This window comes from Capricornis sumatraensis, chromosome 10 (genome assembly GCF_032405125.1).
Source record: "Capricornis sumatraensis isolate serow.1 chromosome 10, serow.2, whole genome shotgun sequence".
NCBI classification, from domain to species: Eukaryota; Metazoa; Chordata; class Mammalia; order Artiodactyla; family Bovidae; genus Capricornis; species Capricornis sumatraensis.
In genome coordinates, this window is record NC_091078.1 from 83,153,826 (window position 1) to 83,293,857 (window position 140,032).

Consider the following 140,032-nt stretch of genomic DNA (forward strand, 5'->3'; position numbering starts at 1 on the left):
TGCCTATTTCTCCTAGGTGAAGTCATCCACTCCCAGTGAAACGCAACCCTATGATTCTATTTTATGCTCAAATCTGTCTCTTAAGCTCCAGGCTGTACATATATATGGCCACTGGGTATTACACAGGCAACTCAAATTCACTGCAGTGTTTTTGTTTTCTATCACCACAGCAGGTATTTCATTTAAGGCTCAACCAACCTGGCCAAGCCAGAAATCTCTAAATTACTTTAGCCTCCCTCTTCCCCATATGAGACCTCAAAATCTGTTAGTTTTACCTTTAAAAGATCCTTGAGTAAGTTTTCACTTTATCCACATGGTCACTGTCTTAGTTTAGAAACGTAATAGCTGTTACCTGGATCACTACAACAGCTTTATCAATTATTTTTGTCCCAAGGTTCTCATCTGTCCATTCTGTCCTCACCTGCCCATTCTGACCTGGGAAGGTCCTATGTGGTAGAGATTAAAATATACATATTAGACTCATTTAATACATCCCACTTGCAATAGGAACAAGTGTTTCTTATGAGAAAGAGAGGATCATGAGAGCAGACATTGGAGTCAGAAGGCACAGAACCTGAGGTCTGATTCAGGGCAGAGTTTTATGAGGAGGACTTGACGGGGTGGAGAGTAAAGGCTAAAGATAGAGATCAGGCGAGAGTGAAAATGTGAGAAAAAGGGAAAGAGATTTAAGTGCTTCTTTGATTTTCCACAGTCGCCAGTACAGATGTGAATGGCTTTTACCTTTGGCAGCTACAATGTGCTAGGATTGGTGTGAAATCTCTGGGCTCTGACAGTGACATCTGGTTAAATCGCATGCTCCTAAGGATGCGGGCCCCCTGACATGTAAGGTCCTGAACAATCTGGGGCCATCTTCTCCAACCCTGTGGGCCCCCTCCCTTTCAGCCAGAACCATCCTTCAGTCTGTGTGCCTTCACACCTATGCTGGCCCACTTTGCTCCCTCTGCCTAGAACGACCTCACCTGCCTTTCTGCCGGTTGATTCCTTCAGGTCAAGATCCAAAACTGCCAATCCCCTGGTCGGTGAACTGGGATAATCTTCTGCTGTCCCAGTCAGGTTACCTGCAAGAGAACAGAAGTGAGAAAAGCATGAGAAGATGAGTGATTGAACCTTCTCCTGGGACGCTTAAGGGGGACATCCAAAGTGAAAGGAGTTATCTATAGGGAATTTATTAAGAATGAGTTTGAACAGTCAGCTGATCTAAGGATGGAATGTAAGTCCATGGAGCAGGGCAGTGGGGACTGAAGCTAGCCTGACCCCTTTCTGTAATTACTCACCTTTATTCCAGTCCACAAATCCATTGCTTCCCTTAGTCTTTTAAGCAACAAAAATAATTTGGAATTTTAAGAATGGTTTGCAAATGATAAAAATGGCCAAATTTCTTGAGATGAAAGATTATGCTGTGCCTAATACTAATACACTTATATTGCCAGAGAACAAGGTATGTAAGCAAGAAAGAAAGAAACCAGACCCACTTGGGATAAAAACTTACCTCTCTCCTCAATATTCTGTAATAACCTAAATGGGAAAAGAATTTGAAAAACGATACCTGTATACATATAAGTGAATCACTTTGCTGTACACCTGAAACAGACACAACATTGTTAATCAACTGTACTCCAATATAAAATAATAATTAAATACACACACACACACACACACACACGCAGACTTACCTGTAATCAAAACTGACCACATGCCATCAAATAATACAAATAGAATGCATTTCTCAACCTATCGATTTCCTTCTGCTGATAAACCTACAGGGCGAGAATACAGTTGTGTTCACTGTTTACCCAGTTATTAATTTACCCAAGATGAAGTTTTGTGCCCAAGAAGGGAAACATCTTAAGCCCTTAAAGTTTGTAGCTTGCATGGGAGGGAAGCTGAAGGAAGGGGCTTTACAAGGGTGTCTGATGTTAAAAATGAGGAGTCAGACTAGATTGGAAGAGGTTCAGGATCACAACGAGGCAGAAACATGTGAAATATTTCATGCAGGCAACCTTATTTATTGAGAAATCCTAGTTTTATTGCCCATTAACATGTTTGTTCCACAAACTAATTTCTCATAAAGCAAAGCACAACTTTTCTTATAAATAGTATAAATTATTTTATTTACAGAACTTGTTACAAAACAAATAGACTATATATTTCTTCTCTTTTAAATATCCAAAGTAATCTTCTATCCCTTGACATTTGTTCATGTTCTATACAGCAGCCAACAAAAAGTCCAGCTGAGATGCTCTTGATTATGTGTACAAATGATCAAACTATTCACACATTTTAAACAGGAGATTGCTTTTATAACCAAGCTCAAAGGGGAAAAAAAAAAAAAAGAAAGAAACCGGCAAAATGCTTTCAAGGCCCTACACTCACACTGACAGTATGTAGTGCTCATTTAAATGATCTGAAAATGTAAAAGGTTTTACACAAAATGTAAAAATTATTATTTTTCTGCTAAACATAATGAAATTTTAACAATCATTTTTCCAAAGCCCAACTGCCCCCCCATCCCCCCCCCACAGGACAGAATGACAGACATTAAGAAATTCCTTGGCAACAGAACTCTTGCAGGAAGACAGCTGCCTTTATAAGTTACATTTTTTCAAATTATACATTTTTTTCAATGTTCTCAGAGGTACTCTGTATTATATTTTTTGGAATACAAAATATTTTAAATATTCTATTTTAAACTCTGCATTTCACGAGTGAATAACAAAACGGACATGCTATGTAAGTTGCTGGCTGACAGAAGATTTGTAACCCTTGGTGCCACTTGGCAATTCATCGCCAGTTGAATTCCTGTGAACCAAAAGGTCTTGATTTTAAAATACCTTATAAAATTACCAGCATTTGGTGGTTTTCAACTCCTCCCCTAAAATTTAAGTAACAATATTTAGGTGGAAAAAGCAAACTCCAAAAAAGTTCAACTGAACATTCAAGTCTTTAAAGAATCTGTCTAAGCTTAAAACTAGGTTCAGGCACTTTCAGTTTTGTGTTTTTCCCATTAGTTTTAATCACGTCACATACTAACACCCGTGTGCTCGGGGCACACACATACACATGTACGCGTGCGTGCACACACACACTCACTCTCACACATAACAAAAGAAAAGCAGTGTGTCACTTGTTACATGTAGTCTATAGGGAAATCAAGCAACTAGGGAGAAGCAATGCCCACTTCATCTGCATGAATCCACTCCCGAGACACTGAAAGGGACAAAAGACTTTCACAGAACAGAGGCGTCCCTTACATGGTAAAGGAGGCAGGTCCTAGAACTATTGGCTTGGCAGTGAACCACTTCAAATTATAAAAAGGTATTTACTTTTATTAATTAATAAATAAATACTAGATGATCTCAATTGTACCAAAACAGGATATCAGAAAAAAAGACCTGTGCAAAAATACATATTTAAATATGTACAATTCATTTTTAACAAAATATGTCTTCTCAAATAGGGATACTTCCATATTTATAATAGAACAAGAAATTCCAAAATAAAGATACAAAAGTAGGTTTTTGTATAATTCTTTGTTCATCATTGCAGCACTTTTTCTTTTTTTGTAAGTTAAGAAAACTGCAGGAGTTGTCACGAAATTCTATTGGAAAGAATATAAAAATTATCTTGGTTTTAAATTGATACCAAAATCTGTCTAGAAACAACCCAACCACTGCAAATTTGGTTTCTGCAAGTTAATTTAGTTCAAAAAAATACTTGTACTCCCGTGTTTTAAATGGTCTTGTTCATTTATAGTAAAAAGTAGTTGTAGGAGAAAATAAAAATATTTGAACAGTCTAAAATTTAATAGCACTGTTTAGAATAGGTCTGTTTGTGGCAGGCAGAGTCCAAAATGGCTAATTTCCTAATCCCGATGCTCTGTGTACTACCGGGAGACAATAATGAAATTAAAACCTCAATCTAAGAAATCAAAGGATCAAGATTCGCTTATCTAAATATCTACATTATTCTGAGTCAACTTTCTATCATGGGTCCTATTCACATCTTCTGGAACAACATGATCTGTCTACAATTCCATCACTAAAAGCAACTTTATTTATAACCATCAAGTCCCCTTGGCTCTGAAAATAAATTCTACCCATCCCCCATTGCACTTGTCACTGAGGAATCAGCTAGGTACGTTCTGATTTCCTCTTACCTCCTCTCCCTCTCCTGGGATGAAAAACCAGACCGACCTCTCCTAACTATACCAAATGGGCCCATCTGTGCTCTCTTCTTACAAGCTCTCTTACAGTATCATTTTAAAAACATTTACTAATTGATTGCATAATAACTGAACAAGATACTGTTCTCCCCTTCCTTTAAAAAAAGAATCAGTATTTTACATCAATTTATAGCTAAAGTATCTCCATAAACTTTGTTATCTTACATAATAATTCTGTAGCGATTCACATTATTAGGCTGGTAACCAAGTATTTATTCATTCTACCTGTGGTTGACTGAAAATTCCCTGAATCTGAAGTTTGTAACCCAAGAATTGTAAGGAAAATAGATGCACTGACTGGCTCTGTCCTGGCTCTACCTGGGGCCATGATCGGAGCCTTGGGAAATTTACCCTGTGGTTTGGCAACTTCCTGTGTTCCTCTAAGCGAAATGCCTGGTTCTCCTTTCAGGAGCTGCTGGTGGAATCAACTATTGAAAAACTCCAGCTCATCCCCTCAAATTCAATGGCACCTTCTCAGGCAGAGATGCCTTAACCTATCAAACTCTTTCTCTGGGGGTTAAGTACTAGGAAAACCATTCTGGGTGGGTGGGGGGTGGGAGGGTGGGTGGTCTCAGAAACCCTCAGGAAGATCACAGGCATTAATCCCAAGAAGGGAGGTGTGTCCAGGGGCACCCCGCCACCTCCACATGGGCACTGTCACCTGCACCCCGCCCGGGGTGCCTGCCGCCCACCTCAGTGGCAGCCACAGAAGCGTGTGCAGTGGTTGGACGTGGGGTGTAGATACACACAACACGGGGTGTGCTCCAAGCAGAAATTTACACTTAGTCTCAGGACGGTATCCAAAGAGGGTGAGGGTAACGCAGAGCGCCCTGGAAACATTTAAGCATTCCAGTGACTCGGTGAATGACAGATTCTGCTGCATCCCAGTTATTTCACGATACAAAGGCAATTTTTTAAAAACAGGAGCCTGGGCAGGACATCTGGCCTAATCATATTGTTTAACACGACAACAAAGGTTTAAAAAAAAAATCAATCTCTTTGGAAATCGTGGAAAATTTTCCCCCATGGTGATTTTTATCTGCCCCCTCCCACCAAAATTTGGCTTTCCATTCTCAAAATTGTCTGCAGTTTTAAAAAAAAATTCAACACAGAATTGCTTTTGTACCATGAAAAGTAAGCCTCTACACTGGTGTATCCTTGCTCTCTGGCCATCAATGGCTTTTAAACCAGTTCACACATGAAAAACTTCTGACGGCTTCTGATCTAGAATTACTGGCAAAAGGCTGGGCGGAAACACAGGCTCTTTTATCACGGCGCCTCACACTAACGTGCACAACTCCATTCCAGACCCCTGAGGTTAACACCTAGCCCCAGACTCCCTTCTCCAGAGGGCTGTTCGGGGTGCAGCTCTGCTTGCCCCCAGAGGTCTCTCCAGTTACGGTATCTGACTGCTGGGGAGGGACCTGGGACCTACAGATGCCAGGGTGAGGGAAGACCTAGGCAGGGAGAGTGAGGGAGGCAGGGAGGGAGAAAAGACTACAGTCACACTCTTGCCAAGACACTTGCGCCAGCCAACCTCCTCCAAGAGCGGCTTGGTGATATGCTGCAGGTTCAACAACAAGACAGGAACTTCTCACAGATGGCAGCAAGCCATCCAGACCACTCTAACGCTGATAAAAGCAACTTGGTGGCTGGACTTGATCCAGTGTCCTTTAACGAGTACAGACAAAGCTTCAGGGGCATCCTTGTTAAAACAACGGCCCGGCAAATTTCTACCCTCGAGACCCAAAGGAGGCTGGGAAAACAGACTCAAAGGTGTTGTGGAATTCAGAGTGCTGAGTGGAGGTGTTACTTGTCAAAAGTGTCCACATTATTCCTCCCCATGCTATTTCCAGCTGTCAGGGACGGGCCTTTGGCTTTCAAAACAGAGGGGGTTGCGGAGACATCGAAAGGTAAGTAAGCAGCTGTCCCCAGCCCTGCCCTGATTCTAAACAAGGTACTCCCAAGGCCATGCGCCGCTCATGTCTCCTCTGCCCAGGCTGTGCCAGGATCAGGCAGCTAGAGAACTTGGTTTTAGCTTTCAGCAGTCTCCAACGACCTTGGGCACAATCCTTCTAAGAGACTGGCTCTCAGAAAACAGTCCAGAAGAGATGCAGCCTGGGTTTCTAGCTTAGAGAAAAGGCTCACATGTTTGCCTTTTGGTTCTATTTACGGATGCTGCTTCCTTGAGGCGCTTCCAGGTTGTCAACTGAGATGTGAACAAGGTCAAATGGGCCAGCACACAGGTGTGAAAGCTCACACCCAAGGCGGAGGGGAGGCAGGGAGAGGGGACTCTGGCCTTCGCTGGCCTGCAGTGAGCTATTTTTAGGTCCTTGGTGGCAGAGCCCACAAGTTGACTCAGGGGCTGGGCGGGCACTCAGCAATATCTCCCAGGCTCCCCAGCAGGTCCCCGATTCTGTTGTTGAAGGGACTCAAACCAGCCCAGTTATCTCGGCTCTAAAATCTGCTCCATGGAGAAGAGCGAGCTCAGGCCCCTAGTGGTCTAAGAGCAGACTTCTGTACAGCATTTTGGAGGCATGGGTCCCTTTGATAGTCTGAAGAAAGCTACTGATTCCCTCTCGCAGCTAAATGATCAGGGATGTAAAAATATGCAATACTTTTTTGGGCAGTTTGTCCATCCTGTGGTCTGTAGCCATGCCCCACACCCCCCGCCCACCGAGTCTGTGTAGCGTAACAGAACGTATTCCACTGCAGAGAAAAAACCTTTCTCAAATACAAACATGACGAGAAACTGCTTTTAAGGAAAAGAACCCAAACATAGGCTGTTTGTCCAAGGGGGACGTAGTCCTCCTCAGATGGTGGAAATGAGAGGTGGCAAACTGGTAGCTCCTGAGCCAAACTTAGCTGACAGATGTGTGGGCTTCACCAGATCAAGACAAAATGAAAAAAAAAAAAAAAAAACTACAGAGCTTTGGAAAATGGTGAATTTCTCATGAAGGTTCAGATGCACAGTTTCTCTCTGAAATTAGAGCAAGTTTCTGGGAGTCGCTGCTCTGTGCAGATGAGGCGCCCACTCCCCAGTTCTTCACCTTGCCCCGACACCGGGGGCGGTCGGGTCTGCAGCGGCTTCTGTGTGAAGACGGCCCGCTCCGTGACAGGGGTACGTGCGGTCGGACTTCTTCCCTCCCAGGATTCACATGAATCGGGAAACTATGCTCACAAGGGTATTACTAAGGGATCGATTCTTACAGTGTTTGCAGTGCATTTTTATGCTTATCATTAAACTACACATCAAGAAGTTTTCACTTGTCCAGGAATCCTGTTCAAAGGCCCAAATGACACACAAATAGCCCATATGTATTTGTGGCTCAAAGAGAAGAATTGAAGCAGCTGCTACTGAAATTCATGCGTCATTATTTTCCCCACACCTTTGGCGCCGAGTTTTCATTCACACATATACTGAGGGAAACTTCTGCCTCATGAAGAAACTTCTTGGTATTTTCTGGACAAGTTCTAGTCTGACATTTATGTTCAGTTTTGAAGATGAGGAAGGGAAAACAAAACAAAACAAAAAGAGCCTCACATTTTAAAGCAGAGCTCTGAGGGTGACATTGCTGAAATTCCTGCTTGTAAGCAAGGACAGAAAGTACTCTGCTGGATGAAACAACAAGGTGAGAGAGGAGCTGGACAGAAGAAAGAGGAAGGTGGAGGAACTGGCTACGGGAGCAAACAGCAGCCGGAGGAGGAGTGGGGAAGAGACAAGACACAGCCAGAGAAACCACGGTCAGTAATGAATCCGATGCCCGACAAGCCCTTTTCTAGAGACAGGTCACATGCAGGTTTCTTTTCAACCTGTTAACGTCAATAAGATATCAGTCTTCTGCTCTGCCATAGTGAAATTCTGCTTCCCTGCCTCCTTGGAAAACAGGGAGGAGAACACAGAGGGGGGGAATTGACAAGAAAACCTGAAACTCTTTGATGGGAAAAATATAACAGCCTTTTTCAAATTTAAATCATCCCTTTCTACACCAGCTTGATTTTCGCCCAGCTTTCTTCAGAAAAACGTACGAGAGGACTGCGCTCCAGGACAGGGAGGGCCCCACCGTCACGCAGGACGGTGTCCACCACCCCAGCTGCTGAAATGCACTTGGTGTGGCCTCCTTAGCCAGGAGCATCTTCCGAGTCATCACAGAGTCTGGCAGAGAGGCGCCCGTGTGACCTTCATCTGGCCTTCAACTCGGCCTTTTCTTAAAAGACACCGTGAAGCCGGACACTTGCTTTTAGGCAAACCCACCAAACCGACCGCACAGATCTCCAAGTTGATCAACCATGTCAAGGGAGAGGCCATGGGCCTCCCCATGGTGGCCCCAGGCCCTGTCCTACCTGATGGAGGAGGGAGCTGTTCGTCAGCCCCGGGGCCGCCGGGCTGGGGCCCGCGTGTTTCATGTGGACGTTGTTCACGGCCGGCAGTCTGGCCACCTTGGTGGGCTTGCTGCTGCCGCCGCTGCTGTTGACACTGCTCGAGCCAGGTGAGCACTTTCTTTTCTTTCCTAGGAGTTTGTCCAGAGGAGTGTGCGAGTGCGGGTAGGCGCCATGGGAGTTGACGGGCAGCTCGCTGCCGGCCTGGTGCACAAAGGGGCCGAGGGAGAGTGTGGAATCGCCGCTGTTGACCATGACGCTCATCCTCTTGATGGACTCGCAGGGGTTCCCGCCGGAGGTGCCCCGGCACCCCGGCTGCTCATGCCGGCCACCCAGTGAGTTCGCTCGGCTGACCACACAGTTGAGGCTGATGCCTGGGGCAGAGGCTACTGCTGCGGGGTGGGGAGGTCCCGAGTGAGCCACGCAGTTTTTCCTAAAAGACTCCATGGAATGAGAAGAAGAGGACGAGGATGCCGAGGAGGAGGACGAGGGAACTAGCAGTGGGGAGCTGTTTTTGCGTTTCTTTCCTGAGCCGCCGCTGGCACTGCTACTGGCATTGTGACAGTTCGTGCTGTTACCAGAAGAATCCTTGGGCCGCAAAGACTTGCTGGATTTCAGCTTCTGAGGTTTCCGGGCCATGGGGGAAGAGGGCACGGAGGACAGGCCGGAGGGCGTGGAAGGGGAGGAGGAGGAGGAAGACACTTGTCTGGACTGCATACTGCTCACAGGGTCCACAGCCCCGGAGGCGGCGGGCTGGGCGTTCAGTGTGGTTCCGTGAGCTGGGACCGACTTACTGCTGGGGGAGACGCAGGTGGACGAGAGCGGGACGGGGGAAGGCGACGTGGTGGCTGCTGCCAGGTAGCTAACCCCACAGTGTGACGTCGGCACAGAGTTTGTCCGGTGAGGAACACGTGTGGACACGGGCGACGTGGTACTGGGAACGGGCGGGATCTTCCTGCAAAACAGAAGAGGGCATGAGCAGCGTCCACCATGGCCCTTCGCGGAAGCTTTCAGAAGGAGACCTCCTTCACCTCTGGCACTGAATACACCCCTTGGTCAGAGGGAGTGCGCCAAGATGCTGAGCCACAAGGAGTGCCACTCCAAATTCTTCTCACTTTGCTGTGCTCTGAGAACACTGGCCTCAAGTCCATGCGCTGGGGCCACAGGTTCACACCACACCCTTCCATCCGGCACCCCGAGCGCCCCGGTTCTGGCTACTGGTCTTCCTTCTTCCTAAACCAGGTCGTGACGCTAGACCTCACGCATCTTCTGCCTGAGACACTGCCACCCCAACTGCTGCTCATCCTTCCGCTTTGGCCCATCATCACTTTCTTAGGAAATATGACCTTCCTAACGTGCTTACTTCCCACTCTGCCCCATTTCTGGACTTGGGAAGGCTCTGGTCATTTTAAAAAGCGTGACCAAGGATCACTGTCCAGTGTCTCTGCAGATGGAGCAATTCACAGCCGATTTGCTACTGTCCATCCAGCACAGTGCCTAGAACGCAAAGGCACTCAAACACTAAGAGAACTCACGAACAAATGGGGAAAAAGGAAGGACAGACTAGTTAGTAACAACTGCCAGGTCCCAGATGCTGCCTGAAGAGCTGGGAAGCTCCAAATCTCAGGGGATTTCTGGTCAGTGTTCTGACAATGGATTCTGATAATACTATCTGGGTATCTATTCGAACAGTCAAATGAGGGACCCTCCCCACTTCTATTCTAGCTATGACTTTTAAAACCTAACAAGCACCAAAATATCAAAAAGCCCTATAGCATAATTAACACTCAGGTAGCAAAACAGCGAGTGGCCTGACTGGAAGTCAGCTGCCAAGACTGCCCTGCCCCAAACTTCACGGCGCAGCGCTGGCTGATCCAACTACCAGCAGCGGTCCTCAACCTTCAAGTCAGAGAGCTGGCCTAGATTGCTGCCAAATCTCCCTTGCTGATTTTTGAGAAGAACTACAGCTATTCATGAAAGGAATTAAATGACTGCAAGTGTTCACACCAGCCTTAAAACCCTCCCCCAGCAAGAGTGTGGCTCCTACTCTGAGTCTGTGCTTCCAAACGTGGCTGCACGTCATAAACACCCATGGCGTTCAGGCCACACCAGGATCACGGGGGTGGGGTCCGGCACTAGTCACTTCTAGATCTCTCCAGATGCTGAGGTTGATTGAGAAGCTGGGCTTCTATCCCCATGTCACTCATGAAGGATAAGCACTGACATTACAGGAGAGGCTTTTTGGAAATGCTGAGTCCCTGGGCCCCACCCTAGACCTCCTTTATATCTCAGCAAGACCCCGAGGGCACTGGCACCTGTGCGAAGCCCTGACTGAAACCCTGCTCCCTGGGTGCAGTGGCGTCTCATGGCCACCAGGCGGCTTAGGAGGACGGAGCCTCAAGGCCAGGCTGCTGGAACCAAACCTGGGGAAAATGAAAGGCTTCCACAGGGGCAGGGATGTGGACTCTGGATAACATTACTAGTTTCTCATTAAAAAGCTCTTTCAAATCATTTCCTACCTTTTGCATAAAGAAGAGACCAAAAAAAAAAAAGAATAGGCAGTCATACTGATCTATGTTTGCATGAATAAACCCAAAGACATACAAGCAACTAATAAAACTGTCTGTGAGGAGTGGGTGGAAAACAGGAGCACAGCAATCAGGGGAAGTAAAACTTTTTACTCTGTGCCTCTTTGTATCCACTTTTCCTTTTTTAGCCGGTCTTAAAAATTAAAAACGAAGAAAACTCAGGTCAAAACCTGATAACCATCCCAGCCCGTCCTTGGTGCCACTGTGGCCCCGGTAGTGGCACACAGACAGCAGATGGAGCACGCAGGTCGGAGTCAGCGAGAGCAGCCTGCCCTCGCCGCTGTTCAGAGCCTCCACACGCTGCGGACGACAGCCGCTGCCATCACAGCCCTCCCCGCGTCCCCAGGTTACCACAGCAACCGAAGCACGAGGGCCCAGGACAGTGCTGGGGCTCCTCACAGGAGAGAGGACGCGCAGCTGTGCCAGGGCATGGGGCCCGGACCGCGTCAGGAGGCTCCTTGAGTGCCTCAAAGACGCCACCTCAAGAGGAGTTCTCCTCTGCTGAGAAGTGCTGAGCCGCTCCTGGCAAATCCTGGCTGCCTGCACCAGCCCCCCTCACTCCCATGTTGAGAACACTCGTTTCCTCAAGCATCTGGCCTGGCCCCTCTCTCCAAGCTCCTACCCACCCCAGGCCTGTAAGCCAGCTCATCACTGAGCAGCCTGTCTGTCTCTGCTGAACTGATTTTTTAAAAATCAAAGGTCATGGTAATGGAAAGAAAGTTTCTTCCTCACTGGGAGCAAGTGACTGATAAGGCAGGCAGATTGTGACACAGCAGAGAGACGGAACAGCAATCAGCCAGAGGACCTGCTACTTCAGACATCACAGTGCCAAGATGTCTCTCCACAGGAGCCACCAAGAACCAACTGCAAGTCTCTCACCCAAACCCTGGCCGTAAACCACTCATCAATGTAACAGGGATAGGAATCCCCAGGATTCTTCTATCTTCTAAACCCTGACGAGTACGTTAAACCCACAGATCTGTAACCCTGACGAGTACGTTAAACCCACAGATCTGTAACTTCAGTAAGCTCTCCAGGTCCCACCAGGAAAGAAACTGAGATTTCACACATCTTAAAGTTGTCTGATCCGAGGCAACCACCCCCCCGCCCACCACCACCACCACCACCAAAAAAATATCCCAACAACCACTGCCCAAGTCTGTCTCTGGGTCAGAGTACTGTTACTTCATTAGAGCTCTTATCGAGTAAGAACTAGGAACAAACATGAAATAAAGCAGAGTAACACTGTCATGGGGCTGGTCTGCACTATGAACAATGCAAGCCCTACTAATGACCATAGAGACAGTCCTCTGGATCATGGACTATCCAAGGTCTCTGACAACTTCCTCTGACTATAATAGGAAACACAAGCAGAGAGGCAAACAGATGTACTCGTAGAGTCTACTCAGGGAGGCACTAGGGGTAAATGATGCCCAAAGGGAGGATGTGGGATGACTATGTACTACTGGACAGCCCCCCTAACAAAGCTCAGCGCTTCCCAAAGTCAGTTCAATCTGACACTAGTCTCCCAGACGCTCCCCTAAAACAGGCTCCCAGGTCACAAGAGTGACAGGCAGTCCACATTATATATGATATCATCCTATGTTTTGAGAGTTACAATGGGCAGCACTCATTAAAGGCTCTGAGAAGTCCTGCAATAACAAAAACTTTCCTTTCAGAAAGACTGGGTTAATAAACTTTTGGGGCCATGGAACTCCTCTTCAACTTAAAATCACATTGGGGAAACAGGAGCATGTGTAAGGCCATACAACACGATCGCCTTACTTTCAATTGAAAGCCAGAGCAAACAGCTCCTTTGCCTGAAACCCTTCTCCCCAGGGCTCTAAATTGCTGTCATCCGACCTCTCGGATCTCCTCTTATTCCAAGAGACTCCTCGCTCATTCTCAAATAAGCCACATTCTTTTCTGACTTAAGAGCTTCATATGCACTGCTCTCCTTGCACGGAACCCACTCCTCCTCGCCTGTCCCATGACTACTCTTTGTCAATCACTCATTTCGGCTCAAGGGCCCCTTCACATAGGTTCTCCATGAAGCCCTCTGGCCTGGAGCTGTGAAAACTGTATTTGCTACGGTGTCCGGCCTACAGTAATCTCAATAAGAGATACAGATTATGAGCATTTCTGTTATTCTCCCTTATGACAAGCTATGATGTCTGTTTTCTGTTGACTGGCTTTCACGTTTCTTCCTGTCCGAGAACCTGAGCTCCATCCATCTGGGAGCCCCTCGGCCTAAAACCCCAGCACCGAGAATGAGACTCATCTGCTGCAGGAGTGAATGGATGAATGATGAAGGCCCTTCCTCCAGGGCTGGTCAAGCCCTTACATTCATCAGAGAGATGACGACCTTCCTTCAATCAGCCCCGTAAGAGATGAAGAGGAGGCAGCCCCGAGCCCCCACCCGCCCCAGAGGTGGTGGACAGGCACTCACTTCCACAGCTGCGCATTCAGATGCTTCTCCACCATGAGGTTGAGGGCGCAGCGAAGCCGGTTCCACCTGGAGTCAAACACGTAATAGCCTCTTCCAATTTGCCGGCTCCCGAATGTGCAAAACTGCAAAGAAAGAAAGCACACACTTGGGCTCGCGGACTCTGAGGGTGCACGGCCCGGGAAGGATAGGCCGGGACAGACAGCACTGACTGAGGACCACGGGCTGTGAAGCATGAACGTGACAATGCCTAGCCCTGAGCATCATGGAAGAGACTGGGAGCAGCAGCAGACGCGCCCGCCAGAGAGCATGCCGCCTCGGGGCAACCCACACGGATGAGGGCATGCTACGGTCCCCGGCACGCCCCCCGGCGCTGCCCTGTCCCTGCTGTGTGGGGAGGGTCGGCACGGGGGCCGGTATGGAACTTACAGATGCTGGCTGAGGATGATGACCTGAATAATGACAGTCCAGTTTTTCAACAGACTCTTCTTTGTCATCGCCTTCTCCCTCCTCACTGGATAACCGAGAAGCTGGCTCAGTGGCAGGCAGGGGAGGGTGTGGAGACTCATGGACTGGAGGAGGGTCAATGGGGGCACTCCCACCTTGCTGAGCAGGGCAGCCTGGAGGCCTTGGTGAGCAGAAAGTGCAGCACTGATCAGATCACACCACATGTCTGGGAATCAGCCGCCTCGACTCAGATACAACCATGTATCCAAAACCACCAGAGGAGCTCTGGGCGCCACCACTAGCCCTTGGGGACACAGACGCAGATCCGGGGTGCCTGGAGTGAAGAGTCTCTCTCCTGAACCACACAACGTCAAATGGAGCTTTCTGCCAGGTCTAATCAAAGTCACTTACAACCATTCTCCTTCCCACCTGGTCTTCCTATTCTCCCCCAAAAAGGCGAGATGCATGTGGAACTTAAGCAAATTCTTTGATTCCTCTTCACATTTCACTTGGAACTGGGTTACTAAGGTGATCAATGAAATTACAGGTAACGTGCTCTAAAATAACTTAACAGGGACAGGAGGTGGTAAAAGGTGGGTTGATGTGGGTATCTGGAATGTGTGACTCATGGACAGTAGTGTGCTTTGCCAACACAGAAAGGCCTGATACTTCTAGAGTTAAGCCCACTTTGTTTTAGATGGTGACACTTTAATGAAAAGGTGGCCAAAGAAAGGACTTGCTAAGGATCAGTGGCCTGGCCCTGGGCACATTCTGGGGCACCTGCTCAGAACACTCCTCCACTGTGCTATTTAGAACCAAGGGGCTCATGTGGGGACAAGCTCAGGCACACACTCAGGTTTCCATAGGGAGGCACTTCCACCCCTCATGCGACCATTTCAAGAATCGGACATGTGAGGCGAAACGGTTGCAGCCAAGGGTCGGCACTTTCCTAAGCAGAAGGCCTCACTACTGATGGTCAAGACACAAGACCCTCCGTATCTGTGCCTTCTCCCTTCTCTCAGGATACGAAGTCCTTTACTTGAACTTGGTTAAATGGCATATACTCAGCCCATCATCACTGTGTCTGAGGGATGTGGCTAAGTTCTGACCTGCTGCTCACTGCACAGCTCCAAAGCCTAGTGTGCATTCCGGCCAGAGTCCCAGATGAATGAATGAAGATACATGTAAACAGATGTTATAAAAACTCAGGCTCAATGCCTAGCCCTAGCAAGAATCCCTTCTGCTGTATTTTGCAAGAAGCAAGACACACGAATGGGAAATTGGTGCCAGAACCAGGTGAGGTGTCCGCCTCGCTATTACAGGCAGGACCGGGCTTCAGCCTTGCTCTGTGTGGTCAGGAGACATGCACTTGGAGCAGGAAGCTCCAGCTTTACTCTGCTGCTTGTGTTTGGCACGAAGAGCCCTGGTTGAAACTCACTGATGAACAATTATTTTTTTTCCTCTTAAAATAAAACCCAATTAGAAAACACGCCCTCTTCTCACAACTAGCCTGGTGCCTGTCCTTGACAGCATGACACACCAGGACTCTACAGGCTGCATATCTGTTCTCTGAAGGAGGGAGAGAGCTGCAGGATGCGGCTTACCTTGGAAGACTGGGGGTGTGAGGTTTAGGTTTACTAGCTATGAAAGGCTTTGATTCGGAGGGAATCACTCCGTGAGAGTTTTGGTGTGGCTCCTGTGACGTTCTAGGAGGGATGGGATGTGGGTCCCTGAGAGGCTGCGCTGGTTGCTGAGAGTCCGGATGGCGAATCGATTCCTTTTCCCTGGTTTTGTTTTTGTGCTCGGCTAACAACACGTCGAATCGTTTTCTTCTACCCTGGACAGCCCTCCGCTGGGTTAAGGAATGTGTCTACACACCAGAAACAACGACAAAACAGAGAGAAATGGAGGAATGTCATTAATAATTTTTTAACATTATATATCAAAGAACACCAATGCCAATAAAAAAGCAATCTAGACCGTTAGCACTATCAAAGGCTGCCTGGCATTTGATAAGGGAAAAACCTTAAGAGTATGAATTTTATTTTTTTAAAGCTAGAAGCAGATATTCCAGGCTCCAAATGCATAAGAATCTGGTGATGTCACTTCCACCAGAAGAAAGGAAAAAAAGTCAACCATGCCACCCGGTGTGTAACTGAGGGGCAGACAGTCGATACAAACAGGTGACAGGTCCTTAAGTTCTGTGTCACTGGAGCAATTCATTGATCAGGACTGTCACCAACTCTACCAGAAAGTCTCTTCTTGGGCCACTTAGAGTTGTCAGTATTAAAAAGGAAGAAACACTTCCCTTTTATGGGATAATACATCCCATAAAACATGTATCAGAAAGTCATCCAGTAACTGCCAGAGAGTAAAAATTAAATACAACTGCTTCTTTATTCCAGTGACAATGTCATAAGGACAGAGGAAGCGGCTCAAGGCACCCGAGAAACAGGGGCTGATGCGGCAGAGGGAGATCTGGGCATTAAAGAGTGTGAATCCAAGAGAAGACAGACTGTGAACAGGAAAAGATGCACAGCAGCTTGAAACCCCATGAACATGCACTCACTATGGAAATCAAGAAAATGGGACAGACAGCATTTTTGGAACTGGAGACAATCTGTAATCTCAGAATCAAAAATGGTCACATCTTTAGAAATTTGGAATTACTCTTGAGAAGAAGAAAGGTGAAGTAAACCTGACCACTGCTTAATGTCAGGACCCCTGTTGGTTTGAAAAAAAAAAAAAAAATGCAAGGCGCCACTAACCACAGAGGCCCAAATAATACCTCCCAAATATGAGTGAGTCAAGTCCTTCCCTCATCCATGTCACCCCAGTACTACAAATGATCGTTTTTGTGTGCTCACTGTCCACACTACAGTGTGAAGGATTTAAGGACAGTTAGACTTCTCATTCCCTTTTGCAATTCAGTAACATAACCTAGTCCTTATCAGTTACACTGCAACTATGTCTGCTCAAATGTAACCTGGCACAGATAGTTAGAAACATGAGTAGGGCTTAAAAAAATTTTTTTTACTTGTTTTTCTTTAATATGTAACATATCCGAAAGTAACCCAAATGAAGCCAAGAACCTGTCTTGTTCACCACTGCGCAAACACCTAGGACAGCACCTGGCACACCATCAATGCCTCAAACAAAAAGCAGATACAAATAACGGCCCTCCAATACGCGCTGAATGAACAGATGAATGTACGATGTCACTGGTCCACCTGCCTGTCTCTCCAGACAGATGATGGAGAAGCCACTCCTCATCTCTGAGCGTCCCCTGGTGCCCAGCATGGCAAGACTGAGTGAAAAAAGTAGGCAGAGATGATGGATATTTCCCAAGCTTGGTTTGAAGAGTAAATAGCATTTCCACTGGGCTCTGAAGAACCGTCTGACTACAACTGTGATTACAACTGTCTGATTACAACAGTTCTGACGCTGCCCATCAGAATTCTGTGGGAACTGTCTGAAGCCCACAGATAAAGACCCACTGTGAGGCGGCCCGGGGCCCGGCTTGCCCTAACACCCGTGCTCCCTGCTCGCCACGCCTCTGGCACCAGGTGCTGCTTCCTGCGTCTCCTGCCCACCCCCAGGCTGCCCTGGGGACCCTAAGCTGTTTGCTCTGCCCTCCTCCCATAGCCTTCACACTGACTGTCTCTGCTGTTTCTTCCACCCCTTTTCTGCCCAGACAAACCCCAAGAAGTTCAGCCTAGTGGTCCTAAGGTGAAGGAGCCTCCCCGACTCAGTTCCCCTAGTGAAGATTGCAACTACCCTGGCCTCTCCGTATTACTCATCAGAGGTAACTTTTACCATTAAGGGTAGGAGCCAGGCCTTGTTCAAGCCTGCATCCTGAGGCCCAGAGGGAGGTCTGTGACCACATGCATGTGCAGTAACTGTTTCTACAGGGAGAGGAGCCCAGGTCTACCTATATGAAAGTGCAAGGGCAGAACACTGGACAGATGAGGAAGTGAGGAGGGGATGGAGAGGGCGGCAGGCAGACGGCAGAATGCCAGGAGTGGGCAGCGGCAGATGCCCTGACAGCGGCCTCGGCCTAACAGAGACCTAGACGGCAGCTGGGGCACACTGAGCGGGGCGCTCCAGCGTGTTCAGCCCTGCGGCTTGAGAGAGGAGGGAAAGGCAGACGCACTGGCCCACAGACCACGAGAGCAGAGCATGGGCGTCTATGCCAGACAGGCCAGTCGCCCTGCTGTATCCTCCGCCAGTTCTATGCTGCACTCATGCCCCGCCCGGGTGAGGATACATGCGAATGCAAAAAGAGGCTAAGCACCCTGCTAGACCGTCAAGACCCCTTAACAGAACACATGAAGGACAAGCACAACTTGAAAAGATGGGAGAAAAAGGCAGGAGCCACATAAAGCCACTGAAGGTTCAGGAAGAAGACTGGGCAAACCCCTTGCAGAACTGGAGTTGATAGAGCTTTTGGTTCATCAGCATGCCTCATAGATAATTAAAGAAGAGCATCCTGGGTGAAGTAAGCATCCTTCACTAACCACAGTTATCACAACACTGAGAAATCTATGTGGCTGAGAGTCAGGTAGAGAGAGTGGAGAGAGGCTGGCAAGCGTGATGCAGTGTGGAGCAGGGCTGGGGGCTCGCTCACGTTGAATCTATGTGTGAGAGTCAGGTAGGCAGGGAGAGAGTGGACCGAGGTTGGCAAGCGTGATGCAGTGTGGAGCAGGGCTGAGGGACCGCTCACGTTGAATGGGACAGAAGTGTAACAGAGCTCAAATGGCTACCATCAACAACACGCCATTCGAAGGGTTCAATTAATACGACAGAAAGCAAAGCAACTTGTCCTGAGGAATTCTTAACTGGGAGAGTCAAAGGTGAATTTGAAGTGGAATGACCTCTGTGATAAAATGCAAAATTCAGAACATGCACGTGTATGTATGTTTTCCTCAGAGAAAAGGATCCATAATTCTTTAAAAATTAGATATTTAAAGGTGCTCTTGACCAATCAATTTCCTCAAAATATCCAGTACCTTGGTGCAAGATAAAACCTACACTAAAATTAAATATTAATAAGAACTATCTAGAAATAACATTTCTCATTTCTGAAGATCTTAATATTCTTCCACTGTTTAGTGGATGAAGTAGAACCTGAATGTCTTTATTCAAACATAATCCTTGATAAAATTTACTATAATACATCAAAAACTTTATTAATTTGTAGTGAACACCACTAACTTCTCTAATTTTTAACCTTCTCCAAACAATGGCTTTAAAATTACTTCAAGGCAATGATTCTGAATCCTTTTTGAACCCATCTGCAAGGTAGCTGGGGACATAAGGATATATGCTCACTTACATAGAGGGTCTACTGAAGCCACCCCTACATCCACACTAATTTTATAGTAAACACACCACCTTCTCATGAGCACACTGGCTGAGTTTTCTAAGGAAAACTCAGGGAAGAAAGGGAGAATCTACATTTTCGTAGTGTGTGTGATTGATGCTTTTGAACGGTAGCATTGCAGAAGACTCTTGACAGTCCCTTGGACTGCAAGGAGATCCAACCAGTCCATCCTAAAGGAGATCAGTCCTGGGTGTTCATTGGAAGGACTGATGCTGAAGCTGAAACCCCAATACTTTGGCCACCTGATGCGAAGAACTGACTCATTGGAAAAGACCCTGATGCTGGGAAAGACTGAAGGCGGGAGGAGAAGGGGAAGACAGAGGATGAGATGATTGGATGTCATCACTGACTCAACGGACATGAGTTTGAGCAGGCTCCAAGAGGGATGTGGTGATGGACAGGGAAGCCTGGTGTGCTGCAGTCCACGGGGTCACGAAGAGTTGGACACAACTGAGCAAACTGATATATATGTATACACACACAGATATACGTACGTGTGTGTGTGTGTGTGCACACACAGATACAGGATTACATGTGACCTAGGTTTTTTAAAACTAAAAAAAATAACACTATCTCAAAGTCACAGATTTTTTACATAGCTGTAAAATTAAGAACCAGAGATTACACAAACATTTTAAGAATCACACAAACATTTTAAGAAACTACCCATACATGCAAAGGAAATTTCTGGATGTATCCTATGTCAATACACTTCAAAATACAATAACGGGGAGCCTCTCAAATTAAAGGCATTGAAGATAACAGATTAATTAGGGGAAAACACCATCCTCTTGGAAACAACAATGCTCACTGGGGGCAGTTCAGAACAGCAGTTTATAACAACAGGCCCCATGTTTTCTGAATTGGAGGTGTTCTCCATCAAAACATAGCCAACACCGCCCTTAAAAATCCAGGAAAGTCACCAGAACAGAGGCCCTGTGGGTGAGAGAGACCTGGGGGGCAGTGCTGCACAGCCCCGCCCCCTAGCTTCCCAGAGCACTGGGCTCTCCCCAGGGCCCCTCCCTACCTTGCATGTCAAAGACCGGGTGCAGGGCTTCTTGGTGTCGACGTCGATGACCCCACAGTGGATGTCAGGATCAAACTCTCTTTCTGTCAAAAGCACACAGACATTACAATGGGTTCAACACTCCTTTGTTTATTCTGAAAATAGAAATCTGTGATTCTCTTATTTCAGGAAAATTATAACTTGAAGCAAATCTACCACATTTTCAATAAATGGAAGAAATGTTTGAGCACTGAAAAAAAAAGTCGCGACATCACTGAGAGGATGGGCACTCTAGTCACCAGACGAAGGAGAGGGACTATGTGAGCCAGCATTCCTCACTACTCCATTCAAGAACACGCCACTAGAAAGCTACTTTTACGTCACCTACACACACGTGCACTTTAAAACCAAGGAGGAGGAGGTCAAGGACACAACTTATGGAACTTCATCTGAAAGCTGGAGTTGGCTAGTTTTAAAAGGAGGACTTCTAATAATAGTTAATTTGCTCCCCCAGGAGTGCCCAGTTAATACAAAAAGAAATACTGAGAAAAAAATTATGAAGTTACCTGATAATCTCTTATTTAAAAACTTCCTGTTATTGGAGTAATCTTCTGACTTCTTTTCCAGAACAGGTGGTGCAGGAAGCCCTTTGCCATTTAGAATGTGTCCAGGTGAAGGCAAGGTTGGCTTTGGTATTGAGGGGCAGTTAAGGCCAGGCTTGACTGAGGAGCTCGCAGGAGCAGGACAGGCGGGCCCTGCTGCGGGTTTCAGTAGTGTGCCATCCATTTTCGGATGAATCTTCTCCACTTTGACAGAAGGCGTCATGCTGTCATAGGGGAAGTGAGAACACCAGCACCTGAGTGCCCTGCAGCCCCAGGCGACTGGGAAGCCAGAGGGGTGAGGCAGAACCTGGGTCTACCTGTGTGCCATGCAGCGCTAGGTTCCCTAAGGCACCCTGGGACAATTTGCTAGGACTACGCAGAAAACTCAGCGAACCTTTATCCATAAGCCTTTCTGGGGAGGCAGAGAACTCCAGAGGAACCATCACATTTACGTGGCCTTTCATCATTCCAGAACAGTCTTACACATGAGCCTGTTACCCAATGCAACTCCTGCAAGCAGCAAAATATGGAAAGGTCTCAAAGGACCAGAGACTACTGCAGGACCCTGTGAGGACATCTTTTGAGAACTGTCATTTTTAAGAACTGATCCATCAAAATGAAGTAAAACGAGTGAGTAGAGAAGAGAGCAACTGAAATTAGAGAACATTTCCACAAGAAGAGCCTCTCTGCCCCTGTCAACGAGGAAGATCCAGATTTAATTAGGACACGACATGTCACTGAAGCGGTAATTCTCCAGACCCTGAAGCAGGCTTCCCGACAGGAGCCTGGAATCTCAGCGCCTGGCACCCAGCTCGTGGGCACTGAACACCTGGATCACTAACCAAGAACTGACTTTTCTTGGCGTCTTCCTGATACTGTCACTTGGGTGGCAAACACTGCTTCAAAGCTAACAGGTGGCCTGGTCCCCATCTAAAGCCCAGCTACAGATACAGAAAATCTGGACCAGTGAGGTTTTGTACATTTTGTCCAGCGCAGTCAGTGCTCTAACAGCTGTGAAGCTGGCGAGTGACTTACACGCTGCACTGGCATATTCTTTGGCGCTCTGACAGCTCCAGGAACGAAAGCCAAGCCCGCTGTACTTGCGCTTCTGACAGATGAGTGGAGGCTGGGGGCTTAGCAACCGGGACAAACAGCACCAAACAGCTGTACCTGGAGCAGCCCAACAGTGGCAGAGACACCATAAGATGCCATGGCCTCTCCAAGCTGGCAAGGTCTGTGCACAAGAGCAGGTGCTGGCCGCTGCCCAAAGATTAACCAGGTTATCAGACCTTGGGACTGATACGTATGGCATACCCTCCACAGGGAGGCGGGCCAGGGAAGAGCCACCCGCCACCAAGGCTGAGGGACGCCGTGAGCCAGCAGGATGTGTTTCCATGAGCGGCTGCTCTTCACATGACCACACAGAGCCTGGCAGCCTACGGGTCCACCGGCCTGTCCTCATAGTGGGAACCTCTTTCAGCCTCCCCTCATCAGTGAGCCCAAATCAGGGGGTGGGAGGAAGCACTGCTCCCCTATTTGCTGTGTGAGGCCCAGAAACCCTAGAACAGCTTCCGGGGCTCGCTCTGGCTTTATTCTCACTGTTAGCAGAGGCGGCGGCAGCACCAGCACCCCTTCCTGCACAGTCTCCTGCGGGGCTGACACTAGCCAGCCGTGACTCCAACACATGAATCCTACCGCCCCAGCGACCCTGCACAGGGGCCATGGTCTTTAAACGCTGAGAAAAACAGGGCCTTGGCTAAGTCCCCTCAGGTGGGAAGTGACGGGGCGGGATTTGAACCTCAGGCCTGTTCGACTAGAGAGTCCCCTGGCTAAATCTTTTCACGCTTCCCTCTCATTGTGCACATAAAGGAGATAACCACAATATCTATTACACAGGATTGTTGTGATAAGTAAATGACAATACACGCAACTCAACTCAATAGCTGGCACACAAGAAAGGATCAATAGATAGGTATTATTAACCTGATTATTATTGCTATCATGACTCTGCAAAGTTTCCTAAGCTGTAATAGGGAAACAAAAAGAAACAACTACGTATATCTGGATTTCCCCCAAAGTGGGCTTTCTTTTACATTATCCACAGACACTCTCAGAGGCTTCTTGTGTACACAGTTCCACCTACGGCCGGTGAGCTTTAAGAACCCTCTGAGCCATACTCACATTCTACCATGGGGGACTCTATTTTGCTGAATGGGATGCATTGGCCTGTTCCCCCTGAGCTGCAGTTTCTCTTTGGGCGATTTCAACAACTTGGAACTTAACGAGGATGCGCTCAGGGCTCCTCCGCTGGAAGAACGGCTGCTTCCACTTCCACTGCCTCCTTTGCTTTTGGACAGAGAAGGGAAGAAGGAAAACACTGAAGTGGGAGGAACGGCCAAAGAAGGCTTGCTGGATGAGCTATGTCTTCTTTCTGAAAAGGAAAACAAAGTGGGTGGTGGGGTGGAGAAAAAACACTGTTTCAGGCAAGTCTTCAATGGAACCCTGGAGGAGTCCCCTGAAATCAACACATTTAGGTTCAAAAAATGTGTCACTACGTGAAAATATATTAAACTCATCAGCTTTCAGAAATGGCTTATCTAGGCCCTACAGACTTATTCTGGATTCTAGGAACTGGTCCTTCTGCTTAAGAAGACATTTCACTGTAAAGAGGTTTATCATACATAGATAACCACTAGGAAATTAAATAGCCACTTTAAACCTGAGAACACTGGGTTTTGCATTTTAGAAATAAACCTCACTGACTCCAATTTGTAGTCAGAGAGGGGAGAATTATTCATTCATCTCCAGAACTCTGTTCATTGACACCAAACAGAATTATTTCTTCCTTTCTAGTGCAAGATATCTCCAATTTTCAAAACATCAAAGTGTTAAGAAACAAGTTGTATTTTCATTTTATTTTTTTGTCACTACCCACCAGCATATGACACCAAATAAGAATGTTTCTAGGGTTATCTTATCATTCGTTATGAATCTGTGTGGAAATTTTCCAGTGAATCACTTCACTCCCCACCCCCAACCCCTCCCCCACTTTTAAAATAATCTTACTTGACTACAGATGGCACAGCTCTGGTTCACACCACTAAGATGCCAAAGGCGCAAGACAAAAATACCACAAATAGCTTTGCCTGTTTTATAAACCAGGAAGTAATTCATGGTTAAGCAAGAACTACACAGGTTTAACTGAAAATAAGTCTATCCACTAGAGAATCAGGTTTTCTCAGAGTAAGGCAAAGCATACTAAATAAATCGAGAGCTAAAGAATGTTACCATCAGAAACAAGTAAATTACTTAGTAACTTTATCTACTTAAGTACCTTATGCTGGTAGCTTAGTAATTACCTTCAGTTAAACTTGTACTTTAAAATGGCATGTTTGCTTAACTCTTAGTTTTAAAAATCTATGTGACTCAACATCTATTTCTCACAACATGGAAGCTATATGAATATTTTAAAAATTCAGCATATTAGAATCAATTTGACTACGGTTCAATTCAGTCACTCAGTAGTGTCCAACTCTTTGTGACCCCATGGACTACAGCACACCAGGCTTCCCTGTCCATCACCAACTCCCAGAGCTAGCTCAAACTTATGTCCATTGAGTCAGTGATGCTACCAACTGCCTCATCCTCTGTGGTCCCCTTCTCCTCCTGCCTTCAATCTTTCCCAGCATCAGGTTCTTTTCTAATGAGTCTGTTCTTCGCATCAGGTGGCCAAAGTATTGGAGCTTCAGCATCAGTGCCTCTAATGAATATTCAGGACTGATTTCCTTTAGAATTGACTGATTTGATCTCCTTGCAGTCCAAGAGACTCTCAAGAGTCTTCTCCAACACCACAGTTCAAAAGCATCAATACTTTGGCGCTCAGCCTCCTTTATGGTCCAACTCTCACATCCATTCATGACTACTGGAAAAACCACAGCCTTGACTAGATGGACCTTTATTGGCCAAGTTATGTCTCTGCTTTCTAATATGCTGTCTAGGTTAGTCATAGCTTTTCTTCTAAGGTACTAGTATCTGTTAATTTCATGGCTGCAGTCACCATCTGCAGTGATTTTGGAGCCCAAGAAAATAGTCTGTCACTGTTTCCATTGTTTCCCCATCACGTAAATGGTTTATTTCCAAATGTCTTTTTTAACCAGTGAAGCTGTGCTGAGTTATTCCCAGAAGGACATCAGGTCACTGATGCTTTATGAGGTACTAAGAGCCTGCTCTACACCAGGACAAAATTATGTTATCTATAAACAGAATTCAAATTCTCCAACTATAACACACAGAGGCTACAACCAATTTAGGAAGGCCTAAACTGTAGTCATTTCTAAGTGCCTGCTACTTTCTTCCCCAGATATGACAGCTGTATGTAAGGAAGGGAAAGCCAAAATAAGTTAATTTGGCATCTGAGGCTTTCTTTAACAACAACAAAAAAAGTTTCCTTCTCTTCTGTGATCCTGAGATACTCTGAATGTACTTTCAAGCATCAGCACTTGTCAGCCAGGACTGTGAAAATCTGTTTCCATTTCCCGACTCCCTTGGATGAAGGAGCTTGTTGTTTCAGTCAGCCACCCCTGACAACTGGCACAGAGTAGGCCTTCAATTAACACTGGCCTGATTGGCACAGCTCTTCTTGTGAAGACAGTGATTCTCACATGGTCCCAGACCAGTACTTCTCAACCTTGGCTACTCACTGGCATAACCTAATGAGCTAAAAAATATACTGATGCTTCACTTCCACTCTCAAAGATTCTGATTCTGATTTTTCTGTGGCCTGGGCATTCAGATGCTTGCAAGTTCTGTGTGATCCCACTGCGCAGCCAATGGTGAGAGACTGCCTAAGACCAGGCTAATGTCTCCGGGACCATGAACCACAGCTGAGGAAGTCCATATCTGCCACATAAAATAGGAAGTCCATATCTGCCACATAAAATACTATTTTCCACTCAACGTTTCTATGTAAATGATCAACTTCACTGTTCCTCCCTAATCCAGTAGTCACCAGTCTCTCGTGGGGATATCACTGGTATTTTGGACACAACAATTCTCGTACAGGACCTCAGGGTGGTTAAAATTCCTGCTCCCCGAGACTCTCATCACCAGTAAATGGTACCACTCCACCAAGGGCAACCTGAATCTACCCCCCAATCAAAACTGCCCCTCCCAATCTATTTTCAAACGGCCTCGCATGAAATAGAGTATCACTCAGTTGAGAGATATTTTCCCAAAACAATAGCATGTATAAAATAATAGGTTTAAAAGTCTGTAATATACATTATACTTCTGATATACATTATATATTAAAATATTCATCCATATTCAGCCACAAAAATCATCTTGTGTATCCCCAGTGGAAGAGTACTAAAGGAATACCACGGTATCTGTAATACAAAGAGGGGGAAAAACTTCCAACCAGAACTCTGACTTCGAGGAAATACATTCCTTTTACAATTTGACACGTTATCAGACTTCTTAAGTGTCTCTGAGTGAGAGTGATGTATTTTCTCATATCAAATGATGCAAATTAAATTATCAACCTAATTAATCTTCTATAATGATCATCTTGAAGACAGAAAGGAGTTCTGAAGCCACTGATCTACTAGGGAACGATTTCAGCATAAAGCATTTTTGCATTTGCTTTTGTGAGATTTCCTCTGTAAGAAGCACTAGGTGAACACAGAAAACGACACCTGGTTGAACTAAGCCAGTGAAAATAAAAGCACAGTCTGCTCACCCCCACCAAACATCCCCCATCCACCCCAGGTCACCACAGACGCGAGGAGCCGTGCCATCCACAGCTGATGCGGCATCTCCCTCCATTTCGGATATGCTTCCTCCACCGCTTCACAGCAGCTCACAACCTGAAACCCTGCTGGCCCCGACCTGCAGAAGCACATGCCAGGCTATCTTCAAGGAAAACTCACATTAGAGTGTTTACGTATTTTTCAAAGCATTTAATACACACACAACTGTGCTACCATTCTTGTTAGGGTCCTACCTTTCTCAGTGTCACTCACTGATTAAGTTTTGAGTGTTTGTGCCCGGTTATCCCATTTTTCTAATGAGTCTCTTGTGGATTTTATTGCACAACTTTGCATAGTGCAGTAATTTTTTAGGAATGCATGTTTTGTTATAGCAGAACTGACTGCAATTGCAGTTTGTTCTTTCAATTTTCTTTTTTTCTTTTTTGGCCACACTGCATGGCATGTGAGGTCTTAGTTCCCCAGCCAGGATTGAATCTGTGCGCCTGGCAGAGGGACCCAGGGTTCTAACCACTGGACCCCAAGGAAGTTCCTGCCCTTTCAGTTTTCTATTCTCATTATAGTCCACTCTCCCCTTTTCTTCAGTTAATGCTTTTGCTTTTTGTCTATTAACTCTTGGTATGGGATTCTGCATTAGAAAAATCCAGATTCAAAGCTTTCTAACACTAAAAGTCAGCTGATGTACCAATACCTTATCAAAAAAGTTATATTTCCTACTGCAACAATAAAAGCTGTTTAAAAATTTAGAATGGCAATCTATCATGTGAATCTCTTTCATTCACTAAAACTTGAAACAGACTGTGTGTGTGTGTGCGTGTGTGCGTGCGTGTGTGTGTGTGTGTGTGTGTGTGTGTGTGTAAATGTGATTCTGGCTGAAAAGTGCCAGCTCAAACCCTCGTCATGCTGCTGAATTAAGCTGTTCCTTCACATCATGGTCTGCTAACTTATTCACTGGAAAGGGCGGCATCTGGCTTTCCCTTCACAAGAAAATACAGATGAAAAAAACAAATTAAATTATAGTTATGTTGGACTCTCCCCAACCTTTCAAGCTAGGCCCTTAATTTTCTTAAGATTTTAAAAAGTGTTTTGTTTCTAGATCAAAAGGGAAATGGGCAACTTATGGGTAGGGTTAGGGACGTTATACTAAGTGGACAAACTGGTAGCCAGATGCTAAGCATAACTGCAGTGTGGTTTGGTGAAGAGTCCAAGTTGAATTTTCAAAGCACTCCTCTCTCCAGGGCTTAGCACTGGCCCAGAAAAAGCACACTCTGTCCCTAAGTTAGGAGGGCCCTGTGAAGGGCTCCAGCAAGCATGAAAGACAGGCAGATAGACAGACACAGACACAGTGAAGAGACAGAGCACAGACAGAAAGACAGACACAAGTGGGTGAGGGCGCAGTGTCTGTGTAGCAGTGGTGGGTCGGGAGAGACCACACAGGCAGAGATGTGCAGTCAGAGACAGAGGGAGCAAGAGACAGACAGCAAGAGATGGGTGCATCGGCCTTTCTTTCTCTTGTGACTTGAACATGTGACACCATTGCAGGCCAGGGTAGGATACTGGGATGGGTAGGGGTTAGGACAACTTTAAGTCTTCCAAAACAGAAAGTAACCAAGAATACTGAGCTTATAATTAATTGTGGATTTATGCTGAGGTTCCAAAAAAAAAAAAGTGCATATATAAGTGTTGACACCTAGGTACAAAGCAAAAAGGAGTTCAAAGCAAATAATTAAATCTTTAAAAGCCATATATATTGCTTTGAGAAAAAAAAAAAAAAAAAACCTAAAAATAACTTATGGTGTACAACTGTCAAAGTTAGGATACAAACCTAAAATGCAGTCAAAAAACACTAACTTTAAATCATTCATGCTTGAAAAAAAAATCTACAAAAATATCTGTCATTTGTTAAGTGGTCATCCCTTGGCCTACAGGTCTATTTTTAAAAAACATTTGCATATTGTTTTTCTACAACAAATATGGTTTACTTGTTTATCAAACACACACTTTTAAAAAAGAGAGATCAGTTGGTCTTCTGGCCTCAGTTCCAAACATGCTAAAATAAAGCAAGGCCTATTATCACTCCCAAGCATGGTATCAATTTGTCTCACTCTTCACGAGCATCATGAAAGAGCAGGCACAGCGGTGAACAGCTCAGAAAACCCCACAAAATTATTTTTACTCAAGGCCCTTTTCTGGTATCTTATTAAACCTTTTGCTCATCTTCTATGGTCTGAACAACTGATTAATGTTAAGTCTCACCTTCAACAATAGCAGCAATAAGAGTTGCTATGATTTATCGGGCAGAGACCACATACAACAGGCAACACGCTACAAAATTTTACAGGGACTATGTCATTTAGCCCTAACCATCTTCCTACAGAGCAGACACTTCCATGATCCCCTCTTTCCAGATAAGAAAGCCAAGGCTTTAAAGGACTCAAGTTGGTTGCCCAACATCACCCAGCTAACCCAGAGGCAGGATCAGCATGCAAGCCCAGGAAGGCTGACTCTAGTGCCCAGGCTGGAGCCAGGACAGTCCACCTGCCCTTAAGTGGTGTTATGAGCAGACCACGACACACAGTCCAAAGGCAGGCTGAAGGGAAGGGTGATGGCAGGTCATATATCCTCTTTCCAAATGCTCAGCAAGTGCAGGCTATTACTTGGGCTGCACAGTCAGAACATACAACAAGTTTAAGACAAAGCTTTGGTAAATTCGGGGTGGGGAGCCACAATCTGTTCAAGGGAAAACCAGGATGTTGTGGATTTAATCTCTATTTTGGAAGTTGCTAACCTAAAGGTTAGCTGTGGTCTCAGTCAGTGTTGCATTCATCAACCACCGCCCCCCCCCCCAAAACCACCCCCTCAGGGAAACATTTAAGATGGTTTTAACAATAATTTTTTTCCAGAAAGTGCCTGTCAGGCTGCCTTTTTGGCTTGGCTAAAAAGAATCACTTACAAAGTTCCCAGATGCATATGTGCTACAAAGAACCCATGAGGAGGAGCAGCAAATGCCTGTTTCACACGGTGAGACTGGCCCCCTGCTGACCAGCACCATTAGGCATGCTTGCAGTCACGTTCTGCTCCCAGTCATCTTTCTAACAGAGTTTGTTGGATAAACTCTCGATTAATTAACCAGTTTGAATAGAATCCAAAGTAAAACCAAAAAAAAAAAAAAAAGTCAACTTTTTTTTTTAGTAGATCACTTGAAAGAGCAAGAACTTTGGAGTCAGAGACACATGGGTTCAAATCCTTGCTCTGCCACTAACTAGCTGGGTGACATCCTGGGCAAAGACCTAACTCTACCTACTTTAGCAGACTCTTCATCTGTCAAGCCTACCTTGCAGGGCTGCAGGGATTAAGTAACAGAGTTGTAAAGCCCACTGTGGACCAGGGACTGGGAATTCCATAGCAAGGAAGACAGAGAGGCTCCCTGTTAAGTTCAGGTGGTGACAGTTATAGACACCAAGTGGGAAAGGCCTGCTCATTATTCAAGCAGGCAGAAATCACTAAAGAAAAAAGCAAACCCACTGCAACTTCTCCAGTGTGGTAAAAACTTAAGTTTATAGATTTAGTTTACATGTCAGTCCAGGAAGATATTAAGTTCATCTCAGTGGAGAGTTCGAAACTTTTACGATTCATTAAAAATGAATACATTCATACATCAACCGAAAAAGACATTCATTCAAGCTAAAATTACTTTGTAATTAAAAAGTTGGCCCATTTTTCTAAGAGAACTGAGTCACTTAGGAAGAACTGCAGGTGAAAAGAAAGAAAATGGTGATCAAGTTTATGGATCCAAAGGTGGCAATTTTATGTAGATTATCTTTGCAATGATTCCCCAAACTTCCAAATTCTTCTCTAAGTGAAACTCACAATTTTGGGTGGGTTAGGTCAGGTGAGGTTAAAAAGAGTGAATACTCTGTTACAGAAAGACCTTTTTCCCCTTCTTTTCTTGGCCAAGCCATACAGCTTGCAGGATCTTAAGTTTCCCAATTAGGGACTGAACCCACGCCCCATGCAGTGGAGGTGTGGAGTCTTAATGTTTGGACCATTAGGGACGTCCTAGAAAGGCCTTATGAGAACTACCAACCCACAGGTCAAGGAATATATGAGTTCATGGTGTCTCTTACAGTCCCATTCCACTAATACTCTATAACTACTCCCATTGAAGGCAAGGATTTTTAATAATCAAGCTTACATATGGCTATAAAATGTAAAACACAGATCTCCTTTGGCCAGACATAGTAAGTAATAACTGAATACACCAAAAGCTCAGTTTAGAAATGCTGGGTCATTCATTAAGCAGCCCTTTCAAAAAATTAAATTGTTTATTTGACATTCAGGTTGGAAATAACTGCTATGTGCTATTCATAGGTCCTAATTAACCCAAAGTAACCCATCATATTTCAGTTTTGGGGCCACCAAACACAGCTTACAAGGGGTCAAACTGGCATCATCTGTGTTTCATAAGGAGTACGACCCCTATGAAACATCAAAGATCAGGACTCGAGGCAGACTATATCTAAGCCTGCATAATATATATTATATATATATATTACAGCAACTGACTAGGCATACCCGATTTAGCAACATCCTAAGCAGTATCTGTGAAACCATGACTTTGGGTTTGACATAACTATTTTTTTCCCTAGTAACTATTAAAAAAAAAAAAAATTAGCACACTTTTAAAGTCACATCACGGACTATATGTGAACATAACACATTTAACAACATCTCCTCACTGCTCTCACCTTCAACTTCTCCCTGTAAACGTTCTTGTTCTTTTCTAAAAGCAGTCTCACATGTCTGACTAACAAACACAATCCAATTCTACTCCTGTCCTTACATAATATTTTTTAATCTTAAACCGGCTTTTTCTTTGATCCAATTTCTGGAGGGTCCCAAGGACTAGACTGGAATACTCCAGAGCAACCAGTGCATAGTCTGATGCTAAAAAGGAAGCAAATCGGTGGGACTGTGCCTGGAATGTTCAAATCTCAAACTGGGGGATCCAGGGCTGACCTCTGACATGCAGCACCTCAAAGGGCAGTGAGCCAAAAGCTAAGACTGGAGCCAGGAGGCCCCCTCAGAGCATGCTTAGGTGGGTCACCAACGGCACTGGGTAACAGCGAGGAAGGAAAAGTCTTTACCACAAAGCCCGCGGCATCATTTCCACCAGAGAGACTTAACTGAAAAGGATGATTTCAACACTGGCTGCCCTAACAAATTAGTCTCCAACTGCAACTTCTGCCAAATGCATTTTTCCTCCCCCTAATGCAGAGGTGTTTTAAAATTCAAACATACGGGGAAAGTGCAGAAATGAGAGTCATTTATGACACTTGGGCCACCTGAAACAACTTTTAGCCAAGGTCTATAATCAAATTATCAAGCTCTTGAAGTCAGCGCTTTATGACGGAAATAAAAGGCCCACTAAAGTATTCCAGGTCCCTTGGCATTTCCACGTCTCTGGGCAGGGCAGCCCTGCAGCATCCCCATTCACACTGGCTGATGAAAGAGAACAGATCACAAAGGGCAGATTACAAGGGAGAACGACTCCCAACTCCCCAACTCCGGAGGGGGAATGGACAGGCGTGAATGGATTGTAAATAATGTTGCTAAGAAAGGACCACAAATATGGCAACCTAAGATAATCCTCTTGCTAGGAATTCTTCCCAGGGGGGCTGTTTTTTCTGAACTTTGCTTTCAAGTATGTGAGAAATATGAAGAACTTATTGAATATCTGGAGGTAGCCCTCCCCTGCCATCTTAACTTGTAGCTCTGTGCAAACATTAGGGGGAAAAATGGCCTTCCAAAATTCCAAATACTTTATTAAAGAAGATGGAATGATAAAGAAAAAGAGGGGAGACCGAATGGTATAACTACTGATCGTCTCAGCTGGGAGAATAGTATCAGTTCTTCATCATTGTTTTCTTAAGACATCTTGCTTACGGAAAACTGAATGGTCTGAAAAACCAGTTCATTTCCTTCAGGGGGCCCTTCCTATGCTCCTGCTTAAGGCGCAGACTTTGAACTGAGAGTTATCATCATGATCTCAGACAAACACACACAGATGTTTCTCAGCATATGTAACTCTGGGGAAAAGGCTGTCACTGCTTTGAGCAGAATGCAGCCACCAAACGACGCCACCTCTGTGATGTTGCCGTCACCGTTTCAGACTACGGCAGGGATATCATGTAGTAAGCGACATGCTGGCTGACACTTCTACTTTGCTAACAGTCATAAGCACCTCTCTCTGCTGTCCTCAGGATTCACAGTGTCAAGCAAACGATCCTGACAGAGTACAGCAAGCACTCACCCCACCTGAAACAAACCCGATTTCGGGGTCTGAATGATGCACAGCATTCCCTGAATGCACCCCTTGGTCTCCCTCCCATCCACTGAATTGACAGGTCTGCATGCTTCAGGTATCAATGTATGACAAGGAACAAAAAACCAAGACAAGAAATCCACCAGTCTTCAGTTACTTTTGGTTTAATCCTGTATCTGTTGGGGGAAAAGCATCCTATACGTTCAGTGAACAATCATTGTAAGTTTAGCCTTCTAACGTGCTAACACCACGTGCAGATCAAACAGCAACACCCTCAGTCCTTATACAAACACCTCTGTAGTCACATCTGGTCTATAGTCGGGTCTGGGTTTCAGTTTGTCTCTAATGAGAGATTCAAGGCTATCATCAAAATGCACAAAGAATTAAGAAAAACGAGCTATGTCTTTACTCCTGCTGCTGCTGCTAAGTCGCTTCAGTCGTGTCCGACTCTGTGCGACTCCATAGACGGCAGCCCAATAGGCTCCTCCATCCCTGGGATTCTCCAGGCAAGAATACTGGAGTGGGTTGCCATTTCCTTCTCCAATGCATACATGCACGCTAAGTCGCTTCAGTCGTGTCTGACTCTATGCGACCCCATGAACAGCAGCCCACCAGGCTCCTCTGTCCACAGAACTCTCCGGGCAAGAACACTGGACTGGGTTGCCATTTCCTGCTCCGATGTCTTTACTACTCCAATCCAATTTTTATACACACACAAAGGGCAGGGAAGAGTGAAAAAATTAAAGGAAACTGGCAGAACTTCAAGTAGAGGAGTCCTTCTTGGTTTGTTTTTTTTTTTTTAAACAAAACTTCCGTGCAGGAATCCCCTTAGGGAACACTGTCCTCTGAGGCCAGAAAGGAGCAGCAAGTCCAAGGTGCAACAGAATGACGGCACCATCTGCTGCAGAGTGCAGCACTAAGTTGGGAAGCCACATCTTTACTGCTGCTTCCCACTAGTTTTGTGGCCTTTACATTCCACTTTATTGGGGAGGAAGGCGAGGAAGGGGTGAGAAGACCATGAACCTGGGAATAACAACAACCTCAAAATCACAACACAGCCCTTAAAGCCTCCTCATTAAATGCGCTCTGTTAATAAGGAATGGGTGATTCACGACTGAACAATGCCAATGTTTTGATGACTTTGCAGCACGTGTTTCCCCCCCCCCCCCGCCCCCCCAAGACAGAAAACAGCATCTGCCCCACCTACAGGCCAGGGCTGTCCTCTAATCAACACCAAAGCGATATTCAAAAACGAAACCAGAAAACAGCAACTGTAAAACTGCCTGACGAGAAGTAAAAGTTTTGTGTTTTGTTTTCTTTTAATGAACGGCAGTTTGAATAAAGGTTTACAATCCTGTTTGTATTTCAAGTCCTGAAAACAGGCAGCTAAAGTTCATCCTCAATTAAAACCATCCGGTCAAGCACATTATTGCAGGAGGCATGAAATGTGAATCCAGTGAAAACTAAAGATCTCAACTGTCACCTCGCTTCCTGCTTGCAGAGAAGGCATGAGAGAGTTAAGGTAACTTTGAGAACAGCCGCCCAACCCACCCGAGCAGAATCAGCTTGGCTGTACTGGCTACCTTAATAACACAACTGAAGGAAAAAAAAATAGTCTTTTCTGGCAGGCAGTCAGTAATTAAATTTTTATACACTCAATTTAAGTTACTGAATGACTTCCCAGGGTTACTGTTTGTATTTTGAAGTTGTTCTTCCTCTTGACACAATGTTCTGCTTGCAACTTTGCTGTGGAATTGAAGAATCCGACAAAACGGCTTTCAAACACATTCTACAGGAAACACTGTGAACTGCCTGTCATGAAACCTCACTCACCGCAAGTGAGATAAAAAACAAACAGTCAAAGCGTGTTACAGCGTTCCTCCATTTTTAGAGAGCGACGTAACCACTGCTCTCCCTGTTTGGAGATATGGGAACCGTTGGGTGCAAACCTCAGCATTTTGTGGGAGTTAATAGCAAACTCAACTCCAGCCTGTGCCTGACCTTTGGCCAGATCACTCGAATGACATTTCAGCATGGCTCCTGTGGCTGGCCTGCCGGCAGGGCGGCAGCTAATCCCTCCTGTTGCGATCACCCCCCTGCTCAGCGGGACTGCAAGGCGCACTCACCACCGCTCAGCCCAAAGTGCTCCGGGCCTGCCGGCGGGGCGGGACAGCCACCAGAGGACGGGGGCCTGTGCCAGCTCGCCCCACTCTGCTCTGCTCTGCGTGGGGCTCCGTCCTGCTCCCAAATACCTAGCCCACCTTCCACATGCTCATCCAGGACTGGGCCCCCAGCCAAGCCCAGCCTCTGAGAACTGCCTCGGAAAACTTACCCGGTAGAGCTTTCAGCCCCCGTGCGGAGGAAGGGCTGCTCTGAGGAGGCTTCTTGTCACCTTCCATTCACGTAATTTGGTTGTGCTTCATTGCACACTTGCTACTGCAGGCTTGCATCATGATTTGGGTCTGCCCACCAACTCCAAATATGCTCCATGTTTGGTCTTATGTAACATTTGCTACTACTGTAAAAAGCACTTGAATTACAAAGGTCCTGGCAGATCAACAGAAAACAAGGGGTGGAGTCTAATTTCATCTAATATGGTCATAGAAGGCGTCCTGGCTGGTGTAAATTAATCCTTCTCTTGGAAAGGCTGCTGGCCAAAACTGGAGGAAGATGGAATTTATGAATTTAACCGACTAGAATGTGAATTACTCACACCTGATTTTCCTGCATAACTTTAAACTGACAACTACTATCAGGTAAATTAGGAAATTTAAATGATTCATTATATATCTATAATTTCAGGCTAGACAGACCTAAAAGTTTTTAATATTATACATTTTTACAAATATCAGCAGTCTTTTTCCACATGCTGTTTCTCCAGTATCTATTCTTTAAACAAACAAAAGTTTATTATATCTAAGAATAGCTTTCCTTAAATCTAGTAAGAAAAATCTTCACCCATTTTCTGTGCCTATTTGTAAAATACATCTAATTTCAGAAAAATATACATGTCATTGTCCATAGTTGAATAGCTGGATAACTGATGAAAGCTGGGGACCTTTTAGGCTTTTAATGCAAAAACTTCTCTAAGTGGATCCTTGAAAACCAAGTCTTCCTGATTAAACGGGTTGCCTGTCTCCGCCGTATTACACTTTCCGCATCACTACTCCTCGTCCTGTTAATCGCCAAATCTTACTATCAAACAGGCATGGAAAAAAGCAGCCAACTGATAGGAGTTTTATGATAATAAAGGCTGCACACATAAACAGACTCAGATGCCTGATAGTTCAGAATGAACACTTTTAAATGTCAAAAGGAGGGGGGAAATTCCTCTACAAAATACCATCACCCAACACAGACTATTTGGCAAAAAGTCATGAATTACATGTGTGGAAAAGATTTGGCCTGGAAGGGGTGGGAAAGAGTTGTGAGGCATAGGAAATGGCTTCTGTTAGAACAGACACAAATTCTAAATTTACTGTAAAACAAAAGAGGAGTAGCCACATTGCTTTGTTTTTACAGCAAGCGTTCATATCCTAACCATGGCAGCAATATTAGGATCTGGAGGGCTTCTGAAACTGTTCCCCAATCGCCCTAGATTTCTGATTCTAACAATGCAAAACTATGGGGGTTCTTAAAAGAGCTCAGAAGGACACTAGGAAAGAGCCATCAGCAGGAAGTAGAGGCACAGAATGAGCAAATCCTTCCAAAGTTAATACCCAAAAATAAGGCAATTCAGTTAATTCACTGAAGGGTTTGCTAAACTAGCAGAAAAATGAAACAAAAACATTCTACTGCTGTACTACCTGACTGCAACAAGTCTTAGCACCATTCACTGCACCCACTGCCCCCCTCCCCCCTGCCAAGGGGAGCTGAGGAGTCTCCCTGATGTTGTCCATGGCAGAACTGAACTGAGGGAAGAGGACCTGCTCAGACTAAGTCTCAGCTCCACATCACTGCACTGCGAAGCCTGAACACCAGACTCCTTGCCGGTCTCCCAGCACAAACACTCGCATTTGTAAAGTTCCCTTTTGTAGATGGTGCTGGTGCTAGTGGAGAAAACAACTCTTATGAGAACCAACCAAAGTAAGACAATTTGGGGAACAAAGTCTTTCTGCAACCCTGAAAAATTTCAGGGTGAACTTTAGCAAATGTTCTTAAATACTACACACTACTGGACGTGAGTTTGGGTGAACTCCGGGAGTTGGTGATGGACAGGGAGGCCTGGCGTGCTGCGATTCATGGGGTCGCAAAGAGTCGGACACGACGGAGTGACTGGACTGACTGAACTGACAAATGTTCTTAAGAACTACAAAGTATTCTTAAATACACCTATATTTTTGTACATAAACAAGAAGAAACGATCCAAATTTGTTCCAAAGACCTACATCAAAAAGGGGATGAATGATAGTGCAAGCCAGAAAATAAAAATCGACACAATAAGAATATACACAAATACACAAAAACTGAGCATCTACGGCTCAGACAGAACTTTTAAACACACACCTCTCTTAATGACCTAATTAAAAATGTTTAACCTAATGCCACCCTGTTCTGCTTGGAAAGCATTATTACTCTTCTTCAAACCCTAAACAAATAAAGTTTATATTGATATTACATTTCCTTATGATGGCTCATTCAGGGGACATGGTCACATTTCTTCTTTCTTGTGAAAAAAAAAAAAATAAACAGACTACAGACTAAAAAAAGACTACAGACTAAAATACTGTTTTAATAGAATAACATCCATGCCCTACAGACCAAAAATTATAGGTACTGGCTGCGGTGTGGATGGTGTGCACTCATCAGCGTTACTCTGGTTGCACAAAGGGAGTCCTGAACTGACACAAATTCTTCTGTGAATTAGCCTGCTCGCAGCAAACAAGCAAACTAGCAGCAGCTGGGAGGGGCTACAAGGGCTTGGGTTTGGCCGGCCGCGGCCTCAGCACTTTTCGTTGTGTAGTCTTGGGCGAGGGGCCTCTGCCCTGGGGGTCTGTGTCCTCCCCTGGGGAGCACTACTAGGCCCTTGATGAGGAGTACTACTAGGCCCTTGATGAGGAGTAAAGAAGGTGAGACATGTGATGCGGTACCTAGCACCTCTGAAATGCTCGATAAATGTTGGCTATTACGATCAGGAAGGAGAAATTGGATGGCAGACGTCACCTGAAATAAAGGAAGACTGAGATAATGACAGCGGTTTCTGTGATGAAAATTAGTGAGGTCCCCAACAAATCTTGGGATTTCCTAAGTCCAACCCTGAGAAGCCAGCGGCGGTGTCATTTGGTGTTCTGCAGGGCAACAAATGAGCTGTCGGCAGTTGGGAAATCCTGTGTTCCTGTCACCGGCGGCAGCCAGTTCTCCAGTTTACAGGAGCACAACAAGCCTCCACTCACTCCACTTCAGTGTCTCAGCAGGCCGGGCGAGTTATAATTGGCCTTAATTGGCACTTACAGGAGCTTTAACATTCCTTACCTGCTGCCAAGGAGCACTTGAAAGGGGGAGAAAGTATTTTCAAACTTGGAAATACCAAGCAATTCATTCAGCTGTGGGCCGGGACGCCTGCTGTCCAGAATCAGATTAGCTTCACCAAGAAACTGCTGCTGTGTTATTATCCAGCGCTCATTAGGTGCTCCCGCCGGATTAGGAGAGGTGGGAGATGGGAGCTTAAATGGGATCATTCACCTTAGGGGCTCATGGCACACAGCCTTCCTCTGGTTGGCATCGTCTGCTCTGTTTGGTGGACGCGCCTTCAGGGCTCAGCCACACTTGGGGTGTGTGTGTCCCTTTTTAGCTGTTCAGATTGTTCAAAGGCAGCCAAATAAAGTATAACCTCATGGCCTGATTTACATAGGCTTTGTGTGAACCACAGTCTGACCTCAGCCCAGTCATTATTTGAGACACAAAGTGAACACTGTTAAAAGGTGACCAATCACACCAAATTCAAGGAGGATAATGAGATCAGAAGTAAAACTGACAATAGTTTTTCACTGGCCCCACAACTGATCTCAACAGAAATTGTCTTCTACAAGTCTACACATTTTGCAAAAAGGAATCTCAGCCTAACAGAACTAGATTTCTGCCCTAAGATAAATTCCATCAGAGTGAAGAGAAATCTCCCATAAATGCCAGGAAAACTGTCTGTAGTTGTTTAAATGAATACTTGAAAAACCATCACTCCTTTTGAAAACCTTTTGCCTCATATCACACGGTGAAGGTACACGCTACACTGGCAGTAAAAACGTTGGCCCTTGTTTGAGAAATGGACTTCAAAGTCAAATTACAGTTAATCACATTTGTGAATGATGTGTAAAACACCCTCAGAGACTTTAGGAAAAAACTGGAAGCTTACAAAAATAAATAAAATACCTACTCCTGGTGGCAGTCCTCGCCTATGTGGCTAGTAGAGATACAAAGTATTAACAGACTTCTGGGAAAACAATCTAGTAACAGCTATAAACAAGGCAAAAAAGTATCTTTTTTGATCCAGAATCCATTCCATAGAAACAAAATGAATGGGTGTAGCCTTTAGCAGGGTGGCTCCTGCTGGTTTCTTCGCGGAGGTAAAAGGCAGGAAACGAAGTGAATGTCCACAGACAGAGGGCCTGGCTGAGGACGTTACCACACAGCCGCACCTTAAAACCTTAAGCAACCATTAAAAAGGGGGATTTGTGTTATCCTGGGATCTGGATGCATTTCTATGTGGTTTTGCTGAATAGAGGAGCAACAGAAGTGTGCTTATTAACAGGATCCATCTTTTGATGGAAACTATGACCTGTAGCCCCTGCTAATGAAACATGGGGTTATATGCACCTGTAAAGAGTAATGAGCATGATAAAAATATAGAAGGATGCATACTAAGTTACATATGAAGAATGCACCAAGTTACAAAGATGGATTACAGAGTGGAGAGGACCAGTACGATTGGAGAAGGCAGGGAAGCAGAAAGAGCCAATGAGATGAAGGCAGTAGGCTGAACTTAAAATAGCATGTTTGAGATTATTACACTTGGGTATCTACGTAAATATATATGACAGATGAATGCACCTCATATATTCAGGTGTCAATCAAAAAATCCATAAAGAAACTGACTCAAGTTTTTGTTATAAAAAATACACTGTGAAGAAAGCAGAAGAAAAATTTAAACAGCACGAAACTCTGGTATTAAATCAAAGGACTATGTGCTGACTATGGTACCCATTTCACTTGTTTGGCTATGCAGACGGATTCATTCCAGCAACATGACAAAGCACAGTAAGAACCACACAGTGTGTGCATGCTAAGCCACTTTAGTCATGTCTGACTCTTTGCGAACCCATCGACTGTAGTCTGCCAGGCTCCTCTGTGCATGGGATTTTCCAGGCAAGAATACTGGAGTGGGTTGCTGTGCCCTCCTCCAGGGGATCTTCCCGACCCAGCGATCAAACTCTCATCTCTTATGACTCCTGCACTGGCAGGCAGATTCACTACCACTACCACCACCTGGGGAAAAGGCCTATTAGCCACTCTTGTGAAACAACGCCTTAATTTTCTAAAGCTCACTACAAATCTTCTATAGCAGGAGTTTTAACAATCTTTTAAAACTATCAAGCCTAAGAAGTAATGAAATAAAGTTCATACTGGAGTTTATTTTTTACCTTAGGAGAGTACAAATCAAGAGCTACATCATGCGTGATAAGGGGCTGACTGCTTATTTTAAATTGAGATAATTACCTTCCTTGATCTCTTTCCATTAACTTTCAAAGAGACAAGAGGAAAAGCTATATGATTTCTTTGAAGTTCAATTTGAGAACTGTTGAATTAAAAGCAAAACACAGAAGTAAATCTAAATACGGGAATTTCTATGCACACAATAAGCAATGAGGAAGGCAACAGGTGAATTCAGCCTTTGCCTACTGTCCCAAACTAGTTGTAAGGGCCTGAACACTGCATGGGAGGCATTACCCCAGTCAGGTAGTCGGTGCTACAGCATACAGAAGTGATAAAAAACAAAAAACTCCCTCTTCTGGTCAGACGTAAGACCACAGCTAAACAGGGCCAATACAGCAGGTGTGTGCATATCTCAACTAGTCAACACTAGTCACAGAATGGCCTTGTGAAACAATGACTGTCGGGAGAAATATCTTTTAGCAAATAGAACTAAAATATGGATTTATATCCTGAAATGTCCCCTTCAAAATCTGAAGCACAGCCATCCTAATGACTTCTAGATGTAGCAGACAAGTCAAGAGTGGCACTGCTGAATATTAATAATTTATTGATTGATTTATGGTGCTGCACACTCACATTTTCATTGCCTCATTCTGGTGACACAAATCAGAACTGTTGACGTTCGTTAAATCAGAGTAGCACTAACCTGGAGGGCAGCTCTGATCAGCCTCCAGGTGGAAAATCAATCCACTGAGATACTGACAGACATTCTCAAAGAAGAATGCATGTGGTAATGTAGCACTAACAATCTAAATGTCTACCAATAGGGGACAGGTTAAGTTAAATAGATTAAGGAAGTGAAAAAGTTGGCAATCTTTAAAAAAAAAAAAAAAAAGGAAGTTAATGTGCATTAACATGGAAAAATAAGCTAGATCACTAGGTTTAAAAAAGTGAACTTGTAACAAATCTAATGTTTCATGCATGTGAGGGAACAAGAAACATACAGCCAAATATTGCTTTGTCCAGGGTCTAAAAACGTTCCAAGTGTTTATGTCAACCTGTGCCCCTGGAAAGTAAGATGGAAGAGATTTATTTACTTATTCTGGCTGCATATTTGTCCTCTGTTGTTGGCTCATGTTTTTCTTATATGATGGGCATTACCATGGTACTAATGAAAGAAAAAAAACAAAACAAAACCCTCAAATACATGTGTTTTTCCTTTTTTATTAGAAAGTTTCTACTACCCAAATGAGAGGATCCTTTTGTTTCCAGGTTTACATGACGAAATTTCTGTTCCACTTTAAAAAGGCCACAAAGACCCAAAAAGAATAAATGACTCCAAAGTTTTGCATCACTCCAGTAACTATTTTCTATCTCTACAATCTTTAGAAAATGTCTAAAGATTTAATGCATATAATACATCATGACTTTTTGTTCAGGTCATTATACTTCATTGAAAAAAAAAAAAAAAAAGCCCATATAGAAATTGAAATAACAACCCCATGATCCACAAGATTCTGACTCAAGAACCTCCAGTGACTTTGCAGTCTGCACTGGCCAATCCAGATTCTTTTCATTTGGCCCCAGCACCCCCTTCTCCAACTTTAACCTGGCCCCCTCTCCTCCCCGCACATTTATTTTCCACCTCCTCTCTGGCCTTCTTGCAGAATCTCTGCACCTGCCAGTTTCTCTGTTTGGAACACTGCTCCTCCAGATCTTTGCACAGCTGGCTCTTTTTCATCACACACCTTGCACATCAACTCCTCCGAATGGCTTTCTTTGACTAAGCCTTACCTAAAGTGTCTTGCCCCATTTTTTCTCTGACATTAACCCAAGCCTTTATCACTATCTGACATCATCTTATTTTACTTGATTTCATCATACTCACTCCATCCTCCTTAAACAGACTATAAGCTGCATGAAATCAAAGATACTGCTTTCCTAGTTCATTGGAGAGAAATGCCTAGATAGGACGTACTCAATAAATATTTGCTAAATGAGTGAACAGCATCCTTGCCAATTTATGGCTTTTTAAAAAAGTCCCAAAGGCACAGATATTAATAAAGGCAAAGATTTCAGTATAAAGAAAAATCAATGCATTTTATAACTAGAAGTTAAAATGTAGCTCCTACAAATGGCATAAACAATACCATTTAAAATATACAAGCTGATTATACAACCAAGAAAAAAAAAAAAAAGATAAACACATTAGTTAGGGACAAAGTGATCCTTTATCTGATGCTACCGAAGTTACTTAAAATTTTTAACTTGCACTGTTTGGCTGGTGGTAGAGAAAAACTGAATTCACTGCATTAATTTTACATCATGCTCTTCAGTGACAAGAAGCTTAGATCAAACAGTCAACTTGGAATTTCCTTCGAGAATTAAAGTAACATCTACCCTGACATTGCTCACGTTTTGATGTGCCTGCTCTGGTTTGCTCCCTTCCCTGGTTCAGCCCTTGACTGCTGGAGAAAGGCCCAGCATATGTCTCTGAAGCAAAAGAGTGAAGTATTTTTGGCTCTGCAACAAATTTCAGTCTTTATACTGACTGCAAAAATATGCCAACCAATTCGTCAGAGAAGCTACAAAATGTCACGGGCTGGAACAAAAAGAGGAGGAGCTTGGCTTTGGATATTTACTATGATTTAGGGTTAAATAAAGTGGAACAGGCCAAAGAGAAATCCAATGACTACGCTAAATCAAGTATCTACCTACGACCATTACGTCTTCAAATTATTAAATGTTCTCTCTGAGGTAACGGGTTTACACTGCTGACCTAGTCACTCCAGGCAAACTTTCAATTCCACCTGAGCTACAACATCTGTCATTAATGAGAGTCTTGTGACATGTGGAATTCATTACATCTTCTCTAGATTTTCCTTTAACTCTATACATCCTTATTATATGCAAAAGAAACAGATGGTCAGTTCAGTTCAGTTCAGCCGCTCAGTCGTGTCCGACTCTTTGCGACGCCATGGACGCAGCACACCAGGCCTCCCTGTCCATCACCAACTCCCAGAGTCCACCCAAACCCATGTCCACTGAGTCGAAGATGCCAGCCAACCATCTCACCCTCTGTCGTCCCCTTCTCCTCTTGCCTTCAATCTTTCCCAGCATCACAGTCTTTTCAAATGAGTCAGTTCTTCGCATCAGGTGGACAAAGTATTGGGAGTTTCAGCTTCAATGTCAGTCTTTCCATTGAATATTCAGGACTGATTTCTTTTAGGATGGACTGGTTGGATCTCCTTGCAGTCCAAGGGACTCTCCAACACCACAGTTCAAAAGCATCAATTCTTCGACACTCAACTTTCTTTATAGAAACAGATGTTAAGTAGACAGAAAATTCAGCCTGAGACATTTTATCTGTGTGAATGACACTGAATTTAGGAGTTTGATCTGTAAACTGGGAATAAAAACATCCATTCAGTGGGTCACTAAGAAGAGGAAATAAGATAATACTAAAACACTTTGTGAATCAAGTCCTACTACAAATTATCATGAGTCTGCGGACTTTTAAATTACTATCAATCCTAAAAAGACTAAGTTATCACTGAAAGTTTCAGAGTAGAATAAGACCAAATAACTGAAGAGAAAAAAAGAAACATTTTTTTCTTTATCTAAAAACAAAGTTACTTAATAGCCAAATGAAACAACTTATTCAAAATTCCTGAATCTGTTACTTTCTACACCTAACTCCATCAGATCACAAGAGGGAGAAAGTGTTCTTTATTGAACAGCAAAACCTTTGCTCTGTGAGCAATCATTGGTCACGACTATGTTAAATTGTTGTCAACAATGGGATTGGCATTTTTGCCAGAGACAGCCCATGGGATGTCATACAGTAAGATTTGTTTTGCTCACACAGTCATGTTCTTTGAATCCAATTAATTAGCTCAAAAAACTGAGTAATTCCTATTTATTCATCTTCTGATGAAAATGACTTTTTAGAAAAATATAATTTGTGCTAGCACCTAAAAAAATCCACCACCTTAGTGCATTTATTAAGTCCCAACTATGCATGTGGCTGTTAACTTTACAGAGTTTGTAATATCTACAAGTGGAGAAAGCTCTAAGATTGCAGAGGAGTGTCGGCGAAAGACACTTTCATGAAAAAGCCAGATTTATGGCATCCCCATCTGTGAAGAGAGTCTGAGGGGCACATGTTTTACCCCAAGCCCAGACTCGCATGTCACTTACAGCAATGGGGAGGTGCACAACACGTATATCAATGGATAAATGGCAAAGGGTACTTATCTGGGATCCTTATGCAGATCAACATGAGATCTGAGAATTCTGCTCCCTAGGTAAGGCATTTCCTAGACTAGGACTGGCCTCAGGAGACAGCTCCCTGAATAGCAGAGGAAACCAAATCCCACAGCTTGAACTGATGTTTCCCCAAACATGGAGTAGGTATCGCTCTCCAGCATTAACAACATTAAATCTCAAGTGAAAACTTACCCCCTTCCTAAATCTCCTTTACTTTTTGTGATAACATCATGCCACTCTGTGGATGACACTTGCCTAAAACGTGCTAGTCTCCCTCTAACTAAGGCAGCAGGCCTCGGGACTCAGTGCTGGTGCTGGCAAGAGTAGCAGCAAAGAACTGAATCTTTTCACTAGATTTATTTTCACACTTACCACCTATGGCAAAGGGCATCAGTTTTTCCACTGATGACTCTACTGAGGTTTTCTTTGTGAAAGATTTAAATAGAAGTGGTTTGATTTTAAGAAAAAAAAATTAAATGGAAGTAAATAAATCATAAAGAGGGAACAACTGGGGAAAAGGTGGCCGAAGTCCATGTGCTCGGACTCGGGGCTGAGCCACAAGGTGAAAACGTGGGTCAGCCTAACTCATATGAGGCAAAATACTTTGGCAGCTGACATTCGAGCAGGGCTTCTATTAATTATAGAGATGCTAAACAGACGACCTGTCCGAGCTGAATTAACATCACTCATGTATTTCACCTAGGTAGGATCAGCCCATGTCTGCCTAAGACAGCAAATTCAAAAAGCAGCAGCAGGGTGCAAGGCAGTGCAGCACACAGCCTCTCAGAATCACCTGCAAAGCTCTTTCTGCACAGAACCCCAGAGGCCCCCCACAGGTCATCAGCTGACCCTACCTGTTCAGATCCATAGTAAAAGTATATAAATGGGAATACACAGATTATGCTATTCAGTAGCCAATTTAGGGCCAACACACTAATCAAAGTATCTATTTAGATCCCCAACCTGGCTAACACAATCTCAAAAGAAAGGTGTTTCTGGCCACAGGAAATGTCACCATCTTAGTCCTCTTTCATACTTATGGTTTCAGAGGCAATCCCTGCAAGATTTCCAGGACATGATACAAAAAGTTAAAAATCAGTTTAAAAAAAGCAGGGGCCTCCTCTCATGCCATCCTTGCTAGACTCAACAAATCTCTGAGCGCCGATCTGCATCAGTCCCTATGCCAAGCACAGGAATACAAAGCAGCAGCCCCACGGAGGGAGGGGATCGGCTGTGAACACAACGCATCCTGGCCAGCCCTTGGGTCACAATCAGCCGAGGGAGCCGTGTGGAATGCAGGATCCTAGGTCCCCCCTCTGGCTCCTCCCAGACCGCCAGTCTGCAGTGGGTAGGAGGAAGGGGCCACTTAGGCAGCTCCCCTTTGATTTGGAAGCACAGGAGGTTTTGGATCCATTGATTCAACTGTATGTTGAAAATCTGAAACTGGCAGTAAGAAACATCTCACTCCTAAAAATACTGAATAACTAAAGAGAAGTACAAGGCAGCTGGGACTATTTCAAAACATTAAAACAACAACTAGAAAGCATGGTATTACTATAGTTTCCGAGAGAGACATCTATATGACAAGAGTGATCAGACTACAAAATGGAAATGCCACAATGACACTACAATCCCTCACCATCACTGACCCAGTAGAAATCCTGGTGAATGGCAGCTCGGTTAGCAAAAAAGTACAGACACAACACTGTGGGTGTGGCTCCAGACCAGTGCAATATACTGAACACAGTAGAGCAAGTCACACGAATCCCTTGGTTTCCCAATATTTAAAGTTATGTTTATGCTATACTGTAGCTTATTAAGTGTGCAAAAGTGTCATGACTTAAAAGAACTGGAGTGGGTTGCCATTTCCTTCTCCAGCGGATCTTCCAGACCCAGGAATTGAACCCGGGTCTTCTGCATTGCACAGACTACCATCTGAGCCACCAGTTCAGTTCAGTTCCTCAGTCATGTCTGACTCTTTGCGACCCCATGAATCGCAGCACGCCAGGCCTCCCCGTCCATCACCAACTCCCGGAGTTCACTCAAACTCACGTCCATCAAGTCGGTGATGCCATCCAGCCATCTCATCCTCTGTCATCCCCTTTCTCCTCCTGTCCCCAATCCCTCCCAGCATCAGGGTCTTTTCCAAAGAGTCAACTCTTCGCATGAGGTGGCCAAAGTACTGGAGTTTCAGCTTTAGCATCAGTCCTTCCAAAGAATACCCAGGACTGATCTCCTTTAGAATGGACTGGTGGATCTCCTTGCAGTCCAAAGGGACTCTCAAGAGTCTTCTCCAACACCACAGTTCAAAAGCATCAATTCTTTGGCACTCAGCTTTCTTCATAGTCCAACTCTCACATCCATACATGACCACAGGAAAAACCATAGCCTTGACTAGACAGACCTTTGTTGGTAATGTCTCTGCTTTTCAACATGCTATCTAGGTTGGTCATAACTTTCCTTCCAAGGAGTAAGCGTCTTTTAATTTCATGGCTGCAGTCACCATCTGAAATGATTTTGGAGCCCCCCAAAATAAAGTCTGACACTGTTTCCACTGTTTCTCCATCTATTTCCCATGAAGTGATGGGACCAGATGCCATGATCTTTGTTTTCTGAATGTTGAGCTTTAAGCCAACTTTTTCACTCTCCTCTTTCACTTTCATCAAGAGGCTTTTTAGTTCCTCTTCACTTTCTGCCATAAGGGTGGTGTCATCTGCATATCTGAGGTTATTGATATTTCTCCCGGCAGCCTTGATTCCAGCTTATCTTTCTTCCAGCCCAGAATTTCTCATGATGTACTCTGTCTCTAAGTTAAATAAGCAGGGTGACAATATACAGCCTTGAGGTACTCCTTTTCCTATTTGGAACCAGTCTGTTGTTCCATGTCCAGTTCTAACTGTTGCTTCCTGACCTGCATACAGATTTCTCAAGAGGCAGGTCAGGTGGTCTGGTATGCCATCTCTCTCAGAATTTTCCACAGTTTATTGTGATCCACACAGTCAAAGGCTTTGGCATAGTCAATAAAGCAGAAATAGATGTTTTTCTGGAACTCTCTTCCTTTTTCCATGATCCAGCGGATGTTGGCAATTTGATCTCTGGTTCCTCTGCCTTTTCCAAAACCAGCTTGAACATCTGGAAGTTCACGGTTCGCGTATTACTGAAGCCTGGCTTGGAGAATTTTGAGCATTACTTTACTAGCATGTGAGATGAGTGCAATTGTGCGGTAGTTTGAGCCTTCTTTGGCATTGCCTTTCTTTGGGATTGGAATGAAAACTGACCTTTTCCAGTCCTGTGGCCATTGCTGAGTTTTCCCACCAGGGAAGCCCCTAAAAAACGTACATGTGCTTAGCTGCTCAGTCTGACTCTTTGCGACCCCATGGACTGTAGCCCACCAGGCTCCTCTGTCCATGGGGAGTCTCCAGTCAAGAATACTGGAGCCGGTTGCCATGCCCTCCCCTGCAGGGGATCTTCCCAACCCAGGGATTGAATCCAGGTTTCCTGCATTGCAGACAGATTCTTTACCAGCTGAGTTACCAGGGAAGAACGTACATACCTTGATTTAAAAAAATAAAACTGTTTCTAAAGAGCTTCCCTCATAGCTCAGCTGGTGAAGAATCTGCCTGCAATGCAGGAGACCCTGGTTTGTTTCCTGGGTCGGGAAGATGAGTGGATTCTTTACCATCTGAGCCACCAGGGAAGCCCAAGAATACTGCAGTGGATAGCCTATCCATTCTCCAGGGGATCTTCCCAACCCAGGAATCAGAGGTCTCCTGTATTGCAGACAGATTCTTTACCAGCTGAGCTACCAGGGAAGAACATACATACCTTAATTTAAAAACATAAAACTTTGTTTCTAAAGAGCTTCCCTCATAGCTCAGTTGGTAAAGAATCCACCTGCAATGCAGGAGACCCTGGTTTGTTTCCTGGGTTGGGAAGATTCACTGGAGAAGGAATAGGCTACCCACTCCAGTATTCTTGTGTTTCCCGGTGGCTCAGCAGGTAAAGCATCCGCCTGCAACGTGGGAGACCTGGGTTTGATCTCTGGGTTGGGAAGGTCCCCTGGAGAAGGGAAAAGCTCCCCACTCCAGTTTTTGGGCCTGGAGCATTCCATGGACTGTATAGTCCATAGGTCGCAGAGAGTCGGACATGACTGAGCGACTTTCGCTTTGTTTCTAAAAACTGCTAACCATCATCTGAGACTTCAGCAAGTTGAAGCAGCAACAAAAATCACTGATCAAAAATCACAATAACACAGTAACAATGAAAAAGTCTGAAATGTTTCAAGAATTCACAAAATGTGACAGAGACATGAAGCCACTAGATGCTGTTGGAAAAATGGAGTCAAGGAGTTTGCTTGAAACAGAGTTGCCCCCAACTTTCAGTCTGTAAAAGACACACTCTCTGTGAAGAACAATAAATCAAAATGCAAGAAGTGAGGTATGTCTGCAGGTCTCTCACTATTTTGGGCAACAACCTGCTCACAAATTCAGAATAACATTATCAACATGAACTGAGTGATAAGCCTTGCTGCTACTGTAGCTTCCTCCCCGTCACTGCCAGGCAGCAGTGGTTTTAAAGGAACTGTCTGCTAAATTTTATAGCAACTGCTCATTTGTTCATAAAAGTCAGAGATGAGTATCAGTAAGACATGAATTCACAGAAGACTGCCCACACATCTTCACCTAGTTCATCAGAAGATAAGACCGTAGAACCTCTCTTTTGGCAGGTGCAAATTCTTCCCAATACAGTAATAAACAGCTTGCAATGGCTACTTAGAAATTTCTTGAATTTCAAAAACAGGTTTTGCTTTTAACTCTAGAAAATAAACATGTAGCAATAGGCCTTCTGGAATTACAACAAAGGAGAATGGGTTGCAAATACTTCTTTCTGCTAAAACCCCTCACCGCAAAGACAAGACACACTGGCAACATTGGGAATGGTTCTTGGTCCTGGCCCCCCGACCATCTCTCTTTTTCCAGATGAGTGAGCTATCACTCCCGAACTAGGCCAGGGCCATCACATGGTGCCTTCCTCCACTTGGTGAAGTTGCCCCCAAGCCCATACACCTAGCCATCTCCAAACCTCCTGTTTATTCCATCAGCCTTCCCTTGGCTGCTGCCCCCAAAGAGGAACCGCCTTCTGCATCTCCCAGCTGAATCCCTTTGTCAGCACCTGGCCCTCTTCTTTCCACCAGAGACCCCCTTGCCACTAGAGGGACCAAAGCCCCCACCCCGTGGCATGTGTCAGCTGCACTTCCTGCCTGCCTTCAGAAGGCACTGGAATATGGACTGAGTCTTGCATTCTCACCACCCCTTCTTCTACTTTGGAAGTCAGCACAATTCCTTTGTCACTGAACACGTATCTTATTAGAAGATGGTATGTATGCTACAGACTGATAGAGAAAAAGAGAAGAAATATGATTTCAAGACACACTCCCCTCCCCTACCTCACCCCCAATATACAGACATTCATTCTATGAGAGACAGAGGAAGATAAAATCATCTCCAAGAAACGTGCTGTAACTGAGTGAAGTGCTTCTGGAAGAGGGGACCAAGAGGGCCTCCTCCTGACTAGGGAAGGCCTGGGAGAAGGAACACCTTTAAGTAGGTTGATGCAAACAGTACTTGTCTTCACACTGCATCACTGAGCCAAATCACTCAGGTGTTAAAAACCCTGCAACAGGTTCCCACTGACATATCAAGCCCGGGGTGTCTGATGGCACTGAATCTCTCTGAACAGCCCCAGCCTTGCCCTGGCACACAGCTCTTCCCCACGGGGTACATCAACTCCAGCCAATGGAGACTCTGTGGAGTACATTCCAGACAGCCTGGAATTTCCTGCCTCCGCGTTTGCTCCCATCAGCCCTGTGGCCAACCTGGCACCACCAAATATGGCTGTGCAGTGCACAAACTGTGCTACTGTGACAGCCCTGTCCATCGCCATCAAAACACACCCCATTTTAGAGGATCGTAGGTGATTTAAAAAATATATATTTTCTGCATTTTCCACAATGGACATGTATTCCACACCTAAAAACTGACGGGGACAAGTTGCACATGGGAAAAACAAACCATCCTACTCTTCGGAATAGCCTGATGTGAAGAAGGCTATTTCCTTTAAGAAGCCTACCCCAAGTTACAGTGCAAGAAGCAATCTGCACTCCTTCTTATTCTTAAGGTTTTGGACTGCTGTGTGAGTTTCGACACACATCTTTCTGCGCCCACAGCGGCACCTCTTCTCTCTCGCAGACCTGTCAGGTGTCAGGTATGCACAAGGGGCTACACCATACTGCTGCACTTCATCCTCTCCGGGAACCAATGAGGCTGCTATCACTGTCCCCGCATTATAAAAAAGAAGCTGAGGTTGAAAAACTTGCTCAAGGCGAACAACTCACCTATGGTTCTTGCAAGTTTAGCTGTAAATCTAGTCTGGTCTGGCTTCAAAACCCGTAACTCCAAAGCACTCGACAACTGCCTAACTGTCCTGGACTCTTAAGCAGGGAGTGTGTGAAGTCGCTCAGTCGTGTCCGACTCTTTGCAACCCCATGGACTGTAGCCTACCAGGCTCCTCCCTCCATGGGATTCTCCAGGCCAGAGTACTGGAGTGGGTTGCCATTTTCTTCTCCAGGGGATCTTCCTGACCCAGGGATCGAACCCAGGTCTCCCGCATTCCATCTGCCTGGAATGGCAGATGCTTTAACCTCTGGGCCACCAGGGAAGCCTGGTTTGGTGCTCACTCTGGTGCCTACTCTGGGGCCTCATCCAGAAGAGAAACTCAAAGGACCTTTTTATGATTACAGAAAAGACTCCTTGGGGAAAAATGGTGGGATTTGTGATCGCGAAGGTGTGACTTCGACCATCGGCAGCCCAGCCCGACAGAAAGCCCTGCGGGTTCCAAGCTGGCCTGTGCCTCTGGACCTGCGGCTCCCGTAGCCTTCCTCTGGGGTCCTCTTCACCTCTGAACTGCTCTCCTGCTTCCACCCTCCTCCCACAGTCTGCGCTCGGAAGAGACACGGTCCTGGGTTCCTCCCCTACAGAAGCCTTCCAGTGCCCCCAGGCAGCTTCCCCCTACAAGCCTGTACATGAACAAGGGCCCCACCCAGAAGGCTGACTCCCGTGTCTCTACCTCCCTCACTAACTTTACGAGCCTCCTGCAGGTCTGCGCACTGGCGCTCCCCTCTGTCACACACTTTTATTCCAGATCCCTGCATGGGTGACCCCCTCTCATCAGTTAGGGCTCGGGTCACCAGCGTCATCGCCTTAGAGGCCTTGCTTGAATGCTCTATTACAGAAAGACCCCGTTGCCATTCTCTGTCTCAGGTCTGTGTTTGTAGTCGTGAGGACAACAATGAAACGACCTGCAGTTATTAAAAAAAAAAAAGTCCAGTTTTGCCTTTCTCTCTAGCGAGATTTTGAACCCCATGGAGGTAGAAATGATAACCACATCCCCATGCCTGAAACAAGGTGAGCACTCAAATACTTCTGAGTTGCTACTGACACTAACTGGGTATAAAATTAAACTTTATGATCAGTATTTTTTTTTTTTTTTTTACCACTATGACAATGCAAAACAACCTTCTTTGGAGTCTCCCATGATTGACACCCAGTTAACAACAGGCCTGGAGTCTCACAGCCCAGGGAAGGCTCAGAGGTTCATGAAACCCCTGAAGTCACAATACCTCATTTTAAGTACATGCACATTTTGATGGGGGAAGACAGCATAGTTCCACCATATTCGCAAATTAGAACATCAGATAGATTTAGAACTACTGAACTTGGACATTTCAAAATCACATTTCTTTTAAAAAGAGCCATGTCTCTATACTCTGTATCTATATATAATTTTACCATCCACTAAATTCACAACCATGGGACCTAGAAAAAAACAAATAGTTTACTCCACTGGTGCAGTATTTCAATAAAGATTTTATGAAATACATTTTTCCCCTGTCTAATTTTAATGAAAATCAGAAAAATGCACATTCCTTTCAAGAAAATTCAGAAAACACCTAACATCTGATAGGCATTAACCCATTCAATGAATTAGAAAACCTACTTCCTGACAGAGGGGAGGAGTAGTGTACCCCACCCATGCTGTCACAGCTTAATCCTGCTCTACCTTTTTACCCTCTAATAATGATTTTTAAATGGTTAAGCACTTACCATAATGTGATTGAAATGCCTGTGGTTTGACAACCTGATTACAGTCGTTACACACCACCAAGTAGAAATCATCGTGGGCTGGACAGAGACCAAATATTGGCATGTCTGCAATAAAGACAGAGAGCATCACTCACTCACGTGGTTCTCATTAATAGGAAACCATCTGGGATGGTGATATTTCCTAGAAAAGCTGCCTTATGATAAAGTACACAGGATAAAAGTTATTCTAGTTTAAAAGTAACTGATGTGATGCACCATGACTATGAAGAGAGAAATCAAATCAGGCTTACAGAAACACCATTATAAAGGGTTAAAATAAAATGCATGAGAAATCGTTAGTATGAGGTCAAACAGAACAATGTATTAAAATACGATCCATGAATCCCCTCACACAATAAAGCAACTTCAAGAGAAGTCTAATAAGGGTTATGAGGAAGAATCTGTAACCACAGAAAATATCTAGGAAGTCACAAAGCAGTACCATCTAATGGTTTTATTTAACTATGCATTCTATTCCAGCCATCAAGTCTCTGAGTTCTATGGAACAGTTAAGAAAGGAAGCAGAGGTTTCCCTTAGAGGAAAATTGCTGGTTTTGGCAATATGTAATACAAAGAAAACTATTTTCTTACTTTTTCTTCAGATCACAACTAACCTCCAGTCTTTTGGTTTACATACTGATGCCACTGGAGAGAAAGAACTTCAGTACAAGCATAACACTGCATACATTAATCTCAGTTCAATTACTGGAACAGGGCAAAATGCAAGTTGGATTTTTTTATAGTGAGAACTTAATTAAACATAAAACTAGTCTAGTCTACCTGCATATATATGTAAGTTGAAAGTACAGTAACTTGATACCTGATAACACATGGTTAACCAAAAAATCCTAACTGTGGACAATTAATAAAAATTGCAACAACCAAGGGAACAGAGTAAACACTTCAAATTCAGAATCTTAACTCTTTTAAATATTTCAAAATTGGTATTTTACACTAGATGCACTACTTAGAATATCTGCAATGAATGGATAATTAGCACATTTCAATTGGGCAAATATTTCAGTAGACCAAATACCAAGTTTAAAGGGAGGAAAAAGATATAAAAAGCTGATTAGCATCTGCTTTCTTTCCTGTAAGATTTAATTTCACCCTTTTCCACCCTGGGTAAACTGGGTGGTTTTAAAGGAAACAGAAAATGCCCTGAGGTGATGTAAAGTGATGACAATCTCTAAAATATCAAATTCCTAATCTAATATCTTCACCTGGCTATAGCTCAGATTTTCTTAGACAGTTTCTATTTACACTGAACTACACAGATAGCCTTTGAATCTGAAACATACCAGGGAGCAACAGGATTCTGGGATGCAGGAGTGGCACCAAACTCGTTCTACATGCTATGATCTCATTTTACCTTTGCAATTACTAAGGCAGATACCATTATAACCCTGCTGTGGAGAGGAGGAAACTGATTCATAGAAAGGTGAACTACTTTGTCTAAGTCAATACCTGAGATTTCATTCTGACTCATAACAGTGGCTTGAATTTGGTCCCTTCAAGACCAGAGGAATACGATGTCTAGAAATTCTTTCCAGACGCCAACTCCAATAAGTTGACTGTCAGAGCTGAACACCTTTGACCACATAAACTGATAAAAGAACATAGGAAGGTTCTAACAGATTGCTGACTTCTGTGACTAAGCTTAACAGTTTTATGACAAGTAAGACCCAAACAAGGTGCTACTTTCCTCGAAAGCAAGCCCACACTGAGTTAAAAACAGTACACGTGGGAGAGGGGAAAGGTTAAATCCATGCAGTGATCCACATGAAATAAGCTACTTTCCACGGCTCCATTTGACATGACAATTCATTAAAAAAAAAAAAAATTAGACTAGTAGTTTACCTTAGGTTCCATATATCCCTAGGTTAAATGACTCTGATACAGGACAATTAAGATGGAAAAGCTGAATTACAGAAATGACATAACATTCATAACTTATAGCTGAAAAATATGAAATGTCTATAAATATAGAATCAATAGTTTCATTAATGAAATAAATTTAATTAGTTTTATTAAACAGTAGCTAAAGCATTAAATTAAGTGATCTCGCCCACTCTGGCGCTCTGTGATGACCTAGAGGGATGAGATGGTGGGGTGAGGTGGGTGGGGTGGAAGGGAAGCTCAAAAGGGACGGGATATATATATATATATATATATACATATATATATATATATATATAAAATTATGGCTGATTTGCACTGTTGCATGGCAGAAACCAACACAGCAATGTAAAGCAATTATCCTGCAATTAAAAAAATAAAGTAAGTGATTTCAGTTGAGACTGAATTCAGTTTAGACTTGGGCCTCTGCGATGTGCCTGGTTTGTGTGGTGCCTCACAGCACTCTATGTCAAGTTATGGTATACGATAATGTCACTTTGCCAGAGAAGTAGACACTGCTGGGAATTAGCCCCCACCCCTTTATAAATAAGGCAATTGTAAAAAAAAAAACAAAAAAACTGTATCAGTCCTTTCAAATAATAAGAATGTGACTGGCCACAGTGAGGCTTATGTAGAAAACTGTTCTTTTTCTGTTCTGATTCCTTTCATCCTTTTGTGAGACTCGGAAACACTAATCAAACTAAGTGAGTAAGGGGTCACTCTGTGAGCACCAGGAATCTATACTTCTGTAAAAAGTTCAATTTCTTCAGTAACTTACAATTATTTGCAACTGATGATGACAATAACGATGATAATCATACGGCATTTACTGAGAGACTACTATGTGCCAAGTTCTGAACTAAGCATGTTTTATAAGGTGTATCCTACAATAGGAGCCTAATTTTACTGATGGAGACAAGAACTCATCTAGTGTCACCCAGCAAGAAAGTACAACCAGGACTCAAACTTAGGTTTGCACCATCTCTGAAAGCAGTTCTTAATCTCTTAGTAGCACGTCACATCTCCCTAAAAAGCCAGCATGTGTACGCATGGGCACTCACACAATCCCCGTGGAAAGAATGATGGTACACTGAAGTACACGTCATGCTACCCTATGAAACCAAGTTGCTGTGAGAAGAACCCAAAGCAACTTGAATTTTGAATCTAAAACAACTTGAATTTTAGCTTTCTAAATTCTTCCAGATATCCATATTTAGATGTAAACTAGGGGATACAAAATAATTTAAATGTCTTCTTCAGGGCGAAAAAAAGGAGTTCTATATCCCTTCTCTGCACTGAGACATTCCAGAGGCCTTAGCAACAGGAACTGCGTGTGGAATGTTGTGGTAACAGAGAAAATGAAATAATTTTTGTGAGAGACAGTTTCCGAATACTTCTAAAGTATAAGTTCACAACCAGCCATCTATAAGTTAATATATGGAACTTGCCCAAATGCAAGAAGGAAAAAAAAAAAGCTTCATTTATGACAGAAAAGAAAGAGTTCCCACCAAGTTAAAATGGGTTCCTATTGAGTTGAAAAAAAAAAAAAAGGTTTACAAAACAGTCTTTAAATATACCAGTTAAATCATTATATGAAATATAATGAAAAGTTTTAAAACCGTACTTGATCTCATGGACTCTGACCTAATTTGAAAGAATGGATTTTATTGTGTGTAGGTCCGAAATTTTTCTCAGGATTCAGGTCGTCCCAACCTTCCAATTAGTGAGTGGCCCGGCACCCACATCTAGGCCATCATGTATCAAGCCTTGGAGACCCCAGGCCAGCAAAGCAGGAAGGACTGGGTCCAGTCCCATGGGCACGTGAGCAGAGCCTCCCAGTCCTGTGCAGAATGAAGGCCCTCCAACCAAAGCCAGTCCTGACCAGCTACTTCGGTGCTGCCACCGTCACTGGAGGACTGCGCTCAACGACCAAATGGACGCTACAGCCAAACATTTCACCGTTGCAGTCCTCTGTGCGTCTCCCCTCTCCCACGCACCCAAACTTCTACATGCCAACAACTCCCACATTTCTGTCTCTAGCCCAGACGGCTCCTGAGCTCTGTCTAGACTCACATATCCAACTGCCTCCCAGACACCGCCATCTGGATGCCTTTCCTACGTCACAGATCAAATGAGCACGTCCAAGAGAGCAGTGCTTTCCACCCTGCCTGTCTCCCACCCCCAACCCCCCACCCCCAGATCATCCCCCTCTGTGTCAATGACCCTACTCATCTTCGGAAGCTACACCCCGAACATTGCCCCTGACTCCTCTTTCCCTCATCGCACTCAGACCACCAGCAGGTCCGGTCACTCTACTGCCTCTGGCCACTTCTCTCCCTTGTTTAGGCCCCACTGTAACGCCTGTCCCCAGCACCTTTCCTGTGCACCGTGGAAACCATCTCCCACATTGTTGACAATCCCTTCCACATGGGTGCCTGAGTGAGTCTGAAACTCTCCAACAGATCATATGACTACTGTTAAAATTCCCCAAGAAACGTGCCACTCCCTATGGAATAAAATCCCAGCCTTTACCATAACCCTCAAGGCATGGCCAGAGGTTTATCCTCCCCGCTCTCCACTCTCTGTCCCCTCAGCCCCTGGCCCTCTCTGCTCCAGGCACACTGACCTCCATTCTCTCCTTCAAAACCTTTTTCTCTGCCAGGCGCTGCCCTTGCTCTTTACAAGATGCCTGGTGCATTCTCACACATCAGGGCTCAGCTCAGCTGTCATCTCTTTACAGGGCTATCTCCAGCCCCTCCCCAAGCACTCTCAGTCACAGGCCTTGTAAGCAGAGTGGCTAACAGTGTGGGCCACTCCCCAGCACTCTGAATCCAATGTGATCTTGGGCAAGTTCCCTAACCTCTCTGAACTTCAGTCTCTTCGTATGTCAAACAGTGATGATCACATTACCTATCGCACCAGGTGCCTCCCAGGGTAGAAGGGCCTTAGAAGACCCCTGGAAGTGCTCACTCATGTCCCCCAACAGCCTGGGAGGTAGGAGTCATGCATCGTCACCGTACTGCTCAGCCAACTAAGGCACTCAGACACCGAGATTTCACAAGCCAGTAAGTGGCAGAGTCAAGATCTGAACCTGGCTCTGCTGGGCCCCAAAGCCCAGACATTTCCCAGTGTTCTCCCGGAAACAGCCAGAAGCTGCCTCCTCCATGTGCACCCACTGTCAGTGCCCAAGGCCAGAGCCCGCAGCCTCTGCACACCAGTACAGAGCTCCTGACGGAGTTCCTGAGTTTCTACCCTCTTCAGCCTCCTCCACTCTGCCACAAAAGTCACTGACCTACCGAGCAATAAAGTTACTCCTCTCCTTGAGCACCTCTGCGGCCCCCCAAGTGGCCAAGTGGGATTGGACCCCTGACCTACTTCTCTATAAGCACGGCCCTTGCACCCTGAGTCCTCACATCTCTCCAGGCGGAGTCAATCTGCTCTAGACTCAAGGCTGTATGGGTCTTCTCAGAACCGCCTTGTTCTCTGCAGTTCTCCTATGTCAGCAAAGAAAGCTTTCCTCTCTTTCTGGAATCCCCACTATTCAACAAGAACTATGCTCACACTCACATCCCCTTCACAGTCTGTCACTCACTGATGGAGGACTTTGAAGATAACGTGTACGTGGATGACTGTGTAGCTCTGTGTGACAGCAGACCCCTTGCCTTGCCTAGCAGATTCTGAGAAGTGCGCTCTCGCTGTGTGATGGTGAAGCAATGTCTGGCATCTGGAAATTTCCCATAGCTTCCAGTTGTTCTTCGGATAAAAACTAAGGTCCCTGATGAGGCTGGCGCCCTGCACATGGCCTTTGTTCTGTCCCTGAGCACACCACGCTGTCCCCCGTCACAGCAGCATGGTGCCTGCTGTTCCCTCTGCTTGGACGCCCTTCCTCCATATCTTCACCTGGCTGGTTGCTTCCCTTCATTTGGTCTCAGCCTCAATGTCACATCCGTGGAGCCTTGGCTGGTCAGGCCCCTCTGTCTGCTCTCACAGCCCTGCCTCTGCCTTGCCACCAGCACTGTGCCCCATTTGTAACTATTCATCTAACTGTAAGAGCCTTAATCTCCTCCCATTGGACTAAGTTCCACATTTGTCTTGTTTCCTGCTCCAGTGACAGTGCTTAACAACGCCTAACCTGAAGAATGAGGGGTGAGGGTGTTAGTCACTCAGTGTGTCCAACTCTTGGCAACCCCACGGACTGCAGCCCATCAGGCTCCTCTGTCCATGGAATTTTCTAGGCAAGAATACTGGAGTGGGTAGCCATTCCCTTCTCCAGGGGATCTTCCCAACCCAGGGACTAAACCCAGGTCTCCTACATTGCAGGCAGATTCTTTAACATCTGAGCCATGAATTCCAAACAACTAATGCATGCGGTAACATTATTGGGTGGACAGTAACTGAATATTAGATGAAGTCTCTGTGGTGCCACCAAAGTCCAGGATATAATTGTGCCTTTATGTCACATAATGTCACACAGTCACCCACTAGAACGGAGTGTCCACTCAGTAAGACAAAAGTTCAAGGGTGAAAAAGCGTCCCATGAACACATGATCCTATTTCTAGGGGTACTTTCTGGTAGAATTTTGCGTTTCAGGGTCTGATTCTCAAATATGGATGCTGGCAAATTCTCTTTCGCTAGCGTGTGCAGCGCAGTAACTCCAAGCAGTTCTGGAATCAGACAACTGAGATCAAACCCCTATTCTTTCTCTTAGTAGCTATGTGAACACCATTAAATTATTAACCTCTCTGAACTTCAGTTTCCTCATCAGTAAAACAGTTAACAGGACCTACATTTCACAGTGTTATGGTGAGGATGAAATGAACTAATCCGTGGAGAGCATTCCATGCTGAACACATAGTGAACACTCAGCAAAATAAACAAAAACACACAACATCACACACACTAAACATGTTGTGCTGCAAGAGCCCCAGTGCTCACTGATGAAACTCTAAGGAGATTGAGATACACACCAAACGGCAACTATTTTACAGTGTGAGCTTAACTCTCCGGGGGTCTCAGCCCCTGCTGCTCCACCCTGTAAGCAATGAGAGGCAGGGGAGAGGTGGAGGAGACTTGCGGTGCATCCCATGAAGAAGATCCAAGTCCAAATCTTGGAGCTTAAGCTCTACCCTGCAAGCATGGAAGAAGCCACAGTTTTAAGGAGGGAAGCCACATGATACAAAAGGTCACTCTGGCATGAGTGTGGATCTACCGAGGTAAGCGTGTTAAGAGGGCGATCCCCAAGGGCTGATGTAAAAATCAGAGCAAGATAGGAAGTAGTGATGAAGATGGGAGAGAGGAGACTTGAAGACATGCTCTGGAGAACTCTATGAAGAGCTGGGGAGGGAGACCAGGCCATCCAAGGGATCAGGCAGAGTGGAAGAAATCAACGTGGGGCTGCAGTCTGTTCCCTGCTCACTGCCGCTAATGTGGCTGCACGGATGGTGGGAGACACAGATGGGAGAACTCAGCCTGCTAAGGGAACAGAGCCTGGCAGTTAAAGGCACAGCTGTTAGAACCACAGACTGCATTCAAATTCCAGCCTTGTCACATGGTAGCCTTTACCTCCATTTCCTCATCTATAAATGGGAAAAGAAAGGGCACCTATCTCACAGGTTGTAGGAAGAACTAATGAACAGATGTAAGATGCTTGGAACAATGCAAAGTACTTTGTAAACATGAGCCATTTTTTATCATCTTCCAATAACTGTCTTCTGGTCTTTGATCTAAATAGTAGCTGTTCTCCCCTCTGCCTATTCCAACTCCCTACCCATACACATACAGTAAGCAGTGATGCTTCTAAATCGCAAATATCACCTACTCAGACTAAACCCTTTAATAGTTTACTATGTAAACTACTTCAATGTAGTCAGAAGGAAAATCAATATGTAGAAGGCCCAGCCTGATCTCTGCAACCATAAGACACGGTTCGCTCCTCATCCACACCAGAATTCTATCTCCTCAACAGTTATACCCAAAGGCCAAGCACTTTCCCTCCTCCCGTCCTTGGCTAATTCTGTTCCCTCTGTACAGAATGCTTTGCCTGGCTGGCTTCAGATCACGGCTTACATTCCATTAAGAGACATTCCCTGACCACTCAATTTAAATCAGGACCCTATCTCTTCAGACATTTCTCTCTCTTCACTCATTAGTGATTTATAATTTGTGTTTTGACTATAACTCTAAGATATAAACCCCCAGAGGCAGTGGCCAGGTCCACATGGCACAATGCCTGGCACACACTCGATTCTCAACAAAAGAATTTCAGAAAAGCCTTTGGATTGAACTTCCTGAGTTCAAATTCCCATGCTATTACTCACTAGAAGTATGAACTTGGGCAAGTCCTCAGCTTCAGGACCCTCGTTTGTAAAATGGGGGTGACAGTAGTCAAGCTATACCTTAATGGGTAGTTGCGAGGATGAAATGAGTTGGTATATACAAGGTTCTTACAACCATGTCTGGCACTGAGCATGTGCTGTGCTGTGTACCTAGGTGCTCAGTCGTGTCTGACTCTTTGCGACCCTATGAACTGTAGCCTTCCAGGCTCCTCTGTCCATGGGGATTCTCCAAGCAAGAATATTGGAGTGGGTAGCCTATCCCTTCTCCAGGGAATCTTCCTGACCCAGGAATCAAACCGGGGTCTCCTGCACTGCAGGTGGATTCTTTACCATCTTACCTATTATGATTTGAATATTTCCATTTTTACTGTCAGTGGGTTACACTGGCCACAGTTTCTAAACTTTGCTGGTCTACGGCTACCATCTTTTGTACACTCAATGTATTAAGTACTCACTGGATGTTAGGTATCATGGCAAATACTCTACATACATCATTCATTCATGTACTGAATGTCTACTATGCTTAGACGTGATTCAAGGTTCTGGGTACACATCAGTGAACAAAAAATCACAACAGCAACGACACCTGAGAAGCAGGACATATGACAAAAATAACAAGAGTCTAATTACCAAGCACTTCCTATGTTCCAGATACAGTGCTGAGTATTATTAGCTTACTTCCTCTTCACAATACCACCCACCCTACAGGGTCACTATCTGCACTTTACAGATGAAGCAAGTGAGGAACAAGATTATTTGCCTTAAGTCACAGAGCCAGCACATGGAGAAGCTGAGAGCTGAAGGTAGGCTACTCTCAAGGATGTGCTCTCCACCACCTCACGAGACGCTCAGCACTGCCCAGGGCCATCCCTGCCTCTCCCGCCTTGTCCAATCAGAGTCAACAAGACATCCTATCGCACATCAGACTTCTCATGTTACCTCTGAACTGTCTGATTCTCTGCTACGCAAGGGTTTCCTAAGATACTAGGATTCTCAGCCCCATTAGAGTCCGAAACACTTCTAAGTAACCTGATGGATTGACTTGGAAGGCTCGTCTCCACATAATTGAGCTTTTATTATGTTCAATTTCAAATTTATTTCAAATGGTAACTATCAATTCTGGATAATCAAAAGGAATGTCAGTGATATAATAAAAAAGTTCTCAATTGCTGTTACATCTTAACTGTGCAAAAATAGAACAGAATTTTATTTCTACCTTCTACACAAACTTCTCCCAAATCCATATTCTCTGTTCTGACAGGAGATCTGGACCTTCCTTTGACCATGAGACATTAAATGATAGAACCAATCAGACACACACACAAAAAGGTCAATTGACAACCTGCCAAAATGTAAAGCAAGCAACTAAAGATCAGAAGACCAAAAAGTTAGAAGAAAACCGTTCCCTCTAATAGTTATTAATCCCTGGCTAAAAGTGGCCAACCTTATAGTGACCTTCCATAGGTAAGTTGTAAGTACTACTTTTGTCACTACTTGTACTGCAAATGAGATACAGCACCTGGCAAAGAAGAGAGGAAGCAAATATCAAAATCCTAGGGGATCTGGGTTAGGGAAGGCCAGGCAGGCATAGAGGCGACATACATGACAGGTTACCTCATGAGTACCTGTAGCTACTCAAAATGCTGCCAATAAATTCTAACTTTTCAATCAGAAACCAAACCTGAAATGTGTCCTAAATCTACAAGCACCTTCCAAAACCCTTAGGGAATCTTTACTGCATGACTATCCTTCAGCTAAGCTTGCAGACTATAATAAAATATGGGCTGTCAGAGAGTTTACCACTTAATTGGTATTATAACCTCAAGAGAGGAACTTACCTCTAGAATGCACTTCCTGCATTTGAAAATCAGTGAAAACAATGATATCTATGTCAGGAGATTTTTGGATTGAATGAGATAACCCATGTATAATGCTTAGTTCTAAATCTGTCTCAACACAGTAAGCAGAGTGTATCTAAAGACTTAATAAAGAGTAGTGTTAATATCATCATCATTATCACTGTTAAGGTTATGGTTACAAACTCATGATTAAATTAAGAATACAATTTTTTTCTTCAAAAGGCAGTCAACACAGCAACACAATATCTGCCAAATATCTTCTATGCAGAAAACCCAAACCCACAACTCTTCACATAACTAAAAACAGCATTAACTATGGAATGGTATTACCTACTGACCTAGCTGTCTGTTTTCAAGTGGTTAGCTTAATATAGACCATAGCCTAACCCAGAAAACCAATCTCAAGAAATTTAAAAGAAACTGAAATCATACAAAGTATGTTTTCTGACCACATGGAATCAAATTAGAAGCCAGGAACAGAAAGATACTAGAAAATTTACAGACAGAAATAAGACACTTCAAATAATCCATAACCAAACAATGTAAGCTGTGATATTAACAGGCTAAAGAAAAACAAACAAACAAACCATATTATAATATGATGCAGAAAAAATATGCATGATTAAAAAAAAAAAATTCAGAGACCCAAGAATAGAGGAGGTTTCCTTAACTTGATAATGAACATTTACAAAAACCCCTACAACTAACATCACACTTAAAGGAAAGGCTGCGTGCTTTCCACCTAAGGTCAGAAACGAGGCAAGGATACCCTTTCTCTCAACAAACACTTAAGTTTTTGCCAGAGGAATCAGGCAAGAAAAGGAAACAAAAGTCATCCAGATTCAAAAGGGAAAAATATAACTTTCTACATATGCAGATGACTTGATGGTCTTATGCAGAAAACCACAAAAAATCTACCAAAAAACCTCCCAGAATTTACCAGTTTAGCAACATCACAGGACACAAAATTTCTTAGTCTATTTGGGCTGCTTTAATAAAATAACATAGTCTGGGTGGCTTACAAACAACAAACATTTATTTCTCAACAGTCCTGGGAGCTGGGAAATCCAAGATTAAGGCACCAGTGCGTTGAGTGTCTGGTGAAAGCCTGCTTTCTGGTTCTGAGTCCTCTGTTCACTGTATCCTCCACACAGAGGAAGAGGCGATGGAACTCTCCGTAGCCTCCTTTACAAGGGCACTAATGTCATTCATGAGAGCTCTACCCTCATGACCTAACTACTTCCCCAAAGGCCTCATTCCTCCAAAACTCATCACGCTGGGGGTTAGATTTCAACACAAGAATTTTGTGTGTGGAAGCGGGGCGGAAGGGGGAACGGGACTCAGACATTCAATCTGTGCACAAGATCAACATAAAAAAACAACTTTATTTCTATATATTTGCAATGAACACATGAAAACCAAAATCAAATGGCTAGCCTTCAGCTGGCATGTTAAGCAAGTTATTTGCTTTATGGCATAGCTGAGTGTTATCCAACAGCCATGTGGCTATGATGAAATCTATATCTTTCATAACTTCCTTAAAAGGGATGTTATAATTATCTCATATTTGTAAAGTCTCTAAATATCTTACCAAAAGCATGCCTCAGAAGATGCCTCAGAAGATTTGATTCAAAAAGCATGCCTCAGAAGATGCAGAACTCTATGCAGAATAGAAAGCTAAAACGTTAATAACTGTCTTGAGTTTGTTTCAGATTCTTCAAGTCAGAGGGAAGACACTCCTCAGATCTTCTATACGAATGGTCACAATGAAAAGAAAGGTACACTCAACTCTATATTCCTCAATATAAAACCTCACTACTTAAAATACAACTGTTTCTGTATCATTGAGAACCTGGTTAGAATTAGAGAATTTCAGGACCCAACCCAGACCCAGAAAATCAGCATTCGCATTTTATCAAGACTCCCGTGTGACTTATATACGTGTTTGACAAGTGTAGAAAACAAAACATCATTTAATCTGGACTGAAACTTGAAAACTGTCACCAAACTGGAGAAATTATTCATATATTAGCCAGACTCTTTCCAATTCATCCATCTATTAAAGGTATATTGAACATTTTTGCTTAACTATAATTAGTATTTGCACATTACAGAATATACTAAATATACACTGTATAATGTATGGGCTTCCCTGGTAGCTCAGCTGGTAAAGAATCTGCCTGCAAAGCAGGAGACCCCAGTTCAATTCCTGGGTTAGGAAGATCCGCTGGAGAAGGGATAGGCTACCCACTCCAGTATTCTTGGGCTTCCCAAGTATAATGTATACTGAGTATATCAGTCTGTAGTTTTCAGTTACTGTGATGTCTTTGGTTTTGGTTCTGGCCTCACGGAGTGAATTGAGAAGAGTTCTCTTTCCAAACATTTCTACAGAAAAATGTTTGTAGGGTGAGTGCTAATGGTTTTATCAAAATTCACCTGCGAAGCCATCTGGGCCTGAGCTTTTGTGTGCATAGGTGGGTAGGGTGTGGGGAAATCTTACATTTACTAATTCAAATTCATGTACTAGGTCTATTCAAATTTTCTAATACTTCTTGAGTTATTTTTGATAGTTTGACAGTATTTTCTATGAATTTATCTGTTTCATCTAGTAAATTCAATGTGCTGGCATAGAGTCATTCACAGTATTCCTTTATAACCCTATTTGTGTCAGGTGGGTAGTGACATTACATATTTAATTCCCGATTTTAATAATATCAGTAATGTGGTGAGATCTACCTACAAGTTTGTCAATTTAATCATAATCAAAGTAATCTAATCTTGCCAAAATACTAACCTTTGGTTTCAGTGCTTTTTATCCTTTGTTTTCCTATTGTCTAGTTCACATATTAATAATTCATTGTCTTCTCTGCTCTGCTTGCTTTCTGCTTTGTTTATTCTTTTTCTAGTTTCTTAGGAAGGAAGGTTCTTATTTCTTAATATAACTATTTACAGCTATAAATTTTCCCTTAAGTAATGCTTCAACCACAGTGTGTCAGTTCTGGTATGCTGTGTCTCATTTTCATTAATTTCAAAGTACAATTTCTCTTGTGACTTCTTCCTTGACCCACTTTATTTAAGAATGTGGTGTTTAATTTTCACATGCTTGTGAATTTACCAAATTTCCTTTGGTTTTTAATTTCTAATTTTCTCCATTGTGGTTAGAAAATGCTGTGTGATTTCAGTTCTTTTACAATTACTTAGGTTTATTCTATTGTGGCCTAACATATGATCTTGAGAATATTCCATTTGCACTTGAAAAGAATGCAAATGGACTATTTCCAAAAGAATGATGGTTGTGTCTAACTGGTTTATGTTTTTCAAACCTTTCACATCCATACTGCTTTTCTGCCTAGTTGTTGTATCCAGGCTTTAAAGTGAGTTATTGAAATCTCCAATTATTACTATTAAATTGTCTGTTTTTTCCTTTCACAGTGTAAGTTTTTTTGCTTCATATATTTCAAAGCTCTGCTAGGCACATGCATCTCTACAATTGCTATTTCTTCCAGATGAGTTGACTCATTCATGATTATGAGATATCCTGTTTTTAATAACTTTATTAAAAAACACCTATTTTGTCTAATATTTGTACAGCGAGGCTAGCTCTCTCTGACTATTTGTTTGTATATTTTCTACTAACTTTCAATATATTTCCAACTTTGAATCTGAACTATGTCTCCTGTTCATAGCGTATCACCAAATCACGATTTTTTAAAATCCATCGGACAGTTTCTGCCTGCTGAGTGGTGTTCAGTCTATTCACATTCAATGCAATTACTGACTAGGTAGGATTTAAGTCTGTGATTTTGCTATTTGTTTAATACACATGTCTTTTTGTTGTTGTTGTTCCCCTATTTGTCACTACATCCTTTTGTTTAAATTGATAAATTCTACTATAAATGCTGGGCTGGATGAAGCACAAGCAGGAATCAAGATTGCCAGGAGAAATATCAATAACCTCAGATATACAGATGACACCACCCTTATGGCAGAAAGTGAAGAGGAACTAAAAAGCCTCTTGATGAAAGTGAAAGAGGAGAGTGAAAAAGTTGGCTTAAAGCTCAACATTCAGAAAACGAAGATCATGGTATCTGGTCCCAGCACTTCATGGCAAATAGATGGGAAAACAGTGGAAACAGTGTCAGACTTTATTTTGGGGGGCTCCAAAATCACTGCAGATGGTGATTGCAGCCATGAAATTAAAAGACACTTACTCCTTGGAAGGAAGTTATGACCAACCTAGATAGCATATTCAAAAGCAGAGACATTACTTTGCCAACAAAGGTCCGTCTAGTCAAGGCTATGGTTTTTCCTGTGGTCATGTATGGATGTGAGAGTTGGACTGTGAAGAAAGCTGAGCACTGAAGAATTGATGATTTTGAACTGTGGTGTTGGAGAAGACTCTTGAGAGTCCCTTGGACTGCAAGGAGATCCAAGCAGTCCATTCTAAAGGAGATCAGCCTTGGGTGTTCTTTGGAAGGACTGATGCTAAAGCTGAAACCCCAGTACTTTGGCCACCTCACGCGAAGAGTTGACTCACTGGAAAAGACTCTGATGCTGGGGGCAGGAGGACAAGGGGACGACAGAGGATGAGATGGCTGGATGGCATCACTGACTCGATGCACGTGAGTTTGAGTGAACTCTAGGAGTTGGTGATGGACGGGGAGGCCTGGCATGCTGCGATTCATGGGGTCGCAAAGAGTCAGACACGACTGAGCGACTGAACTGAATATACTTTTTTTAACTTCCCTTTCTTCTCTTTTACTCTCTTCTACCCAAGTTATTTTCTTAGTAGTTCTCCTGGGGATTACAATTAACACCTTAACTTCAGATAATGTACTTTAAATAAAATCAACGTAATTTCAACAGAATTTTATTAATGCTCTGCTTAGACAGGGCTCCACTTTGTGCTCCCCCAAAACCCTCCCCAACATATAAGCAGTATTTTGCCATTTCTCCGACTATCTTGTAACTTTTGGTTGAAAACTAGGCAATATAGATAATATAATGTGGCATTCCACAAATAAGATCCACCTCCCTTTTTGGTTTGTTTAGTGATTTACCTGGTCTAATTGTGTAAAGTCTGTATTCTTTGTTATGTGTGAGCTTAGTTAGCTAAGTATTGGGCAGGGAGTTCCTTAAATAGTTTGAACCAATGAGTCTCCCAGGCTTTGCTGAGGGGCTCTGGGCACATGTTGGGATGTCTTCAATGCTCTAGCAATAATGTAGAGCTCTACCTTAGGCTTCATTTACTGCTTGTATAGAAACTCAAAATCAGCCAGAGGTGATAGATTAAGGTTTTCTCAGGTGATTCCTGGACATGCGGATAGCCCTATACATGCATGCTGTTTTCTTCTCATTTTTAAATGGAAGCATAGTTGATTTAATGCACATGGTTTTCTAGATTCTCTGGAATCTTGATAATGTTGGGGCTTTTCAAAAACCCCAATTGACATCTCATTTCCCAGAGTTTCCTATTTAGATTTTTGGTCAGACTCAACTTATTATCACCGCCTTAGACAACTGCAAAGTACAATGATTGCTACTTTAAACAAACAAACAAACACCCTAGCGATAGGGTACAGAATGAGCTCTGATACAGACAAATTGTGAGAATGGAGCTTTTTAGGGATTTACTAGAAAGTTCAAACAGTGACAATTTTCTGGGCACATGGCTTTAGGGAAGCTTCAAACCCATTCTTTCCAGTATGATAGGTTCTAAACTACTGGTTTTCACAGCTACCACAGTTGTGAGGTTTACAGGTTTTCAAAGTTACTGTGGGGCTCGGTATGATGGAGTGTGGCAGCATTAAAACAGAGTTAGGTAAAACACCTCAGAGCTTGCCTGTATTTACAGAGATTCAGTTCTTTGTTTTGTATACATGCTCAATAGATCCTGCAAGCCTTTAATTTTTAGAATTCTGAAAAAATTAATTTTGTCAATTCTTGCCAGTGTTCTCACTATTTTTATAGAAGATAAAGTTTTGGGAAGTCCTGGAAATGTTCTCTGGAATGGAGGATAACACTATCAGACTTTTTATTATTTTCAACCCTAATCAAGCCTGCAAAACAGAGAAGGGAAGTTAAGCTTCAAAAGTGAGAGGGCCAGTCATTTGCGTTTGCAATAGTACAGGTAAGAGATCTGGGGCACCTTGGACCTGGAGATCACAGTAAGATGGCACAGAAATGACTCACAGATATTTAGAAGGAACTGCTGACATGACTTGGTAATGACCTGGATACAAGGGTGGTACAGTGAATGATGCCAAGCTTCCTGTCTTGTAGAACAGGATGGATGGGTGGGACCAGTCTCTGAGACTGGAAGAAGGCCAGGTTTGAGAATGAGGAACATACACTGGCAACATTTGAAATCCAGGTGCCTCTGAGATTTCCAAGAAGATAACAAGGAAGCCATCATCTTAAAGACTCTCCCCCAGTTTGAGAGAAATGCTTTATAAATCAACTCCTAAAACATTATTTCCTCTATATGAAGGGGGGAAAAAAAGGCAAGGCTTGTATACTAAATGCCAATTCAACATCACCAAGGAATTAAAAATACGGTTCCAAAAATAGTAAGAACCATGCACAAATGTCTGAAACTATTCATTGCTTATGTGCAAAGAAATTAAAGCTTCCCCAAAGGCAGTTTTACTTGACGAGAAGCTACAATAAAAATAAAGATAAATCTTCCCTGTGATTAAAAAGATTCTGTTGCCCTCTTGCACACATCATTTTACCGTTCTCACTGATGCCTGTGAAAACAAATCAATCAGATTCATTCATGCCTCCGCTCATTCCATAAATACCCAACTGCTTCCTATTTGACAGCACTTGGTCAGACCTAGGAGACAGCTGGGAATAGGTCAGACCAGGTCCCTGCAGTGTGAATTGGTGTTGGTCTCAACACCAACTTGTCTGAGTATCATAGTTTTTTTGTTCTGTAATCCTTTCTGTTAGGCCTCTCTTTCATGCGCGAAATTCACTTGTACAGCTGCTTTTTCTGGTCAGAACTGGGCAGGGTTAGATGTGTAAGGGAACCCTAGGGGAGGAAAGGGAAGGGTTGACTGCAGGTTAATTACTTCTACTCCTAATATCTCTTAATGTTACAACGGTCTGCTCTGTTTAAAACAGAAGAGGTGCAGTTTGTTCCCACTGGGAAACATTAAAGTATTTCAAGTTTGTTTTGACTGTTAGCTCATTTCTGACCTAATGGGCAACACTTTCACAGGAAAGTTTTATGCATTCTCTTATCTCAGTTTTGCTTCTTCAGTCTTCATAGTTTCACTCCTTGTCCTTCCAGAGGAAACTGGTCAACATACCTGAACAAAGAACTCAAAGCTCACCTACCAAAACCATATGCAAACAGATGTGGTTGGCAGATAACACCCTGCACGCAGCCACAGTTCAGAGTGATGCCTCGAGTTCAAAACCCATGTCTCCCCAGTTGTTTGTGTGTTTGGTTTCTAGAGAGCTTCCAAAGTAAAAGGTCAGGCAAATGTTTAAAATACAACGTAGTAACAATAGCCATCTTGTCACACGATTATGGAGAACTCACAAGACCAGACAGTGTGCTGAGTGCTCTGCATGCTTCACATTACATAATCCCCACAACAACCCAGTGGTATAGGTACTATTATTAGCCCAAGTTTACACATGAGGAAACATTTGGGTAGAAGGATTGAGTAACTGGCCCAAGATCACACAGCTGGCAAGAGGTAGGGCTGGGGTTAAAGGTTAAATCTAGTTGACTCCAGAGCACAGTCCCTAACCAGCAGGCAACGACATGTCACTGGTCACAGAGCTTCAGTTCTTGTTCCAGCAAGTATTAACTGGGGGTCCTAGTAGAGTCACCTCTGAGGAAGATTAAATAAGAAACAAACAGAATCAGTCCTTACAGAACTGACAGAACTGCTTATACCATGAGAACTGTTTCCTTTAAGACACTTGTCTGGGTTGTTCACATACAAATACATACTTTATGCACACTACTACTTAAAATTCACCACTGGCTTAACAAATTCCAATTCCTCAAAACTATGGTGAATAAAAGTTATAATGGAAATAATTTTAGTGGGCTGGGGGTAGAATTCAAATATGTTCAATTGAGGTAAAGTGCATTCAACTGTATTTTTAAAAGACTAACATGACAATCCATGCTTTCTCCCTGCATTCAGCATATTAGGAAGCACTTTAGAAAACAAGGGGAAAGAAATGTATGTGCTCATAAATGGAAACTAACAGAAACTATAGTTTCCCCCTTCCAACTAAGCATCTGGTCTATTTTATTTGAGGTAACATATTTCTGTCCTCCCACATTTTAGAAAAACAGCCGACACACTGCCTTACTTACATCTACGCTTATCAGTAATGACACGGCCGTATCTCTCCAAACAGTTGGTTAATTAATTTGTACCCCTATCTCTGGCAGCCTGCCTGTGCAACTGAACAGCAAAAATAATTACACTAGCTAAAGAGGGAAAATTTCCACTCTTCCTGTGATTTCTTATCGTAGGGCCTGTTGCCTTTCTTTACATGGGTTTGAGTTGCAAAACATGTGCAAATCAGATTAAGGTCACTACAAAATGATGATGTTTCCATTCTTTACTACTTCATGAACCATCAATTGGGAATGAAAGGGGAAGAGGAGAAAACTGACCCACCAGTCAAAGGCACAAAGTACGGGCTGAGCAGAATTGTGAATGAAGAAATAGCCGCTCTATTCCAGAGAGACCTTCATCTCTTTCATCATGTGAAATCTCATGTAAAATCTGACATCATGTGAAATCTGACATATCAACAAATATTTACCTAGAACCTACCACAGGCAGTCTCCTTCTTTCCCACCCAAAACCATACATGAGAAAGTCAAACAGAGGAGATCAGTGGAATCTGCTACTGAGCACCACAAACCACAAAATTTCTAATTAGGGATCACATTGAAAGACTGTCTACAAGGGTAGAGTTCTGGCTCTTCTAAGGTAAACACGACAGTCCTCGATCTGCTTAAGCCCACCTGGGTCGTCGCTTTTTGTATGCCTAGTGATCTTCATCTGTCTCAACTGTGATGGTGGAGAGTTCCATTTTAAGAGAGGAATCTGTTGGTTAGTCTCTAAAGTCACTTAAAAATCATCCCTGAAAATTTCTCAGACACCACATGGAGCCCGACCAGTAAGTCCTACACAGTTAGTTATGTCACTGATGTCAGAACAGATGGCTGTTTCTACCAGATTAAATAGTTGGCTAGTGTTTAGGGCCCTTCTTGTATGGAAAAATCCAAGTAATTAAACACCACAATCACAGGACAATGAGATGCTTACACTATGAGACACTTGCAGGAACTGTGACCAAATAAAGGAAAGCAATCAATATTCCATAATTCTCTCTGTGTTTACTATATTCAAAGCATTCTTTCAGGATGCTGAAGATACAGCAGTGAGCAAACCCCTGTTCTCATGGAACTTATGTCTGTGCTGATTCACACCTCCTACTTCAAACACATTTCAGGTTAACATGCACTGAATGACTAGTGAAATTCACCACGCCATTCTTCTCTTTTGTACCATCACATAGTAGAATTCACATAACTTAGAAAGCACTTATGATGCAATCCTCCTGTAAAAGTTTGAGACATCTGTTTCTTACCACCAGTGTTGGAAAATTAGTTTATTCTGTATACTCGTCCTTACAGTAAGCAAAATACAGTAAAGCCTCAACCACTCAGACTGCTGCAAGGACACAACAGGGGCTACTGAAAAAAACAACAGCACTGTTGGTACAGAGGCTGCAATGATTTTTGTCCTGAGTTGTGTAAAGGTCCAAAACCACATGAAAGGCAGTCTAAGAACATCATCACAGAACAGTGGAAAGTGCAGGCTGTTCAAACACTGGAGACTGTGTTTGAGGCACCATGCTGCATACTAGAAGAAATGGCAAGTAAGACAGCCTCTATCCATAAAGAGGTTCCAATGAAGTTGCAAAGCCCATACACATGCAGAAATACCCCATTCCTTAATTTCAACGCTGCCATCAACTGTGTGTGAATGCCAGCTTTGGGGGAAGAATAAAGCAATGTACCCTATGACTTCATAATCCATTCTGATTTCAGGAATAATGAAACACGAGAAAAACAGGCATCTTGGAATCAAGCAGATACATTAAGAGCTACTCTGGCACTTCGTGGGTGCCACTCTGCAACACGAGTGAAAATCAGGATGGGGAACGAGGGTTCCTCTTGGTAGCTGGCCCCAAAGAATTGTTACCCTAGTGCCACAAGAATCACCAAGGAACCTCCTCCACGTGATTTCTACAGAAGGAGCTAACACTCTTCCAATTCCATAACACCAGCATAACCAACAAGCATTCACACGTTCACACATTTATCACACACCTCCTATGCATTAACACTGAGGAACATTTTTATATGCCAAGCGCTGAATGAGGGGCTTTAGAGCAATGGTCCTTGGGGACCCTGGCAAAGTTTGGAGACGTTCTTTGTGACAACTGGAGGGGTTAGTGCTACTGGCATCCAGCGGTAGAGGCCACATGCTCCTAAACGTCCTATAAGGCACAGGATATCCCCTTATAACAAAGAACAACCTGACCCCAAATGTCAGCTGAGAAACCCTGCACCTTCAAAACGACCCTATGGGAGAAACACTATTCTGATCCATACCCACCTGTGAGGCAACTGAGTCAGGAGGTGTTACAGAACTTTCCCAAGGTCATCAGAGATGCTGCAGAACACAGCCTGTAATCCAGGAAATGCGATGCTGTGCCACAAGCATTAGCACCCTGCAAAATTCTTGATGTGCTCACAGAAACCCAGAGAAGTACTTAAAACACTGAGTCACAGGGCATAATACTCATTCACCCTCTCTTCCTGCAGTTCCCATCCAAAAGTATTCCCTTTCTGACCCTCACACAGGCTGTCTCTCATTCAGTGCTCCCTTATCTCATCTTGATCTTTAGACAGAGGTGTGTATGACGACTGTCTGATCTCTCATTTCTCCACTGCTCAGTGTGCTTCCCTTTAGCATAAACAAAAACATTCCCTGGTCTCAAGAACCGAGGGAACCAGGCGATTCTTCCTCTCTGTGAACCCTCTTCCCAAAAGAGCGAGAGCCCAAGAAGCTGGACTCAATCGTAGCCTCTGAGTAGGCAGGAATGAAAAGGCTATGGGAGGTGGGAAGCCACCACCTGGCAGGCCAATATGAAAGGACAGGATATAAGAAGGTGGTTTTCAGGCTTTCCCAGCTCCTAGAGTCTTTGGCATCTCAATATGAATTTAGTGTTGACCACTGGCTGCAAAGGAGTTAGGGCGATTGATGATTCTGAAAAAACGGATGAGTATTAGTAACTTTTTAAGCACTAAATCTATGAAAGAATTCTGAACATGTTCTTTTTTTTTTTTAATGAAAAACTTTTTCAAAACATTGTTTTAGGAAAACTGATGGTAATATGTCAAATACAGGGGGGGAGAAAAAGTCAACTAGGCGCTAGGCACCTGTGAGGCACTGACTTCATCATCCCCTCAGCAGCAAGCATTACTCTCCCTGGAAAGGTCATCTAACCGACTACTTTGTGTAAATTTATTTCAATACCCAATAAAGAATATCACCTTATCCAGAGGGAGAACAAGGGAGATTATCAATCACAGGGAAATTATAGTTCCTCTTTTTCTGTGAAAGAAAAATAGTTTAGACTACAGTCACTTAACATTCTGTTCTGTATTCAACCCCAAACCCTGTTATGAGATGTTCACTCATCGTGGACTTTCTTAAGGGAGATAGAAAACAGCTTTTGCCTTTGTTTGAGACTGCAGAGGCCAGGGCTTACACAGCAGATGAAGAAAGCCAACAGCAATGTGGCAAAATCTGTACCCTGGATTTTGTGTAGAATAAAGAGTGAAAACCTTAGGTAGTACTTTGTGAATCTCAGATGATGAACCTTACTATTAACTGGAAGCCTACAACTGATTCTTCCTTTAACAACACTTAGAACGTCACACTGCATTTTCAAAGCACACAACTCTAAATGTCTACAGGACGGAAGAATTCAATTTCAACAGCCCAAAACATGGGGAGTAGCAACACAGGGAAAACAGCTGGATCCTACCAGTTCCTTAAGGAGAGACAAACTTTGAGAGAAGAAACTGCACCCCCAAGCCATCAACATACTTTTCTCACCTACATGGACTGACAATTGAAAAGCTTCCTTGGAGGGCACTTCAGCAGTAGCTACTTAAAACATATTCTCCATTCATCTATTTATTAAAAAAAAAAAAAAACAAAAAAAAACAAGCAAATAAAAACTTGACCAGTGCTAAGAAGCTTGTAGAAGTACTTCAAATGTGGCTCTGTTGGTAAAGACAGCAAAATTGTCAAGAGAAGTGTCCATCCAGAAAGGTTGGATTTACATAACCATTCTATTGTTTTCCATTTCTCAGCACTGATCATTGAGGAAGGCTTTCTTATCTCTCCTTGCTGTTCTTTGGAACTCTGCATTCAAATGGGTATATCTTTCCTTTTTTCCTTTGCTTTTAGGTTCTCTTCTTTTCTCAGCTATTTGTAAGGCCTCCTCAGACAACCATTTTGCCTTTTTGATTTATTTTCCTTGGGGATGGTCTTGATCACTGCCTCCTGTCACAAACTTCTGACCACAGTTCTTCAGGCACTCTATTAGATTTAATCCCTTGAATCTATTTGTCACTTCCACTGTATAATCATAAGGGATTTGATTTAGGTCACACCTGGATGGTCTAGTGGTTTTCCATACTTTCTTCAATTTAAGTCTGAATTTGGCAATAAGGAGTTCATGATTTGAGCCACAGTCAGCTCCCAGTCTTGTTTTTGATGACTGTATAGAGCTTCTCCATCTTTGGCTGCAAAGAATATAATCAATCTGATTTTGGTGTTGACCATCTGGTGATGTCCATGTGTAGGGTCTTCTCTTATGTTGTTGGAAGAGGGCGTTTCTATGACCAGTGCATTCTCTCGGCAAAACTCTATTAGCCTTTGCCCTGATTTGTTTTGTACTTCAAGGCCAAATTTGCCTGTTACTCCAGGTATCTCTTGACTTCCTATTTTTGCATGCCAGTCCTCTATAATGAAAAGGACATCTTTTTGGGGTGTTAGTTCTAGAAGGTCTTGTAGGTCTTCACAGAACCATTCAACTTCAGCTTCTTTAGCATTACTGGTTGGGGCATAGATTTGGATTACTATGATACTGAATGGTTTGCCTTGGAAATGAACAGAGATGATTCTGTCGTTTTTGAGATTGAACCCAAGAACTGCATTTTGGACTATTTCGTTGACTTCTTCGAAGGAATTCTTGCCCACAGTAGTAGATATAATGGTTATCTGAGTTAAATTTGCCCATTCCAGTCCACTGTAGTTCACTGATTCCTAAAATGTCGATGTTCATGCTCGCCATCTCCTGTTTGACCACTTTCAATTTACCTTGATTCATGGACCTAACAATACAGATTCCTATGCGATACTGTTCTTTACAGCATCGGACTTTACTTCCATCACCAGTCACATCCACAAATGGGTGTCGTTCTTCCTTTGGCTCCGTCTCTTCATTCTTTCTGGAGTTATTTTTCCACTCTTCAGTAGCATACTGGGCATCTACCGACCTGGGGAGTTCATTTTTCAGTGTCATATATTTTTGCCTTTTCATACTACTCATGAGAGTTCCAAAAAAACATCTACTTCTGCTTTATTGACTATGCCAAAGCCTTTGACTGTGTGGCTCACAACAAACTGTGGAAAATTCTTAAAGAGATGGGAACACTAGACCACCTTACCTGCCCCCTGAGAAATCTGTATGCAGGTCAAGAAGCAACAGTTAAAACTAGACATGGAACAACAGACTGGTTCCAAATAGGGAAAAGAGTACGTCAAGCCTGTACACTGTCACCCTGCTTATTTAAATTATATGCAGAATTCATCATGTTAAATGCTGGGCTGGAGGAAGCACAAGCTGGAATTAAGATTGCCAGGAGAAATATCAATAACCTCAGATACGCAGATGACACCAACCATACAGCAGAAAGTGAAGAAGAACTAAAGGGCTTCTTGATGAAAGTGAAAAAGGAGAGTGAAAAAGTTGGCCTAAAACTCAACATTCAGAAAACCAAGATCATGGCATTTGGTCCCATCACTTCATAGCAAATGGATGGAGAAACAATGGAAACAGTGAGAGACTTTATTTTTGGGGGGCTACAAAATCACTGCAGATGGTGACTACAGCCATGAAATTAAAAGACACTTTCTTTTTGGAAGAAAAGCTATGACCAATCTACACAGCATATTAAAAAGCAGAGCCATTACTCTGACAACAAAGGTCTGTCTAGTCAAAGCTATGGTTTTTACAATATTCATGTACGGACGGATGTGAGAGCTGGACTATAGAGAAAGCTGAGCGCCAAAGAATTGATGCTTTTGAACTGTGGTGTTGGAGAAGACTTTTGAGAGTACCCTGGACTGCAAGGAGATCCAACCAGTCCATCCTAAAGGAGATCAATCCTGAATATTCATTGGAAAGACTGATGCTAAAGCTGAAACTCGAATACTTTGGCCACCTGATGCGAAGAATGGACTCATTTGAAAAGACCTTGATGCTGGAAAAGATCGAAGGCAGGAGGAGAAAGGGATGAGAGAGGATGAGATGGTTGGATGGCATCATCAACTCGATGGACATGAGTTTGAGCAAGCTCTGAGAGCTGGTGATGAACAGGGAACCCTGGCATGCTGCAGTCCATGGGGTCGCAGAGAGTCAGACACGACTGAGTGACTGAACTAACTGACTGACTACACAGTCATAGTATATTCATAATACACAATACCATGCTCTAGTTTAAAGAAACCCAGGCAGAGTTATACGCAATGACATGGGGAAATGTCCTTGCGGATGAACTCAAAGAGCACACGGCAGACATAGAGCCAGCCCAGGGCTCCAGGAAGTTTGCCTGGAAGAACTGATGCTGCAGCTTGAACCTGGGAGATGCAGGTCAGTGTTCCTTCTATGGGGAAAGAGGGTTAGGGGAAACAAGGAAGGAGAGGGGGAGGGTATCCAGGCAAAGGCGACAGTGTCCCCACACGGGAGCAACACAGAATGTGGAAGGAGGAGCGGAGGGGCTGGGCTGACCCCAGGCAAACAGAACCTTATTCAGCAGCCATCACAGTTTTAGCTTCACACTAACAGCAAGAGGAATCAATGAAGTCAGTTACTCAAGAACCCATCATCTAAGTCATAATGAACACTGTTAGGTGTGAATTTCACACAGATCACTGTGGCTGCCACTTCATGTTCAAGTCTGTCCCACACTTATCCTTGATTTATAAACAGGTTCAGGAACAAGACTGCAGTCAGGATTTGCACCACTCTTTCTGTCTGAGATAAGGGCAGCTCCACATGGCCATCTTCTCAGGCTGGCCCACTTATGACTCTTCACCTTTAATGGAGTCAGAATACTATAAGCTTCTAAGGAAAATTATATTAATAGAAAACAATACTGCTGTGAAAGCATTAACTAAGCAAAACATTTAGAGACTCAATGGGAAATTTTAAAAAATTACGTATCTTGAATATTGGAACTGGAACACAAAACCTGCTTTAACTACAAAGGAAATAATAATGGAGACATTCTAAGATCTTATAAAATGAGCTTGGGTACTTTCACTGGTGATGCGGAACACTATTGGATCATGAAGGTCTTTGAACATCTGCTGAAATGTATATCATGTCTCTCTAGAAAACCATACTTAGGCAACTATAGACGATATTCTGCACAAACCTATGAAGGGGTTCAAGGACTGTGCACTGCTCAAATAAACCCTGTTTGAGAATCTCTGACTCCAAAGACCAGAAATGAGTTCTGCGTGTGTCTATTTCCACTTCTACACTCAAGGCTTTTCTTCCCTGACATTGGCTTATCACAGTCGCTATTTACATCCAGCACCCAGGTCATGATGTAAGATGAGAGACATTAAAAGAAAGCAAGAGATAATGTGAATTATTTTCCTGAATTAACACTTAAAGGGGTACAAGGTCATTTCAAAGAAGGTATGGATATACAAAGGGCTTCCCTGGTGGCTCAGATGGTAAGGCATCTGCTTGCAATGTGGCAGACCTGGGTTCGATTACTGGGTCAGGAAGATCTCCTGGAGAAGGGAATGGCAACCCACTCCAGTACTCTTGCCAGGAGAATTCTATGGACAGAGGAGCCTGGCAGGCTCCATACTGTTCATGGGGTTGCAAACAGTTGCACGCGACTGCATGACTAACTCTTTCATAAAGGAGACTACCTAAACTGAAGATATACAGCCAAGAGCACTGGAAACAAAGCAAAAGCAACAAAAGGGAAAGAAAGGCAACGATGTATATTCTTTCTAAGAGCAGGCAAAAAGGCTTCAAGGAAGAAGGAACCCTGACCAGGTCTGTCTGTCACTGGCCTCAGGCAAGGGAGGAGGCTTGTTTTCAGCAGCAAGAGAAAGTTCATGAGCGCCCTCTCTGATCTTCAGGGACTTTTTAGCAAGGCCAGACACCCAATAAAAACTGATCCTACATATGAGTATACACAGGTACCACTCACCATACCTTTGTCGGAGCTCAGTAACAACTACTCCCTCCTTTTGCAGAGGTTGCTCATAAGGAAGATCAGCAGTAGAAACAAGAAGTTAGAATTTCCACCTTGCATTCCATTGATTCCCAAGCTCTCTAGACCCCTGCTTCACTTTAACATCTCACAGTTCTTTGCAATAGCACTACTCTACTGTCTGAGCCTCAGAAGACACTCAACAGCCAGACTGAACAAAATCTACGAGCAAGCCTTTACTGTATCTCCACAGAAGTAGCCGTAGAAGTTGGTCAAAGGTTCTAAAGCAACAGGGGCATGTTAGAACCACCCCTAATTTTAAATTGTGGGTTTGATAAAGATCCAGTGGCTATTCTTCTACCCTTGCTCCTTTCTTCATTTGACAGTGCCCACATACAGACATAATTACGGCCAAGGACTTTCAGGGAAAGCTGTGGAGGGGCTGCAAACACAGGGATCTTATTACGAGACATTTTCATCAGGCAAATAAGAACCTGAGTGATGATGCCAAACCAACTGCTTGCAAGACATATTCCCCACTCACTCCTTAATTACCTTTTCATAGAGCTGACAGCATTTAAACATTTCTTGGGGATTTGAGAGTAAAAAGAAAAACTTGTTATCTTTTTAAACAGAAGGAAACACTGTCTCTGAACAGGGGACTGCTGAATTTTACCGAAATGAGGCACTGAAGTCTGACCTCTCCAATATGACCCATACTCCTCAAAAACCATTGAGATAAACATTAAGACCTATTTTTTTCTGTAGGAGAAAAAAAAAAAAAGAAACCTAAATTATGTTCAATTTAGGTCATAACCATTTCAAATGATTCCTGCCAGACGCTCTTGAGCCAGTAATTCCCAGTTGCCATGGATGGATGGGATGCCTCTCAGTCATCTCTCCACGACATTTCAGGCGCTTCACCGACAGCAGGCTGCATGAGCCCACTGTGTGCAGAGAGGCCAGCATGCTGTGAGAGGCTCCACAGCCCAGAAGAGCAGGCTGGCTGGCCTTTGAGCCAACTCCCATTTGCCTTGTGCCAACTGTGCACACACGGAGGCAAGGCCACAGTAATGCAATATGACCAGAGCAGAGAAAAATAAGTGACGCAAAGTTTTGTTGTTGAAACCTATTTCCCTTTTTGGGGAAGCATCACCATCAAGACAAACAGAGATGGGGAGAAAAAGAAAGAGTTCAGACCAATCAACCGAGTGACTTAATGTCAAGCAGGACATTGTCTGGTGAGACAGAGAATAAAAATTAGTGACTCAAATTTTCAAGAGTTTTTCAAGTTCTTTAACACTTTCTAAAAATCCCATTCAAATAAAATTGGTATGCAAACCCCACTGCTATCAGGATTCAACATATTTTCTTAAATCTTAAGTGCCATCGATTGAATTCTTATTTTTACGGAGGTTGTTTTTATTTCAGAATTACGAGTGAAAAGAAACAAGAATCTCTATAAGAAATTTCTATAAGATCTTGATAAATACTAGTATTTCCTAACTTTACCCAGCACTTAATGAATACTAGAGCTTACCAACTTTACTAAAAAAAAATCAGTTGTTTTACTTGTTACCCTGCCATAATTCTGTTCAATGAGAAGATTATGATTCATGGATAGATTATAAACTCACACAACACAGATTATTATCAGCAATAGCCACCAGCTTTTAAGAAAACATCTACCAAACACAAGATCTTTTAAAGGAACAGTCACTGCAGCTGCCAGTTAACAATGAAAAGCTCATGAGACATGGGCTTAGTGAGATAAGAGGAACAGAAAGCGCAGCACACAAAGTCTACAGTAAACTCTGAGCCTGTCCCCAGGACAGTGGCGCTCCAGAGAGACAGAAAAAGGCCTAGAAACAGGAATAAAGCGAAGGCAGAAAATAAATTTCCTATTCAGAGGCTGAAAAAAGCACAGAGTATATCTTGGGAAAGAAAACCCCAGTGATGTAACAGGAGGATTCGGGCACGTTGTCATTTCTTCGTACACAACCAGTCATTCTAAAACCAAAACTATTTCTTTCTTCACAGCATATTGTTACTCAACCAAAAAGTAGGTGCTGGAATACTGGGAATAAAGATGAACAATGGTCTATCAAACTTTATAATCAACAGGGGAGTGAAATGTTATTGCAGCGAACACTACCAACCAGAGGCTGAAGAATACCATTAGTGGTTATTCTATACTGTTTTTCCCCTTTAGGTCAAATTTGCAAATTTAGCCAAGACTTATATAAAAACTGGCCATAATTCCTTCTACCCAGCATTCATACCCCAAATCTAACAGTACTGACTCACCTTCGTAGTAATGATGGCTTACTTTATACCAATGTAAGATACTAACAGGTAGTTTTTGAGAAGGGTCACGAAGCAACAGTGACATGGAGGATTCCTTCACGATGATGATACCTAGCTTAAGGGAGGGGTGAGGGCTAAGGGAGAGGAAAGAGCCCATGTGAAGGTTCAGAAGCTGGCAAGAACTCAGGGTGCAAGAACGGGAAAGAGGCCACGCACCTAGGGCCCAGGGGATAGCGGAAGTTGGTACTGGCCGGCCTGGCAGAGGGCAGACCCAGGAGGGCCGGTGGGCCGAAGTGAAGGGGTCTGGATTTTCAATGTGCTATGAGGCCCTTGAGTGATCTGCCTCCCCAACTCCCTCCCGAGCCCTCAGCTGCTGACTTTCTGTGGCCTCACTCCCTCCGCTCAGGCTCCTCCAGCGACCCTGCCCCTGCTGTTCTTCAGCCTTTCAGCACCCTCTCCCACCACAGCCCTTGGATTCTCTGTTCCTTCTCTTCTGCCCTAGGTTCATCCACCATGTTCACGTGACTCAAGCCTTCATACCCTGAAAGTCTTGTTCAGAAAACTCCTTCTCACCCTATTTTTTCCCCAACCTATTTTAAATTATACACCTCCAACATAATCCTTCTCTAGACCACCCATCACCAACTAGCATATATATATATATATATATATACACTTCACTTTTCAAAAAAAATTGTCTATCTCCTGCACTAAAGCAGAAACTCTGTGAGGGCAGTTATAGAATGTTTACTATTTTTCTGAAAATTAGAACCATACCTAGCTCAATGTAGGTGCTCAACAAATACACGCTGACTCAATGAATGATTGAATACAAAGAGAAACCACTGAAGAGTTTCATGATGGAGAAATGATCCACTTTAAAATTGAAAGCTACATTTAAAAATCTCATTTCCTCAGTTTATGACTACCTAGACCCTTGAGGCGGAGAAGGCAATGGCACCCCACTCCAGTACTCTTGCCTGGAAAATCCCACGGATGGAGGAGCCTGGTAGGCTGCAGTCCATGGGGTTGCTAAGAGTCGGACACAACTGAGTGACTTCACTTTCACTTTTCACTTTCATGCATTGGAGAAGGAAATGGCAACCCAATCCAGTGTTCTTGCCTGGAGAATCCCAGGGACAGTGGAGCCTGGTGGGCTGGCGTCTATGGAGTCGCACAGAGTCGGACACGACTGAAGCAACTTAACAGCAGCAGCAGCAGACCCTTGAGGATTTCACGTTAAGGAGGGACGCTACAGGCCCCACGGCCCCCAACTTGTACTTCAGCCACTGCCAACTCACCATCCATACTATGACCATGACACCCTTTCTGGCTCACCCTCTGGACAAAGTGCAAAGCTCTTTTCTTCTAAATGCAGTGTGTGTGTGTTGTGCGTGTGCACATGAATGCTCAGCCATTCAGTTGTGTTCAACTCTGTGACCCTATGGACTGTAGCCCATCAGAGTTCTCTGTCCATGGGATTTTCCTGGCAAGAATACTGGACTGAGTTGCCATTTCTTCCTCCAGGGGATGCTCCTGACCCAGGGATGAAACCCGTATCTCCTGTGTCTCCTGCACTGGAAGGTGGATTCTTTACTACTGAACCACCTGGGAAGCCCACAGAAAGAGGCTTCTAAAGGTTATGTAACTGCCCGTTTACTTGGCTAACACCTCGCCACCAGCCCAGTCTAGATACTTTGAGAACAAGACATATAAAATTCTTCTTCCTACCCCTCTTCTCTTTTACTTCATAAAATGGCAGCAAAGAATTCCCTACTTTATCTTCCCAACTTTCCACATTCTTACCTGCAACTGATCCACATGCTCATTCTCTCCTTACAACAGGAACAAGTCTGTGATCCAGCCCAGAACTGAATCACTTAGGCTGTGATCCCTTTCATTGCCTTTTCCCATCTTAAGGTATTATCTTCATGATGATCCATTGTTTTCACACATTATCAATTATCGTTCACTCCTGGATAATTTCCAGTGGCAGACAAATGTGCCCTAATACTATCCAAAATAAATAACAGGAAACAAAATAAAACAAACCTTCCCTTTTCTGCCTTTATCTATGCCTCCAACCTGCTATTAACTTATTCCTCCGTTCTCTTTAAAGCAAAACCATCTGAAGACCTGCACACCCTTGCCCTCTCAACTCCTCCAGCTCTGGTCATCTAACCCCACTCCAAAAAGGCATCTGGCTCCCCGACTCTCCTGATTAGGGGCACTAGTCTCCACACTGTCACAGCCAGAGATCAATTCCCTGGCCTGCCTTTACTACTTCACAACAGCAGGGGACCCAGGCCATCACTCCTCACTTACCTGTTTCTTCTCTGGAAGCCTACACACTTCACATTCACCTGGCTTCCCTCCCAGCCTCACTGGAGATCCCTCACCACTCCTGCTGACTCCGCCTTAGCCTCACATCCCCTTATTGAGGGCTGAGCTTCCGGCCCTATTCCATACTTTACTGACCCTCGAACCTGAGAGAACTCGCCTGTCGCCCAGCTCTCTCTCTGCTCTGCACAATGATGACAGATTCACCCAGTGGCTTCAGCCCAGGCTGCTCCTCCAGCTCTGGGCTGTATACTCAACTGTTGCACGGATGCCCACAACCTCACACACTGTGGCCAAAACCAGCTCCTGACCCCAAGTCTCCCCATTTTTCACCGTTCCTCAGTTCATTCGATGGTACCACATACCTGCTCGCATCTCAGATCCCCATCTTCCTTTCCCTCCCTTACCCACTTTTGATTCTTCACTAAATCATCAACTCCACCTCCAAAACAAGTCCGTAAGAGGACAACCTTTCTGCCTTGCCACTACCATCACCAGGATCTAAGCCCCTATCACCTCTCACCTAGTTAACTGGTCCCTACACCCTCTCCCCAATCCACTCACCATCCAACTAGATCCACCCACTACCCGGATGAAACTACTGCCCCACCCCCCAGTAGTCTCTCACTAAAGTTCAGATAAATTCAAATTTCTGACCTGGCCTCTGTGTTCTGGCCTTTGTTAGCCTCTTTTCCCTCCACTGTGCTCCACGCTCATCTCAGAGAGCCCACATACCTGCTTTTTCTTGCTCCTCCTTCCAGATAACTCAGTGGCCACTTCCTTCTCACCATTCCCACCTCAGCTCTAATGTTAAAGCTCAGAGAAGCTGTCCCTGATCATGTTAGCCGGAACCCCCTCCTCCCACATCAACTCACTAGCCTACTTTATTGACGTTACAGCACTCAATCTCCTTGTAAAACATTTGTGTATTGACTGGGTCTCGCTTTACTCAGGTTAGGGGTTGTTTCTGATGTGTGTCACTCTACCCCAATACCCAGGAGACAACCTACCACTTAGCGGGTTAATTCCATCACCACTTGCTAAGCAACTGCCTGCCAGTCAGGACTGTGCCTTCACTTCACTGAGTTATACCCTCGGACTCTAACCCCATTGAGAGACACAGAGAACGTGCCTGTCTAATGTCTGAGGGATAAAGCAAATGAACAAAGGCAAAACAGCCAGAGGATTCTCAAGGCAGCAATCACGGCTGGACAAGATATCCTGAGGCCTGCCCACTCTGACAGAAAGTGAGACGACTAGGCTGGCAAAGAGGAGCCCTGCCTATCACCAAGGGCCCTAAGCAGTTACACAGATGTCCTTGATCAGGTATGAATTGTCCCAAGTCCAAATTCTATAACTGAAGATTTAAAAATTGGCCTAGAATGAGATTACAGAGAATGATGGCTTTCCTATTTCATACTATCATTAGTATGGAAAAAATTAGTAAAATTATTAGTAAAATCTGTACAATGAATATGTATTAACTTCAATAATACTCCCCCTCTCCATTAAAACGTATCTGCAGATATAGTTTCCAAAGAGAATAGGGTCATTTAAATGGAGAACTGCTTCAAATTTAAATGGAAATTTCCAAGCATTGAAAAGGCAATTCTAAAATTCCCTCATCAGACAGAAAATCCATGACTACCACTAAGCATACACAAAATCTTAAAAGTAGCAGCCTCAGTTATCTCTGACTCATTTCCCAACCTAGGAGGACTTTATTCTGGTGGCTGTAACTCACCTTTCTTGCCCACAGAAAGAACTCTGCAAAACATTCCAAGAAGAGACAGCAACTACGGGCTTCCAGGAAAGAAGCAAGCACAGTTTTATACAACAGAACAAAGTCAAACCCCACACCGGGCTTCTCTCTGCAAGTGCAAAAAGAGACGACTAACAGCAGAAACAAGCAATGTCAGTGTCCACTTCTCATCTTCACTCATGTTCATGAAAGCTGGGAGCTGGGGCTCATCTGCTACACTCCCTCTGTTGTCCTGAGCACTCTGAGGTTTCTTCTCACTGCCTACAGACTGCCTGCAAATGAAAAACTGGCATTTCGCTTCCCGCTGCTCTCCTGAGAGTCCTGGCTAACCACTTGATTTGAGGCATGCTCACAACACTGCGCTTTCGGGATTGATAAAAATAACAACGTTATCAAGTGATGTTTATTGAACCGTTACTCTGCCAGATAACATACAAAAGGCTGAAACTCTATTACATCATTTCATCTTCCCAGTCACTATGAACTGCTGCTACGATTCCCATTTCACAGGTAACTCAACTGAGGCTGAGCAAAGCTATGTAAATTTTTCTCAAGTGACTCCTCTAGTGGAGCTGAGATTTGAACCCAATTTGGTTTAACTCTCAACTGGAGTTCTCAGTAGAGCCTCTATTTAAAGCTACTATTTGCAACTTTACCACATGGAACCCTATTTTCTCCATAACACCTACTAATAACAGCACACAGAAGCAGGGCTACAAGATAGACACTTAGGGAAGCTAATTTAAAGCCTTGATTATCAAATATCAAAATACATAGTGATCTTCAAAAAGTCCACAAGGAAACGTGAAAAACAAAGAAAATGCAATGAGTTTTTCCTAAACCTAAATTTTCTTCAAATTTAAAGAACTGTCCTTTATTCCAGAACAACATCCCTCACACTTCTATGATGGTAAGAATTATATATGTTATAATGTCTAGTTTTATATATTCTAAAATGCTAGCAACCCTTTGTTTGATCTCCAACGTATTTTAGAAACTTTCTGGTTTGATATATGAAAGCCTGGAACCACTGGTTAAAAGCATTCTTTTTTTCTAATTGCATTACTGGAATTCAGGACTATAGAAAACATCAGCATCACCTGGGATGGGAATATTTTTTATGTTTAAGATTACAAATCTAATTGATAATGAACTATTACTTTCTCCCTGCCATAAGTTTACATATAAGAGAAAAAGTATTTCATGTTAGCAGGGTCTTTATTACAAAGAGGAACAAGAACATTCAATCTAGTTTTATGTTATGAATGCCTGAAATGCAAAAATCATTCTTCAGCTCATTTATATGATCCCTGCTGTACAAGATGAATATAAATGTAATCCTCTGCCTTCCTCTCCAGTAGTACAGTACAGTAACTCCAACTGTTAAGTCTACTAACAGGCTTCTTTTTCTTCTTAGAACTTCAATCAAAAATACTTTAATAATCAGATGGGTACATCTATTAGAAATACCGCCATAAACTGTGAATATCAACGTGACTAAAAGCAATGTTGCACTGAAATGTTATTTAAACAGTGAAATTTCACTTCTCCTTTTTTTAAAGGATTTTTTTTTAAATGGTGCAAATCCCAGATGATTGTGTATGCTATCTGCTGCAACTTTAGCTTTCACCTAATCTTTTTTTAAATCCAATTATTTCTAATGCAAACTGTGCATACTTTCCCTCCCCCTCAAAGAAAAGATTTTAAAAAAGAACTGCTAACCACAACACAGAGAGTGCTGTAAAACACACCAAAGGAAGGGCTCTTGATGGCTTTACTTACAAAAAAAAAGAAAAAGGTTTCCCCCTTTGAGATAAAAGTCAGTATTTCTAGCCAAAAACAAGGAAAACAAAGGTCACAGCAGCCTTCACTGTGGATGCACATCCTGGAAAGGGCTCAGCACAGCGACTCTTTGCAATTCCATGGGCTGTAGCTTACCAGGCTCCTCCATCCATGGAATTTTTCAGGCAAGAGTACTGGAGTGGGTTGCCATTTCCTTCTCCAGGCGATCTTCCCAACAACACAGCAGAGGGTTAAGCAGGTGAGCTTTGGAGTTAGACATATGTGAGTCCCAAGGTCTTTTGCATGTTTTGGGGTCTTGGTGAAGATCTCACTCCCCTGGGCCTCAGTTTCCTCATCTGTAAAATGGGGATAATGGTAATACCTGCATCACAGAACAGATGTGAAAAATACATAAGGTAAAACCTGTATTGGCACTGAGTAAAAGTTCTCACTGAACTTGAATTGTCATCATACCTGTAGGAACATTGTCAGATGTGGATAGGAGGAAGCAACATGCTATTATAAGGGAAATACTTGACCACATAACAAATAGGTCATACTCAATAATGAGGCATAAATTTCCTATGCTTCCCTCCTGAGATCAGAGTTCACAAGAACTAATCAAAACTTTAAAAGGAGTACATTTGGCTTGGAAGCCTCATCTTATATAGGAAACATACATGGTTTCCTTTACTGTGAAGTCTTCTGGGTTGAGGAACTCAACATGGACTGTGCCAGGTGTGACACTTCTCAGCAAGCACAAAAGCAAAGCTGTGAGATGGAAGGATGTGGGATGCCCTCCTCATTAATCAAAATGTAGATGCGTTTCCTGGTGAATCTGCCTTATAAGTCAAGTTCCAAAGCTTCACGGGGCTTCAGCTTCCCAAAGTCAGCTCAAGGGCAGAAATTGTCAAGAATCTGTGCCAGGTCCCTTTTTGAAAATCCCATGGAAGTTCCAGATTCCTTCTCCCAAGGATGTATATACTATCCAGGAGCTTAACAGTAGCCAGGCCCCTTCCTCACACCCAAAGCTCTGTAAAACTGAGACAGTAACAGCTCTGTTATGTCCTATATTTGCATTGCCCAGACACAGGTCTCTGCCCTAGAAAAGTGGCAGGGAGTGACAAAAGTGACAAAAATAGGAACCTGCTTACACAAAACCTTACATCTTCACATGTATCTCTCTTTCTGGCTCAACATATTTCTTCAATGTTGAAATAACTTTTGGTTGAATGGTGGGTTTTTTTTTTTTTTTTTTTTTTACTATTTTTAAGATTCTCCCCCTCAAAACAGAATGTTCAAGGAGTACTAGAATCACATTCTGCCGAAAAGGCTTCCCTTCATTAACCAAGAAACCCATTAGAACAAGGATGGCAAACTTTTTCTGTAAAGAGCCAGATGATTCATTTTGGCCTTGGTAGGCTATATGGCCTCAGTCACACCTCCTCAACTCCACAGGTCACTGCATAGAGAAAAAAGCTGCACAGAAAAAAAGTGCGTGCGTGAACGGCTGTGGCTATGTTCCAGTGAAACTGTGCTCATGGACTCTGACATCTGACTTTCACATACTTTCCCACAAATCAGGAACTACACATCTCCTTTTTAGAGTTTTTATGTCAACCACTCAACAATATAAAAAGCATTCTCAGAGGCTTCTCTTGCAGCCCAGTAGTGAAGAATTCACCTGCCAGTGCAGGAGACACAGGTTCCCTGGTCGAGGAAGATCCCACATGCCACGGAGCACCTAAGCCTGTGTGCCACAGTTACTGAGCCTGTGCTCTAGAGCCCGGGAGCTGCAGCTACTGAACTCTGCATGCCCTAGAGCCCACGCTCCACAGCAAGAGATATCATCGTACTGAGCAGCCCGCATTACCACAACCAGAGTAGCCTCCACTCGACACAACTAGAGAAAAGCCTGCACAGCAACGAAGACCCAGCACAGCAAAAATAAATATAAGTAACAAAACTTCTTTAAAAAGAAAAAAAAAAAAAAGCATTCTTAGCTAGGCTGCAATCTGCAGTGACGTAGTTAAGGAGCTATACTCAGGTCAGGGGAAAGATTGCTTCTTTAGGAGTGTCTCTAGGTCTACTCAGGCCCTCTCACTCCTGGGTTAGTGCAGACTTCATAGGCAGAGAGTTACAAGCAGGAACTGTGAGCAAGGACACTGCCTCCTGGAGCCACAGTGCTCATTCACGGAGCATCAGGTGTGGGCGTTCCAACGCCATCATCCGCCCTCCTCGAATGTGTGTAAATACAATTTGGAGGCAGTGAACCCAGATCACACTGATTCCTGTCTGAGGCTTACTTTGGATCTTAAGGTGTCAGCAGACTGCAAGCCCTGCTGCCTACAGCACCCTTACAGGCTCATGGAAGCATGCTGCTGCTACTGCTAAGTCACTTCAGTCGTGTCCGACTCTGTGCAACACCAAAGGTGGCAGCCCACCAGGCTCCCCTGTTCCTGGGATTCTCCAGGCAAGAACAGTGGAGTGGGTTGCCATTTCCTTCTCCAATGCATGAAAGTGAAAAGTGAAAGTGAAGTCACTCAGTCGTATCCAACTCTTCATGACGCCATGGACTGCAGCCTACCAGGCTCCTCCGTCCATGGGATTTTTCAGGCAAGAGTACTGGAGTGGGGTGCCACTGCCTTCTCTGAATGGAAGCAGGCCTTGCCTCAAAAGAAGACATAGAGTGCAGGGAGGCTCCATTTTTCCAGGAGACAAGCTGAAGTCCATGCAAGCATTAAAAACAAAACCAAAAGAAATATGGTGTCTGAGACATGTTTCAGTGTGGGGAGTGAAGCAGAGATGAAACAAGACTGGGCACAGACTCATGAGCTGTGGGAAAGACATCAGGAGGCTCATTAAAATACTATCTTTACTTCTGTGTATTTGAAATTGTGCATCAGAAAAGTTGGGGCGGGGCAGGGGGGGACATTAAGAGAAACCCTAGAGAAAAACAGAGATGTTCTTTATTTCAGAGAGGTTTTATGTCTGTAACACAGTTATTTTAAGTCCTTCCCACCAATACCTGTTTGTTTCCAGTTATCTGACTATGAACAATTTTTACCCCCAGGAAAGAAAAAGGCAGTACGTTGACTCAATCTGTGTTGATTAAAGCTACCTACCTTCCTAGTTTCTCTTTTTCCTTTGGTACCTAGCTCCCTGTAGCTGTCAACCAACCTCTCTTCCATCCTGACCCAGGCTCAATTAGGTCCCTGTTGTTTTGACAGGGAAGTCACCTGTCATCAACTGTGGATATCACTCAAGGTCACCCTCCTACTCACTCGCCTAAATATCAGTGATAAAAAAGGTGGTGTCTTGCCTGTCCTCTTTCTGGAAAAGCGCTAACTCAGGTCAGAGACACAGGAAATACTCAGCAACAGTCCCTGGCCAGAAAGCACATCCCCCCACCCCCCACCCCCCGCACCGCCCCCCCACACACACAGAATAGGTACCTGTTTTCGAGTCACAACACAATGGAAGGTTAGTCACTTGAACTCTTCAATCTTCCTAGTAGCCCAGTTCATTTATTTTGGGGGCAAATCTTCACTGAACACAAGCAATGTGAAGGAGCTAAATCCTTCTTGGTCAGTAACAACTCTGTCCTCTAGCAGCCTGCGCTCTAATAAAAGAGCCATCACATAACACACAACTTCATATGGTGATAGGAAGAGAGCTTAGACAAAGGAAAAATATGGGTTACTTTGATGCTGCACAAGAGGTGGGCTTAAGAAAAGTTAGGAATGACTTTCCAAAGAAAACATCCTATTTTCACTGTCGACTCCTACAATGTTTTATTTGTAATTTGCTGTCAGGTGAAGGCATTTCATGTTTTTACACTTAAGGACTTAGGTACCAAGCTTAGGTACCAATATGAAAACCTTAATCAGTTACTTATACCAATTACTTTCATCTAAACATAATTAATGTTACTTATACAATTTCAAAAATCACCTTTAAGAAAAAGGTAATTTTCTGCGTTTAGTCTTTTGAAAGTTAAAAATGTATTATCCATCTTTTCCCAGTAAAACCAACTGTGCCATAAAATTACGTATTACAGAACAAAACAAGCAAGGCAATAAAAATTTGATGATATAAAAGAAAAACAGGTTGATCTCTGAAAGATAACTGACATTTTATCCTAACTTTTATCTACCTATGCTAAAAGGAAAACAGGGGGATGATACAGTTGCTAAACCACAGATAATCTCAGTTCCACCTAAGTCAACAGTTTCAACCTCTCCCACAGCATTAACTCTTGGGCAGTCTTACCATGAAGGAATTAGACAAAATAAAGTACGAGAGGAAAAGAAAAAAAAAAGAGATTCTAACTTAGAAATTTTGAAGGTAAAGATAAGTGAACAATCCTTGAGAACCCAAGAAAAGCTGGGGACACCTGCCCTCATAAGTGGACATAACATACTATTTTTGCATACAATTTCAGGACAACCATAACCCCCTGAAGCCAATTCTGTTCAGTTCAGTTGCTCAGTCGTGTCCAACTCTTGGCCACCCTATGAATCACAGCACGCCAGGCCTCCCTGTCCATCACCAACTCCCAGAGTTCACTCAGACTCATGTCCAACGAGTCAGTGATGCCATCCAGCCATCTCATCTCTCTGTCGTCCCCTTTTCCTCTTGCCCCGAATCCCTCCCAGCATCAGAGTCTTTTCCAATGAGTCAACTCTTCGCATGAGGTGGCCAAAGTACTGGAGTTTCAGCTTTAGCATCATTCCTTCCAAAGAAATTCTGGGGCTGATCTCCTTCAGAATGGACTGGTTGGATCTCCTTGCAGTCCAGGGGACTCTCAAGAGTCTTCTCCAACACCACAGTTCAAAAGCATCAATTCTTTGGCGCTCAGCCTTCTTCACAGTCCAACTCTCACATCCATACATGACTACTGGAAAAATCATAGCCTTGACTAGATGGACCTTAGTCGGCAAAGTAATGTCTCTGCTTTTGAATATGCTATCTAGGTTGGTCATAACTTCCTTCCAAGGAGTAAGCATCTTTTAATTTCATGGCTGCAGTCACCATCTGCAGTGATTTTGGAGCCCCCCAAAATAGAAGTCTGACACTGTTTCCACTGTTTCCCCATCTATTTCCCATAAAGTGATGGGACCAGATGCCATGATCTTCGTTTTCTGAATGTTGAGCTTTAAGCCAACTTTTTCACTCTCCTCTTTCACTTTCAGTTTCATCAAGAGGCTTTTTAGTTCCTCTTCACTTTCTGCCATAAGGGTGGTGTCATCTGCACATCTGAGGTTATTGATATTTCTCCCGGCAATCTTGATTCCAGCTTGTGTTTCTTCCAGTCCAGCGTTTCTCAAGAGGTACTCTGCACAGAAGTTAAACAAGCAGGGTGACAATATACAGCCTTGATGTACTCCTTTTCCTATTTGGAACCAGTCTGTTGTTCCATGTTCAGTTCTAACTGTTGCTTCCTGACCTGCATACAGATTTCTCAAGAGGCAGGTCAGGTGGTCTGGTATTTCCATCTCTCTCAGAATTTTCCACAGTTTATTGTGATCCACACAGTCAAAGGCTTTGGCATAGTCAATAAAACAGAAATAGATGTTTTTCTGGAACTCTCTTGCTTTTTCCATGATCCAGCAGATGTTGGCAATTTGATCTCTGGTTCCTCTGCCTTTTCCAAAACCAGCTTGAACATCAGGAAGTTCATGATTCACGTATTGCTGAAGCTTGGCTTGGAGAATTTTGAGCATTACTTTACTAGCATGTGAGATGAGTACAATTGTCCGGTAGTTTGAGCATTCTTTGGCATTGCCTTTCTTTGGGATTGGAATGAAAACTGACCTTTTCCAGTCCTGTGGCTACTGCTGAGTTTTCCAAATGTGCATATTGAGTGCAGCACTTTCACAGCATCATCTTTCAGGATTTGAAAGAGCTCAACTGGAATTCCATCACCTCCACTAGCTTTGTTCATAGTGATGCTTTCTAAGGCCCACTTGACATCACATTCCAGGATGTCTGGCTCTAGGTGAGTGATCACACCATCATGATTATCTGGGTCGTGAAGATCTTTTTTGTCCAGTTCTTCTGTGTATTCTTGCCATCTCTTCTTAATATCTTCTGCTTCTGTTAGGTCCATACCATTTCTGTCCTTTATCAAGCCCATCTTTGCATGAAATGTTCTCTTGGTATCTCTAATTTTCTTGAAGAGATCTCTAGTCTTTCCCATTCTGTTCTTTTCCTCTATTTCTTTGCATTGACTGCTGAAGAAGGCTTTCTTATCTCTTCTTGCTATTTTTGGAACTCTGCATTCAGATACTTATATCTTTCCTTTTCTCCTTTGCTTTTCAGCTCTCTTCTTTTCACAGCTATTTGTAAGGCCTCCCCAGACAGCCATTTTGCTTTTTTGCATTTCTTTTCCATGGGGATGGTCTTGATCTCTGTCTCTTGTACAGTGTCACGAACCTCATTCCATAGTTCATCAGGCACTCTATCTATCAGATCTAGGCCCTTAAATCTATTTCTCACTTCCACTGTATAATCATAAGGGATTTGATTTAGGTCATACCTGAATGGTCTAGCGGTTTTCCCTACTTTCTTCAATTTAAGTCGGAATTTGGTAATAAGGAGTTCACGATCTGAGCCACAGTCAGCTCCCAGTCTTGTTTTTGATGACTGTATAGAGCTTCTCCATCTTTGGCTGCAAAGAATATAATCAGTCTGATTTCGGTGTTGACCATCTGGTGATGTCCATGTGTAGAGTCTTCTCTTGTGTTGTTGGAAGAGGGTGTTTGCTATGACCAGTGCATGTTCTTGGCAAAACTCTGTTAGTCTTTGCCCTGCTTCATTCCGCATTCCAAGGCCAAATTTGCCTGATACTCCAGGTGTTTCTTGACTTCCTACTTTTGCATTCCAGTCCCCTATGATGAAAAGGACATCTTTTTCGGGTGTTAGTTCTAAAAGGTCTTGGAAGTCTTCACAGAACCGTTCAACTTCAGCTTCTTCAGCGTTATTGGTTGGGGCACAGACTTGGATTACTGTGATACTGAACGGTTTGCCTTGGAAACGAACAGAGATGATTCTGTCATTTTTGAGATTGCATCCAAGTACTGCATTTTGGACTCTTATGTTGACCATGATGGCTACTCCATTTCTTCTGAGGGATTCCTGCCCGCAGTAGTAGATACAATGGTCATTTGAGCTAAATTCACCCATTCCAGTCCATTTTAGTTCGCTGATTCCTAGAATGTCAACGTTCACTCTTGCCATCTTGTTTGACCACTTCCAATCTGCCTTGATTCATGGACCTGACATTCCAGGTTCCTTGAATTGAAGCCAATTCAAGCCCCAGGTTAAAAATTTCTGACCTAGATAAATAACAAATTAGGAGATCATGCTAAGATTCTCAGCAGTTGAAAGGGTTGAAAAGAAGTAGTATGTATGGAGTCATTTTCTATTATCTAATTCAACCCTTACAACCTCCATGGGAAGTAGGTATTATCATCTCCTTTGACAAAGAGGAATTTAGATTCTGAAAGGTAAAATGCAATGTTCACCAACTTCAAACCCAGGTTTCTAACTCTTAGGTGCACAATCATAAACTGGAGAATGCAAAAAGTCTGGTCAATATTCCTAAATATCTTCCAAGACAAAGAGTTTCTGACTTCGTGCTTCATTCATAGTTTCAATTTATCTACATATTTCTTTTCAGTTTAACTTTGTTGACAAGAAGAATTAGTAAGAATTTAACTCCAAAACACTTTTTCCTTGGTAGGAGATAATCTCAATCAAAGACAAAGGAGAAGTGTCTGATAATTTTAAAATGTATTTTCATGCTTAAACAGCCTGACATGAACTATTTGTTAGAAAAACAAAGGCCCACTGTCTAAAGTGCTGGACATCCTTATACTTATCCCAGAAAATCCACAAAGTCACAAATGAATTGAAAATTGACTGAGTTAGAAATTTCAGTCTCTACTTAAAACTGGCAGGCAGAAATTCAGCCATCCTGGCTGCTTCAGCATCTTCTGAATGGTTAGAGAAGCTTAGGGAAAAAAATGGTATCACTAATAGCCACTAATAATTTGATAGGTCAGAAGCACAGACACCAAATTTATGATCCCTTTGTGCCCCAAGACAGGAATTAAGAGGTCCTAGATCTTTTTCGGTAAAATACGCTAATGACTATGCCCAAAGAGAAAATAATAAATACAGCAAAAAGTGGGTCCAGGCAACTACATCTGGTTGGGTCTCAATCCAGACCAAGTAGTGCAATGAAATACAGACATACTTATTCAACCTCTAGAGGCGAATTACCAATAATTAGCACCATGTTTTCACACAGATTTAGAAACTCTTTATGGGAAATATATCCACATCCAGAGAAGAAAAACTAAGAACAGGAGCAGGTCAGATCCTCTAAAGCTCTACTCCAACTGCTTCCAAGGAGAGTTACCACCTAGTGATTTTAAATTTTTTAAGCCCAGGCAGGCTGCCAATTCAACACTAAAACCGGACTAACAACTGATTTTTCTTATTGCAACATCGCCAGCAAGTCCTGTGTTTTCCCTCTCTTTCCTTTGCTCTCAAACAGCAATTCGCCTTCGCAAAATCAACTAATTTGCTCTCTAATCTGTTACAATTGGAAGCTCTCAGAAAGTTGCCACTGGTATTACTCTTCCTCCTAGTGCCAAGAGGCCAACAAAAAGCTAGTTCAAAAAAACCAAAACTGTGAACATGAAGACAAGACAGGCACTAAAAACAAGAAGTGTGGAGACAGAGTAACAGTGGGCCAACTCTGGACTTTAAAATGTTTCTCTTGCCAAAGCTCTACCTATTCTTGGGCCCTTGACAATAACAATGCCAAAATAAATGGCCACACTGAGAAATAAAGTTCCGCTGGGAATATAAACTCAATATTTTGGATACCAAACCTCACTCAAGTCCTTGTCCATACTACTACTGAAGGAACAGCTTGAACTCAGTCTAGAGAAGATTGGACTCCTTTAGACCTTTCTGACCACCATGTGCCCAGGACCAACACAGGCCTTCGACAGCAAAGGGGACTATTTAAAGAAAAAGAAAACCTGAAGTAAAAGTCTGACAGCTCCTAGATATCTTTCATTTAGAGATCCACATTTAGTGACAGTTATTTCCTTCTACCAAACAGTTTTTATTAAAAACTGACCAATAATTAGACTCTGATTTCACTACATAAGTGCACCAACGGCTTTTTTCAACAGATAAAATTCTGTGACCGCCCCCGCCCCCCCGCTGATTTTGACACCTTCATAAAAATACAAAAAAGAAAAAATATCCGATCAACAGCTCCTTGGTTGTGATGATCCTTTTGATTAACCTTTGTAACATAAATCCTATGGAAACAGGCTGTACAGGTAAAGTGCTGTCTTTTTTAAAATTCATTTTTATTGCTGGCAGACAATTACAGGTGGCAAGGTGTCCTTTCCAGAACCGCCTAAGACGTTCGTGGAGACGCTTTTGGAAGCTGAGAATTCCTCCCTCTACTCCTCGCGTTTCTCCATAAGGGGTCAGACCTGAAGAGATTTGGGTTAAACTCACTGCTGGTCCCAGCGTTCATCACTGGCAATGCGCATAAACTGCACCCAGCCAGGCCTCCACTGAAGGGCTCTGGATACTCCCGGATATAGGAAGCCTCCGGAAATCGGATTTTCCAAATGCTCCATCCTCCCCTTTCTTCTTTATCAGACAGCATCCTCGCGTGGGAGGAGCGGAGTGGCTCAGGTGGGCTCAAGCTACCGCCCTGGTCAGCCAGCCAGGATACTTGTACAAACTCCATCAGAGGGCTAGACTCACCTTCGCGACAGAGCCCCATGACTTCGCGGTTTTTCCCAAACTCCTTGTAACTTTCGTCCAATTCCGTCCCTAGGAGATACACACACACAGGAGGAGGGGAGAGGCAGGTCAGTTGCGGAGAGTGTGACGCACGCTCACGCACGCACGGAGTAGGTGCGGGCACCTCCGCGTTCCCCAAACCCGGCGATAGCATCTCTGACCCCCGAGGGGGCGGGCCACGGGACGGGGGAGGGGAGAAGGGTCTGAGGATGGGGGAGTGGGGGCTGCGCGGGTAAGAGGAGGGCGTGGACACTCACCGTCTTTCCCAGGAAGTTTGGAAGCTTCGACCCACAGATTCCACGACTGTCCCAGCATCGCTTCGGGACTCGGCAGGGGCCGGCGTTCCCCGACGGTCGCCATTGCGGCGGCGGCCGAGGTGGAGGCGGCGCCAGGGCCACCGTCCTCCAGCCGTAGGCGCCGCGGCGGCGGCGGCTGCCGCTGGGGCTGCGGAGGCTGCTGCTGCTGCTGCCGGGCGGCCGCGGCCGCTGCTCCGCCCGCCGCCGCCGCCGCTCGGCGCGGCTCCCCCCTGACGTCATCCGCGGCCCGCTCCGACATTCTTTCCGCTCCTACAATGTAACAAAAAAAGGGGGAAAAGAGTCGCGCGGGGGCTGCTTTTAAGGAGGCGCCGGGGAGTTCCGGCGGCGTGCGCGGCCCGCGGGCCGGGTGGGGCGCGCTGACAGCGGCCCCGGCCGCCCAGACCCCCAGCTCTCCTCCTCCTACCCCCACCCCCCACATCCCCCGCCTTGGGCGCAAAGTCCGCGGCGCGGGCTCGCTTTCGATTTCGACTCCAGTGCCCCTCGGGGGAGGGGACGAGAGCCGGCGGGCCGCCACCGCGGCGTAGGGTCCCCAGCCTGCCTCCGCCGCGGAGACCCGGCGCGGAGGCCGGCGCCCAGAGCTGCCCCCGCCTCAGCCCCGCGCCTCGCCGCGGCGGCCCACGGCGGGGAGGCCCGAGACGCACCCCCGGCCCCCAGGCTGCCCACCCTGAGGCCGCTCGCATCCCTGGGCCGGGCCCGGCGGCCCCGCTCCTTCCTTCCGTCCGCGCGTCCGTCCGAGCGGCGGCGCCCGGCCGGCTCCCTTAAGCGGAGGCGCCTCCCGCCGCCTCCTCCCCCTCGCCGGTCCCTCCCTCTCAGCTCTCTCGGGCGAAGTTTGCGCGTCAAGCCCCCGGAGTGGAGCCAGGGCGAAGTCGGAAACGCAGCCACCTATGGAGGAACCAGCCGGCCGGCCGGCCGGCCCCGGGGCACCAGCGGGCGGCGTAGCTGTCGGGCCTTCCCGCCCGGGTCCAATCCAGAGAGCAGGGGCGGATTCAAGGAGCTCTTCGCTCTTAGCTCGCGAGCGGCCGCGCGGCTGTCAAAAGCATGAATGGGAAGCCGCCGCTGAGCGGGACGCCTAGCACGGAGGAAACCACTGGCAGGCGAGGAAATGCCGCCCAGGTGCTGTCCCAGGTGTCGGCCCGAAGCCCACCACGGGAGATCAGCGCGTGCTCCCGGGTTACTTGAGCTCGTTCAGCAAAGAGGAGACCGTGAAATCAGTGTAAGATGCAGTGGAGGAGAGAGAGACCGAGGCGAATCCGTTTACATGTTTTAGAGACACGACTCCAAATTTCTATATTTCCCTTTCCAATGCTCCTGGAAGTGATTCATTCACTACCACCCCCATCCCCTCCTCCCCACCCCACCCCCCCAAGTCTAATTAGTTTTAATTCAAGCTGTTGGTCTCTCCTTCCCTCTTTATGATTTCTTTGCCTGGGCAGGGCGAGAAGCTAGGGCTTAGGTGAATGTACAGCATTCCTAGAAAATACTCTTTTCTGTTAGATATTGTTCACTCAAGCACTGGCCCACAAAACTTAGCACCCTTCCGCAATACACACATTGCGCGTACAGCTTTTGCTCAAGTGATGGGTAAAGACGGTAAAATAAAGGGCTACTTAATGCACTAAAGCACCTGAGGTACTTGAAACAGTAGCAGACCACATCAAGCGCTTTTAATTAAGTGTTCTTAGCATTACTGTTACTTCAAACTGTGTGAAAAATCTGCAGCCTGAGACAGAAACAAGGATTTTAATCAGCATGTTTCACATAGCAGTAATATCCGCACTCCTGAGGCATGCGTGTCATAGCTGCTTACTTAGAGGGGCTTTCTTTAGATGGGGAAAAAGCAGGCTTATTCATTTTTAAAAATTATTATTCATGTTTTTTTCTTAATCTGTAACATCTGATGTTACAGAGGTGGCCAACTTATCTGCAAAAGAAACAAAGTCCAACCCTCAGAAATATAAAGATATTTAAAGAAGAGTAAAAAATAATGTAACATTATTGCATCCTAAACTCAACAAAGGGCTCCTGTGGAAAGTACTTATTTTAGGTTCAAAATTTGAGGGCTTTGGTGGAAAAAAATTTAAAAATTACATGTATATGAATTTATTTTTAAAATGTTTAGAAATAAGTGTGTAAATTTTTTCCTGGATGACATGCTAACAAAAGTTCCCAAAAGTGAAGTTATGGATGCTTCCTGTCCTTATCTAAGAAGCAGAAAAAAAAAAAAAAAGAATAACCAAAAATAGTAGAAATGATTGGTAGGATAAAAAATCATTTCTAAAGTTTTAACTTCCAACAGAAGAGGATCAGTGAGAAAAAATGCGTAGGTAAAACATAATTTCCTTAGTAGTTCAGTTCCTAACTTGTAACAAAGGCCCTCAATCTTCATGTCACCAATGTAGACCTTCAATGTTTCATTCATCCACATCACTGAAAAATCTGTAGAATTACAGAAATACATTTAAAAAAAACACCTAACAATGATTTTCTGTGACTAAAGCACACAGTTTATGGATTATTTTGTATCTTGCAATATTCTACATTTAAGAAAAACAAAAATTTGAATTTTATGGCATTTGGAGCTGCCACTAAAAAGAAAAGCTTAGGGCCACCCAGGTATGTAGGTTCCAAAGAGAGTTTGCCTATTGAGTTCAGCCCTTCTGATCTCCGAGAGTACAGGATGAAAATTAAAATAAGGGGAAGAGTGGCAAACATGAAGGACAGCCCTACTTCAAGATACTGCTCGATTTCCCCCTTTTTACACGTGAAAATACTTCAAGATTCACTAATATGACTTAAAGGTAATGAGGGTCAATATGGCAATTTGTAATACTTCAACTTCCATCCTTATTCCAGTTTCATACCTCCCCCCTCTTTTTGACTGGTTTAATAAAGAAAACACAACAGGGCTTAAAATAAAGATACTAAATATCCTCTTAGCATTATGATAGTTATTAAGAGAAATTGTTACTAATAGCAGCTATCAATTATTGGGTACCTACTAGGTGCCAAGCATTGTTGGAGGTACCTTTTTGCATTAGCTCTATTAATATTCACAACTGTGTAAAGCAGGAGTTGTATTACTATTTACAGATGAGGAAAACGAGGGAGGGCTCTGGAGCCAGTCCCTATGAATTTTTTCTGAGTTCATGTAGTGGCTCTTCACTTACAAACTATGTAACGTAAGCCAGTTACCTAACTTACTTGGACCATCAGTTTCCTAACCTGTAAAATAAAGATAAAGCCAGGTTCCTTCTGAGGACTACATGAAAAGATACATGGAAAGCACAAAAAAAAGACAAAACAAACACTATAAACAAGTATCTTATATCACACTGAACAATTCAGATAAATTCTTATCTGAGAACTGCGTTACCAAGTTGAAGATGTGAGCACCAAGAGAATGACAGGCAGTTTCTGGCCATCTCTCTTTTCCTGCAGAAAATGCCTTTTACCAGATTCTCTTCACCCATGAAAAGTCCTAACTCCTTCTAGAACATGCAGTTTCTGATATCCAGAGATGGTTTGGGTTTCCCAATAGCTTGAATGAGTAACCAACAAAAGCCAAAACTGCTAGCTGAGAAAAGTGCAGTGTTCTGAAACTCAAATTTAGGCAACATTTAAAAAGTGTTCTTATATAAAGACACTCCCTATAACCAAGATTACAACAGAAATTCAAAAACTTGGTTTGATAATAAGGATGACCTGATGACTTCTTACCTAAACACCCCTCTTCTGCACCCAAAAAAATATGTAAAACCATGAGCAGTACAATTTACATTCATTATTATTTTCATATAAGTGTTCCCTGTATGCTACCGATCAATTCTCCTACCCGTATACTTCTGAAGCTGTCTTATAGTTCTGAAGATCTTCAGTATCTGTCTGCATAGATAAATGATAGGTTTTATAAGGTTTGAGTAATGAAGATTCAACTCATCAAACAGGTTCTGCTTACCTACCACGTATCAGGCACTCTGTTAGGCACCGGGTTGAACACAACACAGTAATTTCACTGAGGACATGAGAAGTAGGAGTTTTTTAAATTCATCAAAATGCTCTTATGGAAAAAGCTGTCACCACCAATTAAACTGTATGTGGCTTAAGAACTAGGCCGTCAGAAGTGAAACGCTGCCAAGTTTTGAGCATTTCATCCCTTCCAGGGATGTATTTAAAAGGTGGCCTTACTTCACCATCCAAATTTAGGGATGTTCCCAGTAGGTGCCAAGGGTAACAAGGTCTCTCTTTACAAAAAGGATTCTCTGCACAGCAGAGAATTGTAAAATGCTTTGTTCAAAGGCCAAAGGCATCACTAAATGCAAAACAAAACAACAAAACAATCTTTAAATCCAGTTTAATGTAAAATGGCTGAAACTGTCTAAAACTTTTCTAAGATGCAAGACCCCACATGACCAGTCTTTTTGTTTGGAAAGAACCACTAGTCCCAATACAACATTTTAATAAACCTGAAAACTAGCAACTACAGTATATTTATGTGTGCAAATTACAGGGTTGATAACAGAGATTCTCCATCATCAACCCCAAAGGACTGCAATCATTTGAGTAACAAGAAACTCGGAACTACTGAATTAGGAATGTGTTGCCGTGGGTTTCTTTCCTCCTAAAATTGGCTGTGCCTTTGTTTACAGCCTTTCTCCCTTCTCTGACCACCTCACTCTCTTTCCTTTTTAATTCTCCAGACAGAGCCAGGGCTCTCTTCTGCATAAGCGGTATGTCCAGGCCAGGCCTCTCCTTAACTGTGCTCCCTCTAATGAAATACCTTCTGGCCTGTTATGGATACATGAGTATTCCAGTAGGGGGAGAACAGTGGAAAAAACTGAATTCATCAGCTCAGTGGCTGGAACTGCTGAAAATCAAGTGCAAAATTAGGAATATAAAGACAGTTGAAAAAGTAGAGACTTAAAGATGAAGGTAATTATCTTTTTAAAGACTTAACCTTGGCTTCTCCGGTGGTCTAGTGATTGGAAGTCTGCCTCGCAATGCAGGTGACACTGGTTCCATCCCTGGTCTGTGAAGATCCCACATGCTGCAGAATATCTAAGCCTATGCACCACAATTACAGAACCCATGCTCCTGAGCCACAACTACTGAAGCCCACGTGCCCTAACAAGAGAGTAGCCCCAGCTCGTCACAACTAGAGAAAGCCTGCCTGCAGCAACAAAAACTCAGCACAGCCAAAAATAACTAAAAATCATACATAAAAGACTTAACCTGTATGTGTAGTCATTCTATAAACTATGTCATTTGCCCAAAAGTTCAAAGCTTTAAATTTTTGGTCTGTTTTCTTAATCATACATGTGTAGCTCGTACAAGTTCTCCCAAAGAATCATTCACCAATAATGGTAAACTGCTTTGAAAGAGAGAAAATTTAACAATACACATAAAGAAGGTATTAACATATAACTTAAACCGAATAACACCCAAATGTTTCTAGGAATTTGATGCTAGCCTGTAATTTTAAATGATTCACAAATTTCATTTAAAATCTTCATTTAGAGCCTTAAAGTTAAAGAGTTCTTTTAAAAATAGAGGAAAAGGATTAAGTTATAGAAATGGAATGGAAAAATTGGACTAATGTTTAGCTATAAAAAGAGGCTGACTGTATAGTCATAGTTCTAGTACACTGCCTCAGATGCAATAAAATGCAAAGATTAAACACACTGTTAAAAATAATTCCCTATGTCACCTTTGTACCAATCAGCTTTCACTGAAGATGGTGAACTATCACCATCTTTTGGGCCCAGCAGTTAAGAGGATGTGTTCTACAGCCAATACACCCAAGCTGAATCCCAGCTCTACCTCTTCTTTACTGTATAACTCTGGGGAAAGTGGACCTTCTCTCGCTCGGCCTGTTTCCTCATTTATAAAATGATGTAAAACAAGAGTATCTACTTTATGAGGAGTATCAAGGAAGTTCTCAGTACAGAAGTACCCTACCCTACAGGCTTCCCAGACGGCACAGAGATAAAGAATCTGCCTGCCAATGCTGAAGACATGAGTTGGATCCTTGGATCAGGAAGATCTCCTGAAGAAGGAAATGGGAACCCACTCCAGTATTCTTGCCTAGAAAATCCCATGGACAGAGGAACCCAGCAGCTGCAATCCATAGGGTCGCAAAGAGTCAGACACGACTGGACACACATATACCACACCCTGCTGCTGCTGCTGCTGCTGCTAAGTCGCTTCAGTCGTGTCCGACTCTGTGCGACCCCATAGACGGCAGCCCACCAGGCTCCCTCGTCCCTGGGATTCTCTAGGCAAGAACACTGGAGTGGGTCGCCATTTCCTTCTCCAATGCATGAAAGTGAACAGTGAAAGTGAAGTCCCTCAGTCGTGTCCGACTCCTAGCGACCCCATGGACTGCAGCCTACCAGGCTCCTCCGCCCAGGGGATTTTCCAGGCAAGGGTACTGGAGTGGGGTGCCATCGCCTTCTCTGGCACCACACCCTACTCTACAGCTATTATTACTAGCACCCCGCCGGTCACATAGAAAGCCCAATTCTACTCTAGCCATGCTATGCTATCATCATTCTTGCAGGGTAAAGCATGGCGTCAGTTATGTCGGTCTTTGCTCCAACACTTTCAGGGGCTCAGCACCGATCCCTCAACTTATAACCACTCCTTTCATAGCACTTCAGGTCCTTAGCAGTTGGCCCCAGGCCCAGCTCCACCACATCTACAGCGTTCCCTCTTGCAGGTACCCTACAGTCCGGCTAAAATGACCAAATCATAGTACTGAGTATGCTCCCCCTCCACATCCCAGCTCTCAAGTCTTTGTTCACATGGATCACACCATCTATAAAACTACTCTTCTTTGGCTAAAATCCTACAGTCACATCCCCCCCTCACGTTCTGTTTCCTTAACAAAATCTTTCCTGATCTCTCACACTAAGCTCACAGGATCTCATACACCTCTAAATCTAAATTGGACCTCCTGGACCAAGGTTAAGGGTAGTATATGTCCTGAAATCATGGTGAAATGAGATATATGTTTAGTCTCCCATGGATTAACAGTTTGCATTCCCAACATAAGAGTGTCATTTGGAACATGGAAACCACCTCCTCACAAACTGTAATATGTATGGTCGCCAGGTCCCTAAGCAAAATGCCTTAGGGCTGAACTCTAGGACTAACTGAAAGTGTGCTACTACAAGAGAGAAGGAACAACACAGCTCTTTTCTCCCTTTTTCTGCAGCAAAGTTCCAGCCCTAAGCAAGGACATAGATCCAGCAAACACAACTCCCCTAATTGCCACACCCTTTGTGTACATTGATTCAGGAACCCATCTGGGTTTGAACTGCTTCCCCAAAGACAAACTGTTCCACAAAGGTTTGCATCCCTTTCCACCTCTAACATAAAACCTTCTTTTCCTTGGTAGAGAGAGATAGCACGCAGATTTACATTTCACTAACACGTGAATGAATGGCTGCAAATGAATACAGGTCCCTATCTTCAAGCCCCAACCCACACAAATATTTTCTTATACAAAGGGAGAGACCTGAACCCAAATGACTCTCTAGATTTCATGGTCCCTAAACCCTTTTTCCCAGAAAGACACAATTACTTCATTCTCATGGCAACTTTGATTTTAAATGGCACCATCTATGACTTAAGGCTAAGTTTCAACATTTTAACCAGTTTTATGCTTCTGACCAGCATATCTGCAGGACACAAAGACCTTGATCCTGCTGTCCGCTTTCTATCGCATTCTCCTCTCCACCCAACTGCTCGAAGTGAAGGAACCTCAGGAGCAGAAAAGGTAAACCAAAACAAAACCACCACTGGTGAGACTCGACTTTTGCCACTTTCTGGAGCTTCTTGTCTTCACTCCAGACAACAGGTATTTTCACAGAACATTTTTCCCTGTTGGTTTCTGGGGAAAGGGGCAACGCAGCTGCAGTCACAAGTGGATGGTTAGAAGGCTGCAATCCAACTTACTAAGTATTTCTTACAAAACAAGGCCAAACAGATAAACTGAACTTCACTGAAATTATCAAACTTTTGTGCTTCAAAGGACACCTTGAAGGAAGTGAAAAGAACCCAGAGAATGGAGAAAATTTTTGCAAATCCTTTACCTGATAAGAGACTTGTATGTAGAATGTATAAAGAACTCTTACATCTAAAACTAAAAAGGACAAATAATCCAATTTTCACAATTCAGAAAGTTCTCAATAGACATTTCTCCAAACAAGATAATACAAATGACCAACAAGCACACGAAAAGATGCTCAACATTTTTTGTCGTAAGATAAATACAAACAAAAGTTACAATGAGATATCACACCACACCCTCTAGGATGGCCAGTAAGGAAATAAAAACAAACAAGAACAGAAAATGACAAGTGTTGGTGAGGATGTGGAGGAATCAACGTATATTGTTGATGGGAAAGCAAAATGGTGCAGCCCCTGTGGAAAACAGTTTGACAGTCCTTTAAAAGGTCAAACAAAGAATTACAATATGATCCGGCAGTTCTACTTCTAGATGTTCACTCAAAGACCTGAAAGCAGGCACTCAAAGAGAGACCTGTACATCAGCGTTCATAAGGGCATTTTTCACAAAGCCAAAAGGTGGAAGCAACCCGGGTGTCCACCAACTGAAGAATGCCTGAATAAAATGTGGTATAGCCACACAATAGAGTATTATTCACCCATTAAAAGGAATGAAATACTGATAAATGCTACAATACAGATAAACCTCAAAAACATGCAAAATAAAAGAAGCAAGACACAAAAAGTCACATATTGCATGATTTCATTTATGTGAAATACCCAAAACAGTTAAATCCATAGAAACAAAGCAGATGAGCGGCTTCCAGGATCTGGTTAGAGAGAAGAGAGAAGGATGGAAAGTGACTGCTTTATGGAAACAATGTCTCCTTTGGGACTGATGAAATAATTTTAGACCTATATAGAGGTGCTGTCTGTGCAACACTGTCAATGTATTAAAAATGATTCAAATGGTAAATTTGCAGCATTTATATCTCAATAAAGCTATTTTTTAAAGCCAACAATAAAATTTGGAAAATTTCACACAAAATTTCAGGTTGACTTCTCTTGAAAAACCTCTATGATCTCATACCATTGACCACAAGGTCCTCATAACAAGATGGAGTTGAACAAGTTGGAGCAGAGGCTGGTCTTGGAGCCCATTTCTGCCACTGACCATCCATCAACCTGTTACCAAAATGTAACAGGACACATTTTGTCTGTGCCTTGGTTAACTTTTCTGTAAAAGGAGGATCAAACCATATCTACCTCATCAGGTTGTTACAAGGAGTTAACAAATTAATATGGTTAGAAGAATGCCTGGCAAATAGTAAGAGCTCATCAAGTGTTAGTTACTTTTACACTTTATGATACTGCATTTTCTTTGTAATAAGAGGTAAATGGCATTTGCTTTTCATTTTTTGTTGTTGTCTTTACAAATGGAGGTCTAGCACGTAATATAGCAATCCAAAAGAAAGAAGTAGAAAGACAGCCAAGATATACATATTTTTAAGGTATATACAAAATACTATGCATAATATGCGCCGCTTTTGTGAAAATAAATATAATAACAATAACTCTATGTATAGAAATCAGTAGAAAACTACAGACTTACAGGTAGTAGAGAGGGAAGGAATGTAATTAAAGGGGCTTTTTATTAGGGTTTATATAATGTTTATATAATGTTTACATTTTTCCCAGCTTTACTGAAATATAATTGACACAACAGATTGTGTATGTTTAAGGTGTACAATGTGATGATTTGAGATACCTGAGAAAGATCCACAGATATGGATACACAGAGCTTCACAGGTGGTGCCAGTGGTAAAGAATCCACCTGCCTGCCAAAGTAGGAGACACAGAAATGCAAGTTCTATCCCTGGGCCGGGGAGATCCCTTGGAGTAGGAGGTGGCTCCCCACTCCAGTGTCCTTGCCTGGAAAATGCCATGGGCAGAAGAGCCTGGTGGGCTACAGTCTAGGGGGCCACAAAGAGTTGGACACAACTGAGTGACTAAGCATGGACATATATATCTCCAAACAATTACCACAATCAAGGTTAGCTGACGTATCAGTCACCTCACATAGCTACCTATTATTTTTTAATAGCAAACATTCATAATCAGGAACTATAATAAGCATGCTTTTTTTCAAGATTAGGAAATTCTAAATTAATTTTGTTTGAGACTTCCATGAAAGTATCATGAAATCCAATGAGGTGAGCAGAAATATCCTAGACTGATAAAGCCAGGGACTGCTTGCTTTGCTTTGAAACCCAGAGGTTGCAATTCCCAAAGCACCAACCTTGCTTCAGTTTCCTTCTTGAGAACTTGTGGAGCTGACACTGCTGGGTTTTAAAGCTGCCAATAGAAGAGAATCTAAACTGCTTGCCTGGCAGTCAACAACTTTCACTACCTGACTCAACATCCTTTTTTTTTTCTTCTAGCTTTATCATCTGTCACACCCCCTTACAAAGACTCCACTCTAGCTAGACAAGATGTAAAGCACGTATCCTTCAAATACTTTTCCACATGCCATCCTTTTTTTAAAAAAATTGAGGTAATATTCACATAACATAAAATTCACCATTTTAACCATTTTAAATGTACAACTTAGTGACACTGAGTGCACTCACAATGTGATGCAATCATACTCACAGCCTTGTCTAGAACATGTCATCACCCTGAAAGGAAACCCTGTACCCACTAAGCAGTCACTCCCCATCTCCCATCCCTCCCCCAGCCCCTGGAAACCACATGTTTTCTTTCTCAATAGATCTGCCTATTTTGGGTATTTCACAATATTGAAACAATACAGTATGTGACCTCTTGTGTCTGACTTCTTTCAGTTAGCATACGGTTCAAGGTTCACCCAGGTTGGAGCACATATCTGTAACTTCTTCTACTTTATGGCTGAATAAAATTCCACTGTATGTGGATATATCATCATTTACTGATCCATTCATCGGTTGACAGATGTTCGGGTTCTTTCCACCTTTTTACTTCTATGACTAGCTGCACGCCATTATTTTTTCCCTTTGTTCAGCTTCATGTGATAATCAAAATCAAGCTTTCATGTGAGGTTCAAATCCATTCTGACCTTTCCCAAGCTAGCCTTGTCCCAAAGTCCTCACCTTTCTCTTACTTCCTTTATCACTTCTATATCCAAAGTAGCGAAGTGTCAGCACACGGCAGAATCCCACAGACTTATTCAGGTTGACTCAAATTCTTTTTTACATTGCTAACTTTGAAAACAATCATGAAAATTCATTAAGGTTAAGTTTTCCATTTTCTTAACATTTTGATGGGTCTGGGTTATTTCAGTAACCACAGTTTTAACTGCTCTCACTGTTTTTACCCTTGCTCCCTATACCCTAACTGAATACACAGAGTGCCCAGAGTGGTTTTATTAAAACAGAAGGCAGATCACTGTATTTACTTATTATATTTGCTATCTGTTATCTGTTCCAGTGGCACAATGGCAGGGGCTTGTGTTCCTTTCATTTACTAATTAATACTCAGTGCCCAGAAGAGCACACAGCACGTAAGCAGGCACTCCACTAATACTTGCTGAATGGATTTTGGGGCCTACAGTCAGCTGGTACTGAAAAAGTGAGCCCTTTGAGATTGGTCATGAATCTAATACTTTCTCATAGTTTTACCTGGTGCATTTCATTCCTCCACACATCTGATCCCTGCAGACTGGAGTCTGTGATACTTCTTTAACCCCTTGTCATTGGTTTCCTGGTATCCTATTGTATGTACCACTCTGATGGCAGAAAGCGAGAAGGAGCTAAAGAGCCTTTTAATGAGGGTCAAAGAGAAGAGTGAAAAAGCTTGAAACTCAACATTACAAATAAAGATCATGGCATCTGGTCCCATCACCTCATGGCAAACAGAAGAGGAAAAACTGGAAGCAGTGACAGATTTTATTTTCTTGGGCTCCAAAACCACTGCAGACAGTGACTGCGGCCCTAAAACTAAAACACACTTGCTCCTTGGAAGAAAAGGTATGACAAACCTAGACTGTATTAAAAAGCAGAGACGTTATTTTGCCAACAAAGTTCAGTATAGAGAGCTGGACCATAAAGAAGGTTGAGCACCAAAGAATTAATGTTTTTCAATTGTGGTGCTGGAGAAGACTCTTGAGAGTCCCTTGGACTGCAAGGAGATCAAACCAGTCAACCCTAAAGGATATCAACCGTGAATATTCATTGGAAGAGCTGATTCTGAAGCTAAAGCTCCAACACTTTGGCCACCAAACGTGAAGAACTGATTCATTGGAAAAGACCCTGATGCTGAGAAAGACTGAGGGCAAAAGAGCATGGCAGAGAATGAGATGGTTGGATGGCATCATCAACTCAATGGACATGAATTTGAGAAAACTCTGGGAGAGAGTGGAGGACAGAGGAGCCTGGCGTGCTGCAGTCCATGGGGTTGCAAAGAGTCAGACATGACTTAGCAACTGAACAGTAACAATCCTACTGTATTTTATTTTTCATCAGAATAGTAGTCTGTGAAAATCACCTCCTATTGCTCTCTTTTCCTCTTCAGGCACAATCCCGCACACAGTAGAAGCTCAGTAAACAATTATGGACTAACGAGCTCCTTTAGCATTTCTGTCAGATATGTTTTCTCTCTACTTTCTCCTCTCAGCTCCTCATATCCCACCCCTGCCAGCTGCTGATCACCATCTAGGAAAGTCCTGCTTCTCTCTTCTCTGGCACTTTTCAGACATTCCACAGAGAATGCCATCCTCTGTGATGACTGTGACGATCACTGCAAGATACCTCTGCACTACTGGCCTTTCGGCTTTGGGCAGGAAAATTTTAAGGGCCTATTTTGAAGGTTGAGACTACATAGCTACCCAGTCTTATGCTCTTCTAAATACCTTAACGAAACTGCCACATCCTTCTAGAAGCTCCCGTTTCTGCTTCGTCATGGTCAAGATGCACGTTCATGTTGTCCACGATGGCTCTGTCTTTGCTACAGATGCCTATAACCTGATGGACGCACTGCAGTTTGTCATCTAAATATGTAAGCTGATCAGTTTCAGAGGCTGAAACTCTTTCGGTCTTTCCTGTTTGGATTCTTTTCAGTTTTATTCTTCAATGACTCATCTTAAACTGCATCTCAACTTGGAAGCCCCCTCATTTCTTTTAAGAGTAGATGGGAGCATAGATCTCTCTCTCTCTTTTTTTGTTTTTTTAATAATAAAAATTTCTCCAGCAATTTTTCTCCTTTTTCACATTATATGAAACTTACCACCTTCCTCCCCAGATAGTTAAGTGGAAAATCACAATCGTGTAGTGAGAAACTCAATGAACAGTGGCTGCTATCTTTGTGAATATCTGGGACTGCTCTTGAGCTGAGAGCTTTCTGGCAGGCTGGGCAAAGGCACTGGGCCTAGAAAGTGCGCCTGAAGTCCTCCTGCCTGTTTTACAATTTCCTTAAACTCTCCCCTGCCCTGGGCAGCTGGGTCTACATTGCTTGTAGACAGAACAAAACAGGAGTTTGGCAAAGTGAAACAGGACAAAATACAAGAGCACATCTTTAGACAGCTTCACAGGAAAAGGTGACTATAGATGGGGGCGGCGGGGAAGGTGGTAGGGGTGGATTTCCTATCTCCACAATATTCCAAAATTCTTACTGAATTTGGGGGAGGGAGGGTTATTTTGAAGATTTTAATCTGACAAACATCTAAAATTACTGTACTCTAAAATTCACTGTCATTTCACATTAATATGATCATATTTGGGGTTATGCTTAAAATTGAAGATCTTACTCAGATACCTTAAATTTTAAAAATTACCATTGTTTGGTAGAACTCAAACTCTTATAATCAGAGGCACTGCAGCATTTATTCAGCCCTGCTATGGTGAAAGAGCAAGTTACCTTTTCTCTGGAGGGCTGGCCGAAAATCTGGATCAATTCACTAGTGGATCTTCATCTGCTGTGACTGCAGCAGCTCTTTCTTCTTAATTTTATTCAGACCTACCAAAAAAAAAAAAAAGAAAAGAAAACAGGCAAAGCGATGAAACAATGGATAAAATGAATCAGAAATCCACAGTCTCATTAGTTGCCAGAGTCCCCAAATTATTATATGTGCTTTAAAATGTCAAAGTGTTAAAATTCGAGGCACTGTACCAGTTTAACACAAACTCAATTCAATTTTTTTTACAATGAATTTAATTGGCTATATTTATACAATAAACTAAGAACAAATGACTACTCAATATGTACAGAGTCAGCCTCCTGGGGCTTAAAATCACTGTGTGTAATTTGCCACTAATGAGTTTTCACTTAATTTTTAAAATGGCTATTCAGGAAGCCTGCTCCTATGAAACCTGTCAGAATCACAGATTTAAACACACACACACACAACACACTGAGTGGGAATATTATTTGAGAGCTCTTTCTGTCCTTTATCATTCAGCAGTTTATAAAAGCAATTTATAATAGTACAGACAGGAAACAAAAGCTCAGTTATACCATCTTTCTAAAAAGCACGCGCACACACACACACACACACACACACACACAAACCCACTCCCTTATCTATGTATTTTTGTACTTGTGCATACATGCACATTTAAAGTAGAATGTGGGTACTATTCAAATTAATTTGGGGGCAGAGCACTGAGGTACAGAATCAAGGGACCGGAGATTAACAAGCCAGAGTTAGAAATTAAGCTGGTGTATTAACAAGCCAGAGTTAGAAATTAAGCTGGTGTTCAAGGCTGACAGGCAGCAGGAGAGAAAGAACAGCAAATATGGGCAATGACACAACTATGGCACAGATGCTGTTCAAGTATAAAGCACAAGGCAGGCTGCTTTCATATGAAAAATTCACTAGCAATACACTTCTCTTCCTATAATTCTCATCAAGGTTGGGAGGCAGGAATACTGCTTTCCTCAACTCATATTTATTATCATACATTCGAAGATGGCAAGCCAAATATTTCTAAGGTTTGAGGTGCTAATAAAGCTTCTGCCAAACTCAGTGGCTGAAATTCTATGCCATGTTTGAACATTTATTCAAAATTACCTTTATTGGCTTTTAAGTTGCTCCTGGATCATATCCCTCCCTTCTCCCTTTTTAAACAGTTTGTTTTATTCACTCATGGAATATTATTCAGCAATGTAATCATTCCTACAATCTTTATAAGCCCGCTGTTTCTCAGATTTCTAATTGCATCCCAGTCTCGTACCTTTTAAAAGTTTTTTCTCTGATTTCTATTTTAGTGTTTCTTTTCTGCCTTATTTCCAATAAAAGCCACTATCCTGTTTAACATGTCTGTCCTGAGCCAAAATTCATTTCTTTGCATTCTAAACAGCTATGCCAAATTTTACAGCTATGCCAAATCACTCCAAGGGAACCTACAAATTCCCAGGAAAGCAGCAGCCACTAGCCACCTCCCTGACGGTTATTCCTTCAAGGTAGACTGGAGATGCAGACAGAATAACACTGGCATCGTATGTGCTTGACCTTACTTCTCCAGGTCAAGCTAGTTTTCAATTTTCCATCAGGATACTTCATCTACATCTCCAAGTATTCAAGGAAGTCATCAGATCTTGAGTGCTGCAAAATTTCCCCCAAGACAGTGTTTGCCTTTAAAAGAATTCAGCATTTACTGGCCTGAATACTGTAAAAATGCTTTAAGAGAAACCCTATTCTTGGAGAAAAATGGCAGTGGCAGCTACTAAAAATAAGCATTTAAAAATAGTAACTTTTCTCAGAATAGGGGTCAGAAATCTTTCTTCAATAGGAAAAAAGAAAAAAAAAGCCATCACGTTTGTATATGTTCTTTCACTTTATCTCACAATAACACTGTGTTCAAAAGAGCTGTTATTATGATCTCCATTTTACTACTGAGGAAACTAACTGAGAGGTCATAATTTGTTCAAGATTACCCAGCAAGTAAATGGTTTGAAACTAGAACCAGAACGGAGGCCTTTGGTGCTATTTAGTTCCCTTTTCAGTACACCAAACTGTCTAAACAGCCGCTTTATTTTGCTTTGCGAAGAGAAAGAGAGATAATTTAAAAGGAGGACTGAAGAATATTTCCGAACAATAGAAACATAAAACTTGATAGCTTTTACTCATTCACTACCTATTATGTAACAAGCATTCAATAAATATAATTTTTAAAGCTTTTCTAAAAGTGACAGCCCATTACAGGTGGGAGAGGAGATGAAACAAGAAGACAAGACACAATTTGAATGTTCTCCAGAGTCCTGAGAGGCATAGATTTACTTTCTTTCTCTTTTGGTTGGGGGGTGGGGGTGGAGATTGTAGATGATGCCTTTTGTCTAGAGCGGCTGTTGAGCCCATGGTGATTCTGTAAGCACCATATTTCCCAATACCAAGTCATGTCCATACCGTGGGACTCCAAACTCCTCTCACTTTGGCCAAAGCTGGACACATGATCCAAACTAAGACATTCAATTCGTTCTCCTGAGAACTAGAAACCAGGATGAACAGGGTCTGTTCTGGTTTATGCTGCAAGCTTTCCCATGTGCCCTCAGTGTCTAGGAAAAGACCAGCGAGCAAAGACTGATGTGTGAAGATGCTGCTCAGAGTAAACCAGCCCCAGGAGGCCCTGGAACCCCAGAGGACAAAAAAAGAACTGGTTTCTGCCCAAGGGGTTCCGGGGCTTTCTTGTCCCATGTATAGTCTCCCAGAAGATCCAAGCACATCCTCTGGAGGGTTTTAAGAATCCCCTGGACCTGCAGGGTAAATGGCCCCCTAACCTGAGCTTAAATTCTTGGAATTGATTTCTGATAACTGCAACAAAAATAATCTTGCAGAAAAGACAGTAATATTTTTGTACTACTAAATAAATAAATGGGCAGATATCCAGCAGAATTTTATATAAAAGAGGATCCTGTGGAATGCCCAAGGGTTCAGAAAGTCTTCTCATTAACTTTAAATAGCAAAAAGCCCACACTGTTACATGGGCAGCTCCTTATCAGTTTTAAAGAAAAGAACTCATTTTCTAGGAGTAACATTTCTATGTCCTTTTAAGACTGAGAGCCTTGTTGCAATTTAAGGCATAATCTGGATCACTTCTTGTTATATAATTGAGTCTATCAAAATTAAGCAAAACTGCACTAACCTTGATAGAGGAAAGGAAATACAGGCGACAATGAGTTGGCCCTGTTTTTAAGTATGATAGTACACACTTTCTTTTTATTTCTTAAATTTTCTTCACTTCCAGCTTGCAGAGAGGCTGTGAAAGAGAAGAGAAAGGGCTGCAAAGGGAGGCCCGACAAGAAGGACCACAAAGGTTCTGACTTGATTCTCTCTTCTAAGCTGGAGATGAGGGAAGGCCGACTCCTCACTCTCCACATCTCAGGAGAGGGCTACCCCAGTGGGTTTATTTATTCAGTGAGAACGTGTGGAGCATGAGCCCTGTGCCCAGTGACGCGCCCCGAAAGCACAGGATCCAGGAGTGTACGAATCTGAGCCGCCTCCTAGGTTACACGTTCTCTCCATTCTGCAACTCACTGCAAAGACCATGGGCCTAAAATAGTTTACTGTTTTGTCTGTCTGTTTAGTGATCTTACAGGAAAAGGGCGGGGAGGGATTTGTTGGCAATATTTAAAAAGTGGGGAAATCCACTTAAAATTCCATATTTCTACTTTCTCTTCCAAAAATGTGGCTACTAAGGCTAGCTCTCCTGCATGGGGCTGATGCTATGGGCTGCCTCTTGTCACTGAGCATCTCTCTCTCAAAGTACGCAGCTTGGCTACATGACTGATTTTCCTTCCAGCCTTGTCTCCTGTCAGAAGCCAAGCTTGTGACTCTGAGCCTTTGTTGCTTTCCTGTCTCCCAACTGAAAAATCATAAACCAAAAATTTTAAAGCTGGTTGTCAACTGTGGGCATATTCTCGAAAAACATGATTTAAATGGGGTCCTCAGTTTACTCACTCAGAGAAGGCAATGGCACCCCACTCCAGTACTCTTGCCTGAAGAATCCCATGGATGGAGGAGCCTGGTGGGCTGCAGTACATGGGGTCGCTAAGAGTCAGACACGACTGAGCGACTTCACTTTCACTTTTCACTTTCCTGCAGTGGAGAAGGCAATGGCAACCCACTCCAGTGTTCTTGCCTGGAGAATCCCAGGGACGGGGGAGCCTGGTGGGCTGCCGTCTATGGGGTCGCACAGAGTCGGACACAACTGAAGTGACTTAGCAGCAGCAGCAGCAGCAGCAGTTGTTTACTCATTGTCCTCTGACTCAAGCTCCACCTCACTTTCACCCTGACCAGTTTTCTCCCTGGCAAAACAAATTTAAGAATGAAACTCTACACAGTTGACCATCTCATCCGCAGGTTCCTCATCCATGGATTCAACCATCTGATTCGACACTATGTTTACAATCTGCCTGAAAACAGAACTGGTAAAGGAGGAGCTGAAGCCACTTGCTAGGAGGACTGCAGCACCTCTGCCTAGGTTTCAAGGATACATCTTAGTGCCCTGCAGTCAGTTGTGGGCTTTCCTGACCCTCCATGAAACTTCTTATGTGGAGTCTTAACATTTTTAAAGGACCCTCTGTTTTCTGACAGCTTCTATCTATACACCCACATTCAGCCTCTCTCTTCCCCAAAGGGTTCAGCATAGTCATGCCTCACTCCCTTTGCCCTTTCAGGTCTCATGGCTCTTCCATCTCAAGTCCCAACTCTCCCAGACTTCTCTGAGATATACTGGATTCTCCATCCTTTTAGCTCAGGCGTCAGCAGGCCATTTTTTCCATCAATGGTGACTACAGTACACTATTTTACCAGAACCCTAACAGAGAACCAAAAGTGATTCCCAGTGCCCCAATTTGTCTGTGAAAAATCCTTGGTCAAGTCAGTGGGTTTACAGGTTGATTTACAGAAGCACACGAAAACAGTAACAATAGTAGCAGCTGTCATGTACTAAGCACTTACTATGTGCCCAGTACTATTAACACATTGTTAACTTCTCTGGTGGCTCAGATGGTAAAGAATCTGCCTGTAATGCAGGAGGACCTGGGTTCAGTCCCTGGCTTGGCAAGATTCCCCTGCGGAAGGAAATGGCTACCCACTCCAGTATTCTTGCCGGGAGAATTTCACGGACAGAGGAGCCTAGCAGGCAAAGAACTGGACATGACTGAGTGAGTAACACTTATGTGTGTCATCTAACTTGATCCTCCCAGGTCTATGATGTTGGAACGTTTACTCTACTCCTTTAACAGAGAGAAAACTGAGGCTTGTGAGGAGAGGCCAATAAGGGGCAGACCTGAGGCAGGTGCATCCCTGAGGTGAGCTTGTATCATTCCTTCCCACCTCTATTCTTTCACATCTGCTCTTCCTGCCACCTTCAAGTCCTTTCTTCTTACCTTTCAAGAAACTCACCTCCCTAAGGGGGTTTCTTAGAGGCAAGATCTGCAACATTTCAATCTTGTTTCCCCAGGGCTGTTAATAAATGCCTGCTGAATAGAACTGGGTTAAATGGAACCACCAGCTCTGACAATTATCCCTCCACTGAAAGTAAGACGGACCTGGGAGGGATATTCTTCTCTTGCTAAGAACTTGCCATCAGGCCTGAGCAAAAAGTAGCTCTTCTGACATTAACCTCACTCTTCCCAGACAAATTCACCATAGAGCTGAAGAAGTTCCGGGAAGGAGGGACGATGGGTAAATTACAGCCCAATACTCCTGTTATCCTCTTCCGAGAGGAATAAAAAGTCTGTGAAGTCAAATGGAAGGATGCAAGCCTGGGGGGACAGAGAAGGTTTCTCCTCTAATATTCTGCCAGAGGAACATTAATCTCCTATTACCAAACTGGGGTTCCAGAATTCTAAACTTCATATAAATAAACTCAGTCAAGTCATTCTTTGCTACTCGAGGTGGTCCTTTAGGAAAGATAAATGAACAGCTAGCAACTATTTAGTTCTGGGGGTCATACATATTAACATTATCAATAATAATAACTTTCATTGAGTGTTTACTCTGGGCTAGACCCAGTGCTAAGTATCTGACCAGGCCCAGTCTTATTTTATTTTCACTGCAGTCCTATGGACAATATTAATAAGGAAGGAAATAGGAGTTTAAAATAGTTAGATGGCTTGTCCAAGGTCACTACAAAATGGCTTACAATAAAGGCAGTGGCTAATGGGACAAAAGTGTATTTTTTATGAACAATGCTTGCAGGCTTTTTAAGTTCTATCCTTCCTCTTGAAATAATGCTACCTAAAGGCGGGCTGAATAGTCTACTACAAATCTCTCTTTAAAAGATCCAGAAAAAAAAATCCCTCCTCTTCTATTAAGCCCCTCTAATTATTATCTATGATAGATTGCCAGTGGTCACCTATACTCACATTCTCCCCCTTCTGAGCACACAGTTAGACTAACTTTCCCAATACGCACTGTAGTAAGGTATAACCATATGACCGAGTCCTAAAGCGTGAACAGAATGTTGGATGCCACTTCTAGGCTTGGCCCATAGAAACCTCCTTTTCTTAATCCTCAATCTCTCATACCTTCTGCTGGTCAAATGGAGAGGGTTCCAAGCACCAAGAAGTGAGCAAAGCCACAAAATCTCACCTGTGAGTGCCTGGGAAGGTGAGAGCCTCCTTGCCAACACACACAGAGCTGTGGCTTGAGTGAGAAATAAACATGGACCGTGTTAAACTACCGAGGTCTTGGGCAGTGACAGCAGTCAACCTACACTAATGCAGTATTATTGTCACTGCGTCATCAGCATTTTCCTTGCCAATGGCACAGCTATAATTTATTTAAAGTACATTAAGTAATGGGCTTTCTTGGTGGCTCAGGTGGTAAAGAATAGGCCTGCAATGCAGGAGACCCAGGTTTGATTCCCGGGTGGGGAAGATCCCCTGAAGAAGGAAATGGCTACCCACTCTAGTACTCTGGCCTGGAGAATTCCATGGACAGAGGAGCCTGGCAGACTCTAGTCCACGGGGTCGCAAAGAGTCAGATACAACTGAGCAATGACCACTTTCACACATTAAGTAAAGGGCAATACATGCCTATTTTATTCATTTCTCATTATGACACAGGTATTATATGCATGTTACAGGTAACAAAATCAAGGGTCAGAGATCAATAATCATTTCCTCTGAACAATTACAGCATTTACAATCTGAAAGATTTATTAAGTAATTAATTATGGATTGCCTTATTATACACCTTGTATTAAGAGGTTAAGTAATTTTCACTCCTGTACTTAGTTGGTTTTTCTTGTACTTATAACTTGTTTTCCTCATCTGGATAGAAAACTGCTAACAGGAAAGTGAGATCTTACATCTCTAAATTCTGTATCACTTCATACTTTGTATAAATATTGAGGTTAATTAATAGATATATAGTCTTTAAATTATCTCTCTATATAATGTATGTGAAAGTGAAAAAGTGCAAGTGTTAGTTGTGTTTGATTCTTTGAGACCCATGGACTGTAGTTTGCGAGACTCCTCTATCCATGCTCCAGGCAAGAATACTGGAGTGGATATATATTTTATATATATATATGAAGTGATATATATATGAAGTTTTATATATATTTATATATATATAGTATTTCAGGCCACTGACTCTTAAACATACTTGACCGAGAAAACTGACCACAGCCTCTTAAATATACCTGACCGAGAAAACAGGCTTATATGCTCTGAAGAGTTACCTAGCACGCTGCTTATTTCAGACCCATCACTTAATGAGTATCATGAATGCAGTTTTTCCATACTGTAATTCCATATGTGACTGTACATACATAGCACAGTGGCTGGCATATATTCAATGGTCAAGAAATGATTGTTCCCTTCTCTTATATCCCAACAGGTACTTTAAGTAGGGTCATATGCTGCTTGAAGGAAAAAAAAAAAAAAGAAAAATGCCAGTAAATAGAGGCTGATTTTAATTACAAGGGATGTTTTCCTATCTGGGAGGAAGACTGTCTAAAATGCCAGGAGCTATAGTCAAACGGAGACCAAATGCCTGTTACATGAGTATCCCATTTCTAACTATCTGTGCAGGAGCAGGACCTCTACGCAAGCCAAGGAGCAAGGCTCACTCCTTCACCAAGGGTGAGCTCAGAATGGTGCCCTGGGACACCTTCTATTTGCTCACTTACGTTCTGTAAGTCCCCATGTCGGGCTCCCTAGAGCCATGGTATGGTTAGCTGTAGCCAAACACTAAGCTGTCCTCCTACAGCTCCCAGAGGTCTTTTTTTTTTTTTTTTTTTTTTTACATTTTGTTAGGAAACAACACACTGGCATCTGAGGTGGATTTCTTCCTTCTGAGGCTTCCCACCTTCACTCACCCATAGGTTTTCAAAAAAATCTTATTAACATCATGCAGACACAGACTTTCTTATGGTGACCTCTCACATTAACCACATACAGTAAAATTCTGTACCACAATCTTTACATTAGTTAATTAATGTGAAGAGTTCAACTGTTGTTCATTTAAATATCCTGTTCCAAAAAGTCTCTCTTCTTTAAAGAGTTCTTTCAGGATCAAATGGAATACAGATGTGGGTCACTTACTTTATTTGGTACAATTAAAGTATATATTTGGGCTTCTTACTCTTGCTCAGTAATCAACTGTAATATTTACTTTGTCAATGGAATTGGCTTTTCCCAGGGTAATTTTCCCTTTAACTTCACAGTATCGTCCTTAACAGTAGGCAATAAGGTTAATGCTATAATCAGCTATTAGGTTGGCACATGCGACTTTAGCCGCTGTTCAAATATAGCAACACAGAGTATAGAACATCCAAGCTAGAAAAACACAGGTTTGAAAATTCGTGAATCAAACTCTGGATAACAAGTTGTTTTATTTATTGTTTTTTTTCAGTTTTTTTTGTCTGACTTTTTGTGACCCCATGCACTATACAGTTCATGGAATTCTCCAGGCCAGAATACTGGAGTGGGTAGCCTTTCCTTTCTCCAGGGGATCTTCCCAACCTAGGGATCGAACTCAGGTCTCTCACATTGCAGGCAGATTCTTTACCAGCTGAGCCACAACGGAAGCCTACAAGTTGTTTTAAAAATGAATATTTCTTTAAGACGTTTAATATATATATTTTTTAAAAAATAAAATTATTTTTAAAATATTGACCGACAGAAAGAAAAACACCAATACAGTATATTAACACATATATATGGAATTTAGAAAGATGGTAACGATGACCCTATATGCAAGACAGCAAAAGAGACATGAACAGACTTTTGGACTCTGGGAGAAGGCGAGGGTGGGATGATTTGAGTGAATAGCATTGAAACATGTGTATTAACGTATGTGAAACAGATCACCAGTCCAGGTTTGACGTATGAAACAGGGCACTCAAAGCCGGTGCAATAGGACAACCCAGAGGGGTGGGATGGGGAGGGAGGTGGGAGGGGGGTTCAGGATGGGGGACACATGTACCCCCTGGCTGACTCATGTCAATGTATGGCAAAAACCACAATATTGTAATTAGTCTCCAATTTAAATAAATTAACAAAACAACAACAAAAAAGAAACCATAAAAGTTATAAGCACAAAAAAATAAAAAATACTGACCGAAAAAAAAACAATCTCAAAAGATCATATATATGTAACATTCCCAAAATGACAAAATTATAGAGTTGAAGAACAGATTAGTGGTTGCTAGGAGTTAGCGATTGTGAGGATAACAGGAGTGACTGTGACTGTAAAGAAGTAGAACAGGGAGATTTCTGCAGTGATGGGACAGTTTTATACCTTGATCACTACAGTGGTTACATGCTTCTGCATGGGATAAACCAGCACAGAACTATACCCATACTTTATATACCAATGTCAATTTCATGGCTTTGCTACCATACTATAGTTAGATAAGATGTAATCAATGGGAGAAATTGGGTGGAGAGCAACCAGGACCTCTCTGTACTATCTTCACAGTTTCCTGTGAATCTTGAAATATTTCAAAATTACAAGTTAAAACAAACAAACAAGAAAAGTAGCTACAGCTTCCTTGGTGGTTCAGCAATAAAGAATCCGCCTGCCAATGCAGGGGACATGGGTTTGATCCCCAATCCAGGAAGATCCCCCATACTGCTAAGCCCGTGAGCCACAACTGTCAAAGTCTGTGCTCTGCAGCCAGGAGCCACAACTACTGAAGCCCCAAAGCCCTAGAGTCCGTGGCCCGCAACAAGAGAAGCCCTCCCAATGAGGAGTCTGCGCACTGCAGCAAAGGGCAGCCCCCGCTCATGAAGAAAAGTCCTCACAGCAACGAAGACCCAGCACAGTGAGAAAATAAATAAAGAAAAGTTGTTTTTTAAAAAAGTTAAATGTTAGAGTTAAATATATTTCATAGAGCAATTTATTCATCTTAAAAGATTAAATAATGCCCAAGCCTATGCAAATATATTTCATCATTTAATTTTTCATTCTATATACAAATGAACCACCGATTATCTTGACAAAACCTAGGAGAGAGTGACAATAGAGTAGGTTTTAGAATTGATGTTGCTGTCAGGATGCTTATTGTTCAGGTTAATGTCAGTAACATGAACCACGCTGACAGCCAACATCCAGATATCTTACAAAGGGCAAGTAGTATGCAATATATAAAAAATAAGGACATGTGTTTAAAGACTTATTTTAAAAATCTGTAAGATTCTGCCACAAAAAATAAGAGCGCCATCAAATAGAATACTTCAAATATAACTTGTTAACCTATTTTGTGATTTCTGTATGATAATCAAGATCCTATTGAGTGTATGATTATATGTAATTTGCAAAATGTATTCTTAGACATATGTGATTACCAAATATGAGATTTATTTTTTATGTACACAAGGCAATCATTTCTACAATTCAAACATCTCTCTGGCTAAATTAATATAAATTGCTGCAATATGCCAATAATAAATAAGAGACAAAAAGAATTACAGAAAGTGGGAGATGCAAATTAAACGAAGCCACTGTCAGTTATTTTCACTAGGGCTATAGACAGGGATCTTTTTATCAATGATTAAAATGTAACATTCTGGGACTACATCAAAAACACGACTCCCTGATTCCCTGTATCTCACACCTAAGCTGGCTCAACACTGGTTCATCATGACTCGGAATCTAAAGAGAGGTTGGCAGCACTTCATAAATACCTTCCTGTTCGCTCCTTCCTACAGTGATGCAATTTGACCTACATTTCCAGTGCCCACTGAAACTTCGTAGGAGGGGGAAGAGGAGAGTTTTTCATTTCTCCTACCCTCTGATTAACTAGGACAGCAAATGCCTCTCAAGGGACTGCTACTGGGCAGAAGCAAAGGGGGAAAAAAGTCATGTCGGTAGGAAATTCCACAAGAGAACATTTAGAAATATTTCATTCTCTGATTCTGCAAACAAACTGTCATGGCTTCACAAGACAACAGCAAGGAAGTTGCTCCACTTTCCACTCTAATCAGCCTAGGACACTATAGGCTGTTTCATTTACTTCAGGGTCCCACCATGATGAAAATTAAACTTGAACCATAGATTCATCTTTGCAACAGTCCTTTTTTAAAAAAGAAACTATTAATTTTAGAGTGATTTTAAATTTACAGAAAAGTTGTAAAGACTAAACAGAGAATCCCTATATACCCCCACAGCCCGTTTCCCCATTGTTCATCTCTTACCATCACATTTGTCACAACGAATGAATCAATATTGGCACATTATTATTAACTGAAGTCCATATTTCATTCAGATTTCCTTAGTTCTTGCCTAATGCCCTTTACCTGCTCCAGGATCCCATCCATATCACATTACATTTAGTTGTCCCATTTCCTGTACTCCTCTAGACTGTGACAGTTTCTCAGACTTTCCTTTTCTGATAACCTTGACAAAAGTTTTGAGGAGTATCGGTGAAGTACTTTGGAGAAAGAGGTGAATTGCTTGTCCAATGTTCTTCCCATGATTATAAAGAGATTATTGAATTGGGGGCGGCAGACCACAGAGCTGAAGTGCAACCCTCATTACTTCACATCAAGTGTTCATTTGTCACTGGTTGTGTTAACTTGATCATTTGGCAGATGTAGTATCTGTCAGGCTTCTCTTTTGTAAAGGTTCTCCCCCCCTTTTCCATACTGTATTCTGGGGAAGGAAGTCACTGTGCAAAGCCCACATTTAAGGGATGGGCAGTTATGCTTCACTTCCTTTCTGGAGATTATTGACAAAAATTGTTTGAACTCTTCCACATCGAAAATTTAGTCTCTCTCACTTGCTTATTATTCAGTCATTTATTTGTATCAGTATGGACTTAGGGGTATGTGTTTTATATTATTATTTTGCTATGTTACTTATTATTTATATATTTTACTAGAATGTAGTATATGTATATTGTATATCTTATTTATATTTATATCTTGAGTTATAATTTTAAACTATTATTTAGTTCAATCATCCCAGCTGTGACCACCAGGAGCCCTTTTAGGCTCCTGTGTCCCTTTGACATACCCCATCAATGTGTGTTATGCATCTGTGTGGGTTTTTTGTTTGTTACTTCTTGCTTTCTGGCATGAAAATATGCTCCAGGCTCATCTTGCTTATTACCTTCCCCACCTGTAGAATTAAGTTATGTCTGGTTCCTTCTATTGGAAAATGGTATTAGGAATCAAGATCTGGGAATTGGGGCTTATCAAAGTCTATTCAAGTTTGATGCTTTTAAATTTCTACATGAACTACTTGTACAGTAAATCAACACAATTATCTCATTACATATTAATATCTTCATTTTGCAGCATAACATGCTAAATCATGAAGAGGATGCCTAATAATCAAACTGCCTTCTGACAGGCCAAACTTTCAGGTTTGATATGACAATAAATGAGTTATTATAATGAAGTTCCTGGGGGGTGGGAGAAGTGGAGAAAGAAAGAGAATAGAGTTGTTTGTTTTCCATGGTTGGGGGCAGGGAACAAAAATCTGGAATTAAATGTGGCCTGCTTTCTGTTCTGTGCAAGGTCTCCTCCTTCTTGCCCTTATTACCATTAAATGCTACTTCCTTTATGTGAGCTCTTAATTATCTGAGTTAAAGGAAAACACAAATATCAGATCTAGCTACGAAATCCATCGATGGTGACCTATGACAGCAGCTACACCTTCCTATTTATGGTCTGAATACTTAAATGTTACACTTAGTTTGTCTTTGTTGAGACTAATCAGTGGAACACAAGGACAGAGCCAGAACTCTGTAGTGGGGACGCCTAGTGGGAAGCAAACAGATTTCCATTGAAACTGAACGACGCTGAACGAGGCAAACTGGAGTTAATCCCATGCAACACACACAGAAAAATTCTTCACCTCTGACTCCAACCATCAGTCTGTGTAAACAGACTATGTGAATAAAATCTTTGGTGACCTCACTCCCCCTCCTCCTCTTTTTTAAATAGAAAATAGATTGGTACCAGGACATTATACTGATTTTTCTCTGTCATTGTTTTCTCACTCTATCTGATTAAGATTTATATTCAGTAAACATTTCTTGAGCCTCTTCTGTGCACTACACAGCCCAATATGCCTAGTGCTTCCAATTAATCCAACGGATTAAAAAAAACATTAAGAGCTCTGTTCCCACTATTCCCTCTCAGCTGAGCTGCTAAAGCTGTTGAAAAATAAGTCAGGCCTTGACAATACTGAAGGTACAAAATGGTTTGGAGGGCACATGGCTTAGCATCTACTTCTGCAGTTGTCTGATAACATCTTAGAAAAGATCATAACTTCCCATCTGTAAAACAGATATAATCAAACCTACTTCTCAAGGAGAATGCATGGAAAGCACAGCCCAAGCTCACACAATGGATTCTGTAAGAACTGGCTCATGTTCACACTTCACGTTTCATCATACTCACATCTAAGAAACACAGTAGGCCTGCCCAACTTTAGTATTCCATTACCTTTTTTCATTGCCAATTTTACTATCTTTGTAAACCCTAAAATCGTGATCTTAAAAAAAAAGAAAGTCAATTCCCTATTCCCCAGTTAACCTGTCTTTGATAAATAAACAATGCCCATTCATTCAAGAGGCATGGACCAGAATGACAGGAAATATTAACAACAATAACAGCTAACATTTCCTGAAATCTTATTTTGTGCCAGATACTATGTAGATGTAGCACAACAGGCCTATGAAATAGTTATTTTAACTGTCCCTAATTCCAAAAAGTCAGATACCACTTAGCAACAGAACAAAAATTTCCAAATGAGAAACTGAGGCTAGAGAGGTGAAGAAACTCGTGTATGGGTGCCATGCATCTGGGCTAGGCAACCTACTCTTACAAAAAAAAAAAAACAACATAAAAAACAACAACAGTATGATATCAAACAACTGAACATAAACATCTGTTCCTTTCCCTTTTCAAACACTGTTGCACTGGGCACTACAGTGGAATGAAAGAATCAGCTAAAATGTATCTTTGCTACAGAGATCCAAAGTGAGAGGGCTTCGAACACTTTTGCCCTCAAAAGGACTCCAAACTGAGACTTCCTGCTTCTAAACTGTGGTTAATAAGGAAAACCCAGTGAAGTCTCCCTATAGCATTTTACAGAAAGCCACTCCCCGGCCAGCTTGCAAGGCTATTCACTCTTCGGCCCCAGAAACGGCCTCAGAGCGTTCACGCTGCAGGCCTGCTTCTGTATCCAGCTAGCTTCTTTGGGGCTCAGTTCAGAAGTCACCACCCACCTCTTCATCCAAATAGAGCTAATCCCACTACTGATTCCCTAAACTGGTGTAAAAGCACTCCAGCTGGCTTCCTCACTGATGTTCAGCATCCCAGCTACTTAGTATCTAGGGCTCCTACCTCCTGGAATTACTCCTAGGACAGTCCCAGGTATGGAGAAGAGCAATCAATTTTAGGAATCAGACCAGAATTTAAATCCGGTTTTCTCACTGCAGATGGTGATTGCAGCCATGAAATTAAAAGATGCTTGCTCCTTGGAAGAAAAGTTATGAGCAACCTAGATAGCATATTCAAAAGCAGAGACACTACTTTGCCGACTAAGGTCCGTCTAGTCAAGGCCATGGTTTTTCCAGTAGTCATGTATGGATGTGAGAGTTGGACTGTGAAGAAGGCTGAGCACCGAAGAATTGATGCTTTTGAACTGTGGTGTTGGAGAAGACTCTTGAGAGTCCCTTGGTCTGCAAGGAGATCCAACCAGTCCATTCTAAAGGAAATCAACCCGGGGATTTCTTTGGAAGGACTGATGCTAAAGCTGAAACTCCAGTACTTTGGCCACCTCATGCGAAGAGTTGACTCATTGGAAAAGACTCTGATGCTGGGAGGGATTGGGAGCAGGAGGAGAAGGGGACGACAGAGGATGAGATGGCTGGATGGCATCACTGACTCGATGGACGCAACTCTGAGTGAACTCCGGGAGTTGGTGATGGACAAGGAGGCCTGGCGTGCTGCGATTCACGGGGTCGCAAAGAGTTGGACACGACTGAGCGACTGAACTGAACTGAACTGAACTGAACTTACAAACTGTGTGACCTCAAGCAAGTCAGTTCACCTCTCCCGATTTGGGATTAATGGAGGAGATGAGAGCAGTAAAGCGTAGTGCCTCACACAGACAAAGTGCCACAGTCACCACTGTTCCCGTGCTACAGATCAGCAATCGAGGCTCCGAATTGTGAAACACCAAAGGTCACAAAGCCGGTGAATGGTAGGGGGCAGGCTTGAAACCAGTTCTTTTTCCTTCCAACTCTGCTGAGCATCAATTTGAAGCACCATGACTGGCGATAAGGGCATAATTGTGAAACAGATGGACAGGTACCTGCTCTCTTGATGCTTACCTCCTGGTAGGGAAGACAGCCACTGAACCTTTACACAAGTGGAAAGGTGGTCGAAGGAGTAAGAGCACGGGGCCTGAATACAAATGGGTTTGACCCCATGTAACAAGATCTCTGGAATTCGTCTGGAAGGTCAGAGAAAGCTTCCATGAAATGAAGAGGTGGCAAGAGAAAAGATTCTAAAGACGCATATTCGAGGAACTAAGATGCCAGAGCACCTGCAAAGGCTGGCGAGGCAGGCGGGGCGAGATCAGAGGACCACAGCAGAACACGGTAAGGATACTGGATGTCATCCATCACTGAAGCAAAGGGACAGCACCAAAACATTGGCTGCCTGTAATGAAACAGTAGTAAAATGTTTATTCTAACCCCAGTTCCCTGATGTCAGGGTCATTTGGTATCTTCTTATGGTCTGTACTTCCAGGTCACAGCAAGTATAGTTCTGATAAAAATTTGTGAGCCATATGAGAGAATCTTTGGTAAAGACAAACCATTTCTCCCTCTTTCTAATTTCACAGCTGATGCTTCTATTAAAGTTCTTATAGCTGATTATCATAAATGGGTATGGATCTCTTTTCATTGTCTGGCCATAAGTTTCTGGAAAGCGGAATAAATATCTTATTTATTTTTCTATCTCTCAAAGTCAAATGATCAACAGTTATGGATTGAAACAGATCCTTTTTTAACAGCCACAAATTTCCTCTTACATTTCTCGATTGCCTGAGTAAGAATCTTCATCCTACCTTAGGGAAATAGATCTGAAGGGATAATTGTCAAGGACTTAAGAAAAAAAAAGTTCTGCTTTCCTTTTGAAGAATAATTTTAATATCAAAAATCCATTTTGTTACTGTGTGATTAAAAGTACAATTCTTATATTTTAGGATAAATCACTTGTACAGTTCACATGCATTTTTTTTTTAATCTTAATTTTAACCAAGAACAAAATGCCCCAACAGAAAGTCTTTCAGTGATTTTCCAATTCTGAAAATTGTTCAGATTCTCTCTCTGAATATTTAATTACTCTAATAAGGGTAGGATAACTGTTTAGGCTATTTATTTTAAAAGACAGAACTGAGTCATAATCAATAGTCCATATACTTGAGGGTTTATTTTGGGATTTCAGGGGATGAGGATGATACGATAAAATGACGAAACTGGGATTATGAATATGCTACTAGGGTGTGCTAGTAATTTTCTCTTTGATCCTTTTTCCATCCCCAGACAAATTTTCCACCATTCTGACCCTGCTCTGTGCCCCAAAGGCTGACCTCTATGGGTACCATCCCTGGGTTCATGCAGACAGGCTTCCAGGTGGGTTTGGCCAATAGAAGGCACTGGAAGGAGATCAAAGGAGGAGGAAAGAATGTGGGGGAGGGGAGTATTGCTTCTCTCTTCCCTCCCTAGTCTGGGATGCATTTTCTGGCAGTGACTAAATCCCTCCGGGACTATAGCTCCTGTCAGACAGCCCCTCCTCTTTGGCTCCAGCTCCCTCACTGGACTCCAGGAATGAATGCTATGTCTTCTCTTTGCTCCTCTGGACCTAGCAGTGATAACGGCTTCCCATTGCTGTTATCATTTCTGGGTGATGGGAACCTCTTGTCACCCTTAACTCTTTCCGCTCTCTGAAAATAACCCCTTCATTCAAGTCCTGAACTATTAGAGTTGGACTACTTCCTGCCAGAACTAATTCAAACCACAGAATTGTAAAACCAGCAATCTCCCTCCTCTGCATGTGAGCAGTTATCACAAAGGTTATTCATTTTCCAGAGCAATTCCTTCACACCAGGCACTACCTGTAAGCTCTTATGTTTCTCAGGCAGAAATGACACCTTTTAAACTGGTCAGTGCAGGAGAACACGGGAGGGTGCTCTTGGAAAACAGCTGGCAGAACGGAGGGGTGACACTTTACCATTCTCTAGGTAGGACCGTGCTGCATGTCAAAAATAATATGTTTACAAAGAGATGCTGCTTCCTATTTCTCCCCGGGTTTCCTCTCGATGAGGGTGTGGAATCAATGTCAGCACTGCATTTTCACGCCAAATACCTAGAACTTGTATCACTGCCTGGGGAAGTTGACCTGTGTATCACTTCACTTTGCTAGTTTCTCAGACAGAAAGATCTGCTTTACCACTAGCCAAGGCACACAGAAAGAAAGCCAACCGCCTTGTAACACTAGCCACCTGCCTGTGACCTTTCCTTCTTTCATAGGATAAATCTGTCTTCTGCACTAGGCAAAAGACAAGCAGAATGAGAACATTCTGCTTTGCTCAGCCTCACCTGTCTCTTTAACAGATCTGACCAGATTAGCACTTTTCTTTTCCAATGGAGAGGACAGGCATAGGCTTATACCATAATCTGCTCTGAGCTCCTTCAGATTTTTCTTTTACCAAGGCGACTGGATTTGAGGTTAGATGTTAATTGAAATCACCTGGGAGCCTCTAAACATGCCACCTTGCTTTCACTTGGCATAAGTAGCCTGGAGGTTACTGTATTTCTAAACATTGGGGCGTTCTTTTGATCAATCAAGAGTTGATTTAAAGAATCCTTCTAAGAGGTTGATAAGAACCCATGTGGCTTATGTCAACAAGCCACTCCAACAGACTCCAAACATCTCCCTCTGCAACCAGCAGGCATTCAGAGCTGGTGCAAGAATTACTAAGACAAAGACAGGCAGATACACTACAGACAGTGGAAAAGATGCTCTGGTACCCCTCAAGACAGGCTGGCCAAAGAGCAAGATGGCTCTCACAGCCCATCCCAGCGGGGAAGCCCCTCTCTTCAGCCCGAGAGTAACACTGAAATGCAGTGGGATGAACAAAACTTGGTTCTCACTACCTACATCCATTTCTAATATCTGTTACTCTTACGTGTTCATGTCAGAGAACATTTTATTGGAAAACTCTCTACAAAGCTGTGTGGCTACACATCAAATGTTAACAGTGGTATCTCTAGGTAGCAGAAATGTGAGTAACTTCTATGTCCTTCTGTGTATTTGAGAAATTCCCCAAATTTCCACAAACACCTATGATTCCTGCAATCTTGAAAAAAATTATTAAACAAAAACCCTATACGGATTCTGGAATTTTAGTTTTCCATAAGAATCAAGTTTATGTAATTCTTGAAACTCAAAATCCAAATGATGTTTCTGGGCTTTTGTGTATTTTAAGACTTTCAATACTGCAATCATTTTATGAACCATGTTTTCAAATGAAGAACTGGTTCACAACGTAAACATTAGCATGTGAAATCACGTTTAACATGCAAATTTTTTTCTGGGACGCATCACAACCTGAGATAATTTAGATTCTTCAAGTTCAAAATTCACTATTTTCATACTCTGTGGTGCTCCTAATACAGATGAAAAATGGAACTGTTTCTTTTTCAAGAATACCATACAGACGATATCATATGCAATGATATAGCTAAGAGACTACACATAAAAGACAGACTGGTGTTTCTTCCACCACAAACGCTAGCCAATAAAAACTTTCCAGGCTACAGCTGAATAATACTTGACAGCAGATCTCTGGAAAAGAAAGCTGATCATTGCTGGCAGTTAGCTAAAGCAGCAGACACGCTCAGAAGCCTGCCTACCACTGCATCACAACTTCTGTTCACTGCGATAACTGATTTTTCAATTCAGTGCCACTTACGGTGTAGACAGAAACGTAGGGTATGTACTAGCTTTTTGAGGAGCTACCTTTCTCATAATCTATAATGGCTGTGTTATTCAGTGTCTTGTAGGGTTGAAATTAACAAGGAATCTTAGAAACCATAAACATCTTTACTAGCTTCAGGAAGCTAGTAAATTTGAACAAGTGATTCCTTTTAAACTGTCCTGATGTTATGGTAAATGGTCTCTTTTCTAACTTTAATTTCCAAATGATTTATAGTTATAACTACCAGGACAATAATAATCAACAGGATGAAGAGTGGAGGGAGAAGAGAACAGAGTTTTAAATATCTCCTCTTAGAGCAACTAAGAGTAGCTAAGAGGGGATATTTAATCTCCTTTTGTGTTCAGTATATTAAAACTTTTTTTAAAAAGTGAATAAAATACAAAGAAATGAAAAATATACATTTTTTTCAGTGCATTACTCTGCTAGCACTCTTTACAATTAAGTTCAAGGATTCTAAAGGTTCAAAATGTCTGCAAAAATGAAACCATGAGACAAATTACATTTCTGACTAGTGCTAACCGAGTATGTTTAGAAGTTGTAGAAATCAGTGTCTGAAACAAATTGGAAAAAGAGAGACAATTTAAAAACTAGTGTTAAATGCTAAAATGAGATTCTAAACCCACGAAAAGTCTTGTGATTTATCAGTTTACAAGATCTGGCCAAACAAAAACCACCATATTGCCATTATGATCATGTTGATGGTTCAGATGACAATGAAACTTTAATACTGAGGGGAAAAGGGCCTAACATACAGCCCAACTGTCAACAGAACACAGTCTGGAGACCTTAATTAAATGAAAGGGTCAAGGGCTCCTCTCAAAATTTCATGTAGTGATGGACCTGAATAGCAGAAAACAGAGCAGATCATTGAAAAGAGTCCAGGGGTTGGGAGGAGGACAAGTGACTACACCAAAGGTGGTAATTACACCCTGAGGAAGTAAAAAAGGCCAGACTGAAGGGCTCCAAGAGGTACTTCAAAACCAGCTAATCATGGGAAGAAGAGGTGGGGTAAATCGGCTCCTCCACTGGTTATCTATGGGGAAATAAAAAGATACTGGGATTCCAAAGCAAGAGTAAACAAAATCAGCTGCAAAGGAGCAAGGTGACTATTAGGTACCTTCACCACACACCAGTGGCCCCACAGTAAAATAGAGGGTACTCATAGGCTCACCATCTCCAGGTCAGCCTGGGACGTTGGAAAACCAGAAAAAGGGCTTCTGCAGTTGGTAAACCACTATTCTAGCACCACCCTTCGCAAAGGCACAAGTAGCCAAAGCACACAGGGGTCCTCTTGCCCAAACTGTTTCATACACAGCAGGGGTAACTGCTTTCCTTTTCTAAACCATATTCTCATAAAAAATTGGGGGACATATGCTCTTCTCTCCTTTCAAAATATTAAACAGGAAAATATGTGAAAATGCTCTGAATAAAATCACCTTGTATTGCACATTTTACTGATTGAAGCACGGTTTAACTCATATTCTAAAGGCTATATAACTGTAGGGTGAGCCTTCAACTTATCTGGAAGGTCTAAAATGTTTAAGGTATTAGCAAGGATGCAGTGAAAGCAGCTAGACACTTCAAGAGGAGAAACAAACACAGGACAGTGTGAAACATTTAGTGCAGAGGCGAATAACAGTATGTATCTCACTGTGTCCTAAAGGCATCGCTATGTGCTGGGTAAAAATGTTCTTAACAGGGACTCTTATCAAAGAACGGTTTAGTGACAGTCCATGTGCTTTCCTTCTAAAACACAAACAAAATGCATGTTTTATAAAAGATCACCACATAAGAAATGGATAGATACATTTACTGCTGCACTTATAGAGAGAGGTAAGTGCTGATTAGCTGAAATAGAAATTGGTGGTGTGGAGCCACAAGACTGGGTCTCAAACTGAGGTTTAAGAGGGATATGGGGTTGGGAGGGAGAGAAGTGTTGCGCATATTAAATGTGATAGATAATGCACAAAGTAACCCACAGAGAGACCCACAGATGTTTGGATCTGTGGTTTTCCCAGCCCTGCATCCAGTCCCCCTGCTGAAGAATGACAATTGGCCCAACAGGCACTTTCTTGGTGAAGCAGGAACCAAGACACCTGCCAGCACCCAGTCTGAGCCTGAGCAATACAGTTAGTAGGGAGACGGGTTAAAAACAACTGGAGAAATTATGAAGCCTGGCACCCTGAGGACATTCTCCACTGAGTCCTTCTGCTACCTAAATCCCTGAGGCTGCCCTGGATCTGATCCATTCTAAGGCCTGGTTCTTCAGCTCTTCTGTCAATACTGGGAGCTACACCACATCCTTCAGCAACCTCTTTTTTGTCTTAAAGTAGCCAGATTTAGTTTCTGTTGCTTACAACCAAGGATTTTAAGCTGATTAGTTATTATCCTGAGTTGAGAAGAATCAATTTTCTTAAAGATCTGGGAGAGAAAATTTGACTGGCAAGTAATTTAGACTATTAATGTTATGGTAAAACAAAGGCATAATCATGGAGTGGAATACAAAATTCATGCAGAATTTAAAGATTCTGGGTTTTTCTTTCGAGATTTTTAAAAATGTGCCTCTTACCACTTCTCACTCTCTCCCTGCCCCATGCAAATATCTTTAGCAAGGAGGTTTAAGCAGCACCTGTATAGAGATTAACTTGCTTTAACTTTCAGGATCTGACCTCAGGCCAGGCAAGACCTGTGGAAGAAGCCCTGCCCTAACTGTGAGCAAAACAATGATCACTGTTTTAAGCCACCAAGTTTTGGAGTAGGTTGTTATTACTCAGCAATAGATAAATCATAGTATGTCTACATTCTCTTATTCCATGCATAGCTTAAAGTTTCCTACGAAGGAACTCAACACTCCAGTGTTTCCAAATAACCGTGTCACAGTGAGATGTGGTTTTACACTTCTTACATGTTTTGCAGTCAGGTCCGTGTTTCTGATTACACAGAAACAATGAAATGCCCCTCAGCTGGTTCAGGCAGGAAGCAGAATGTATCCATGGCCAAGCTGACTCCAGCGAAAATAAAGCGAAAAATTTCTCAAATTAACTGAACGTGACTAAGAGAAGAAAGATGAAGCAAAATGGCTACGTTTAAAAACTAGAGAACTCAAGACGCGTTCCCCCTTTACCAGTGCTGGGGCCCGGATCTGCCTTCCGCATGCCTGAAAGGTACCTTCATCACATACATACTCCAAACCCTTTAAAAGTTCACCACACACTATCTAGAGAAAATGCTTGCTTTAGGTCACCTTCTGTTCAACAACTACTGAAATTTAAATAGTACCAACTCTATGCCCGTGAGTCTCTGAGCACTCTTTCTTTTTTCCTTCTTTTTTTGATAGTGATATGAGGGTACAGGGAGCATGACTGGGTGAAACTAGACCACATACCTGTCTTGGTCAAGGTACCTGGTCTGGTTAGAGGGTTTAGGCTGCTAAATGTGGCAAACGAGGCTCTGCCCTCATGCAAACCCCTATATCTAGAAGGGGGAAATACTAGTAGCTAATACTGTCATTATCAGCAGCACTATTATCACTATCATGCCTGTGATTATTACACCTCCCAGCACTGCCTCCTCCTCAGTTACTGCTAGGTATCTGGCACTCTGCTAAGCACTTACCTCATTTAACCTTCACAACAGCTTATCAAGGCATTAGCACATTTTACAGATGAAGAGACTGAGGTCTAACTGGACAAGGCAACACACCAAGTGCTGAGGCTCATGCTTGTAACCATAGCCTGATTCCCTCCATATACGACTTACTTGTAAAATTGGTATTTATTGAGTCCTGTATGGAATTTTTTTTCTTTCCTATTAGAAGAGTCTGGAAAATATTCTTGCTTATTACTAATATAGAAAACATTTTTAAAGGCATGTGAGAAAGCCTATTTCACTTCTCATTCAATACAACAGGGGAATGGTCATCTTGGGGAGTGAGGCCTTAATCAGCCACAAGTATGAGATGTTTTTAATCTGCATGTTTATTCTTTAATAATAATGTTATCATTTTTCCTAATTATAAAAGCAGCACATGGTAGCCAAAAAAAAAAAAAAAACAAACAAACAAAAAAACCCAAAACAAAACATAAAGGAAAGAGATCATCACAATTATTACTCCCTAAAGATAATTAGCTCCTATTAGTATTTGGTGTTTCCAGATCCTTTTAGGTTTCTATACACAGGGCTTGCGTCCACCTTAAAAATTACACATTAAACATATTTTTGTGCTATTCTCTGTTTTCTTAAACATCATTCCCACGTCAATAAATATCAACCCACACATCCTTTTTAAAGACTGCTCAGCATTTTACTGTATGGGTAGGCTCTAATTGACTTAATCAAGCCTTTATTAATAGGCATTCAGATTACTTTCTGTTTTGCTATTACAAAAGCATCTATGCACCTTTGTTTTAAGATAAATTCCTACGCTTCAGCTTCCCATTCCATGACTCTGGATTTACACTGACTGCCCTAAGTGTCATCCAGAAAATATATACCAAATTAACCTTTTTTTTTAAAAAGAAGGAAACTCTTAAATGTTAAGAATAATAATGTAAAAATTCTAGTATTCAGATTGAATGGCCAAGAAACTTTAAAACTGCAATTTATCTCTAAATGTCTAAAATGTCAATTCATGCCTCTGATCAAATTGCATTAGGTTTACATCTGGAGGGGGAAAACACTAAAGTAACCAATATGTGGGTTTTATTTTCAGTATAGTGTTGTTTTGAAAAGTTAAACTCTGAAAATAACGTATTTGCTGTAAAAGAAGCAATTAGTAGAGAATTCTAAAAAAGGCAGGAAGAGAAGCAAAAATAATAATAATAATTACAGCAGCCACCAATTCTGCATCCTACACAAAGGCCCAGGGAAAAGGGTCAAGAGAGAAGGCAAAAGCTAGAAGAAGCAACTCTCAGAGCTTCAGGGCCGGCCAGATGAAATTACACAGAGACATATACATCTAAATGCTCAGAACACACCAATCCTGGCGCTAGTCTCCAGGGGTTAGAACACAAGAGGAATCTTTGTGTGCTTGATTTAACCAAACATCACGCAGAGGAGGGTGGGGCAGGCCGCCTACAGGTAAGGGTGTCACCGAAGCAGCCTGAGGGCCTAGTATCAATTACTTCCCCTCCAGGGCACAGTCTGCTCTTTTCCAGAGACTCACTGGAAAAGACCCTGATACTAGGAAAGATTGAGGGCAGGAAAAGGGGGTGACAGAGGATGAAATGGTTGGATAGTGTCACAGGCTCAAAAGACATGAGGTTGGGTGAACTCCAGGAGATGGCGAGGGACAGGGAAACCTGGCATGCTGCAGTTCATGGGGTGGCAAAGAATCAGATACAACTTAGTGACTGAACAGCAACCAGGGCACAGAGAGGGTGGCAGGAACTGGAGGCTTAACACAGCTCCAAAAGCACCGATTCCCGTCAAAACCATCACACAAGACAGGGCTCAATCATCAATTCTTACAGAAAACTGGGCAACGTGAGAACATGTTTAGCAATAAATAATTTACTGATGAATACAGTGTGTGTGCTAAGGAGGGAAAGCCACACATGGTAACTAGTAACAACTAACCTACTGGAGTCTCTTGTTAATGAGGCCAATGGGGGCAGGAGATAAAGCCTCCATGTCAAAAGTACTAAATTCTTGAGAAAGTAAATGGCAGGGGGGAGGGTTGCTTGGTGACGCCACAAAACTACAGGACTTACAGGTCTAACATTCTTCTAGGCAAGGGGTCAGGAGACTATGGCCCTTGTACTGGTCAAATCCAGGCTCTGCCTGTACATGCCACGAGCCACTGCCAGTACGCAACATATTTAAGCGGTTGAAAAATTTTAAAACTATTTTGTGGCATATAAAAATTATACGAAATTCAAACATCGGCGTCCACAAAGTTTTACTGGAACACAGTCATGCCCACTTATTTTTATCTATGGCTGCTTACTCCATGAACTGATGGAGGTGGTAGGTGTGACAGGCACCTGGGTGGCCAGCAACATCTTCTTTCATCCTTTATAGAAAGTTTGTTGATCTCTGTTCCAGGCCATAAACTCCAGTCGCTTTTGAATGGTTCACAGCTCTAAACATTGGTGCATGACTGTTAGTTTGGCAGTGACATACCCAGGATTTAGACATAACCTGCCAGCCTAACAGACAATGCAACCCCACTGTTAAGAGCAGACAGGTCTAATAGGTCCTACGAATGCAGAGGTAACTGCCCACCATAATCAGAAAGATGTGCAAGGCTTTCCTGAGTTGAAAGTAGGGTGGTCCCACAAGGTTTATGTGGGAATGAGTATGATTAAAGATTTTCTCTTTGAATGAATGTATTAGCTATCTCTTACAGATGAGAAGAAAACCATCCTCAAAATGGCTACCACCTTTGAGTACTTACTAGGAGCCTAGGACTGAGGAAAGCCTTTTGCTTTTATTATCGCACTGAATGGTCATCTTCTCTAGACTCAGAGAGGCTGGTTGGCTCAGGAAATGGGAATCAAATCCAGGTTCCACTCTAAAGCCTGTGTTTCCAGCCACTCTCCAACTTGAAAGCACACGACAAAAAGGCTCACCAGGACTAAATGAGAGGAAAAGGGAAAGACCACAGGAACAGTGGAAACAAGTTCCTTTTTATGTCATTGAGCATTTTATTCACCCGCCCCCATAATACTCTCTTCCATCAATGTTTAAAGAAAAAAATATAATTCATTTCTTCCCAAATCTTTGCTTGAGAGCAGTAAAAGAGTGGGGCTGAATGAACCACTCTCCCCAGGAGCTGGTTGTCGAGCTCAAGCCTCTGCTTATCCACCATTCATCTATTCGGCCTAAATGTTTAAACAGAATTTAAAAACAGCCACAACGCACCCAGGACTAGCACTGTCAAGCCCTTTCTGTGGTGCATGGTTTATCAATTGACAGACAACACTTTGCTGTGGGAATAAAATGGCAGTGCTTTTGTACCTCTAAGACCACATGACTAGGTTAAAGACAACTTAAAAGGCAAGTATTAAGCAGAAAGATCTACTATTTTCTTATTTTCTCTTTTCTTCTAACTCCCATTTTATTTAATAAAAACACATATCTATAATTAGGGGGCTCAGGATCTCTCTTATAAAACAACTCTAGCCCCCTCCTCAGAAAAATACACACACACACAAAAGTTTAGGTCACAACTCTAGGGGGTTCAGGAATATCCTGAAGCCCATTCATGACCCCTTGAGATTCACAGACCCTAGGATAATCCTTGCTCTGAAAGCAAAACACAGAAATGCCTATTTTGCAGGATCAGGGTAGAAACCACATAGTTAGCTCTCTCGTCGTCTTTTAGAGTTTCAGAGGGTAATATTAAATAAATACTCAAAGAAACTTTCTTAACTAGACTCTCATCCTCTCAAAAAAACAAACCTAATAACTCGAGTAAAGCCCCAAACCTAAAGCCATATATGTTCAAAGTCCACATCAGTTTTGCTAGAGCTTAAAATCTACAGTTCCTTTCTGTTCATAGAGATTTTGGAAAGGAAGAAGTGTGAGTATGGACTAAAGCTTGAGTGTCTTCAACTTTAGCATTCATGAGTATGTTAATTCACAACAAATCGTATAAAAGAAGACCGCTTGTAAGATTTATTAAAAGATGTTCTCTCACTATATATGAGATGAAAAGTTGATTAAAATAATTCTTAAATGTTCAACACAAAAGATCTGTGTCAATGCAATTGCCAGTTAAGTTAAAAAATCTGCTTCATCAGCCTCATGAAGTTCAAAAAGGCTTCAGTGCCACCACCTGAGACACGAATGTTCAGGAATGTTTAGTTTCAGGTATACCTCAAACTTTAAAGTCTTTCCATCTTTCTTGGTCTGATTGATTCAGAAAATTTCTGACACTGCCCAACAAAATACAAAACAAACTTAATAAGTGTTTGGCCAGGACTCCCATCTATGACTGAAGGATACACTGACTCCTGAAAATTTAAGTTACAGGGGGCAGAGATACTTTCCCATACACAACAGTTAAGATTACTTCAAGTCACTAGATACTGTTTCCAAATCAGTATTATGATGATAACGCCAAATAATAAGTAACTCAAAAAGAACGTCATTTCACTGCTTGACAGTTACTTTTTAAACAATGATTACTGCCAAAATGCCACCTGAGACAGACAAGTAATTAATTGATGCCTGAAATTTACAATGTGTAGCACTTAAGATTTAAAGTAATTCCC

At 42.9% G+C, this 140,032-nt stretch overlaps 1 protein-coding gene across 1 annotated transcript; it reads right to left on the reverse strand.

The window, feature by feature from the left end:
• Positions 1–6,102: 6,102 nt before the first annotated feature.
• Positions 6,103–98,588, reverse strand: ATXN7 (ataxin 7). Its single transcript, XM_068982889.1, has 11 exons — positions 98,291–98,588; positions 97,995–98,063; positions 53,267–53,371; positions 23,277–23,526; positions 21,060–21,319; positions 20,515–20,597; positions 15,709–15,974; positions 14,087–14,285; positions 13,661–13,782; positions 8,588–9,578; positions 6,103–6,120 (listed from the first exon to the last, which is right to left on the reverse strand). The coding sequence occupies exons 1-11, from the start codon at positions 98,586–98,588 to the stop codon at positions 6,103–6,105; spliced, it is 2,661 nt and encodes an 886-aa protein (XP_068838990.1).
• Between the last annotated feature and the right edge of the window lie 41,444 nt (positions 98,589–140,032).

What these genes read in the sequence shown, in the direction of transcription:
- ATXN7 (XM_068982889.1), bottom strand. Translation starts at nt 98,588, where the DNA reads ATGTCGGAGCGGGCCGCGGATGACGTCAGGGGGGAGCCGCGCCGAGCG. An exon ending in CAAACTTCCTGGGAAAGACG is followed by an intron (nt 98,064 to 98,290) that starts GTGAGTGTCCAC and finishes TGTATCTCCTAG; the next exon opens with GGACGGAATTGGACGAAAGT. An exon ending in ATCATCCTCAGCCAGCATCT is followed by an intron (nt 13,783 to 14,086) that starts GTAAGTTCCATA and finishes CTTTCTTTGCAG; the next exon opens with TTTTGCACATTCGGGAGCCG.